This window comes from Gallinula chloropus, assembly GCF_964237585.1.
Source record: "Gallinula chloropus genome assembly, chromosome: 17".
Classification (NCBI taxonomy): Eukaryota; Metazoa; Chordata; class Aves; order Gruiformes; family Rallidae; genus Gallinula; species Gallinula chloropus.
This window is the reverse complement of record NC_140102.1, coordinates 7,250,820-7,379,707: the sequence shown is the minus strand read 5'-3', so window position 1 is coordinate 7,379,707 and position 128,888 is coordinate 7,250,820. Positions and strand designations below refer to the sequence as shown.

The 128,888-nt window shown below is 43.8% G+C and overlaps 2 protein-coding genes and 1 long non-coding RNA gene across 4 annotated transcripts; 1 reads left to right on the top strand and 2 right to left on the bottom strand.

The window, feature by feature from the left end:
• Positions 1 to 28,244: 28,244 nt before the first annotated feature.
• Positions 28,245 to 48,657, bottom strand: PPM1F (protein phosphatase, Mg2+/Mn2+ dependent 1F; the record flags this gene model as incomplete). 2 transcript variants are annotated; one of them, XM_084271949.1, is made up of 7 exons in its annotated part: positions 28,245 to 28,618; positions 29,715 to 29,808; positions 30,761 to 30,904; positions 32,060 to 32,248; positions 32,843 to 33,042; positions 37,928 to 38,061; positions 48,482 to 48,657. In XM_084271949.1, the coding sequence occupies 7 exons, from the start codon at positions 48,655 to 48,657 to the stop codon at positions 28,245 to 28,247; spliced, it is 1,311 nt and encodes a 436-aa protein (XP_084128075.1). The 2 variants fall into 2 exon arrangements, with proteins under 2 accessions (XP_084128075.1, XP_084128076.1); XM_084271950.1 differs by having other exon boundaries at positions 37,928 to 38,058.
• A 2,845-nt stretch (positions 48,658 to 51,502) lies between these two features.
• On the bottom strand, positions 51,503 to 65,760 carry TOP3B (DNA topoisomerase III beta). Its single transcript, XM_084271821.1, has 17 exons — positions 65,659 to 65,760; positions 64,855 to 64,986; positions 63,752 to 63,858; positions 61,949 to 62,023; positions 60,832 to 61,028; positions 60,239 to 60,395; positions 59,054 to 59,167; positions 58,045 to 58,135; positions 57,578 to 57,732; positions 57,238 to 57,343; positions 56,010 to 56,156; positions 55,128 to 55,301; positions 54,204 to 54,332; positions 53,806 to 53,955; positions 53,279 to 53,379; positions 52,853 to 53,054; positions 51,503 to 52,021 (listed from the first exon to the last, which is right to left on the bottom strand). Exons 1-17 carry the CDS (start codon positions 65,726 to 65,728, stop codon positions 51,540 to 51,542), a joined length of 2,589 nt encoding a protein of 862 aa, XP_084127947.1. The 5' UTR covers positions 65,729 to 65,760; the 3' UTR covers positions 51,503 to 51,539.
• Positions 65,761 to 114,740: 48,980 nt separating this feature from the next.
• On the top strand, positions 114,741 to 125,725 carry LOC311198226. The gene is made up of 2 exons (XR_014617688.1): positions 114,741 to 114,791; positions 125,418 to 125,725. It is a non-coding gene; the product is annotated as an uncharacterized lncRNA (long non-coding RNA).
• The last annotated feature ends 3,163 nt before the right edge of the window (positions 125,726 to 128,888 follow it).

Here is a 128,888-nt window from a genome sequence, read left to right as displayed (position 1 = left end):
GGAGACGCCGCCGGCCGCGCGCGCGCGCATCGACCCGGGCTGGGGGGAGGGGAGGAGGGGTGAGGGCTCCCGCGGAGGGAGCGGCGGGGCGGGGCGGGGCCGGGCGGGGCCGGGGGCGGAGCCAGGGGCGGGCCCGGGGACTGCGGTAACCGCAGCCGCTGGGGAGGGGGCGCGGCGGGCGTGTCACGTGGCGGGCGTGTCGGCTCTGCGGGCGCGCGGCCGCCCGGCGCCATTAGAGGCGTCAGGTGACGGCGGGCGGGGGCGGGAAATGGAGTCCGCGCTCCGGCGCCTCCGCCTCCCAGGGCCCCCTCGGAGCTGGGCCGACGGAAGCGCTGAGGGCGGGCCTGGGCACCCCGCAGGGCTCCGCCTCCGGGGCCCGTCGGTGCCCGGCGCGGCGCACGTTAGCAGCGGGCTGCGCAGAGTGACCGGCAGCGAGCCAGCCGCGGGGCCGGAACGGGCTCCTCTGGCGCCGGGGCGCAGCGGGGCCGCGCGCTGGGCCTGGCTCCGCCACAGCCCGCTGGTGTCACGCGGCGCAAGCTCGCTGTGCGCCAGGGCCGAGCTGCCGTGGTAGGAGCGGGTCTGTTGCCGGGCCTCCCGAGCTCCAGGCCCCGGCTCTACAATCTGCTCCGTGTATCTGGTGTGTGTGGAATCAGATCCCCGCATAAACACAAACGCGCAGCAGGAAGTGTAGCTGGTGATGGTCTGTGGCCTCCATCAGTCTGTCTCTCCCTGCAAGGCTCAGACCTCCTGAAGCAGCTTTTGCTTCAGCAGGACCTGTGCAGAAGTTGTGCACGAGGGTCTTGACACCACCCCTGAATGTGGTTTTTTTGCAGTTCTCTAATGATCTTGACAACCCCTGGGCTGAAATCCTACTGATGGGTGCTGTGACTGCTCTCGCCCAGCTGCTTGACACGTGCTGCATCTTCTGCTTCTTCAGAAATCCACTCACTCACATACCTATCCTTGTATATCCTTGAGTGCCTGTCTCCACATTTGTACTCATTCTAGTCTGTCAGTGGGCCCCAGTGTGGAACCGTCCAAATACCCCTTGACTATCACACTCTTATAAGCAGTTAGTAATTCCATGTTCCTGGGTAGCAGAGCTCAGCCAGAAGCTGCTGCACAACAGACCAGTTGCTCTCAGGTTTTTTCAGCATTGCTCCCTCTTCCTATTGACATCTGTGCTGGTGGTGCTGCTGCTTCACGTCCGTGTGCCTCGAAAACATCCCTGCCAATGCACCCTCATCTTCCTTTCCCCAGCTGCCAGAGGGCCATTTCTGGCATCCCACCTTCTGCCACTACTTGCTGCAAACCACCTTCTTTTGCTATTGACCAAATAATTGGTTTTTTCCATAGCTGCTTCCAAATGCTGTACAATTTCCTGGTTGCAGCCTGCAAACGTCCCCCAAAGCATCAGGCTTGCTGTTTGATCAGAAGTCAAGAGGGAAGGGTTGTTGGTTCCAGCTGATTAGCCAAACCAAAGCCCGAGGTCTCTCCTTTGAGGCAGACCCACCCAGCAGGGTCTGGCTTCAGACGCATCCCCAGCTGAGTTTCATGGAGTGAAAGCTGGATGACCAGTGTAATCTGATAAACTCCTCAGTATTTAACATTCAGCTACATAGCTTGGGTTTTTTTAATGTACTGGGGGAATGGTCCTGATACACTTATTTTTACTTGTGTATAATGCTCTCCTTTCCACAAGGTGTTCTGCCCCTTAGAAACACTGCAGTAAATGTGAATAAGTGTTTAAATTTTCTGAAACCAAGTGAAATACTATTTAAAAGGTTCTCTTAAATCTAAAATTGAAATTATGCTTATTCTGATTACATACATAAATAAATCTGTCATCAGCAAATGCAAAACAAATGATTATAGAGAATCCAGCTTAAACACAACCTGTCATAGCAAATTTAATTAAAAACTGGCTTGTATCTAGATTATTTGCTATGTTCACCAGGATGTGTCTGATCAAAAAGGAAACCAACCCAGCAGACCAGGAAATTGTGGAAAGACTGTCAGCTCCTTTGAGCACTGTGTTCAAATATATGTCTAATCCAATTAAACCCAAATAAGCGGTCAGAAGGCTGTGGCATGCTTTCCAACCATTTCTCCTCTGACAGAACTCGGTGCCTGTATTTCAGTGAAGCACGAGAGTTATACCAGAGAGAAGTGTTACCAGTTGCTTTTCAGCCCATTTAAATACACTGCAATTAGCTGCACTTAATGTTGGATCTTTCCCCTTAACAAGGTGACATTAAAGCCTCGGTTCTGGAAAGAGCCTAAATGCGTTTTAAGAATATTATTAGGTCTGTGATCAAGATAAAGGGCTGTGCTGGGGGCAAAGAGGTGATGCTCACTAAAAAATTATTATAGATAACAAAAAGCAGGAGGAAGATCTGCCCTCATTTCAAAAAGAAAACAAGCTGCTGCTAAGATGGAATTTGTCTGAACAGAAGCACAGTCTCTCCATTTTGAAACTCTGTTAGGAAACAGCTATGCCATACCCTTGATCAGTTTGAACACACCATGGTTTGGTCTATCTCCATCTCAGGTTTGGGAGTCACATGGATGAGTTCATTCTACAGTGAGGGCCTAGAAATTATCAGTACTGTTATACATATCTGCTGTAGGCGTTCCCTGGGTGTTCTGTTTAATAGGTCCCTTCAAAAGTCAGTGTTGTGCCATGAAAGGCCCTACGAGTCCTGGAAACAGCGTTACCAGGCTTAGGGAAAGGACAAACACTACGTAGCTTTGCCACACAACTACAGTGCTGCTCTTTGTCAGGGGTAGGATGGATTTCAAATTGTTTTGCTAATTTAGAAACTAAAGCTGCATCTCCCAACATCATCATCATTGTATTCGCTGTATTATTTGTGTGGGGACATCAAATACATAGGTTTCTTGGTAGCTTCTGTAGGAGTATGGCATTTGCTTTCAGAGTACCTCAGCATGACCCTGAACTTCCCCATCATCCCAACAAAATGCAGGCACTAAGTATATGAATCAATTTTTCCCAGCATTATTTAAAAAGACCTCAAGCCTCTGCGCGGGGGTGACGAGAAAGTGAAATAAGACATGTAAGGTGTTTTATAAAGATATATTTTAACTTCTGAAGCACTCAGGAACCATGGTGATGAATGTGACACAAACTTAAATTGCTTGGATATGAGCTGTGATCCACAGGGAACTCTCCCAAGATTCATAAAGAGCATCAGATGCTCAGATGCTAATAACTTCTAGTCAGTACCTACCTGGGCCTGATTTAACTGCTGACATACAGCTCAAAATCCCTGAGACTGATTTTCATCCAAACGCTGGCCACTGCTTTGGCAGCGTAACGTGACCTCAACAAAAATGAGCATCTCTGTGTAATCTTATGCTGTTGAGGAGTTAAAAACAGTCCCTCACCCAAACTGCTGGGCAACTGATACCAAAGCAAATTCACCTTTTCCCCCCGCTCAGCATTCTGACTGACTTTGCAGGAGGCTTATGGTGGCTAATTACTAAAACCAGTAATCAGATTGCTGTGTTTGTTGTGTGCATGCCGAGGGGAGCACAAAGGATTATTAATTGCAGAACTATACTGTCAGTAGCAACCTTGATCTCGCCCTGGGTATCATTCTGTCACTCTCAGAATGTGTCACTCCTGGAGATGGTTTGTATTATCTGTCATGTTCTTGTTAGATTTGCTGCTCACAAATCGAGTTTGAAAACACAGCAAGTAATTTTTTGTTCCTTAGTTTTGTACAACTAGCTTACAATTATACTCTAAATATTTCAAAAGGCATCCACTTTACAGCAACCTTAAAAGCTTATTATATAATTCTAACATTTCCAATTAATATACCAACGTTTTGTTGCTGTCTATGTAAAATGAAGTTGCTTTCATTTTTCAACTGCAGTAGCAGCAGTATCCAGGCACTGTCCTGCGCCTCGGTAATGGAAATTTCCCAGCCTCAAAGCACGCTCTGTTTCAGTCAGCTGCAATAAAAGTCTGAGTGATTTCAATATTGTTGTGTGCTTTACTTGTCCTCAGTTATCTGGAGCTTGTATCTTTTGAAAGCCAGCTACTCCTCATGAGCTTGCTTCATCTTGCCCAAGACATAAAATTCAGTAAACAAGCTGTGGATGATACGAGAATTGAAGCACCAGATAAAAAGTTATTTTACAGGACTGATTAAAAAAACCCAACACACCCCCACAAACAACAACCGCCCCCCCAAAAAGACACACAGCCACTATTTATACAGGGATTTGTGAGGATGCCACTGAAGTCCTGGTGTATGACTCTTGTTCTGCTGTGCCAAAGCTTTATGCACTGGAAGGCTACTGCATAATATCAGTGTCTTGATCACCGTATTCCTGATGCCACTGATTGCTGGGAAGATGTAAGAAAATTAAAAAAAAAAAAAAAAAAGGAGATAACAGTATTAAAAAACTTCCTAAGTCTAATGAGTTACAATTATGAAAATACATGGTCTGTTCCCCCAACTTGTTCTCAGTTCAGCTGCAGGCAGAGCAAGTGATGCCTCCAACACAGGCCGAAGCCAAAGAACATAGAAACAGGTTTGTATTGTCGCAGTACTCTGTTTTCACAGTAACTCTGTTTTCAATACTTCTCATAATGAAAAATTTAGGGAGCATTTGTGATGAAGGGAGTGGCTGATGTGAGGGCAGAGGAGAAAGGATGATGAAGGAAGGAATAAAGGATAATATAGGGCCAGGGTGGGGGAAGAATGTAAAATAAAAGATGAACAGGTAGTGGACGTGGGCTGTGGGAATAGAAGGGTTATAGTTGAAGGGGTGATAGCCAGACCCTGCTTTGGGAAGTGAGGCACTTGACAGACATACACGGGGAACCAGTTTGGGGAATAGTGCCAGACCTTCTAAATAGAGCTCACCAGGGTTTGCTTCCATGTAACATCAGCGTAGGTGATGTCCATCACAAATAACACATAGCTAATGATTTTGTGATGGCACAGGTATACTTCCTAGTTGTATCCTGCTGTTATTTTTAGTCTAAATGATGTCCTCCAGCTGACCAGAGACAAGTGATAGGGAATGGTGCGCAAATGGAATTCTCAGATTATCACATAAAAGTCACCCAGGTTCAAAATTCAGCAACAGTGAAACTCCATCACAGGACAAGTGTGTGGCAGCCTGTATGAGCAAGTTGGAAGCCACAGCACTTATTCTCAAGATAAGGTTCCACACATGAACTGTCATATTTAGCTCTTCCGTTCGCAGCCTTGGCAGATAAACAAGACCTGACTGGAAGCAGGACTGATTTTTCTCTGGCCAGATCTTGGCCTTGCTGACACTGGATGACAGAACTGCAGAAGAGGCACCACCAGATTTGGGTATGACACACCTCAAGCACCAGCAGGGAAATCGGTGTCTTTGCTCTCCAAGGTGCACCCATGCTGCAGGAGGGGAGGAAGGTTATCAGCCTTCTCCTTGCACATTGTTCAGCCCACTGCCCCGAGAGCCCAAAAAAGCTTGTACTGCATCTTTTTTGGTAGATATAAATTCCAGACAACTGTTTCTACAGTCTGAAATTGATGAATCATCATTCATTTTTAAAACAACCATTTCTTTTGCAATTTTGCATATCTACACTAGATAAGGGCTGTGCAGACAAGAGAGGTTTCCTGAAGGAAGTGGTGTCACAGTATTTTGAAAATAGGGCCAAGCTGTTGGAATCTGTGTTGCATTACAGGGGTAATGCAATACCTCTGAACACTTCCTGTTTATCATGAGCGAGACAGTTTTCACCACATCATAAAACTTTCAAGCATTTGTTAATAAACACTCCTTGAGAAAAAATAATATCCAAATATACAACCCCCTGTGGCATCTGTCATTATAAACTGAAGGAGTTTTTCATTATATTTATCAGGGGACTGTTTGTGTGAGAGAAGCACTCTGAGGGCCCCGTTCGCCTCCTGCTGAAGTCCACGCACCATCTCTCATTAGGTCTTGGGACCCCAGGGATATGATTTTTCTTATATGTAAATAGCAAGATGTTTGAATGAGCAAATGTAATTTTTACTATCAGCACTTGTCATTTTCATAAACACCATGGGTATGGAGAGAACAAACAGCTGCAGAATCCCAGTGCAGAGCCCTACGTGGAAATGGCAGAAGTAAGTTTTCCTTCTAACAACAATCAGCTGCAAGTGCCAAGGTACCTAATCGAATATACAGACTGAGCAGATGTTCAGAGCAGTACTGTCTCACTGTGTGGCCTTTCTCACTTGACAGCTTTGTTGTTGCAATTAATTCTTCTGGATAAATTAACCTAGGCTGGAAACGTAGAGCCAGGGAGCAAGAGGGTGCAGATTTTTCAACACCAGGAACCTTGACAGTGCAATTTGCAGGCCCAGCAGATAAGATCTTTGGCAAGGAAATGCAAATTATTGAGGCTGTTTCAGGATGTTCTTCTGATCATGGTTAGGAGTAGCTGACAGGCTACAGGGTGGGAGGCAGGGAGGATATTCAGGGTTTCTGCCACTTGGATAGGGAATAAACATTTTGGTAGGTAACTGTACAGCAGCAATGTAAAGGGAAACCTTGTGCCTTACAGGGCTTCACCAGGGAAGGAGGTTTAAGTTCAAAGCTTATCTGTTTGTTGGAGCTTTCTGGGACAAACAGGAAGATCTGAAGTGCAGTTCTGTGTGATAACCCTGCTACACAGAAGTTCAAGATGGGCACTGACTGTGTACAATTCTTACTTCTTTAAATGGCTGTAGCCATTTTAAACTGTGCCACACAGACCAGGGAGAAGTGTGAACTTCAGAAAGACCTTCCCTCCAGCCCCCAGCTCTAGACCTTGCTAAACTGTGTCAATAATTTTGCAGCTTTTGGGATTTTGAAAGTTTTAACAATGGGGAAATTATCTGTCTCATGTTATTGTTGGCTTACCTGAAATGTAGTGGTTATTACTCCAGACATGCAGAGCCTAACGATAAGAGATGCTCCTTATAACTGCAGTACATCCATTGTAATCAAGCACTACATTTATCTTACTGCATTACTGAGGCTCTGGATTTTGTACAAGTGACACAAAGTTGTTGTGAGGACCTATCAGCATCAGGTAACTTTTCAATACAATGTCTCATTTCCCACTGACATTAACAGAGCCAGACTAATTCCTGGCCTGCAAATCCTGAGAGAAAGACCAAGAGCGATGAAATGTAGATTTTACTATTACAGTAACAGCTGTTTTAAAAATAAAAACAAATAAGAAGAGAGAGAACACTGCTCTTGACAGAGGATATAGCAAAATATCTGCAGGATGGTGCTCTGCATCCAATTTTACAGGTACCACTAATGGCAGTGGAGTAAGCCCCAGTGATTACACTCTGCCAAACAGTAAGTGTGGAGAGTAGCCGACAGATGTCCAGCCACTTAGGCCTGTGCCTTGCACACCAGACTGTGGTATGGAAATGCATGTGGATATTTAATTGTTATTCGACTACAAGTTGCCTGGATTTATGAGTCTGGGAAGCGCAGATGCTGCAGAGAGAAATGAGTGTTTATTAGCACAGTAGCTGCGCTGGCCTTTCCTGCAGAGAGGTAAAGTACCCCCATCTATAGAAAATGGATTAAAAGGGGGCAGCGTACCACTCTCATGTCCCATTTACCTTTGTGAAGTGCAGCTGGAAAAATGCCAATATACAGATATACTTCCATGATGAACTCTGAACAGCTTCTACTGCTGTTTGTCACAGATAATAAAAAATGCAGCAGCTGTTCTCTTATCAAATCCCAATTTAAGGAAATGTGTATCTAAACAAGGAACATAAACACACCCCTCCTTCAGGAATGCTTACATGGACACACAAGAATAAACCCTTTAAGAGCTAGATTAGGAAGATGAGACCACTGCCCTGTATTCAAGCAATTTTTCCGGTGCTTGCTGCAACAAGCAACTTTCTGTAGTTGCTTTGAACATGTCCTCTTTCCTCCTTGGTTCCTCTTCTACTACTCTTACCATGATAACATCCTCCTGGGCTCCTGCAGTCCCTTTCATTCCCTTCTCTGCTGTGTAGATCACCTCCCTTCACCTATCCAGTCAGCTTCCCTGAACAGGCTGTGTTCATCCCGTGCCCCTTTGAGGGAAGCACAAGATAGGAGGTAAAGTGGGAGGTTAGGCATGGAATAGCAGCAAGGCATCCCTCAGCACACCCCAAACGTGCAGCAAAAATCTGTACTTCTCCCACTCATTGCAGTTCCAGTCTCCATTCCCTCTGTGTCCAACTCCTCCTTTCCTGGGCTGCTGTACTTTTTTCTGAAATCATTTTCTTAACACTTTATTGAGCTGCACGAACTCAAAGGGCCTGAAAAGCACCAGACCTGCACAAAGAAAGCAGCAGGGCTGGGAGCAGAAGTGTCCTTTTTTTGATACCAGCAGTCCATTAGGTTTGGCTCAGCTGCCGTGTGGTATCACTCCCTAAGTCTGGTTTTGTCTTTGAAACAGGAAGGTTTGACCACACCACTGAGAAGCCTTCAAAGACTTTTTCCCTTTGCCATCCTTTGCTGTGCTTTTTTCTGCTAGGGAAAAACATGGGGCGGGGGGCGGGGGCGGGAAATAATCACGATGGCAACTTCACAGTGACTGCCTTAGCACCTCCCTTCTGCCTTACCAGCATCCTCTTCCTCTCCTATTTTCTGCCATTTACCCCTCCCAAAAAATCTTACTGCTGTACTTCATGCTCCTGGTGACCTTGTCCTCCCATCTCCCAAGCAGCTGATGCCTCTAGAAACACACTCCCGCCCCAGGATCCTTTTCCTCGCAAGCCCACCGCGCGAGCAGGCCGCGCGCAGGCCACGCACAGGCCTCGCGTCGCAGGACAAGCGCTCAGAAGAGACAAGTATTACACAATCCACAAGACATGCGCATTACTCACCAAAACAATCACAGGGATCCTATTTCTGCAGCGCTGCCTCGCTCTGCTTGTTTCTTCCCAGTATCAGACCAATGCACGGAATCCGGACCCCAGTGGCGGCTGCGTACGTCTAAACCTACAGCCTGAGATGGAGGGGAATTTTCTGCACAGCTACAGTAGTGATTGGAGGCAGGCCTCCTGTGAAGGACAGAAATATCTCGTTGTGTTTATTCTGTGATGTGGTCCAATCGTTTATACTGTTGGATTAATACAAATAAAAATGGAATCCATTGCTGGCTGTTGCTCGTTATTCTTATCCCGCATACATTAGGAAGCGCACATCCTCTGATAAATCCAGAAACTAATAAATGCCTTTATATTGTAAGGAGGAAAAAAAACCACCTCCCCAACCCTTTCTAGAAATACTGTAGAAACATTCACATCCTCTATTTCTGCCTCTTCTAAAAGGCAGGCTGTGTCTTATTATCATCAAGGAAAAAGTAAACAAATGTAATTTAATCAGTTCTGTCTTTCATTGATTTGCATCAGCAAGAATAAAAGACAAAGGCAGAATGGAAAACAGCAGCTTTGTGCTAAAAGTTTGAATGCACAAAATACTTCTTTCTCCAGCTGTCAGACATTAAAAAACGCTATGCACACCAGTAATAATAAAAGTGTCAAACAACTGACCACAATGGGAATCACAATGCTTCATTAAAAGCTCTAAAGCTGAGCAGAAAAGCTTCCAGCCATTTGTTAAACAGAACTAAACGCAAATATACTTTCAAAAAGTGTCAGAAGATGCTTTCATCTCATCTAGCCAGTCAGATAAATATCTCCTTGCTTAGTTCAGCCCCATCCTGGAGCCTACACTGGTTCATCGATAGCAGCTGTATGTGCCATTTGCTCTCTCAAGACTAGGGCATCTCTTGGCAAAACCAAAAAGGTTAATGCCCCTTCCAGTGGTCAGGCCTCCAATCCATGTGGTGCCTGGATATAATCAGTGATTTTGTATTTACATACGTAATTATGTATTATTTGGAGAACCTAACCTATTTGTTCAGCTGACAGGCGATGTTGTGATAAGGAATTTCAGCAGACAGGATATTTATAGACCCTTTATCTCTACGTACAATCAGAACTAAAACGTCAAACAATACCCCAAATGAAGGGTTGTTTCAGTTCAACTTTTCTCCATTGTTGCTTTTCTTCCCCCCCCCACCCCCCCTCTGTCTGGTTACTGCCTAAAACTTGGCAGTGAAGGGAAAAAAGGGAATGTGACTCACACTGACAACTTCATTTGCTGTAAGAGACCTCAGTAATTGCTCTAACCCACTTACAGGAAAGCTACCACTCCTCTTTCTCTCATCCTCCGTCCTTAGACAGAGGCCATATTTGTCACAGGAGTGGCCTTGCTGATCTCAGAGGTCACGCTATCACTTTGGAAGTAACCAGGCCTCTTTCTTTTCACTTTTCTTCTTCTGGATTCAAGTTAACCCCTTGCAAGAACTTAAAGCAGGTTCAGTTTACGGAGCAGCTTCCTGCCACAGATTTCTCATGAACCTGAGAGCCAGAGTTTCCAAAGGACTCGCTGCTCAAAGGCAGCAGGGTAGAAGCGGCTGCTCCCACGACATGCACAGGCACTGCAGCCCTCCAGGATAAAGCCACCAGGATGTCAAACAATTGTTGCCTTTTCTTATAGGATGGGGGCAGGGGACAGTAAATAGGAGCAGGAGAAGAATCAGCACAGATGCCTATGCAGCACTCTACCAAAATATATTTTCATTTTTAATTACATAATCAACATAATGAGAGTGGCATTCGTAGTGAGGGGGCGGAACAGATGGCAGAGACTTAGTTTTCAGCAAGACATTAATTAACAACAATTCTGGTTTCTGCTAGAAAAGGGGGTTTGTTCTGCTCTGGCAGGGTTAAGATGGGCACTTACTACAGAGGACAAAACTTGGTTTCCAAACACAGAATTCTGATATCTCCCCCCTTCCCCCCAAACCCAGAATAGTCTCTAACACACCAACATCCTGCATGCAAAGCCTTATGAAAAAAGCAACACGAGTTTGGGACCTAACAGCAGCTTGGGATTGTCCTTACAAACACCTTTGAATGCTCCGTGGACACATGAATACAAGAAGGAAAGGGAAGAAGGGTTAACACGACGGAGTGAGAGCACTTGTGCAACTTAAAACTGCAGGTGAGGCTTGTGTAATATACAGCAGCTTCATGGAGATAAGGTTAAAGCTTCTTTAGATGTTCTGAATGAAGTTCCCTCTCCTTTTTCCTCTGTTCCACACACTTGGACTTAACATATTCAGTACACTGATGCAGCTGAGTTGGAAAGAGCTATCCCAAAGGGGACTGAAGCAGAAAGTAGCTATGAAAGATATTTATTAAAAACACAGGCAGGGAATATATCACCCAGACACAATGAATAGGGAAATAGCATATGCAGCCGAAAAGTCTAGCCTCTATTTTTCAGTTGATAAGCTGGCTGGACAGCCAGGCACACTGCACAGCCCACAAACCCTCAGCTCTTCCCTCCCCGTGCTGCCAGGTGACAGGGGATTGTGTTTTCCTGCTTTGCATTCAGAGGCTCTCCAGAGTCACACGCCCAAGTCCTGCAGAGGCCTGTGGGCCACATTCCTCCGGGGATTACATCCATCCCCAGAAGGGGAGGGGGAAGAAAGATGCAGGCCAAAAGGGATGGGCACACAACGCAGAGGGAGGAGCTGGGCAGGGAGAGGAAGGATCTGTGCTGTAGAGAACATCAAGATGGACATAGGCAGGAGCTGGAGGACAGTACTGCAGGAAAGGGAGAGGGGTCACAGTCATACACTGTAACAACATTACCTAAACCAGGGCAACGGGGCATCTAGATCCATCCGCTGTGGAGCTTGGAAATGAACCCATTATACCCACGTCTCACCACTCATCCCTGTGCTGCCAGCAAATATCTCACAGCTGACAAGGAACAGCTCTGCTCATTCCAGTGACATGCACATCTATAAAGGATGCTTTGCCATTACTCCCACTTACTCCACGCAGGCAGTAGATGGTTGTGGGTCTGTGCTGTAAGCTGAAAATCACACCCCTACACGTTACCCAGGGAAAGTGAATGATATGATAGCAGATTATTTATTCAATTTTCTTTCAGTATGTGTGTGTTAAGAACATAATTGGGGTGGAGTTAATTGCTACAAGAACACTGCAGTTATTTAGTCCAACACTAAAAAATGACTATATGCCTAAACTAAGAATGTCTGTTCCACCTGTCAGCTACTAATAGAATTCAAAATATCAGGTCAGGCTCCCATGCTATATTGCTCCTAGCTATAAGAAAGTGCATCCTGACATTGTTGTACTGAGCAGAACTGCACACAACTTGGGTCTCCATCAGCTCACTTTGTGTTAAATCAGAAATGGGCCACAGTAACTTGCACACATCAGATGGCAGAGATTCTTTGCAGGATGATTTTTAGGAGAAGTGCCAAGTATCACCAAAACTGTGCTTAGGAGGTGCAAAGTAGAGGAAAGAAAAAGAACACACACACAAAAATGATATTCCACTTAGCCTGTCCTCCTTTTGCAGGGGTTAAGAGGGAGATGTGAGAATCAACAGAACCGGATTTGTACTTACGGCTACTTTATTGGGAGGAGAGAAAGGCCACTGAAAACCCTTTGCAGATATTACCTTTTAAAAACATCAACACAATAAGAAGTTAACTCTTCAAGCAGAAAAACCAGAAAGAAAAGCAACCAACAGATGCACAGACAAGCACTGACTTCAGTGGAGCTGCAAGGCTGAATTTGGCTTGAATTCCATGAAGTACTTTCAAAGCAGGAGCATACTGCATACAAATGAGCGTTAAATAATTTGCATCATTAAGAGAGCTCTGAGCAGCTCATCTGGACTTTAAAAAAAGCTAAAGCAAATGTACATTGTTTGAATACCATTAGGGACAGCCACTAACTAGCATTAAGACATCTGCAGTATTGGCACTTAGTGCTGTAAGGAGAGACCCATCCTCCTTTCCAGGGTATTTTCTGTATTGATTTGGAGAATTTCTTACACACAAGCTGTGGAGTGCCACAGAGCTCAGCAACTTGTGCAGGAACACTCATTAGAGAACTATACAATCATACTCATTAGAGAACTATACGATTACTTTTTTTTTTTAATATTGCATCTTTTAATTTTGGTTTTTAGAAACACAGTCCTGTTTGTTTGGTGTAGATACCGCAGGCAATTTCAACACCAATGTAAACAAAAGAAACAAAAGCACGATTAGGTAAATGAATTTATCCAGGATGATGCTAAAGGGTCTGGGTGCCCAGCTCCATGGTTTAACCATGCCACTTGATTTGCCCTGAGCATCACTGCTGCAGGCCTAGGATAAACCACGTATCAAAACTATTTCAGAGTAGCAGGGACAGTGCAGAACAGGTCAGGTGAAGAAAGCAAGCTGTGCAGAGCCACAAAAGTACAGTGTTGTTTAATATCAGTGAAGGTATTCAAGTGCCAGAGCTGCAGGAGTTGAGGAGCGATGGAATACGGAGAGCTAAATATGTGCAGCAAAGTGCACAGGGGGAGGCAGGGGCAGGCAGCAGCCCACAGGCAGTTGAAGGGGAGCTGGAAGGAATCTCTAATGAAGGCAGAAATCGTTCTGGGTGACTCAGAGTATTGGTATTCACAAAGAGAATTGAGAACAGGCAAAAATAAATAAAGCCGAAAGCAAAACCCAAAGGCCAAATCCCTCTCAATAGCCAGAACACTGATATAATCTGAGCAACCAAACAACAGGTCCTTGTGAAAACCTCTCCGGCTACTTCCTGCGCCCCAGCCTCTCCCCACGGCTGGCGATGGCTCCAAGCAGCTCCCGCTGCCCAGGCCAGGGAGCTCTGCAGGCTGCTGTTGTACCAGTACCCTTTTTCTTGAAAAATGCAGCCCTGGTGGTCTCCCCTGCACACCCCCAGCCCCTGGCTTCTCTGTGACATCTCAACTAGTGCATTGTGTAACTTCACACACTTCCCTCGAGCCCTGAGCTGCTCAGCTCGGCTTTCATTAGCTGCCAGCTTTTCTGTACATGTCACAGGCACACACATCCGTCACTGACAGATTCCAAGTTGCAGTAGTTTTATTTGGGAGTGGATTCATGCTAGCCAGCTTCCAGAGCCCGCTGCCATCAGCCCAAAATGTATGCATGCAGCATTTAACTAAAAACACAAGTTCTACAAGTTCTACAGTGAGGACTGAGAAACAGATCAGTTCCCATTTTTTATACCCCTGAAGGCTTTGTGCTTTTCTTTTTAAATATTTTTTTTTATTAAAGACTAGTCAAAGACATTACAGATAGATATTGGAACCAAAATCAGTAAGACCGAAGCACAGGAAAGACTTCCTGACAGTGAGATCTATTAGTCAAAGGAGCAGTCTCCCAAAGGAGGCAATGGGAGCATAAGAAGTGCTTTAGCAGAGCCAGTATTAAGTGCTCCAAGTGATGCAGCCAAGTCCTAAAGGATTGCCATGAGACACAGGGCCTTCAGCAAAGCAGGATGCCTGCCATTAGCCTGCTAATGCACATCCTGGCTTGGCCTGTTGCTATCTGGGAATAGCTCATTGACTTAAAATTTCATTAACAAGACAATATTCGAAGACAATTTTCCGAGGGGAGGGGCAGGCTGCTGCAACAGACCTTCCCATGACCAAAGGTGATTATTAGTAGGGGGAGAAATGAACAGTTTCCATTATGATTTGTATTAGGATTGTTCATTAACCTTTCCTTAAACTACTTAAAAGTAAAAGTTACAGAATTGCTTAGATCCCACATCACTCTTACCCTGCAGAAACCGGCCTCTTCCTCATCTCTTGCTGGCACTACCAAATCAATACAAAGTAACAGCCCCAAATTACAAAGGGGTTTAAGATTGAGAATACAGATAATTAATTTTTTTACATTAGAAAGCAGACAAAACCAAGACACAAAGTGAGGTGCCGCAATTAAGGGAAAAAAAACCAAACAAACTGCCTCAAAGATTTCCAGGAGGAAGAAAATACTGGGGGGAAATGAAAACCCTTGAAAAATAATTTAATGTCAGTCAAAAAACAAGAACTTGAAATGCTCCCCTCATATAATCTGGTTAGTATACACTACACTGTGTAGTAGGAATACTGTTTCACAGTTTCAAACAGTTACTTCCAAACTCCCTGTATTTAGACTTCAATGTAACCTTAATACTGTGTGTCTAGAGTTTGATGATACTTCAGTATCCTGTCAGTCACCAATACAGGCTCAGCTTTAGAGCTGTACTGAGGAAGGTCTGTTATCCACATATGATTTGATATTTCTAACACTTTGAAGGGATGAAAATTCACTGAAGGGTGGGACAGAAAGAAAGAAAGAGAGGGAGGGTTACTTTTTGTTTTTAAAAGCAGACTCCAAAGCAACAACAAAGCTCTTGTACACTGTTGAACTTGACCTTTGCCTCAGCTGCAGTGATTCATTCCTTCAGCAAGATCTGCAAGCTCAGGTGATTGATACAATAGAAAGGGAAAAATGGCAGAGCCGTTTCAGCTTCTAATTCCTTCCCCCATCTCCAGTCCCTCAATAGCTGGGGTTCAACAGGAGCAACTGTGCTCCAGGGAGCCCTTTGAGAGCCAACACGAAGGACACGCTACCTTTAAAGGCCAATGACATCTGGCCAGTCAAGTCTCTCAGGGAAAACTCTTGACACACATCCACACTTCAGTGACGATGGTCATTCCAGCTGCTGGAACAGCTGTGTGGAATTAGCTGCACCCAAAGCAATTGGGTGAAATATCTGATGTCAGTGGCCCAACTCGTGTTACCTGTGCCTGTCTGTAACCCAACAATTAGATCCATCGTTAGAGCTTGGCTTAATTATAACTTACAACTTTTTCACAGATAGACTTTGCACAAGATTTAAATTATTATAATTAATTATACAGAAAGCCTTAAGTGTCTTCAGCTCCATTGTTAAAAATGTTTTTCCTTTACCCACACTGACACCAGAACTTGGTTTCACAGAGGAACCGGGCTTTAGACTAAGAGAGAGGCATCTCTTAGAGCCTGATAAACACACAGTAAGACACCTTTTATATCTTTTTTATAGAAGGGAAACAAGACTTCAGACTTCTTAAATCTTGACTAAGAGATGCCAAAAGAAATATTCCTCTAACCTCTACTGGTTAAGTCCCACTCTACATGAATGACTTTCCTTTCCTGCCTTCCATGGAAAGACACTCTCCCCAATTTAGCAATGTTGGCCGTTATCAGAGGTCTGGTATTGGGCAGCTATACCCCAGCCCAAGCCAACTGCTTGAACTTTAACCAGTGAAAAGCAAAACACAGAATCAGTGCCAGAAAACACTGCAACTTACTGAAAGATACAGGGAAGGAAGATATTATCACGCCAAGAAAATTTTCCTACTCAGCTTTCCAGTGCCTACCTGCGAGATGAAAACACTGCGGAATGACACAGCACGCAGAGAGCTCTCTCGAACAATTCGTGGCAGCTCGCCACATGGCATTGCCTCCAGGATCCTGCTGCTGTGCGATTTGGCTGTGGCCGGAGGAAAGAGGGAGCCCTCTAGGGGGGAGACCCAAAGCCCTGAAGGAGCAGCCAGACAGGCACCCCCACAGCAGTCTGCCTTTTCCATACCGAGACCCTCCTGACCTACCTTTAGGTACGAGGAGTTTTCTGTTACGGGCAAGGGCGCAGGAGCTGGAGGTCTACGCAGAGAAGTCAGGCTGGGTAGGAGGAGGTGACAGGCTCTTTCCTGGAAGTGCTTACTCCACAGCCTATAAAAGTCTTACTTCCCATATCGTATTCTATCATCTGTGCCATCTTTCTCAGGGAAAACAGAACATCACCACGATGCAGACTGAGGAACTGTAGCTAGTCTGGCCGACCACCAACATAGCTTGAATTTTTTCTTTTAGGCTATAGAAAAGACTTGGTTTTGCCTTACTATATGCCTCAAGCATACAGTGAACTCTTATATAAAACGAGCAGGTTTATGTTTGTCAAGGCATGTTACAATATTTCTTTCCAAGAGCTACTTCTATTTGAAGGCTAGATAACAGTTGCACCATTTAAATATTGAAATATTTTCCCATCCTAATGAGAGCTTAAGATTCTTTCCAAACAGCTCAAGGTAACAACACAAGAATGTGGCAAACCTGAACTTCAAAACATTTGAAATCATCAAAAAAATCACAAGCAAAACAAAAAACCCCCCTCCCCAAAACCAACCAAAAAACCACCACACAAACCACACCCCCACCAAAACGTGAGTATCAAGAACCTGTTGCAGTGCAACAGGTCATAGTTTTTGTTAGACAGACAAAACAGAACAGTTCAAAGACAGCTTAAGACTTCAAAAAAAAAAAAAGGTTTGTTGGTTTTTTTTCCTAGAAGGGATGTTGAGTGTAAGGGGTCTGCATGCTTACAGGGCAAAACTGCATTAGCAGTTTGGTGAAACAGGTAAATACCCACTGCAGTCTCTACAAGGAATTTACAAGCAACTTTCTGCATGACATGCTCAAGATTACACTTGATTTCCTTTAAAAAAAATAATTAAAAAATAGAAGCAGTAACACAAAGGTCTGTCATCTATATCAGTGCTGCCTGAACACCAAACCTGAGCTGGATACAGAAAATGTTTTGGCTGGCCAAAGGACAGCAACATGTGAAGTCTGCATTACAAGAAACGAGCCCATGTTTCTTACATGTTCTCCTAGTCTCTGAAGAACTTCTGCTCCCTCCATTTCCCAGGTGTAGGACAGGCATTTCCAGACCGATCCAGTAGAACTGAAAAATTACTGTCTGCATAGCAACCCCCAGTAGAGTTTCCTAGAGAACTTGGAGGAAACCAGCAAATACTAGTCAAAGTAAACTGAGCTGCTCTTTTGTCTTGTAACAGTCACTAACTCAGGCTGAAGCAGAAACATCTCCCCCATCACCACTATCACTTCATTACTTTCTACAGTCTAGGAAATGAGTGGCTACAGATTTTACAGCATGCTGTCCCCAAAGAAACGTACCTCAAACGGGGGTGGTTAAAGAGGATCTGTTATCCCTTGCTCCAACAATTGAGGCTGATAATACTTCTGTGTCATGAGTCCCATCAAGGGCATTTAAGTTTAGCTTTGCATGGCTTTAAATTGAAATTTTACATTCATTTCCATGGGCTTATTGATTGCTTCTTGCTCAAACCTACAAGCAACAAAGATTTCAGATGACTGGTACCACAGAGCAGAAGGTTGGCTACGAGCCCCATGTTGAACACATGGTCTGTTTGGGATCTGTTAGATGAAAGAGAAAACATTCACGAGTAAGATAGCACAGCCAACAAGAGTCAGCAAGGTCTGGGCACCAGCAAGGAGAAACAGTAGCAATGCCCACTCCTGTTATCAACTGCAGTTGAAATGGGCTCAGATCTATAGGAAGACAGCACCCTTCGTTAGGAAGTACCAAAAATACCTGCAAGACCCTAGAGTGATTTTGTTCAGCTCTGCATTATCAGCAAAGAGTTGCTGTTGTTACCTGTGGATTATGGAGTTACCTGGATGATGGATTTCCACAGTTGCTTTACATTATCATGAAAGAACAGCAGCAGTTAGTTGTTGCCTTTGCTCCCTGGTGAGCTAAGTGAATCTGCTAGGAAACCACTGCTAAACCTACTCAAGCAAATCTCCAACCTACATTTCTCTGAGGAGATTGTTACAAGTGAATTTTCACCCCTGGAATGCTTACTGTTAAAAACAAAACCAACAAACACACAAACATCCATAAATAAAACCCAACATCACAAAAAAAAAAAGCCCCCATGACCCAAACCAACCAACCATTTAGAACCATGAAATGGAAGATATTTTCCAGAGATTTGAGGTTTGATCTGAAGCATGCTCTCAGCATGCTCTCAGCATCTTGAGCAGAACCGACCTGATGATTGATTATTCTTGTTTTTCTATTTCTTGAAATACCTCTCCTTCCTTCCTAGTTTTTCATTTTTCTTCACTAGGATGAGCACAATAGTGTTCAGAAAATCTGCCTAAAAGACCACACCTCTCAGATCCCCAAGACTGTTAAAAGCTTGCTTATCTTTGTCCTGCTCTCCCTTATATCTCCCTTTCTTGAAGATATGAACAGTAGCACTTCAGAAATAACACACAGATTAGTTTAGCTTCCAAGGCATGCTTGTATTTTGAAAACTGCCACCTTTCTCAAAACTTGCTCTACATTCTGTAGTAAATAGCTCACTGTCCATCCTTCCGCTCCAGTGGTTAAAGGCCACTTCTTTAACAAGTATGTAAGCAAACAAGAAACTTGTCACAATCTGTGGTCTCCAGATCTCACAGTCTTTCAGATCATTATCCCATTACTGTAAGACATTAGGTAGCACACCAAACCTAACCTGTGTTGTTACTGTTGTTAGCTGGCGAAGAGAATGAAAGAAAACTCAAGAGTCCATTGCTATGATGGTTTTAGTGACATTTTCTTTTTAGGCAAGCAGGCACTGTGATCCCAAGGATTGTTTCCTTCCAGTGATTCCACTGGTCTCTTTTCCCAGAAAGGCCCTATGAAAGAAGGGTAACCACTCTGAGATGTGTGATATGACCACTGTGGATCAATCTACTTGAAGTATTAGAATGAAAAATACATTTTAACAAAATAAGAAACAAACAATGCTTCGAATCACTATACTTTATTAATACTTCAGAAACATCAGATCCTACAGTGGAGAGTTCTCACCCCACCTGTTTCCAGTCACTGCTTTGAAACAACTTCTTGCAATATGCAAACAGATACATGAGGCACTGTGTGAATACAAAAGTGACAATACAAAAAACCCCGACAATTAAACCTCATGCAATACACACATACAAGTATATATATATATATATATAAAAACATGGTAATGTAGCATAACACACACAAGCACTATTAGAACAATCCATGTAAATGAATGTAAAATATGCATAGCATTCAACAATCAATGACAATAGGTTTCTGACCTGTGCACAAAACCAGTCAGCTGAAATAAGTTTTAAGATACTAGATAACTGGTTAAGCCACAGCTTAGAAAACCTGCTGTACTGCAGCTTTTCTGCTCAGGGTCACAAGTGCAGATTAGCATACAAAATAAATAAGGACTATGACTCTACAACACTTGGCTAACAGCTCCTATTTCAAAGTCACTGGCCATCTTTCATTCAAGGTTCATTAGCCAACACAGTGGCAAGAAATGTGCCTAAAGCGACAGATCTGCTCTTGTACTATTTTAATACTGATAAGAACATATTTTTAAGTCAGAAGGAGTAGCTACAGAGGTCCAACTTACCACTAAATGAGCACAGAATTGAAGTTACTGTACAGAGCAGACACTGAAGAATTAGACTGAGGTTGATTAGTCACGTGGCACATATGCTGCCCTTACCAACCTGTCCAGAACACTCAAGATGTGAAGAAAGTCAGAAAGCGTTTCCCCCCCACACTCTAAACAGTGCAAATGTTTGAAAACACAAATCTGCAGGAACAAGGAAATGCAGAAACAAGAATATTTCTGAAGTCAGGTATTCAGGATGAGAGCTACTGTTAACCTGAAATAAGCTTAAGTATTCCTAAGGAATGGCATGCAAGTAAAGGCATTTTCTTCTTACACAGCCAGTACTGGTCAGTGCCAAAAACACAATAGCTGTAGTCTCTTATCTTCCTAGCCAGTATGATACTTCCAACACTCTTGGTGTAGCAGCCTCCAAAGATCAGACCACATTCACTATGAACACAGGCAAAATTAATATTATCAAGTGGCAACTAAACTGACTTAACAGCCAATAGAGTGGGGCTGACAACATGAAAGGGCATAGAAGGTGGAAGAAAAAAAATTGAGGCGAGAGTAAGGAGGAGACAGCGCAGGACTGACTGCCAGAAGAAGTTAAAAGTAGTTAAAAGTACCTGAAGTTAAAACTTTATACTGGCTTTTTTTCCCCCAATATAAAGTTTTAACCTCCAAACAAAACAAACATCTGGTATTACTAAATACACTGAAAGAAGAAAGGAAAGCAGCATTAATCATCCTGTATTAAGCAGAATGACTTCTAACAAAGTTAGAAAGGGCAACATGAAAGGGAGGAAGTCATAGTATTTAACTGCCCTGAGAAGGTCCCCATAGGATCTCTAGTTTTCTAGCTATTATCTCCTTATCCTTAGACATCAAAAAGAAACCATCATTCCTTAGATAAAAGGATAAATACTTCTTTCAGGGAGCAATGGTCACACCTTCCAGTTCTATTTGCCAAAGCAACAAGCTTTCCATACACCTGAAGTATTGCCACATAAACAATAAACTTCAAGAAGTGACCTGCTATAGATCAGGAAGGACTGATGAAGTTCTTGTGCATGAAAATCCAGAACCATTTAATTGTTAATAATTAAGAACTTGCTATATTAATTACTCCAGGAAATTAATAATCAGGCTTAATAGTTGAGAGAAAATTCAATAATCATAACCTAACTAGTAACAAAGCCCAGATACATTCAGCTCCTTACAAAGTTAAATATATCTTCTCTCTTCAAACTAAAAAGCACTTACCAGCAACAAGACATGAAACCCTGACTGAGAGGAATTTGTTAACAAAATAAAGCAAACATTACAAAGCAGACAAATTAATTTGCTTAAAACAGTGGTTTTAAGCTGACAGTGCACTGCCAGCTCTTCTAGGTTGCTTTTTTTTTATCCCACTGTTTTCATTCCAAGAAGCTTGAAAACATTTCTTTTCCTATTGATTTTGTCTTCTTCTGTTTGACAAAAGATGCATCTTGCTAAATTTTCTGTGCTGCCAACACAGCTGCCTTTTGTTTATTTTTGTGTGCACCAGCAGCAGCACGCACAGCTTGGAAAACACATTCAACCAGCAACACAACAGCCTGTGGGGAAGGCTTGGGAGTGTTCAGGCTCTCACGGGTCACACCAAAACAAAGGTTTAACTGATTCTCTGTAAAATTTTGGTTTCCTGTCCTATGCAGAGATAAGGTTATCGTTACAGCCTAACAGTTAATTTTAAGGTAGTATTTAAGAAATGTCTGTGACAGATAGCTGTTTGGGTCCAGTCCCTCCCTCCCTTGATTCCTTTTCAGCTGACATGACTGCAATCAACAGAAATCTCTTTGGATAAAGTAAAATCAAATAGATATATTAAACCCAAACAAAACATATGTAGAAAGTGGCTAGCTTAGTTGAGAGCTGTCAGTGCTGCAAAACAAATCCTCAGCAGGGCTGGCTGTTTTAGTGGCTTGATTTAGGAAAGCAGGGAGGACTAGCCTCTGGGGTTCAGTGTTGTCAGTTTTAAAGGTTATGACTAGCTTGGCAGAAAACTCATTGCTTTCCAGCACAACTATTCAAATGCAAACAGACCTGCTATAAATGTGTTTAAGAGAGAATGCATAGCACAACATAGATGGGAAAGCTCTGCACTTTTTTGGAAGCTCATTTTTCTCCCTCTCCAACCCTTCCCAAATGACATTTTGTCCATCAGAATTTGTTTGCTCCTCAAAAAGGGGGAACAGACCATTATTTCCTAGCAGGATTATCTGATGGCACAGGCACAATTGTAAAAGGGATAGTAATAGAACTAAGCAGGGAAATTTAATTCAGGCTTAACTAGAGCTAAATTATATATGAATCATCTGCAAACCGCTCTGTTGTGGCTAACAGCCCCCCACCTTCTCCCTGAAACATTTGCTGTACTATAAGAACAGAAATAGACCATGCCTGGTGCTGTGCATTAAGTACCTGCATCAACAAGGACTCGAGTAATTTAACCAACAGAGTCTCACACAAAGCATGGAGCTGCAATCTTAATTTAGACTTTAAGCAGCTCAACTGTCTATGCCCTTTACAGATGGAGGGTATTTGCTGGTTACCTTCTGTGCAATGCCAATTAGAAACACCTCCATTCCTCAGCCACATGTTTTGGAAGCACCTTTGTGTTAGTTTTCTGAAGAATTGCCTGGGAAGGAAGTTTCAACCTCAAACAGCTGCTTTAAGTTATCAACTGAAAATGGGGTTTCCAGTGCAGGCAGCCAACTTATCTCCAGAATTCAGAAAGCAAGAGAAGCACTTTTCCCAACATCCAACGAAAAAATGGAAATTTTAGTGGCTTTTCATGACAGAAAGCTAATAGCACTGGAAATGCTTTTAAAAAGAGCAGTATCTCATCTGACTTTGAATTCAGATAAGTGTCTATTAAATGCTATTAAAGTCATCACTGTGATTAACACTATTCAGCTGCCAACTCTGCTGTAACCACTCTGTGCCCAATTACTCATCTTCTGAGAGCTCACCAGCCGTATCGATTCATTAACACACTTCATGGCATTTACTCATGGTAGCAGTTGCACAGTGACCAATAACTGCACATACTGAATGCTCCTCTCAGCACTACCTTACACATACAGATGCTTAGAAAAATCCATTTACTAGCATTAGCTTCCAAGACAGTGTTGAGGGGTCATAGTAAGCCACCTCAGATGCTTTTACTGTGATTCCTTCCTTGGTTGTTTGAAGACAAGAGTTACCACATCTGAGTTTTGCCTTTCTAATGGGTGTGTTTCTAATTCTTTCAAGCACTGACATTTGTAGCTCTATTTTCCAGCCCACTTCCTTTTTAAAATAGGCATTAATAATACTTAAATGCATTCCTGTCTCTCTCTTTCACTCCTCCATCACTCAGAGGGTGGATTTTACTTAATCTCCCTCTGTTCTAAAATTTTTCCTGCATTTCTGTCCTCTGTATTCTGAGAAAAAAAGAAAGAACCAAACCAACCCCCCAACAAATGTTAATTTGTAAAATTGTAATTCTGTCTATGTCAGACCCAGAATACTTCACTGTCTTAGGTACATTTCTTTGTTGCCGAGGGTAGGATAGGGAAGGGAAAGGAAAGGTAATAGTATGAATTACCCACACGTAGAAGATACCCACTAAGCAGAATGATTAAATTTAGCTTTCAATCAAGCACAATGCAAGAATTTAAGCATGCTCTGTTTTAAAAATGCAGGCTCCTTTAAGGAGCAGTTTTTTCTGATGCTGGGTGCTAACATGCAGTAGCAGACATTCATTTGGGGTCCAGTAAAATGTGAAACTACTTTCCTTTTTCACTGATGGTTTCACTGCTGCTTCCACAGCTTCAAACATTCTGCCTAGACTCAAGAATTGGTTTTGTTGCTGTCCCATCACAAAGACAACAAGGAAACAGGCAAAGTAGTCAATTTGTCATTAGTTGATCTGACATTGATAGACAAGTGTTAGCATATTGCAAATGACACTGGAAAGGCCCCAGGAGGCAAGAACCACAGAATCACAGAACATTAGGTGTTGGAAGAGACCTCAAAAGATCATCTAGTCCAACCCCCCTGCCAGAGCAGGATCACCTAGACCAAATCACACAGGAATGCATTCAGGTGGGTTTGAATGTCTCCAGAGAAGGAGACTCCACAACCTCTCTGGGCAGCCTGTCCCAGGGCTCCATCACCCTCACAGGAAAAAAGTTCCTCCTTAAGTTCTTCATGGAACTTCCTCTGCTCCAGCTGCAGTTGCCCCTTGTCTGATCTCTGGCCATCCCTGAGAAGAGCCTGGCTCCGTCCTCCTGACTCTCACCCTTTATGTATTTATAAACATTAATAAGGTCACCCCTCAGTCTCCTCCAAGCTAAAGAAGCCCAGCTCCCTCAGCCTCTCCTCATAAGGAAGGTGTTCCACTCCCTTCATCATCTTGGTCGCCCTGTACTGGACTCTTTCAAGGAGTTCTATGTCCTTCTTGACCTGAGGGGCCCAGAACTGGACACAATATTCCAGGTATAGTATCACTAGGGCAGAGTATAGGTGGAAAATAACACCCTCTTGTCAAAATTACATACTATTTTTAACTAAAGGAGAGAACAAAAATGGAACACCCAACACCAGAAATCTATAGATGTTTTAAGAAGAAAAAGAAAAGTTTTTTCTTTTAAGAAGAAAAGTTAATGTGGCAGGTTAGCACTGTAAATTCAAAACATAGCACCATTCCGTATTTTGGACTGTTTAGGTCAACTTCATACCTTCTGCTAGAGCTCCTTCCTCTCTGTCCTCACCACCCATAGGAGTGACACTTCTTGTAACAGTATTATGCATTATATAGCTGGTGGCTTCTAAAACAGTATCAAAGTCACAAATGAAACAAAATTGGAGGTTACCTTGGCATCCTGAGCACAAGACCAACCTGATGGCAGTTTTATATAGAATTTTAAAAGTGCACTTCCAAAATTCATACTTGCTTCCTGTGTCACAATTTCACTACTGATTCAAGATCAAACTGAAATGTTGGGTTTTCAGCTAAAAAAAAAAAAGGCTCCATAGGTTTTGATCAGCATACATAAAAGACATCTCAAAAATAATTTTTTTTCCCAAAATTAATTAGGAATTTTACTGTAGGTGACACATTAAGTGGAATTAAGACATTATTCCACTGATAGGATACAAACTGCCATTTTTGACCCATTTACATCTCCTATAGGCCTGACAACACTTCTTAAAGCCATTAAGAAGTCTCTGAAAATTAGACATATATTTTTATCACCCCTGAAATCTGTATGAGTTCCCAAAGACTATTGCTATCCACTTACATCTCAAAGAAATGAGGCACTAGGTCATTCAGAAAGGCCCATTTCATTTAGCTCCCATTAAAAAAAAATAATATTTGAAACAATAAGCATATTCACACATAGTTACAGTTATCCACTGAAGGACTTCAGACATTCTTTCCTCTGTAATGCAAAGCTGCCCCAAAAAGATTGAAATAAAAGGATCGTTACAAATAATTTGGCTTGTTCAGCTCACTCCATGTTTCATGGAAATTTGGCAAATTTCAGAAACTAAATATATTATGAACTTACCTACATTTCATACCTCCCTTCACAAATACAATAGCTTCTCCCTCTCCCAATAAACTTCAGATAGCAGTGAAAACAAACAATTCTGTATGATTCCTACTATATTAATGATGAGAACTATTTCCAAGACACCAAGAGGCACTAGTGGTCATCAGAATTTAGCATACCTGGGATAGAAATCAGAGAGATACGAGATGGTAAATCCAGAGGGATTGCTATGCAAGTCTAACAGCTTTCTTTACAGAAGTAGATTCACTACCAAATTAACACCTACCTTACCAGGTTGCCATCACAGAAAGCCTTCCCCACATATTTTAGGACAGCAAAATGTGGGATGGAAAAGTGCTTGCAACCTTCTCAGAGGAAAAGTTCCTGTCGTTGCATAGCAAAACAAGGAAGTCACTGTCCAGGTTGCCATGCAATGAGATGGCAGCTCACTGAGGAGCTTCTATGTTAAACTGTACAATCATCCATGGCAATTCAGCAAAAGCCTCACATCGCTCGGTTAACCACCTTGCCCCACACTAGCTAATGATTTGGAGACACTGGACAAAAACAATGCTGCTTTGTTCTTCCTTTTTGTCATCTCAACTCTTCTACCTAAATTTCCTCCCTAAGCAACATTAATGTTCAATGTATTCTAATCAACAGAACTGACATATTGCAATGCCGTGTGCTTCTAAATTAGGCATACAGTCTTGTTGCCAGATGTAAAGCACTTGTTGTTTAGACACAGAAATTACTAACACATTTACCATTGAGCCTTCAGATCTTGTGGAGTCCTGCTAGCCAGACCAGCACGGCGAGACAAACACAACCAGAGGCTCTAGCACATAATGGATACAAATCACACAACAATGTACGTATTCATTAAGATTCTTTCATCTTCACCATAGCTTCAAATCTCCTCAGAAAGTTATTTAGATGCAAAAAGTTCATGAAGTATGGCCAAATTATCAATCAAAAACATTGCTAAACTGTTCCTAGTTTGTGTTATTAAAATTTCTCATGAAGGTCAGAAATGTATAAATGAAAATCAGGGTGATTCAGAGTGCTACTCTATGATTAACTAACTAGAGCTTTTTTCCATGGGCGAGGGGATAAATCACAGTAAATATTGTGAAGCTTTTATTACAAGCCACAAGATTTGGCAACAATGAAAAAGATAATTTCTTGAAACCTGATTCCCACTAAAACCATTCACAAAAACGAATCATTTAAGTGCATTAAACGTTAGTATTAACAAAATAAAAAAGTCACATTTTAAAAACTCTATAAACTGGCTCACCAGAATACAATGGAAAGCCAGCAATCCTGGGGTGAAATATTTAAGGCACTTGAGGGTAGTCAGTTTTTAAAACCACGTAATAAAGACACAGCCACTTTGAAATTGTAATTTAAATAAAAACCACCACAAAATAAAGTAACACTGCAAAAAATTCCTCCAACTCAGTAAGTAAACAAATAAACACTTTGAATAAAAATAAAATTCTCATTTGTTATAGTACACAAAAAGTGGCACAAACAGAGCATATTTAACTGCTAGAGCATACATACTGTGAAGATCTCTCTCAAATACAACAAAAAAGGTCCTTTCTTTTCAGGTTCCTAGACAGCCAATAAAGCATATCTGTTAGGGAGAAATAATCCAGTGCAGTTAAATATTGTATTCCAGTTTATAAACCAGAGCATCCCAGAAAGCATGATTTTGCATCATTTTGCCTGGGATATTTCTACTTAGCTGTCTTGCACTTTCTCTAGAGAATTCAGTTTCATTTTCTCCTCTCTATACACACAAAATTTAATGTCTCTTAATAAAGAGGCGGCATCATTCTTGTAATATCATCTTTGGTACAAAACAGAAGCAACTTACAACAGCATAATGGTATCACCCGGTCTCACACACCACACCTGCTCCTACAGACCACACACAGGCTTGTCTGTGATGGGGACAGCTTCTCTCCTCCCAATCTCCAGAGTAACATCACAATTCAATACAACATACTGCATTCTTTTTAAGCACTACTTTGAATTTTCACTCAGAATTCACAATGGGTATTCTCACCCACTAGCTTATATGTGTTATGGTTTCTTACCACTTCCAGGGCAGAGGGACATGACCAACAGCCCTGGGACGCACTTTAGATGTCCACTCCCAGAGACAAAATAGCTGTCCAAATCTCCACGTCTGCTCAGTGTTTTTGAATGGGAGGAGGAAGGAAGGAAAAGACAAATGGGAATTCAGTCAAAGGAATCTGCCCTTTCTGTTAAATGCATGTCCATTTGTCTTTTTTTTTTCTGCCATGTTTTGCCTATTGTATTAGAGGCTTCTTCAGTGGAAAGCAGTTCCGTGAACTTGTTTGAATGTTCTGGATTAAGCAGATTCTGTCACTGTGTGGCTGCTGCCTCGCAGCTGAGGAAATTAAAGGGTGAGCTCTGAGCATCATCACCAGCCCCAAAGCTCTTAGGGTCTCTGAGACAGTCTGCCAAGATGTCCTGAGGATCCCTCAAGAATACCACTAGAACAGTGATGTTATCACTGGATCCATTTTCCTTTGCAGCTGCCACCAGTCTTTCTGCTGCCTTGAGACCCACTCCTTTGGTTTGCATTAAATGATCTAGGACCAAATCTACAACCTCATATGGCTTGATAGCATCAAAAAATCCATCACAGGCTAGGAGCAAGTAATCTTCAGAACCAGTCAGCTCAAATGAATCTCCATCTGCATCACCAGAGATGTAGGGTTTCTGACATATGTCACCTAAAACAATCAAAATGAAGTCTTTATTACTTCAAATGTAAACAGTTACTACTTCACTCACTAACTGTTTTTACTGTCCTCAAGGACTGCCAGATCATATTTCCAGAGGTACTTAATGCAGGACAAGAATACTGAAAAACTATGGAATAAGCACAGAAAAACTTTGTTTCTTTGCATATGCTTGGAAGCCTCTTAAATCCAGTGGTTTTCCAAGGAGTTACTCTAATTCATGCTTTCCTAATTTTGCAGGGAAATTAAGAAAATTATCTCAAAATGTTTTCCTCTCTGAAATGTTTTTGTGCAAGGATGTAGCCAGGCCTTCATTTTGCAGGTGTGCCTCCTGTCCAACCTTCAGAATGCTATGAACATGACTTTTTCTTAGCTATTCAGATACAGAACAAAATGCCATAAGGATCTGCTCACTGCATTTAGTTCAAAAGTTTCATATGGACCTACTTATTAAACGTAGGTTGCTACTGATCCAAAGAGTATTACACAAATTTATATTAATTTGCCTCCACTCATCTGTTACAGTTATCCTCAGTGCTTGCCCAGGGTCTCTTCCCTTTTTGCCCTAATTGGCAAGTGGCAAAGCAGGCTCATTTAATAAGATTCTGGAATACTACAATTAAAATGCCCTAAATTGCTGGATATGTGTGATTTGAAGGAGGACACAGCAATCTGATTTAAGAACTGCAGTCAGGAGAAAGGTATGTTAATATTGAAGTGCATAAAAAAACCTTCACAAAGCAGACATTGAGACACATAAGAAAGGCTAGATGAACATTCATTATTTCCTCCACTTTTACAAATTAAATACTCTGAATTTTTTAAGCTACTGTATACCACCACAGTATCAAAGATATTTACAAGAAGTAAAATGTTTAGAAGTATAAGAAATTAGGACTGTTATGGCTTGTATGCAAAATAAACCAATATTCCATGCTTATGGTAAAACCAGTAAGATTATACAGCTGTGAGCTAAGTAAGTTATACAGCTGTAAGCTAGACTTTAGAGTAAACATATACGCTCAGGCAGTGAGTTTTAATCAAATTTAATCTGAACAATAACTAGTTCTGTTGGTTATCATCTTACCTATTGCTCTGGAAACAGCCAGGGTCCCATTAACCCGCCAGCAGTCCATATAGGTTACACAGCCACCCAGAGTCTCAATACGTGCTCTCTCATCCTGAAAAACAGTAGAATACAGTTTTTATGCTGAAAGCCTGCCTGTGGCTTACTGACCTTGTTGTTACCCAATCAAAGAGAAAAAAGAGACAAAAGCAAACACACATATCAGAACCTAGCTCAGAAACATTCACTTAAGATTACTGGAAACAACCTACCTACTTCTCAACACTATCACTGCTTGTCCAGAAAAAAAACAAAACAGAATTCTTAGGTTTTTGTATCCTCATGTTCTTTCCCATGTGCCCAAGAAACTCTTCCTGCCACTTTTTCCCACACCATACGCAACTGGCTAAATACAAATATGGGAATGAAGTACAAGGTAACTAGACTACATAACAATGACATTTGCACTGATGCTCCTTTAACTACTCAGTTATTACAAATATTCACACTATGAAAGCAAAGGGTTGTGCAATGCTATCTAAACTTTTCGTTTCATGTAATAAAGTAGCTTGCTATTTAAAATGTATAGAAAATGCAATATATATATAAATGTATAGAAAATACAAAGCCAGTTAGGTGGGTAGATTATCATTAGCTTCTGAATTACAGTAGAGCATATTATGACTTGCACTATGCTAACACTTTAAATAGCAATTAATCACAAATTAATAATTTGTAACAGGCAGTTTTAAATTCACACACTAAAAATATCCTGTGAAACTCTTTAATTACTACAAATTTTGAAAAGAGAGTCTGAGTAGGAACTGAAGTCAGAACTACCAGTGCCATCAGAGCTTTCAAGGGGGCACAGTTGAAGGGATCCCTTTTTTAAGACAAAGGAGTAGATGGAAAAAAAAAGAAACCGTCAATTCGCTGAAGCCCACCATACAATGTATGTAATCATGCAAAGCCTTGAACACTTAAGAAGGCTTGATTCCAAAAGTTTTTAAGTGAGATTCTGACAACACACACACACACAAGAGCAAAAAAAACCAAGCCAGACTTACTTCTCTTTCTGGTTTGTGAGGTTCCATTAATGTCACAGCTTTTCCTTGCTGCACAAGCATTACCTGCGAGTCCCCCAGCCATGCTATGTGTAGCTTGTTCCCTACAATCAACGCAGATACACCTGTTGTACCACTCCGCAGCTTCTACAGAAGAAATCAGGTATCTTAGGTGAATAATCAACAAGCCCTACTAGGTTACAGGGCAACATTGTAAACCTAGTTTTAATCACAATTAGAGTAGACCTCCCAATCATAATTCAGGTACCTCATAAAAAGCTCTAAGACACCAGACAGACAAGAAATAAGCTGTCTACATATTCTAACATGCAGATGGCAAATACTACCTCTGTTATGTTCTTCCTTCTCTGGTATCAATACTAAAACTGATCTAGGTGACTAAGACCTCTACTGTTGAAAACACGACACACAAAAGAGAAAAAGGATCTGAATTTCAACAGTACAAACATTTCACAAACACACAGAGGTCTCTCCAGTCTCCTCCACATTCTCCACTCTGCCGCTAGCAACTACAGACACCTTGCTCTGCATACATCCCCTTATGCTTAGGTAGTTAAATAAGGATGTTAAAAAAGGGAGGAATCTAACTGTCCTAGATTCCCTGTAAATATCACTGAGAGTCAGACCTCATTGAGGTGCTGGTCCCTCTTTTGTACTTCACTGACAGAAATGAAGATCTTAACAATGAACGCTTCCATATTCAGTTACTGCTATAATAGAAGAGTTCTCATTAAACTGTACAATAAACCATCCTCACGTTATGTAGGTTCGAGGAAAGAATGTTCATCATACCAACTTGATTCAAAGCTGATCAATAAGCTTAATGAACTGAAGAGTCTGATTTAAATCACAGAATACTTTTTTCATCTTGTAACCTGTGACATTAATGGTGGGACAAGAAAGAGGAAGATAGGGACCGTATTATCAGGAAGAGAAAAAGCTCTTTTCCAGGTAAGAGGTCAGACAACAGAACATCTAGAGGCTGCCTAATTTAGGCAAAGAGGCAGCAGAGCATTCTCTGAAATAATTGGTATGCAGGATTATTTAATCCAGTTAACACTTGTTTTTCAATTACCTTGAACTTGCAAGCATCATCATTTTGTTTTTTTCCTCAAAAAACCAAATAATTTGATCAAAGAAAACCTTTACATGCAGCATAATTTCATAAAGAAGTCAGAGGCTCAAAGAAACTGTACTGCCAGAATTTTCTGGTTAATACTATGTTGTCCAACAGTTCTCAGTGTTATTTAAATACAATGGAATTAATCTCTACCCACTCACCTCTCTCTTGGCTTTGAAAAGAAACATTTCATCTGTCTTCTGGAAAGAGCATTTCAAGGCCTCAGCTGGATTCTTAACAATCTCTTCGTGTAGCCCAACATTTACATGTAAATGGGTTGCTGAATAATTGGCAGCATCCACTCCACCATGGCCGTCAAAGACCGCAAAGTAAGCTCGATCAATGTCATCCTTTCATGGAGAAGGAGAGAGAGGAAGACATATAAGTGTTCAAAAACAAAATAGCTCATAGACTCACACCAGCAAGCAAAGATTCTTTATTCTGGGCTTTCTTTCATACAATGTTTATAGGTAAGGACAATTTAAGTCAGTTTATCCATGTGCAAAATTGATAAACTGGGTACTTTGCAGGGGAATTACTTTTCTTTGTTTGCTGTTAGTCATTTAATATCCTTGAAAATAATCTGGAAATGGAACAGCAGACAGCTGGTTATGTAGTCCCACAACAGCTTCATTAATTGGCACTTCTACAACTGCTGTTCTCCCCACTTCTTTTCTTAATATATCAGTTACCTCCAGCAGCATGAGGCGAGCTTCCCGTCTCCCTGTATCACTTAGGACATGAAACCCAAGGTCACAAGATCATTCTGTATCAGGTCAGCAGGTAGATCCTGGCAATCTGAGTTCTTGCTCCAGCATAGAGATGATAAATAACTTGTGGCAACAAATCCTTACTGTTTTACAATCATGAACCACTAGGTTATTGTGTTTACAGGAACTTTGAAAAACTAACAGACTGGCCTCCCCAGTTTTGTACAGACTTACTGATAAGCCAAACAGCTGATTGAACTCTGGGAGCAGAACATGCCTGTCCTCCATTTTCCGTCGAGTGTTACGGATGGCGTGAATGGAAACAAGGAGGAACCGCTTCAGCGGTCTCAGCGGTGGCAACTGCTTCTGCCACTCAGAGCAAACATCCCGAAGCTTGTTAAAGAAGCAGCGCTGCAACGACTCTCCATCCAGCACTGACAAAAAAAAAGCAAAACAGTAAGTTGTCCACCCTGTTTTCCTACATTACCCCATCCTTTGGCCTGTCAAGTTTCTTTCTCTAGAGCTACATACACATATTTAGCACTCTGCCTTTACAGGCTTTGCAAGAGATAAAATAGGCTTCTGAAACAATGTGGAGAGAGAGCTGCAATGGAAAACAGTATAACAGTAAGGATAAGAGCAGCTTCTTTACTTACTAGCTCTCCCTCAAAACAGAGGTTTATCAAGTAGTTGATTATATTCCAAAAATCATAAAAAAGACCCAAAAATCTGCCTGGCAATTAGGCATAAATGTTATTATTATATATATAAGTAAAATGTACAAGATATAGTGGTAGGAGTGCATCCCCACAAGGAAAAAAAAAATCAAGAGGTCAGAAAAGCCTTCAAGATAAGAGATTGCTGTTTAATTGCTGTTGGTTTGGACACAAAGGTTGAAAAAGCATTAGCCTAGCTTTGGGTCAGGTTATGTCCTACTGAACTACTTCCACTGAAACAACAAGGAAGTCGGAGAACGTTTTGCTGAGGTCAATAGCTCAACTCACAGTTGAGCTGAACAGATTAGAATTTTAAGCTGTTGTCTTTATCTCTTTCAATACACATGGTTGTAAGAGGCAGAGGGACAGAAGAACACTTCCGCTACTTTCCTGCCTTGTCATTACAGAGCAGAACAGTAAACACCCACTGAGCATGGCATGAAAAGCTCCAGCCAGACACTCAAATCTTTTTCTGGATAGGTCCCAAATATCAATTAATCCAAACTTATTGTTCATCAGACAGAACGGTTTGGTGTTTGGCATTGTGTCTAGCTTTGCAACACAATCTCTCTTAGAATAGGTAATAATTTAAAGTTTTGTTATCTGAGTAAGAACACTGCTGCAATGCCACATCAACAAACTTCAAAAAGCACTGACAAGATTATCAACAGAGCCAAAATAATTTGCTGGTCACTAATGTGCTTCCTAAAGAACTGCAGTGCACGGACTGTCCTTCCAATTTCTGTTTTATCCTGCCTCCTGCCAACTCTGCTAGCATTAAAGCTTTCTCTGAAGCCCTTTTTATAACTCCTGGTTTGCAAACGTTTCTTTTTCTCAGCAACACTGGATGGCCAGCCTCAAATGCATCTCTGGGCCTGGAGAATTGAAAGTTTATATTTAAACACAGGTCTTTGATTAGCAGTCTCTACATATTAACCAAAACTACTTTTGGTTTGCTTAATGTGCAGGTGTGTATGGACAAAACAGTAAAAACCTTTAAATATTAACTCATCCCATATACAAATATAATTAAATAGGACAGTATCTTAGACAGCCTTGTCTACAGATATTAGTTTACATATTCATAATTGTCTTCACCAGAAGACTTGGAGACACACTGCTGTTTAATTATTACGCTTGTGAAATCTGACAGTTTAGTGCCTTAACACTAGAAATTCTTCTGCAGCTTACTACATCAAACAGCCATACACACATACGTACCTTGTTTTTATACAATCACTTCTCTATCATTCCAAGAATGTGGGTTTTTTTTGTCAGAGTTATTATTGCAGTGCAGGAAGAGAGAGTCCACACTGTGCTGTAGCACAAGGAACATCTTTCTTCCTAGCTATGTGGTTAAAGTGATGTATTAACAATTACAAAATAGCAGAAAAAGTACAGGCCAAATGTGCAGAGAAATAAATCCCTTTAAAGAAGATATTCCTTGCTGAGATCAGGCAATGCCAGTACCTGAATAGTAAGCAGATTTCCATAATGCTCAATAGGGTAATGATGAGTAGCAATTTGGTCTAAATGACAATGGTGACACAAGAATGAACATACATAAAACAGACAGGAATACATAAGATGGAAATTAAAGAAAGTTTCAACCATCAGAACAGGGAAGATACTCAGGAATTTGTCAACAAGGAGTAGTGACAGAGAACCTTGACTACTTCAAGGTGGAACTCACTCAAGATGTTGTGACTTTGCCTACACTATCTTAAAAGTAGACTCCAATCTATGGCCTTTAGATTAAAACAGCAGCATGAATTACTGTACAAGTGCAACCAGTATAAAGTAGCCATACAGGATTCCAGGGACATTAGATGCTTGTGACCAGGAAAATGTCCAGGTTCTAGCAAGTTCTTCATTATTCACCATTTCTAAACATTACAGAATAGCCATTCAGATGAACTTCACTAACTGAATGTCTGTGGGATGAAGACTGTCAAAAGGCACAGAACTAGGAATTACAATCCCTAGGCTCACAAGCACATAGCAGTTTGCATCTTATATTATCGCTACAGTTCACTTCAAAGATAATTACATAGTAATCAACAAAGACTCCCCAGCAGGGTGACTGCATGATGCTTTGATGACCACTGATGACCAGTTTTCAGATGCTTTGTGAAATATTTGTGCTGAAAGCCTACACGTGGGTTACAATATGCTGTTCATTATTTTCCTACAGAGGTTGAGCGATACCAAATACAGGTACACTACTGGAGCACAAAGTCACAATGCAGTAAGGTACATTTGTCTCTCATGTAAAGAGGACAACAAGGGAGATGCATTTATCACTTCTGATAATGGGAGATCTTACCCTATGCCTTATTGCCATTGCTGCAAACATAACATACATACATTTTGGCAGTGTTAGGTTCACGGTTGGACTGAATGATCTTAAAGGTCTTTTCAAACTTAAGAGATTCTATAATAGTATAGTTTCTAGTTATGGAAGATCAGTACCTTGATTTCCTTCAGTTCCAACTGCACAAAGCCATACTGTAGCTCTGTTGCCTGTATCTCTATCTGCTACAGTGATGTAGTGACACAAGGCTCTTCTTTTGCCTGCTCTTCATCTCAGGCATCAGCCTACACCAGGTTCAGCTAGTCACAGTGAAGCCGGTGTGACGGCTCACAGACCGACAGACACAGAAGGCAGAGTGCGAAAACCAGACGCTCTGGGGACACTGAACTCAAAGCGACTGAGGAGGCACCCACAAGAGCCTCTAAGGGCTGCGGGAGGTACTCGCAAGCTGCTTCCGTACGCAGGGCCTGGGAGGCTCCCGCCCCAGAGAGAGAGCGGAGCCCAGCCGGGGACAGCAGAGGGCGCGATCCGCCCCGCCCCGCTCTCGCCTTGCAGTTCGGTTTGCTGCCGTCCCGATGCCGCTGGTCACGGTGGCCTGATCGCCCACCGGCCAATCTTTTCTCCCTGCGCCGGAGGAGGAGAGCCGGGGCATGCTGGTGCAGGGCATGCTGTTGTAGGGCATGCTGTTTACACCTCAGGCAAACTGCTGTAAAGCCAAGTCTTCCCACGTGTAGAGGGAATCTCTCTAGATATATGAAGGCTGCAAACAGGCTGAGGGAGCTGTGTCTCTTTAGCCTGGAGGAGACTGTGGGGTGACATCATTAATGTCCATAAATATGTAAAGGGTGAGCGTCAGGAGGAGGGAGCCAGGCTCTTCTCAATGATGTCCAATGACAGGACAAGGGGTAACGGGTGTAAGCTGGAGCATAGGAGGTTCCAGGTGAACATAAGGAAAAACTTTTTCACTGTGACAGAGCACTGGAACAGACTGCCCAGAGAGGTTATGGAGTCTCTCTGGAGACATTCAAAACCCAGCTGGACATGTTCCTCTGTGACCTAATCTAGGTGATCCTGCTCGGGGGGTTGGACTTTCAAGGATCCTGCTCTGTCAAGATCTGTTCCAACCCCTAACATTCTGTGATTCTGTGAAACATTAAGGCAAGGGATGAAATATTCAAGATGCAGCAAGACTTAACTGAATGAGTTTCCCCTCCTGCCATTTCAGGATTGTAGGTGAACACAAAACAGACTTCAGGAGAAGTGTGGTATACTGGCCATCATCAGAGCTCTGCTTGGAGATGCATCCTCAGGGGCACACTGAACTGACTTTGAAACCATCCCAAGGAAACAGGGAAGGGCAAGTATTTCCCCTTACAGGATAGACTAGTTTGCCTAAGACATCTCTCTCCTCCATTGTTATACTTGACTCTTCCTGCATCTTGCTCCATTTAAATTCCTGGCATTGGAATTGAAGGTTTGGTAAAGTCTAATGTTAAACACTTCAGCATGTAAATGCAATAGGCCCATCTGCTACAGAAGGCACTCAGTCACCAAGGTCTGTTCTCTCTCCAATTCACTCAGGGAAAAATGCAGGCATCAGGCAGAAGATACGCATCAGATTTTTCATCCCTCAGGATTCCACCTTTATGAGGGACCGTGTGGAGAGAAGTAATCAATAAAGATGGAGTATATCAAGAAACTTACCAAGAGAAAGCATCTGGAGCTTCAAGATGTTCAGGTTGTGGAGGACCCAAAGTCTGGTCCCAAGAACAGACAAAAGCAAGATGGATGAATTTAAGGTTTCAATGTGGCTGCACAACAACAATTGCGATGATGCCAGTGTCAAAATATAGGAGTAATCAGCTAAGGTCAGGCTACCAAGGGGAAAAGGGGACTTAAAAAATACAAGAGGTTATCAACTTAAGATAAGAGCTGAACCAGTTCAATTTAAAGGAAGCTCTCCAATGAGGAAAAAGTTCTTAAATAGTTCAGTTCAGGAAGCACAGTGGACACAGTCATTAATCATTTTTGGAAAGGGAAGCTTTCTTCCCATTCCAGAAAGACAACCTATATGATCAGTTCAGGGCTCCAGACACCACGTTTGCATCTTGCCCACATAACCAGCAGAGTTACCTTTCATCCCACAGATACCCAGCAGGAGCAAGTAAGTTCTGTTCCCTGCTGCTTGCCAGGCAGCCTAACCAAATATTCTGGGAAACATTTCAAAACACTGAAGTCTTCTAACAGACAGCTTCTGGGAAAACCACATAAGGAGAAAGGTATACTTACAGGTGAATCTTTCCTCATCTCCTTCTTCCTCTGTTTCCACACTTTGCTGCTTAAATTCAGTCAGGTCTGTCTGGAGAAGTTCATCAACTGCAGCATGGATCAGTGATGCTGCAAGAAGTGGTGACACACCTCTGCTGGTAAGAAAAGGAAGGGAGAGCAAAACAGATCAGTTGAAATTGAGCTACCACCTCACTGTTTATGGTTGGTGACCTCATAATTAGAAAGCATTACACACAATCAATAATTCCAACTTCATTAGTAAACTAGTAGAGGAAACCATATGTTCAATATTTACTCATACACATCTTTTAGTAAGATCTTCAGTTAGACAACTGCTTTCTCAGGAATGCAAAGAGGAAGAAGCGTATGAATCATGTTTTCAAACTGTTGCCTCACACTCCAGTCACAGATGGTACCTCCTTCTCTTAAGCTCTCAGATGGGAACTGCTACCTTCAATTCTAGACTCTGAACACAAACATTTTGTTTCTACTCACTACACAACATTTCTTGCTTGCAGTCAACTGTTAGACAACAGACAGTATTAGGATCTCTGTATTGTGGTACATGCAAACCTCCAAAAAGGTTAAGAGTCCAGTTCCCTTCCCTTCACAAGAAGTCATGGTCACCACTAACCTACAGCCCTTTAACAGCCATTTTCTCCCGGCTGGAAATTCCCCAAAGAAATCACCCAGGAAGAAAGAACAGAGCTGACAGTGGAGCCACACTAAAAGAGACTCCAAGATTTGTGATTCAACTGAAGCTTTTAGGTAAGCATCTAGAAGACAATAGCTCTACATGATCTACACACCCTCTCCTTTTTACTCAATGTTTGACAAAACCCACATGCTTTATAGGAAGCACATACTTGCAACAGTGCTCTTGAATTTGTAAACAAATAAGCCCCATCCAACTTTAAAATGGGGCAACTAGAAAATAACTCTTTTATACTCACTATATTCCCAGGGCAGGCACTAACAATTACAGTACATAACACACATACCAGACATTTTCTATTTGTACAATGAAGAATAAACACGGACATCCATAAACAGCACTTTATCCATTGCTCATGAAGTACCTGATAACCATAAAGTATCAAATTATACAACCAAAGCAAATAACATATTAAGGCACCTATAGCAAGTCAAGGACAAGACTTTGTTTCACCAGGAAACATTTAGAAAGTCCTGCATAAAACTAGTTGGCTACAGTATAAAAAATTGTAGAAGCAACTGGTCCCTGCAGAGGTTGAGAGATGCCTGGTTTTGTGCATACAGAAGAGGTGGGAGGGGAAAGACCATGAGGTTTTAGATCCCAGTGACACCAAGCTGAAATGCATTTTGCCATTGTGTTTCTGAAAGAGAGGCCTTGTCATATCCTCACAGTCATGTAGAGTACCTCCTGTGGCAGCAAACAGAAAGCATTGTGTTAGTCAGCAGGCTGCTAACAGAAGTGTGTTTTATGCTATGCATTCTGTAGCAGTGATGGCCTACTTTAATGAGTCATTTCAGTACTTCAAATGGATGGAAATGTGTTTGCAGTCCTTTCGGTGCTAGCTGCAGTCATATCACATCAAGGAAAGGCAGAAATTGGCCTTTTTGTCAGGCTAATACATTCAGGAGAGTCAGTTCCTCTTGTACCCAAGTTAAAAGTAATAATGCATGCTTATAAATACTCTGACACTAACAGACAACCTTTTGAAAGTTCATGCAAGAAACACATATGAAACAGATATGACAACCCCCCAGAAACAATCCTACTTCCTGTTTTTGTTTGTATAGGTGGAAAAGAAAGGAATATGAAAATGCAAGCCACAAAAACATCAGCTATGTAGCTGACACTGCTGACAGTCAGAAACTTCAGCTAAAACAGATTTCAGTTTCAAGAACAGAGACAAAAAATATTAAGTGTAACAGCTATGCATTTAAATGCACAGCGAGAGCCACAGCTTCAGGGATCTTCAGACTTTCTCTGCTATGCTGAAGGAATAATTTAAATCTAGTCTGGGTTTCCAGTCCAGCATCAGAAGAGGGCATAATGCTTTGATTTCAAACTTCACAGACTTCTGCTTTCCCTGACTTGCTGAACCGGGTCCATTAAAAATAAAGAAGTTTAAACAAAAGGCAATCTACTAAGTGCTGTAATTCACAAGTCCTGTATAAACCTCTGCTTACAGGATGCCTGTAACAAAGAAAAGGTTTACAAGTTATTATGTCACATCCTTCAACATTTTCCAGTCACCACCCAGTTCCTAAAAAGGACATTCAGAAATTCTTCAGTACTGATAACATTTCATTCAGCTTTCCTTCCTGTGCATTTCCTCCCCTCCACAGTTCTCCAAATCTATATGAAACAATTAATACTAGTAGTACCATACTGGTAAGCCAATATTTTACTCAAGCTCAGGTAAATGGAGCTCCAAGGCAAAGCAGCTTGCATTCAGTTTAGATGTTTATTGGTTCTCTAAATCAGAGACTTCAAGACTTAAAAAAATATATAATTAAAGAAGATTAAGAACTGCTTTTTCAGTTCAGAACTACAAGGTCTCACTTGGCTAGAGAGTATCTGGAATCAGGCACAGTACCTATGGCAACCAGTGTAAAAGTAGAAGCCCACTGCAGTCACCATAACAGACTTCAAACCTTTTCTTTAAGCAAAGAATAATGTCACTTATTGTTAAATTCTTGCTTTCAAAGAAGCCCAAGACACCCTGCTGACAGGCTGAACCAAGCATAATTTAATCTTCATGAATCAGAAGAAATACTGTAGCTGTTTCCTAAGTGGGAAAACAACTGTGTTGGGAAGAGGGAAGCTGATGGGGTGTGTTACCTAGAAAATATGTTACTCTCTTTTAAAGTCTTAGAATAAAGGTGTCAGCCCCATTTCTATGACACATGCAACACTAATTACCTAGCCTCCGCCTACACATGCTAATAGTAAACAGTCTTCGAATTTCTTTGCTACAGGCTATTTCTTTGCTAAACAAAAGGGCGTGTTTTGACCACGATTGAAAAAAAAAAAAACCCCAAACCTAAAATTAATACAAGTTGTAACAGTGTAGATGAGGTATGCATCGTAATTTCACCACCAGCTCAACAGTGGCTGGAGTATAGAGTTCATATTCTCCAGCCATTTCATGGTAAAACACATGTACAGATTAAAGTAGTAAATTAAAGAGTAGAGCAATACCACTTCTAATAAAGAACACACATAATTTATAAACCATACTCCTCCTTGAAAGATTCCAGACTACCAGACAGAGTATTGTTAAAAGGAGCTGTGCAACGCATCTGCTGATACACAAACCTGTGGGCCAAAACAAAGTTACCTAATTGTTTTCTGCTTCCATGTGTATTTCACATAATTTAGATTTGGTATGAGTTACAGAACTTAGTTCTCTTCATGTTCACTTTGTTTCTTTCCTGCAATATAATTTAGTTTTCTATTTTATTTTAAAAGACTAGCTGTCATGTCACAGCCACAGAATATTCATGTACGTCAGACTAATCATGAGACTGCTACTGACCCTTTACACTAACAGAGTGTTACTGCCTTCAGAAAGAAAAGAATATACTGCTGTCTCTTTAGGCAGCAGAAACTCTAGCAAGATCACCTATTTGGTTTCATTTGGGTCATTAAGTCCCCAGCACACTTGCAAGGAGTGCTGCAAACAGGCTACCAGCTCAAGGATGCCCCTCACTCCCTCCAGCTTGAACAGCTTTGTGTGGAAGGGGGAAGCATCTACAGCATCAAAGGTCAGACCACCACATCTCATCCTGTGACCGTGCTTTTGAAAACAGATGACAGACTTTCTGTTGCGCTCTACGCCCACAGCTACAGCAGCTCTGAGAAAGCAGAGCAGTGTGGCAGATGGCAGACTCCAAACAGCTGCTCCTCATCACTTTATGCTGAGAGAAGCAAGCTCTGTGTAACCTGGTGGAGAGTGGTACAAACCCTCACTAGGACATACCAAACATCTAGTATTTACACAAAGCCTTCTGAATTTTTATTTACCTTTTTTTGGAAGGAAAACATTCACATCTCAGTGCCCCAAACACACACATTCTCCCCCAGTACTGTCAGGAAACCTCTGTTTGCATAAAGAGAAGCACAAGAGAATACTAACTGTATTGTCTAGGCTGTTGATCACTTATAACCCTTTTTTTTAATTTGAAAGGTGACACAGTGGTCTGTGGGGACAGGACAAGGGGCAATGGCTGCAGGTTAGAGCACAGGAAGTTCCGCACCAACATGTGCAAGAACTTTTTCACAGTGAGGGTGACAGAGCCCTGGGACAGGCTGCCCAAGGGTGTGTGGAGTCTCCATCTCTGGAGATATTCAAGACCCATCTGGATGCTGACCTGTGCAGTATGAGCTAGGGAGCCTGCTTTGGCAGGGAGGTTGAACCCGATGATTTCTCAAGGTCCCTTCCAACCCCTATGATTTTGTGATTATGTTCCTTCTAGACAGTATTACCAAAGTCATGGCAACGCTGCAACAGTGGTACTGCAGGCCAGAGCACCACCCTTTTCCTTTCACAGTGCGCATGTGAACATATATGCATACGCTGAGGAACAGAGAGGTGGTGTATCTACTAGCAAGAGCTTCTAGCATAACTCAGCTGCAGCTGATGTGTGTCAGGGAGAAGATCTATTTGTGCATTTACCTGCAACCCTGCCAGTGTAACACCAGAAGATCCCATTCAACTCAGCTTTGCCAGTAAAGCACAGTTTGTCACTGTGGACTCAGTGAGTGTTTCCAGCACGTTACAGCTATATCAGCAAAGCGGTTTTAGTGCAGATCTGCAAACGTTAGCAGTTCTCTAGTAAGTGAAAGATCCTCTCATACTGCCAAAATAATAGGAGGTCACAAGTTTCCTCATAAACAAAAGCTGCTTGTGTTCAGTATTTTCTCCCCAGTCTGCTACTTTTATTTCTCTCCCCTCTTTTTATTCTTATAAACAACTACGGAATGCTTCCACTCAAGTGGTCTAAGCATTAGTTACAGCAGAACCCAGAGCTCCCAGGGTGATGGTGACCAGGAAAGTACAAGTATATATCCATCAAAGAGAGAACATCTGGCATCCTACAAAACACAGGAAGTTGTTTCTGGTGTCAATGACATCAGGTCCTTACAGTATCAACAAGATGGAATCAAAACAAATATATAAACAATGCTATACACAGAATGTCAATCTTTTGATGAATCTTTACATGAAGCACGCTTTTTTTCCAGATTTCTTCTGAAACTATCCAAAGCAGAAGCTTTAGAATCCAGAATCCATCTGTTTAGACCTTTCAGTGATCATCGAGCAGTTTGCACAGAAAACGTGCAACAGAATCACTTGCTACTACCTTTTCATTCTCAGCAGGAAGAAAAAACAAACAGCAGAACAGGAGAGGCTGAATCCCACAGAAGCAACTTTTCAATTAAGTCCTAAACCTGTAGTTTCAAAATTATTTCTTATCTTGATGTCCAATGCAAACAGCAACAGAAAGTGTTTCACTCGCATTACAAGAGTAAAACATGCAAGATCTAGGGAAAGACAACTTCAGCTTTCCAAGCAGAACCAAAGAAACCAATTTAAGCACCAGCAAGCCAGCCCTAAAAGTTTGTTCATCACTATAGATTTGACCTTTTTTTTCAGCATCTCATTAAGCTTTTTCTCTCTTGTATTGCAGGAATCCCCATACACACACTTTCTATCTAAAGGCAGTGATTCTTTTCCAAAATTACTATTGGGACTATCTCGTATCAGGGAAAAGTTCTTGAGAGTTTTCAAATAAGAAATGTATTCTGAAAAGCAATTTACTAAGCACAAAATCAACAGTTTGCTCAGTCCCTATATACTATTGGAGGTAGGTCAGAACTGACAGAAACTTTTATTACCCAAACACATGCACAAAATGAGCTGTAGAGAATTTCCCCCTCTCAGTCTGTGTATTGTGGTGCCCCTGCCATCAGCTTCACAAGCAGCAGTGGACAAACCACTCCCAACAGAAGACAAGATGGTCTTGACCACCACCCAAAACTACAAGAGTCTGTCTGTTAACCGTTTGCTAAATTAACTAGTAAACAGCAGATATGCCTCATTCCTCTTGTGCATTAACTTCATCAGGGCTTCCAATTCTAACATTATTAATCATAAACCTGTAAGAACACTGCTGCTTCTCAAAGAGCAGGCTGTTTCTGCTAACCCCTGCTACTGAGCACAGCTGGCTCCATGAACACTATATAGTTTGTTTGTAGGCAATCACAGATGAAATTCACTTTCTCTCTGAAATGAATAGATCAACAATACCGTAAACATGTTTCTAGCAATGAGAAGTATTAGCACATTACAATAACAAAATAAATGGTACAAATTAGGAAAGGAAGTAATTTTATGGGATTTATTAAAAGCAGAGGTCACAGTAGACAGGGTATTAAGTAGTTTTCACAGAGAAAGGGACTAAAGGGCATTTTAAGAAGAGACTGATTAAACCAGAACAAGGTAAGATTCCCTCCCCCTTCACGCATACATCACAAACACATCAAAATATCAGAATTGCTGAATTAACTATTCCAAAAGCAGGAAAACCCTGAAAATAAAGATGCCAGGGCCACACCTTGAGTGTAAGCATTACAGTGTAAAACACAAAGACACAAAACAGGATGCTGAGGCAACCGAGAGATGAAACACAGTGAATCGTTTTGGGAGGGGGCAGAACAGGAAGCCAGAGTCTCACAACTGTTATTGTCATAAAGTCTCCTCAAACAGGAAGGCTGCTGGAATTTCACATTGTTCTTTGGCTATGTCACAGGATGGTCACACAGCTCCTATCAAGGGAAAGGGTAAATTTCTGTATTTGGGGGTCTGTTTTCATCTCATGTTCTGTTTCTGTACAAGTTAGTAAAATTTCAGGTTAATTTTGAAAGCTTTAGAAGTAACTAACAGACCCTTCTTTCACATTAGCCCATTTCCACAGATTTTCAGAACACATAGCTCTTACTCAAAAATGTATGTTAAATAAAATTCTGCAAAGCAAGGTTACTTAAACCTGCCCTAATTCTTCAGAATTCTATGCATTTAGCTTCATACAAGGCAGGCAGTTCCATCAATTTAAAGGAATTATTTGAAGTAGAAACATCTGCAAAGCTTCTCCAGATTAGCAATTTAAGCAGAAGTCCTGCAGGAAGCAAAAGTGTTTGGCTGCCTTATTTACATGCTAGCTGCATTTGCAAAAGACTGTCAGGATAACTCAGCTTAGTAAAGACTGCTTCCATGTAAGAGATGTGTGTAGCCTTAGCAAGGCTACAGCACACAGAAACTCCTTCTTGGACCTAACAAATATTACTTCTTACCCCCTTCTCTTCTCAACAGCAGTCCTGATTGGTGGTGGAGAAAGAATGTTTCTCCTTGCAAAGACACAAAGATTTATGCCTCCAGGCAACTGGAAGAACAAGCTAAGCATCACTATATGTTGTCTTATGAGCCAAAGATGTTGCTGGACTTTTACTGTCATGCATCCTTACAGGCATGACCCACACATATGTGTGGGTGCAAATGAAGTATCTCACAACACAGAAATAAGCAGCAGAACTCTGTGCCAAACTCAATTCCCAATAACACTTTGGGTTAAAGATAAATCCTTCATTGTTACTAATTATCATGTAAAATACATTCTGTGATGCTGGAGTGTTAAGGAAGTCTCAACTTGAGGAAATACCAAACAAGCATCAATGCCAGAAGTCAGCTAGTAAAATCTTCATAGTGTTAAACCTGGTTATACTGACACTATAATACTTGAACGTTCATATTTTCCACTGGGGGATGTTACCTGCAACAACAGATCACTGAATCTAATCTAGTGATCTCTCTTGAGCTCACTTCCTAATCTGGCATCACTTTTGCACCTTCAACAACTTTTACACAAACATTCAAGGGTCCTGTGTCATCCCTTCATATTATCTTTCCTTTTCTTATAACCTTCAGCATCCTTCTTTCTCTTAATTCCTCAAATTCCTTCACCTATTATACTGAAATCAATGGAAAAGCTTATGTAACCTTTGAAACTGCATTTTGAACTGATCTACATTAGCAAACATGGGAAAGAAGGCATGATGTCTGGCATTTTTTCACACAGTCTCACACTTTAGCTTTGGTCCTTAATTACGTGAATTTTGAGAAGAGGGCTTCCCCTTTCAGAATGCTATATTCCGGTCTTGGCTTTGGGCTCTACCTCTCTTTTTCTCCACATGCAAGAACTGAGCCTACCCAATAGGAAACTGCAGCTTTTTTTTCAATTTCAAAATGCTTTCTCTTTGCCTAGTCCAAACCTAGGCTGTAATTCTGCTGGGATCCCTACATTTGACACTTCGGGTATGCAGCACACAAGTTACTTCACTGTTTTGCCTGCAGGCAGCCAGGAGAGCTTGTAAAAACACTTTCCTATGTATTTCTGTTTCCCAAGTGTGTGTTGTGAAAAGAAGCATAAATAAGTAGATTGCTGCACTTTCACTCTGCTTTGCTTTCTTTAGGTATCTGCCACCCCCCTCCTATCTCAGGGCTTAGAAAGCTCCACTCAGCCGCAAAGCAGGCTGCCTAATCAGCATTGGCTGCAGGGCAGGTATGTGAAAAATGCAGCTTCAGAGAGGGCAGGCTCCTTTCTGTGTAAACACCAGAAGTGACAGGTGAGATGAAAGCACTGCAAAAGCAGCACTCTTCTCTGCTTTCACTTCTTAGAATGCCCACTAGAGAACAACAGAACATTAGCAGGTACGCAGCTCAGAAATAGTGCTTTAAAAAATCACTACAGTTTGAAGAACCTATCCCGGATCTCTACAGCTTCATACCTTCCTCCAGAAAACATTACCCTGGCCCACATGGCAGATGGGTTGCCATATGGTAAGTACTTGTTTGAGAGTGGCATTAGTCTGTTCTTTAAAGCACTCATCCAGAACCACTCTTGCTCCAGAGAGTTCAAAGATCCAGTACACATGATGAATTTTTTGCAATCTTGCTTTGGAATGTGACAGCTGTGTTTTGTTCATGAGCAATTTAGTCGAAGCACAAGTAAGTAATGCAGTGACCATCTGGGTCTTTTTCACCCACAGCCTAAAATTGTCACCAGCCTTTGTACACATTTCTCATCTTTAAGTTCAGGCACACTGAATGATGTTATGTCCAGGAGCAACTCTGTGATATAAAGCACAGAAATTATTTTTTTAAGTCAATTTAAAAGTCACCTATACAGCTTTGACAACAAGAAAAATCTATTCAGTGTTCACAAACTCAGCAGACAGTAATTAGAGAGACAAGTAATTTAAAACCTATTTTCCCCCCCTGCGTTAATCAAATTTCCTCTAGTGTCCAGGTAACATTCAGCATATACCTAAACAGAACCAGATTCCCCCAACTCCCTGTCTTTTTCACCAATTATTCCCAGTACCACAGCACCAAGTTAGTCCTCCACTTTGATTCTTTTAGAACAGCCACAATCCCTGCTCTGGACTCTTAACAGGTTAATGAAGAACACCATGAGAGGAGCCTTGCAAAACCCAGAACACACAGGCCCCACCGGTGAAGTGCTTTAGGAAGCAGACACAAGGCCAGTGTCAGGAGACAGAAGAGGTTAGCACAAGACAGCTTGCTCTTGGTGAAGCCAAAAAAAGTCATATCCAAAGTGTTAACATCCCATTTTAGCAGTGTTAAAGAGGAAGTCTAAACTGATTAGGAGGAATGTCATTAAGAAGTCTCCTCAGAAATCAGGGAATGGCAGAAACTTCAGTGAAAGAAGAGCTGCTTTTTCCAGTGCTGGTGCGACTACGCTCTGCAAGTTTTGACAAAACATCAATGTGAGAAACCCACAGAAGCACGTTCCGTTCACCAGGACAACTCCAAAGGAGCCGAATACTTTCCCAGCTGGCTTGCGTTTTACACCTGACAGCCCTGCAAGGCAGGTTGCAGCTCACCGACTCCTCTCCCTCTCTCCAGACTTTCAAGTAGTTCCACACAGGTGCCCTTAGGGACTTGAATTCAAACTACTGGCGCTTTACCGCAAGAATCGCCCTATCGCGCTAACTGCGGCGCTGTAATTTAATCTCTCGTGCATCAGGAGTGGGAGCAAAATATTTTCGAGAGCACACAAACATTACTATGAAGGCACCGATCCTGGCAGGACGCCTGTCACAGAAGCGCGCTGTTAAAAGCCCAGCTTTCTGGCGAATTTTCACCAAAAAAAAAACAATTTAAAAGGGTAAAATAATTAAAAAAACAAAAAACCAAGCCAAAACAACCGTACTGTTCTCAATTCTGTAAGAGCCGTTGGCGGCGCGGCAAGGACGGCACCATCAGGCCCGGCCGAGCCCGGGCAGTCTCCTCAGGAAGCGCCGCCTGCACCTGCTCCGGCCGCGCGGGAAGGGGCACTCACCGCCCGCTCCCCTCAGCGGCCTGGCGCCGCCACCCCCCCTCCCCGGGCGCCAACTGTCAGGGCGGCGCCGCCCTGAGGGGAGGCCGGCGAGAGCCCCTTGCCTGCCTACCTGCCCGCCCGCTCGGCCCGCCGGGCTCTCACCTGCCGCCCAGGAGGCTCCTCGCCCGCTCGGCCAGCGTGCCCGGTACCTCGGCCTTGCTCAGGGCGCCGCTGCCCGCGGAGCTCCACGGCAGCGGCTCCCCCGGGCCCAGCGGAGACGGGAAGTCTCTCAGGAAAGAACTCAAGGGAGACCCGGACGCCTCTACTTCCAGCGCCATGGCGCTGAGGCGGGCTGCCCGGCCGCCGCCGCCTCGCCGGGTGCGGGCCCGGCGCCGGCGGGGACGGGCGGTCAGGGGGCAGGCCGGGGAGGGGAAAGCAAGGGGAAGAGAGCGCCGCGGCGGCTCCTTTAAGCGAGTAGGGGCGGGGCAGGGCCGGCGGGGCGGGTCCGGCGGCCTCAGGCGGGTCCAGGAACAATGCCTGGAATGCGAATGCGGAGGCGGGGCCAGGGCCGGAGCCCGCCTTTTGCTGCCCGTCCCCAGGCGGGAACGGCGCGCGGGCATGGCGACAGGCGACATCTTCGCCCTGAGCTCTCCTGGTGCTCAGCACTTACCCAGCGGCGCAGCTTTCCCTCCCCCCAACACACTTCCTCCCCGTTAGCTCATAAGGAATTACAAGTCACACACATGCGCGCACACCACAGGCTTACTCAGGGAGACGATCCCCCCCACACACATACCCCCAACATCTCATCACCCACAGCCCATTAGTTTCCACTCCCCCTGAAGTGCCTATAAAAACGTCTTCAAGAGACCTGATGCTGTAGCCACACCAGGTTCTCTTGCAACATCATTCATAGCAATACACCTGTATCAGCTTCCTAAACCTTATCACAGGCAAAAATAGAAGACATCATCGCTTAAATAGACTGTTAGCTAGAGTAGTTCTGAAGAGAATGATAGCTAGTTGACCTGTGTCATGTCTTACACTAGTTGTAGTTAATTATGTCTACCAAACCAACTCTAACCTTTTCTTGCTTAAGAGCAGCTCTAGCTTAGAAAAGGGACAGATGGAATGATCTTTGTCCCAAGCTGGAATCTTCCAGGAAAAGAGTAAAGAAAATCCTGAATCCTGGACTCAATAATTAGTTCCAAAAGCCCTGGTGAGGTTATAGTAGGACACAGCACCTAGAATACTGGCACAAACTTCTCCCTTAGACCTTCTGGGCCCCTTTAGGTAGTTTCAGCATATCAACTTAAACCCCTCCTTGCCTCACACCGAGCTCTGGAATAGTGTAACTTTGCTGAAGTGTGGTACCAAAGCATAATGCCATTCATTTATCTCATCCTACCAAGAAATGGCAAAAGTCTTTCTGCAGAACAGGACTCTAGGTTATTACTTTGCCTACTGGCCTTCTAACTTCTGCTCCCATAAAACATGGGCTTTTATTTGGGAAGTATTAAAGAAATATTTTTATCAAGACATTAACCTGAATATTTGGTTTGGGAAAAAATAAAACCCAACCAACCAAACATCCAAACTTCTTCCTCCCAATGACAACATTTAATGCTATCTGTAATCCCCGTGTCCTTCTCAACATTCAAAACATCTAGACATTCACAGGTGACATAACTTGCCTCCCAAACAGGCGCAGAAATACCTTTTTACTTCAGGCATTAGAAGAGTGGTAAGGATTCTGTGCTTACATTATAACAGCTTCTAGGGGTAACTGGATAGAACATTTTGAAAGGAAGGAATAAAATATCAGCCAGGACAGAGAACACGTTACCCAGAAGTACCAGGACACGTTCAGTGAAAAAAAATACTGCTGCAAGCATTTGCAGTACATTCATTTCTTGTTTTCTCCTTCTCACACTGTTCTACCTCTGGCTGGGAATTTTAAGCAGTACTATTAAAACACAGTTCATGTTTGAGCTGCAACTGTGTAAACATTTGATCAGAGGAACAGGCTTAGGGCTGTGGTGTTTCACCTGTGTTCTCTTGTTCAGCAAACGCACAGGCTGTGCCAATTAAAACAGCAGAGTTGTACATTACCTTTTGCAGGGACTTGTCTTTCCTTTCAGCTGCCAGTCAATCACATGTCAAATTGCTCTCTACATATTCTGTGTCCAAACACAGTAGCCATTGCACCATGTAAACCTGCAATGGCATCCTCCCATCCAACCACTAGTGCTGAAACTGTTTTGGGAGTGTAGATGACAAAATGTACTTGATCAGCTACACACACATGGAAGGTACGGAGAGAGTATTATGTAATTGTACAATCACATTTTCTAAGGTGACATCCTGTCCCATAGTGGTTAGACACAGCTCCCTGCAAAATCTTTGGGCCTCCCTCCTCTTGATGACAAAACCAATCAACACCAAAATGGTAACTCGGGGCACAGATAATACAAACTGTACTTATCAGGTACAATCAGCTGTGTGAACATAGAGGAAAAGGAGAGTGTGGTCCTCTACATGACCTCCAGCAGCAGGAGGGAGTCTCATTTAACTAGGGCCCACTGACCAAAAGATACTAACTTGGCTGCACAGACAGTAATTCGGGAATTGCTGCTCAATGCAGATATTGCCCTTCACATTTAGAATCTCCATTTCATATGTCTCTTGGCATTATTCTCTTAGGCATACAAGTGACAGATGTGAAGTAGTGCTCTTGCTACTGCAGATGTAATTTAAAAATCTGACAGCTACTAATAATTTATTATTTTTGAAGATTCAAAGTCAGATGAAACAAGTCTCATTCAACACCTGAAGGCTACAGGAGCATAACACTGATCTTAATCAGCTCTTGTACTCCTGGCACTTGTATTGCTGATAAAGGCCACAGAAATGACAGAAAAGGGAAATGAAGTTTCCCTTCTATCAGCCACAGGTAACAGTCCAGGTAGACTTCCTGAGTCTCTCTACTTTTCTGTGCTCTAATTGGACCAACTAGTTCCAATTAAAAGCTTAAAGGCTTACTTGGTTACTAACTGATCACCTGGAGGATTTGTTTTGTGGTTAAATCAAGGCATACAACAATCTAAGGGGTTTTAACATGTCCTAAAAGAAGAGAGCAGCAAAGATGAAAAATACTTTAAAATTAACTTAAAGGGAAACACATTTTTTATAAGAAGTTTATTTTTCTGTGGTGTAGCCACTATACAAAGTAAGCAGCCAGAGCTGCCATTTTGTCCTTGGGTTTCTTTGGATTAAGTCTTCCTCCAGGCCTTCGGCCTTTACCTCTTCCTCGACCTTGCCTTTTCCCTTGTCCCCCACGGTGCATGGGGTGCCTCATGGCTGCATGTTTCAGCTCCACCAGATCTTGAAACACAGGATCACAGAATACGCAGCCCGAATGCTGGGTCTCATCACCAGGTAGAGGGGATTTGGCTTTGTTAAAATCTACATCCACGAGGGCTGCATCACACAAGTCACAGGTCTCCGGCGACACTCGGACTTTGTGGGCATTCTCAAAGAAGTGCACAATCACGTTGCATTTGTTGCAGGCCATCTTCCACTTGGGACCAGACGTTGAGTCTAGCACCAGAACCCCATTCTCACATTCAACACACTGCCCAATTCCAAGCATGCTAAGAGAATGCTGGCACGTGGGGTGGGTGCATTCATTGCAGCCCATTCCTGGTGGAAGAAGAGTAAAGCCGTAGAACGAGGAACCCTTCGTATCACCACCCAGTTTGGAGGAAGCAAGACACAGGATTGTGTCCAGTGGTTTCTATAATAACTAAGGAATGCAACCACTCCCCAAACCGCAACCTGCTTTTTTCACAGAATCTCTTGCTCAAAAATTTTATGGAATGGCTTTCACACTTGCCAGATACTGACACTGTACAATACAGGCAGTTCGGGCACATTAGTGATGACATCCAATTATGCTTTCAATTAAACATATGGTTCTAACTGCTATTTTATACTTGCACTATATGCTGTTAGTACAAGACACTTTTAATTAAAAGATGGTAATAAGATGCCAAAACGCTCCTGACACTCAGAGCTTTGATGCATTACCTTAACTAAGTTTTGCACTTACAGTTAACAAACTAAATGCAACTTTTACCCCTTTTTATATCTTTCAACAGCTTCTGACACACCATATCAGTATCAAAACAGTCTCAGACCTGGCCTTAATCTATAGTTCTAGCCATAGCAAGCACACTTCCATTTGCAACATCTCAGAATGTCAGTGTCTCTCACTCCATACTGAGTGTCAGGAATGTGCTCCTGCACATGCATGGAAATTAATTTCTTTTATTTTTAAAAAGCATTCAGAAATGAGTTAACTAACAGCTTTTGGTCAGTGAGTTTGACGTGAATTTCAGGTGCCTCATCTAATTTGAACAGCACTTTATAGTAAGCAGCACTGATTAGAAGCTACCAAAGAAACACACTGCACAGACTGCACCTAATTTATTTCAAGTGAGGATGATCCCTGTGCATTTACAGGATTCCTACCTTTTTTCATGTCCCTGAAGGGAGGATGGTTGTAACAGTACGGACAGAGTGGGTAGCTCTTTCCTCTGGATCCCGATGACCACAGCACTAGCTCAAAGTCATCTAGGGGGCAACGCAACTCTTTGTAGAGTTTAATGGTACCGTTCTGTGGGAGACTGTATGTGTCATCACAGTGAGAGCAGTGCAGACGACTTGGTTTGGCCTGGAAGTAGAATACAAATCTCCAGAACAACTGAGTGACAACACTTGCAGGAAATCCAACTCGGCGTGCTCCCCTTTTTTGCTCTCCATGGAAGGACCCCATCAGGGTTTTTGTCTTAGAAATGCACTTGAGAACTACATTTGAATCCAAATTGAATAATGGGAAAGGGATTTCTACCTAATGCCCCCCAAAAAGTGAAATTTACAAGCATGAAGTGAACTTACCTGAATATATTTCATGAAACGATGGCACTTGCCACAGCGGGAAAGAGGTTTACCTGTGGCAGCTAAGGGTGAAAAAGACACTTCCATCAGCTCATCCATACCTGCAGAAGAGATAATTTAGGTTAGAATTATAGCTCTTCAGAGGAAGCCTCCCACAAAAACATCTACAGGACCTGTGAAGAAGCAGGAATGAAAATATTTTGTTCACAAAGCTCTTCCTTGTTTAGAAAGACTTATTAAATATATGGGATTTTGCAGTTAGCATGCACAAGGGTATTTCAGCTAGTCTAACGTTTTTGAAAACCAACCACTACACAGTCACAAATAATCTGTAGTAGCTTTTGAAGCCATGATTTAGTCCATTTTGTTCTGGAGAGCAACTTCATTTAACTACAAACTTCCAGTCCTGCCACAACATTTCAGTAACCCTAAATCTCTGAAAGGAATCGAATATGTATGTATTTTCTACTAGCACCTTTGCAACAATTAAGTAACTGTAGGGAAATCCATGTGTAAAAAAGTTTTACCTGCAATAGAATCCACAAAATAGTGAAACTTCCTTTTGAAAATATCAAGGGTGTGCTCCAGGACCTGATGATAATTCGCTTTACCCAGAGCTATTAAGTTGAGTTGCTTCTCTACAGCACTGCGGATTGTAGGAAGAACCAACTCTGCATCTAACAGAAAACCAAAGACAACAGCAACAGAGAAGCAGCAATGAAAGATCAAAAAATGGAGGTAGGAAACCATCCACATAAACTGGCACCAAACTGAACTAGTTTCAATTATCATAGTCTTTGGAATTAGCAATGTTCCCAGGTGCATCATTTCAGACAGAAACACTACTTATGCAGTGACAACAGCCCTTGACATGCTGAAATGAAAAGAAAGTAAGAGGATAGAAAGGGAAGAACATTTAACTGACCTATTTTGTAATAACCATGAACCAGGACGATGCCAAGGTTTGTAGGCTTCAGTCTCCGACCACTCTCCACCGTGACATAGTTTCGCTGGCAAATGTTGTTAATGTGGACTGGAATACTTGCATCAGTTCCTGCCACATGAAGGAAAACAATATATTTATCCTGAACAAAACAAAGTTTTCTTCAAATTACACACTTCTGATTTCTCTGATTCTGTGTCAAATTATGGTATTCCTGAGGCTACTCAAAATTCAGATGCCCTTTTACTGTTAACCTACTCTTGTAAGTTGGGTATCTCAGGGAGCAGTTCTTATGTCCTTTGCAGTTCTGAGGTGTCTGAAAAGTATGTTTTAACCTTAATTCTTTTATCTCTTTCAAGGAATTACTATTGGGAAGACATCTAATATCACAATCATTTATTTTGGAGAAACATAGTGGAGTAAGAGACTGTCTTTTGAATGGACAGATTTATGAAAATGCACTGGAGAAATCAAGTCAGAGTGGAAAAAAAGTAGAACTGTGGTAAATTGTACAGTAAGGTATGAGGACTGTTGGAGCCAGCAAAGCTGAAGCAAGCTGTAAAGACAGGAAATCATTCCTAAGAATGGGGGAGTGCATGCCTCCAGACATCATCTCTTTCTGACAGAAGTGACAAGCATGTGTTATGAAAGGATACTGCTTTGGCCAGAAACAAGGCCTAGGGATAAGAAAGGGAGAGGAATGTGGGCAAAGATACAATCTACCATCTGCTCAGAGCTACTACAGGCATTGTGGTTTGGAGGGGAAAAAACAAATCGAGGTTGTTACTGTACCCTATTCAAATGAACACTGAACACAGTTCCAAGCACAGTTCAGAGGAGCGACTGACACTCTCTGGACTCTTGGTGGATGTATTTAAGGATAATGCAAGTTAAGTGAGTTCCTACCAATGCCATGCTTTTCCATCAGGGTGATGAGTTCTGCTTCTGTCAGGTAATCAGGAGGACTGGTTTGCTTTTCCAGCAATTTTATTTCAGCAACTGGAAAAAGATCTCCTTTCTCACAGTGGGGAAGGCTCTCTTCTAACGGGATGCTGTGCCACGGCATGACTTCTGTGAACCCTGGAGGTAAACAAACAAACAAAAATAATGAGAGCTTATCTTCACATCTCTCAAAAGGCAAAGGTATACATTTCTAATTTTAACATGGGCTGCATTATACAAGTCAAACTTAAGAGCCTGTCAGCCACAGCAAACAGACAATATCCCAGGGTAGGAATACTGAGGCAATACAGTATCACAGGACAGCATCTCCCACCTGGCTGCATCAGATCTATTCTGTGTGTAACTTAAGCCAGGTTGATATATGAAAAAAATAACAATTTTCTTGAATGAGAGCAGGATGCCAGAATGGATGGGACACCTTTTGTAAAAAGGAAAAGCAAACAGTAAAGCATATTAATGTAGTAAGGACTACTGGGCCAGCTCACCATAAAAATCTTAGTGGTAGTACTACATTGTCTATTACAAAGGCCCAAGAAAAAAAAAAAATCTGCCTTTGTGTAGTTTAACCTTCAAAAGGCATTTTTTCCCCCTAACAAGACTGGCAAAAGTAGCATTAATCTTTGAGATTACATGAAAAGTAAGATTTTTGTTATTGTAGTTGATGTATGGAAATGAAGACAAACATTTGGTCTCTGGTCCTGATAGCTCAAAAAAATGTCTTCAAAATTGTACTTGTCCCCAAAGCTTCACTTTTTTATCCATTCAGTGAATCAACAGACAAAAAAAAAATCTGTACCCAACTACTTACCTGCTGATTTGTCTTACCTGGCGAAGTCACTACTTTCCCAATACAGGTAAAACGTTCAGGGCCAATACTGAAAGAAATAGTGGTCTGTAGGTACTTGCAATCAGCACTGACAGTGGCAATGAAATGCCTGGTTATATACTCATACAGTCGCCATCCATCTCCACCTGAGGATAAACAATGTATTACCCACAAAACTCAAGTCCTGCAGCTCTACGTAAAAATCTGTATTAAGAGGTACGAGATTTCCACAGGTATCACAGGAAAAAAAAAAGGTATCCTGTAACATTCAAAAGCCCATCCAGTTCCCCCTTTAAAGTTCCCTGCCTATATACTTGTCAGACACATGCTGCGTGCTGCTCCTGGAGACAGAGTCCCAATTTAGCCAGCTCATCTCATGTTTTGCAACATGCTTGAATGACAAGATAAAGTAAAAAAGAATTTTCTTGATTGCTTAAAACCCAAGAGCAATATATGAACAAAAATAAAGAGATTAATGCTATGTATTAATCTAGATTAAATTTCAAAGCAAAATTTCCTTGTTCACAATCTACAGAAGGGAAATTGAATAGTCAAAAGGTTACATTGCTATGAGCAGCTTCTACCTTTTAGTCCTGTCTTTGCATATTTTGTCTTGCTGTGTGTATAAAGAAAAAAATCTTACATGGCCTTCAGTATCTTATACAGTTCCTCAGAATTTTAAACCATTTGTTTTCCTATCAGAGATTATTCCATTGATTCATGAAACTCAGAAGTTATCAGTTTCATACAACCATCTTAGCTATTCCTACACATTCACTACATTTTTTTGTAACCTCAAAGTCCTTTTTTGAAGGATTGCAGTATTACAGAAAGTCAAATGTTACCTTTTAATATAAAAAAACACTGCATTAAAATGCAGATCAAGTTTGATTTTCAAGTGTAAAAATACAGAAAAATTTCAATATTTGGAAGCTACTATTCTGGAGCAAATTTATCTTGGAGAAAGTAGGCATTGAGTTCTTAAGTTGGGTATTCCTTTTTCTTAGCACTACTATGGTCCTTAGGATTAATTCCTGAATAGCAGACCAGCTCTGAACTTCACTGTTGTCAGAAGTTTAAGTTCTGATAAAGTCTGCTCCCTCTTAACTTCCTGCTATTCAAACAATTATATTTTCTGTTAAAACTCTGGGATTTTTCAGCCCAGCTCCTATACCTCAAGGAACCAACTTCCTCACAGTGTTCCAACAGTACTGAATTTGCCTGTACCTAATTCTGCTTCAGTTGCAGCTCTCATTGGGGTGATGGGAGGATGGTCTCCTGCATCGTGGCCCTTTCTTGGACGATTAAGGCCTTCAGATAGCAAGGCTTTTACCTGGGTGAAGGAAGAGAAGAAAACAGTCTGGCTGAAGTGGGTAACAGGTCTCTTGGAGCAGGTTAAGAAACTTTTCAGATCAAATCCATAACCATGCAACATCCACAAATGAAAGCAATTACAGATATTGTTTCTAAAACCCTATAAATCAAAATATACCATGTAAGGTACATTCTAAAACACCGACTAGAGAATGATCTGTTAAACAATACATGTATTGCTTTGTGTACTCACAGTTTCTGCCCAATAAGGATTATTGGCTTGTTGTCTCAAACATCCTTTCAAGTCAAAATTTTCTGGATAATGAGTGGTCTCTGTTCGAGGGTAGCTAATATAACCCTGAGTATAGAGACGCTCTGCTATTTGCATGGCGTGTTGTGGACCCATTCCTAAGATGGGATAGGAGAAAACAAAAAAAATTCACACCATGCTGTGATTATGATTTATTTGCTGTATCTGAAAATGCACTTTATCAAAGCTTTTAAATAAATCCTGTTTTGTCCTTTCCATAAGACTTTTATCACCTTGATCTCACACAACATTTCACTGTTGACAAGCTTTCTAAACTTGATCCTTCCCCTAAAGTGATGTATTACAGGGAAAGGAGGGTATCAAACTGTATTTGATGCTACTTTATTTTATCTGAGAAGCCAAAATATTTTGCTTTAAAACAGGGTGAAAATCTGAACTTTTACACATACCTAAAGCAGCACTGGCCACTCGTAGCATTTCTACCGTGTTCAGAGCCAGTGGTCTCTGCTTCACCTTCTCTTTTTTACTCACAGATTCTACCTAGAAAATAGCATTTTCCCAGTCAAAGTTTTGTAACTGGTAAATGTATTATTTCCATCACACCTATAAACATGTGGCATACCTAACATTACCTATTCTTGTCTTACCTGGTTTTACTTTTCTTAAAACAGTAACCACCAATGTATTTTTACTTCAGGAATCTGACCAGAGGTATTTCTACCAACTTCTAAAGTTACAATCCTAAGGTCCCTATGAGCTATGGAATAGATCAGACAGGTGTAAATGGCAATGCAGCAAAGTAGTTATTGCTATCTTCACTTCCCTTTTGCCTCAGCAGCACGTAGTTTCAATGCTACCTGGAATAAGCACTAAATCCTTGTAACGGTCCTAACTTAAGGATCCAGATTTTTAAAAGCTTCGTGCAGTCCTTGAACTCTGATGGCTGTAAGCACTTAAATCCAAATATACTGCCAGATAACTATTGAACAGAGCAGAATTAGAAGTTAATTGGCTGTAAAGACTGTACCATACACATGATTAAAAATTTAACTGCAGGAATATTGCCATATAAGTAATTAAATTCTGATTTATACAATGTCTCGTGGGAAATAAGAGGTCTGCTTGGAGAGATCTGAACAGTATTTCTTCACAGGTTCAGTACGGGAGACTTCTTGTCATGAGAGATGATCATTTCCAAAGTCAATATTAAGAAGGGGCTTCTGCTGAAATGACCATAGTAACATAATAGGAACTAAAATTTTAAAAGTCTCTTGCCCCTTATTCTTATTTACAAAGTTGAACATACAGGAAAAAAAAACACACAAAAAACCAACCCCCTCAGATATTCTACATCCTTTTTTAATAAAAACTAAAAATATGCAGCAAATTAAGTATTAAATATTAAGTGGTATTCCTTTATATTAAATGGCTCTACTGACACTTTGTAAGTGTTCCTACCTTTGCTTCTTTTGCCATCTTTGTTATATTCAGAAACATTTGAGCAATCTCACGATCAAACACCCTCACTCTATCCCAATCCAAAGTGAGAGAACTTTCTTTTTCAGGGTTCACCTAATGGACAAAAAACAATAAAAATATTCCAACTCTATTACTTCAAATGTGAGAATATCCATTTCCAACAATAATCCAGCAAATAAATCCTAGTAATACCTGCACTAGGACCCAAGTGCTTCAAACATGCAGTTGTGCTCATTTTCACAGGGGCTTTTAAGAAGGATGGAGTACTTTGACTTCTGAGGTCAGAGGAATGACTGGAATTATTCCTGCAGTTAACTGAAATATTTTTCTTATTTATAGTGCTGGGGACAGTAAAGGCTGAAATGGCCAGAAATTAAAAGTTTTCCATTTTGATTTAGAAAAATGAATCATTTGTATTAAGCTGTAATGAGGTTGTGTTTCAAGTCCCACATATATGAAGCAAGCAATATAGGAGAGCACAAAGCTCTGGAAACAAGCACCAAATACTCCCTCCTAGTGTGACACGAGATGCATCAGAAAAGATATGACAGACATGGGTTTTTATCTTTTGGTTATTTTTTAAATCTAAAAGTGGCAACTTTTTACCATCAATCCCATATTTGTTTAAAAAAATCCTTGTGATCACAGGCAGTAAAACCATGTTGGTTTACTCTCAGAGCTTGGACAGCAGCGAGGCTATAAAACTGCTATAAGCTGCCAAAGTATTCAGAGGATTCAATTGCCAATTAACACAATGAGCATTTTATTTGCTTTAAAATTCCAATACTCAGCAATGCCAATGTTTGTTGGCAGCCTAATTAATTCCTGGATTCAAATTAACAACACAGTCAGCCCAAGGACCCCAGGGAACAAAAGAAAACCATTTTAAAGCAGTCTTTTTGGCTGAGTCTAGGCTTAGATTGTTAGCACTAAGAATTCTTATAAGCAGCAGGCAGTAACCACTTTAACACAAAGCTGACATCCTGGAATCCGCTCTCAATAGTGGTGACACGCATGTGAACCAAATGGGGACACATGAGTAAATTTTGGAGGCATTGTTAATTCTTGTCAGCAGCTACAACTTTATGAATGAACACAATGAAAATGTATTTCTCTGGTAAAAATATATGTTTTTCATATACAAACAAGGATTGTTAAACTTACTTTAGCTTGCAGCACCCAGTAAGTCTCAGGCTTAAATGACTGGATTTTGTCATGCCTTTCAACACAGAATCCAAGTGTTGGGGTCTGACACGGCCCAAAGGAGATGAGAGAGCTGTCTAAATTCCCGTATTTCCCCTGAAAATATTTAGTCTGAAACCTGTGGGAAGGGGGTAGGGGAAGGAACAGGAACAAGTACATTATTATTCTCATTCCCATGGAAAGCAAAAGTTTTCGTTAACTTGTACACATAAATATGACTAATCTATTAAATCATTCATGCATTAGGAAAAAAGCATTCTAAGAAATATAATCTCATAGCTAATTAAATCCAATTATTTTGCCTCCCTGAATCCTCTCTATTCCCAAAGAAATATGGAAGAATGTCACAAAGTAAGATCACACTGTAGTTGCTGCCAGTACTTTACCTAGCTCAAAGCCATAACACAATCTTTTATTTCTTTTTCCTTGTTTGGGCATAAAATTGTTCAGTTTGCTGGCAAGCAGAATTACCCACTAGAGTTCTGAGGCGTACTGTGTGGATAGAGCAGCATTCCCAAGCCTTCTGTAAAACTGTCTGTAACCTATGCTGTCACCTTGTAAACGCACAGCCAATTCTGAGATCCAGCTCCTGGCGGGCATCCACTGAAAGAGCTTCGTTGCGATTGGGTTCTCCCAAGTGATTCATGGCATTGCAGATATCTGTGTCAGTGATAGAACTGAATTTAGCTCTGTAGATCGTCCTTTCGGTGCTACGAGGTTTGTTCATAACAGGAAGAACAGCATCAAGAACCTAGTGAAGATCAGAAGCATATTTTCAGAGCATTTGAAAGGTTAAGGGTTTAAGTCAGCTTTTCTCTCTAAAGAAAAACAACCTCACAAGCCACAGAGTAGTTGCTGATATGTAACTTCTTTCTTAATGTAGCAAGATGTCATGCTAATGCACTGGTAAGCAAGAGCAGTAGCTGTCTATCTGCTCAGAAGCATATTAAGAATTAGCAAAATGGTGGGATTAATTTATTAAACAGTAACTGCTGGAAGCAAAGTGCTATTCCTCACTAAGTGCAAAGAAAATCACCAGTGCAGCTGCAGCACCTTTTGGTGAATATGTATCAGCTTCTAGCTGGGTTTACTCTACATACAGCCTGGGCCCAGTTATGATAGAGTGGCATTTAAAGAACTGAAAATAACTGCTTGCTAAAACGTGCATCTTTAATCAAAACAACAACAAAATTGGTGGGAATAGGATGCTAAAAAAACCCCCAATCTTTGTACACCAAAGTTTTCGTTCTACATGTTTTATGTGCAGAGTCCAAATTCCTGTGGTAATCCTACACTGAAAAGCAGCCTTTACACTCAAAAGTATCTTTTGTTCATGAAACAGTTAGACAATAGAGAGCAACTTCTGTAACGACAGCAAAATAACTACTCCAGCTGTGAAAACCAGACCAAATCTCAAAGTACTAGAATGTTCAAACATTTAAAAGACTGCATTGTTCATCTCAGATGAGCAACAGCTACAAAACTGATTTATACTCTTTAACTGACATATTAAGAGTTCAAAAGCACATGAGTTTTTGCATCAGTGCCCTCCATGCTTACAAAACTTCATTCAACTAGCTTGAATTTTACTGTGTACCCATAAAACAATACACTGACAGTATTGCACATCACAGACAAGCATATTAAGAGTCTTTAAAATTGAAAACTTACTTCAAAACAGATGTTTTCTCCTTCCTTATCACAATCCAACCACAAGACAATACAATCACAGCCTCTTCCCTCAACCTGTGAGAAAAAACCAGCAGTTCTTCAGCAACTCAAAAACAGACTTCTCACTAACTGTATACTTCTTGTTTCTATTTTAAAGTACTGGAGATAAATTATTTGGTGCAAAAAGGACTGGAGGAATATAGCAGAAGTGACAAGTCATCTGCTGGTATGTAACAGTTGAAGAGAAAAGCAAGCTGTGTGTCACAGGAGTCTGCCTAGAAGGTGCTTTTCTGGAGGAGCTGAAAAAAAATCAGCACAGCGTTACAGGAGTGCAAGTCTCTTGAAGCTGCCAGAGCCTGTGCATGCCTTGGGCATGGTCCCTTCCCCTTTCTGTGCCTCAGTTTCCAGATCATTTAAAAAAATCCCACAAAATGAGAAACACTCTCCTAGTTCATAAGGATACCACGATGTCTAAATTTATCTGGCAGAAAGCAGTTTTACACCACACATACTTGCCTTTCAGAGAATATTATTTTGCAAAAGCAACCAAACTACTGCTTTCCTGAGGGCCATGTGTGAAGAGTGAACAGTAACCAATGTAGACTTATTTTGAAGAAGCCATTTACAAGCCATGCCTTGCACTTGCTGCTAAAGCAAAATACACATCCACTGCTCCAATTTGAGAAGCAGGATATTGACAGTCAAAAAACCCACAAGGCAATGGCAAAACAACAAGGCAAAGATTTCAGACAGTGTTAAGAACTTGGGGATCTTATTAATGTTTATAAATATCTAAAGTGTGGGACACAGGGGGAATGTCCAGCCTCTTCTCAGTGTCTGTGGGGACAGGACAAGGGGCAATGGCCTCAAGCTGGAGCACAGGAAGTTCCACACCAATATGTGGAAGAACTTTTTCACAGTGAGGGTGACAGAGCCCTGGGACAGGCTGCCCAGGGGGTGTGGAGTCTCCTTCTCTGGAGATATTCAAGACCCGTCTGGACACCGACCTGTGCAACCTGTCCCAGGGACCCTGCTTTGGCAGGAGGGTTGGACCCAATGATCTCTGGAGGTCCCTTCCAACCCCTATGATTCTGTGAACCAGTAAAATTAATAAAAATGGGCCCAGCCTCGACAAAAAGCCACTTCCTGCAGGGAAGCAAATCCTTATTTAGGAACATACACATTTCACTTCAACCCTGGAAGAGCTCTAGCATCTTGTACAGCATGTTGCCAAACACTGCCCACTTTTGGGAAGCAGGTGAATAGACCTACTGAGCCAAACATTCAACAACCTGCAGCATGAGAAACAGGGCGTTCACATGGCCTGTCTGCTTTAGTAGAGGGAAGACACACAATCAATGTTTTCAGGGCCATGGAAGACGCTGGTATTGCACTCCAACAGAAGACTGTCCACAGTAAAGACAGACTCAATTTCTTATACTAGAGCAAAGATAACCAACCCACTCTGAGAACTCAGAGAGGGTTATACTTCTGGTTCTTAAATAAAGCTATCTAACCTGTAAGAATTTACAGTTTTTTAAAGCAAGGCTAGCTCACAGCAAAATGCTACATGGCTCTTTCAAATGTATTAGTAACTTTCATTACTTTGCAAAACCACAAAATAACATCAATTATTGTTCTTGACAGGGCAAAAGCATGTCTCATTGCCTCCTCTAACAGAGGAAGAATGGGAACAATGAATCCTTGAAGATGGAATATGCTCCAGATGAAATAAAGAAAAAGAATGCAAAGGGTGGGGGTGGGTGGAAGATACGTCTCAAACAAACTTGTAAGACAGAATACCTGTAAAAACTTCACCACTGTCAATCTGGGATTAGCTTCTTTCTTTTCTGTGGGAGCCTTGCTGAACAGTTCTGCTGGATCCACTTTATCCCAGCTATTATATTTTCCTGGAAAGCAGAAGTATATTAGGCAGAGCTCTAAATATACATTAAAAAAACCAAAAACAACGAACAGCAAACAACATCACTTTGTAAAACACTTGGCTTTCAAGATCTGTCTCAGAAAGCTTTCTACCCTAATACATCTTGCTTTACTGTGTATCAGGGAACCCTTTGCACCATATGAAACACACAAAGGAAGAAAAAATACTGTATCCACCTTTCAGAAATTTTAACATGAGTTACTAAAATACTTCTCTTTGTACAATTAATTGATTGGGTGAAGGGGGCTGAGATATTTTCCCGTTTTCACAGTACACTTATGATGTGGATGCTGCAGAGCTTTACTCTTCATTGCTTATGGCGAGTTGTCTCAGCCCTGTTATGCCATGTGTCACCTTCTCATATCAACACATTCGTTCATTTCCATCTTTCTGAAGTGACTGCTAGTAACACTGCTTAGCAAGTACATTAAACTCTACATCTTCAAAGCATTGTGTAGATAACTCAAAATTTATTCCTTGTAAAACTTGTGAGGTCGTTATCAGAGGAAACACAGCAGTCACATGACTCAGTCCTACGCTTCAAAGCAAGTCAGTGGCAGGGTTCCTCAGGCATGACCCTTACCATCTCTATTTTGCTGTCATGCACAAACAATACTTTGGGGATACCCCACTGGACTCTGTGCTCCTCAATCACCTTTCATCCAAAGTACCAAAACATTTTTACAGGGTAGCAAATTGAGCCTCTTCTCCCCTCGTTTTCCAAGGACATAATTCAGGCACATAAAACTTAGGTAGCTTATGCCCAAGGCCATGCAAGAGATCAACCAGAGATCTAGAAACAGAAAATCAAGAACTGCTGACTACAAGTGATCTTTTCATCCACCATTCCTCTCTAAGTTCTAACATTCTTCTTAAACTATTTCCACAATGAGTATTTTCCCATGAGAAGTCCTTTGCGATTTTACAACCCCCATCAGTTAAACATTTTATGAACGAATACCTATGAAATCCAAAGTCATGACATGACCACACACAGATGTCATCTTGAAATGTGCACTCTGTCCCATGAACGACCCAGTGTACTCATGCACAGAGCAGACACCGTTCAGTCCCTTGCGAGAGGACATGCTTCCTGTGAAAATAACACCACAAACACCAGCAGGATTAAAAAAACCCTACTGAAAGAAGCTATTTGATGTCAAACATCCCCCTTTTCTTAGATCTTACGGCTAGGGTCTTCCACTCAAAAAACTCTACTCATCAACCAAGTTTTTATTTCAGTTAATTTATCTTTTAGACCTTTTAAAAAGCATATTTCATTTTTTTATTGAAACTATCTGTTATCTCCTCCATCATTTACCTCCCACCAAGATACCCTTATGAAAACAAAGCCCGTCTTCTAGACCAGTACAGCTACAAACAACTCATCCCACTTTCCACGATCCATGAAATATTTACTACAGCTCTAAAAAGAGGTCTCAGAACAGCCTCTTGCAACCCGACTGGCACTTTGCAGAAGCCACATAGGCTAACACACTCCACCTACATAACACACCTAAACCGGATCCCTTCATCCCTGAGTGCGTGCCAGCTCGGAACGGAACGCCAAGGGCCGCCCAGTCGTTTTACAAACCCCAACCAGTCCTCAGCCACCGCTGCCAGCGGCAGCTGCCCCGGGACAACCGAGTCACGGCCCCGGGTGTTCCTCAACCTCACTTCAAAACCCGTAAGGTCTCTCCAGGCCTCCACACGACCACGGCGTATCCAGCCCCTGCCCCGGCCGAGCCGCCGCGCTCCTTCCTACCCCTGGAGAGGATCTTGGCGATGGACTGCGCCAGGGACGGCTTCTCCGCGACCATTAACACCGTCTTCATTTTCGGCTAGGGAGGCGCGAGGTGCCACCGGGATTACTGGGCCGGCTCGGGCTACCCGGGGCCGCTTCTCGCCGCGCTCGGCCTGGGGAGAGCGCACAGAACGCCGCTGCCGGTAACGCGGAACCGTGACGGCCGGACGGACAGCGGCGGATTCTGCAGCTCCTCGCGGGCGGGAAGGAGTCGTGTCCCCCCCCACCCCGGGGCTTCGCAGCTCCTGGTGCCCGGGCTCGCCCCTCCGCCGCCCGCCGGGACCGAGCGGCGGCCGGCAGCCGCGGAACCGCTTCGATCTGATGCTCCAGTGACCGCCGAGGGCCGCAGAACAGCCCGGCGCGCTACGGGAACGCGAGGGACGCCCCCGGCCCGGCCCGGCCCGGCCCGGCCCAGCCCCGCGCCTCGGCCGCCGGCCCGGCCCCACTTGCTCTGCCGGGTCAGGCAGCCGGAAGGCACCAATGGGCGCGGCCCCTGCCTCGGCCCAGCCCCTTCGCGGGGAACGAGCGGCACCCCGCACCGCGCGAGCGCCCCCTGGCGGCGTGGGGGAGCGGCGGGGCGGGGCGCGCGCGCTTCCTCCGTGTCGGTCTGTCTGTCTGCCGAGGGCTCTAACAAAGCCCGGGCCGGGAGCCGGCGGCGTTAACCGAGCGCCGAACGCTGAACCCACACGGGGAAAGAAGGATAAGGGAAGGGAGAGGAGGAAGGGAAGGCCCGGGCTGAAGCGCACCGTGCCCGCACCCCGCATTTCCCCTGGGAGGGGAGCCCCACACCGGGGTCCTGCCTCAGCCCCAACCCGGGTCCTGCTCCCGGGCCTGCAGCTCTTTTTGTGGGGCGGTGGTGGAGCAGCAGAGACCCCTTGCCCTGGCTGCCATCTCCTGAGGACTCTGGGCCCTGCAAAGTAGGTTTTGTCAGTGGTTCGGGGCAGTTCCCAAACTCTCCTGCAGCCTTCACCTCTTCCACACCCAAAATCTTTCTGGTAAGGAAAGCGCTAAAGAGGGAAGCCCCGCGTTGATGAGTTTTGGAAGCCCTTCGTGGAGGAGCTCAGGTCCCTATTTTTACCCCTCTGCTGTGCACAGATGATTGCCAATGTTTATAGCACTTCTTTTCCAGGACCTTACTCCGTACCATGCAAACCCAAAGAGAAGAGAGAGGGAAGCAGCAGGGATCAGGATGTATATCAGCCTCACACTGTCGGGAATAAAAAGGAACTAATTCACTTTCAATTAGATTAGTAGACAATTAATAGATATTAGAGTTACCAGTGAAAGATCAATCAAAACAAACCTAGGGCTTCTAATTCTCTGGCAATACTGAAGTTAGAACTTGTTGAAACAAATGTGTTCTGCTCTTTCAATGACTGGGTCCCTTTGACATCTGGGGAACATCTGGAACTGTCAGGATGCAAGTTACAACTCGGTCTTCAGATATGTCAGATACATATTTTTCAATTTCCTCTACCAAAAGCCCTCTGCAAAAATCCAGGGTTTCTTTTCTTTCCGAATGTGCAACGTAACGTGTGTATTCAGACTTGTACTCGCCTGTGGAAGCGCAGTCAGGTCTCTCCGATCCGTAGCTGAAGGACTCCGGGCGCTTCCATCGCCCGTGTACCACTGTGTCGGTACCGACGTGTGTGTGGCTGGCTCGTTGGGCCACACAACGATTTCTCCAGCCTGAAGGAACCCCCGTTTGCCAGGTGGCTCACGCACACCAACGTCCCTTGGCCTAATCTACGGACCACGTTGAGACATCAGGTCACCATAGCCCCTGAAGTGCTCACACAGCTGGACAGGGCGGCTTGGGAAGCCCTTTGTCGCGGGCTTGGGAAGCTTCACCCTATTTCTAATCCCCCGGCGTGGAGCTGCACCAGTCCCGCCGCCGCGAAGGGACCAGATCACCCGGCCCGGAGGGGCAGCGGCTCCGCAGCCCCCAGCGCGGGGCTGGCACAGCCCCGGGCGCGGGGTGCCCGCAGCCTGTGCCGCCGCTAGAGAGCACTGCCGCCGCAGCAGCCGCCGCTGCCGCTCCCGGGGCAGGAGCTGCCAGCCTCACCGCGCCGGGACACGGGCTTTACCAAGCTTTTCCATCACTTTCTCTAGCACCGCAGCGCTGGGCTGCGGCCCGGGGCGTTAAGATCACTTCGCTCCAAGCCGCATCGTGTTTTCCCGTGTTTCCCCCGGGAATCAGCTCCAGCCCCGAGAGCCAGGCTCCCTCTGCCACCTCCTCTCACGGGGATTTCCTCCTCTCTGTGTTGCTGCTGTCTTAGGTTCAGCTGCCCTTTCTTTAGGAGCACTTCTCACAGTACTGAGGAGGATCCAAAAATTCTCCTTGCCTGACCCCACCGCCCCTGCAGTGAGTGCCGGGTCTTGGGAGGCTCTTCGTTCCCACCAGGAGAAACCCCAAGGAAAAGAGGCCATGTTTGTGGAGACACCCTTACCTGCAATGCTAGGGTGGGCTTCATCCAGGACTACTGACATCCCCATCCTTCATTTGTTTTCAGCTCTGGCTGGTATTTCTTCAACTTCTCTTCCAAACAGGGGCAGGCCATGAACACAGCTCTCTGGCTGTATGAACAGGACAGAATTATTAAAAAAACCCCAAATGAAGAACAAAGCATCCTTTCCTCAGGTTTTCTCGGAGAAAAACAGGCTTTGTTTCTAAGTTTGACTCATTAGCTAGATTCTCTTCTGGTAAGCCTATCAAATTAAGAAAGCTACAGCTCTGGGCAAGCACTTTGCACACCAAGGACACTTTGACCTCACTGGTCCTGCTACCTGTGGAATCCCAAGTTTTTCAACACCATTAACCCACCAGGTCATTTCAGTGGATGGTTATTTAAGCCGCCAAGGCTCTCACCCAGAGATGTCCACATCTCACTCCTCCAACAGAAGAGCTTGCGCAGGGGTCAGAGCCTTGGATCTCTTCATTCTACCATTGACTCGCTGATTCACTTTGGTGATTAACGCCTCAGTGCTGTCTCTCACCTCCAGGACTCTTCCCTCTTCAGGAATGTTTTGCAGATCTGTATGTGTAAAGAACATTTTAAGAGCAAAATAGAAAAAGCTACAGAAATATGAACTATCGTAGGGGGCAGGAGCATTCCCATTTCACTTCCCTGTTCCATTCATTCTTGACCTTCAAGTAACTTTTCCCTGTTTGTTTCCAAACACACTTGAAAAGATTGCCATGAAATTAATAAGTATTGGCAGGGCAGTCAGGCAGGCAGAGACACATCTGGAAGGATGTCACAGACACTAGAAATTATAAAAATGCAGGTCAAATTATTAAAATAGCTTTTCCTTTTTTCTTTTAAAAACTAAATAGGAACTATGAGGCCACAAAAATGTGCCTGAAATCTTGACTACAAATCTGGGCTCCAGATACTTCAGTGCTGGGAAAGGAGGAGATGGAGTCTAACACATACAGAGCAACAACAGCACTTCAAGTGTTTTGTGCTGGAGTGAAAGTTACTCTGGTGCACCTTGTAAGAATTCTTTTAAAATAATCTTTGGATAATACAAAGGAAAGAAGGTGAATGCTGAAGAAACAGGACACTGTCAGTTGTTGGGACGCAGGCAAACACACAACACATGGCATACTGTTGGATCTTGACTCTCTTTTCCCCTTTAGTAGTTGCCCTTTGTTGAAAGGGAAAATGCAAAAGCTCACAGATGTGTTCAGAAACATCCAGGCTTCAGTCCCATACGTATCCAACATACATCTGCCAAACAGTCCAGTATTCCTTAGAAACAAAGGCTCACCTACTAAAATGAGGGAGGGGAGTATCAGAATAAAGACTCTATGGAGTTAAAACACCCATTTGTCATATGCAGCATTTCCTCTCACTTTAAGACCACCCTAAATCGAAGAAGAGATGTGGAAGGGGACTGTGTGGATGGGAGCAGATCTAGGGGAATGGAACCAGAGAAAACACACATATGCATTTTGTTCATGTTTGGTTTTGCACCAGCTGCTGCATAATCCAGCCCAGTTTTGGCACTGACAACAACCTGTAATCAAGGTAGGTTAACACCGTCCCTCTCCAAATGCAGTCTGCAATAAGGGGGGGGGGGTGGGGGGGTGGGGGGTGGAGCAAAGAAACCCAAAGGCAAGATGATGGTGACCATTTGAAACCCATGTCCCCACATGTATGTAATCGTACCGCAGACCTCTGGGTATGGCTGGAGGAGGCACAGATCTCAGATGCTTTCATAGGGTTGCTTGCAAATTAACAGTACTTTAGCTGTGGCCACACAAGGTTCCAAGCAAGTAACTGAGAGCTGGGTAATGCAGCCCCACATGGGAGCCTATCTGAGTAGAAAGATCTGCATAAATTGCAGTCTCACCACATCGGTGTAGGCATGCCCTGAGATCATCTACCATCAGCAGACCCAGGACGATTCACCATGGCTTATCCTCCCAGTGCTCCCAGGGAAGGTAATGCTGCCTCCATGTCACCCAGCAGGGAAGCCTCTGGCACAGGGGCCTTGATGTGCGAGTTTCCTAAGAGCTGAGCTGGTTCCCCAACTCCTGCACAGGGTTTCCCAGCTGTGGTTGAGCTTCACCTGAGAAAACTGACGTAGTTCTACCCTGCACTGTGTCCAGCTTCTCGCTTCCCACCCTGAGGACTCACTACTGCTGCTCACCCTCCCTCACACTGGCTCTGGTATGGACACCAGGTGTAACGAGACCATGTCCAGACCTGCTTATGTCTGCTCCATGTGTCATCCCCCCCATACATACACAACAGTCCCAACTATAATACTGCAACTCGAGTTGGCCTGACAGGACACCAGCACTGGCGGAACAGCCTCGCATGCGCTCCAGCTGTGCCTGCACTGGCTGTTGACTGAATTTGCAGTTTTGAAGGTTTTATTCAAGTGATACAAATCCTGATAACAAAATCAGATGCCATAAATGCCCCTGTCACAGTAACCAACACCTGGATGTGAGTAAATATGTAATTTATAATTCATAACCATACAGAAAGCTTTAGACAGCCTTGTAGTGTTTACTGTATACCTGATTAGTCATGCCTCTGCTTTCTATATGTCTGAGTTGTGTAAATTAGGGATGAGGTAAATTCTTGGCTGTCACTTTGCAGAAATCTCAGCCGGTTTTTGAACCAGTTTTTATCTGGTTTGGTACTTGGAACTTCTGCTTTGAATTGGGTTGAACCCTCAGTGCTAAGAGCGCTCCTCCAGCTGAACCCACACAGAGCCACCAAAAACCTCCTGTTCACCTGAACTTCACATCTCTGTCCACCCAGGATGGGGTAGAATTCAGGACTTGGAAAAGTTAATTGTACTTGTATATGTTCTATCTTTCTTGTTGCAACCACGTTTTTTTATGGTCTTTCTCTATCCCACATCTCTGAAGTCAAAATGATCTGAGCAATTGTAGCTACACTGCTCTTTTTTTTGGGAAGGACTACTTGTCTCCTCTCAAGGACCTTGCTGAGCTTGAAGATGTGAAAAAAGATCCAACTTAAAAATACCCCTAAACAACAACAAAAACCCCCCCACAAAACACAAACCAAAGCAAAAAACCCCCAAGACCCCTTGTTAACAGAAACCTCTCAGAACACGTTTCCCAATTGCATTGTTTTTTAAATTATACCTACATAAGAAGCTCAAACAGCCTCTTCCTTCTCCTGGCTGCCTGTCATCAAGCCTAAGCCCAAAACTCAACGAGTTGTGGGGCTGCTCTTTCACTGGCTGTGGCCCTGGCCTTTGAGCTGTGAGTCAATTTTGTATTATACATTTTGAGCTAACACCCACGCTTGTGCTGAAGTCCAAATTTGCCTTGCATCTCTACTGTTTGGAAGTTACTGTGGGTCTGGACCCAGGCCATAGCTCCCTCACCGCCAGCTCCAGGCACACACAGAGTCCAGAAGAAAAAACAAAGCCAAACAGACTTTCTCTTCTCCACTTAGTTGCTTATTATAAAACCTTTTACCTCCTCCCTACAGGAGACCAGCACTTTGTTCGCTCTTTGCAATTAGAAGTAAAACCAAAACCAGCTGGGTAGAAAGAGATAGAGAGAGGAGCTGGACATTCAGTGTTAGCTACTGACTCTCCTGCTTTACAATTCCGAGCAGTATGTTGTGGTCTACATCAGTACAAATTGATTTCAACATCCTATCAGTGCAGCCTAGAAAGCTCTGCTGCTCTTCCTGAAGCGCCAGCTGGAATATGCTCTGAGAAAGGGTCGCCTAATTTTGTTTCCTTCTCTAAAGCTCATGCTAGTGCCTGCTCAGCCTTCTCACCTCCCCTGGGCTCTCTGCACATTCTTCACTGGTCCCACAGCAGCTCCATCGCTCCTGTATCTTCTCCCCACATCACCACACTTCCCAACAACTGCAGCACAGTAAATCATCCAAATGGGAGATCTCTCTAGCATAAACTGCTGAGGGGTTGATTAGCATTGTAGCTCTCACTTGCATCAGTGCTGGCACCTCCGTGAAGCATGTCCTACCAAGGCTATTTTACTACAACAATGAAAGCCTCTTTACTTGGGATTTCTTCTACAGCTGTGGCTACCTAACTCCACCTGGGCCGTAAAGGCTGTACAACCTCCATTGGACTACCTTCAATGAGTTTGTTAGCCCAGAAATAACATCAATCAGCAATTGTTTTTGAGGTAGGGAAGTAACTTGACATATTCTTTCAAAGGAGAATTAGGTTCCTAATTATCTGTGACCTTGCATGTTTCAGAATCATTACAGCCATTACAGGACATCACTTGCCTTTACTTTGACTGTTCCTGCTTCCTTTGCATTCTCCAACATTTTTCCTATTGATTTTCAGAGAAACTGATGGGGTCACACTGTGAAGATGAATCTTCAGTACCTCCAGCAGCTCCTAATCAGAGTGCTGAATGAAAAGCTGTATGCTGCAGGACCGGTTAAACTCTGAGCCCTGTGCTGCTGCTGGGGAGACTGAGGCAGACGCAGTATCCACACTGCCTTGGGGTGGACTTGCGAGTCCCTAGGGAGCTGCAGGGATAACTCAGCCTTCCTGGGAGCCTCCTGAGCATGCTGCAGTTAAACCAATGCCCCACCAAAGCGAGGATGGGGCACACAGCCCGTGTTTGCCTGGATTTCCCCACTGCTTACTACAGGCGCTGGGCGGGAACGGAGCTGCGGCTCTTCCAACACAGCCTTCCCAAAGCCGAGGGCTCTGCTCAGGGCTGGGGTGCTGCCACCCGTCCTGCCTCAGTATTTCGAAATTGCCAGTCGTGTTTGCAGCTGGATAGGTCTGGAGGCACTTCAACAGCCTGATGCCATCGCTGCATCACCTGAAGTTGAGGGGAGAGAGGCCAGATGAGCCAGGGCAGCACAGGATTTTACACAGACATTAACCATGAGCTCAAGCTGAAACCAAAGACCAACCAGCTGTCAAGAACGTTTCCATAGGAGGTGCCTGGGGTCATTTTTCCATAGTCTCCAGCATAACTCAACATCTCTGCAGAATTATCTGGAAAATACTGTGTCCAAGGCAGTCTTTCCATTTCTTGAGCTTCTGTGGGTGGGGTGATGGAAGGGGTTAACTGGGTGAGAGCAGCATGAATTCTGGAGACATTTTCAGATACCTGGGGTACCTTCGGCTCCACAATGTTGACCTCTGACCCTCAAAGTTTATCAGCACGTTCACTAATCAGGGGTGTTTAATGGAACAGCCACACAGATTCCTGGCATTCTTGAAACGTTATGACCCTGTCAGTTGTATGAAGACTAAAAGTCTCTTGCTTTTGAACTCACTAGAGTTTGCACTGTCTTACAAGCCTTTGATAAATACTTGCTGGATTTCTTACCTAGCTGCTCTAATCTGCCCAAGGTCATCATTCCAGAAAAAAGGGCTTTATTTTGTGGGCATTCATCACTTAAATGGATCGAATCAATGTTTTCTCAAATTGTGGAGTGGAAAAAAGCATTGTGTGCCATGTTTATGAAAGCCAGCAGATAAAAGATTTATTTTCATGTCACATGTGGGGGTTTTTGTGTTCATTGTCAGTCTCTGAAGACCAGTAAAAAACAAATGTCAAATATGTTTTTTCCAGAAAAAAGCTCCTCTAACATTACTTGAATACATCTCTCACAAGCACACAAAGGTTTTATCAACAGAGGCCACATGGGTGTTCTTCCTTCACAGTTCACACTGGATTCAGTTACAAACAGAGATCCAAGCCTGTCTGGAGAAGTGTGTGATCCAAACCTTGTCCAGAATTTAAATGGACCCAAATTCAAATGAGTTGGATTCCCCATGAGTGAGGTGCCCAAGTCACTTTTAAAAATCAATCCAGAATTTACCAGTCACTATGAACACTTTTAAAAACCTACTTGAAGTACTGGATACCAACACAGGATATCAATGTCCAAGAAAAATTTTGAGCAATAAATATTTTTCTTGAATTTCTTGTGAAAGCTCCACACAGAGCAAGCCTGACTGGCACAGGTAAGACTGGATAACTCATCAGTGTAAGAAAGCCTTGTAATCAGGGCACTGGTAACCAGCAAAGAAAAGAGGTTGGAAATATCAAGAGTTAACAGGTGACTTGATAGGGATGGCTGTGTCTCCTACAAGGCTTTTAAAAGCAAACAGTTCACATAATTTATGAATGGTTTCATAGGAAGGTTCACATTTATCCCAAGAGGCCATGCCTCAGCATAGCAGACCTCCCAGGAGACTTTTCAGGTGACTCTTTCTTTATCAACCTCATTTTATTACCCCTAGTTCTATTTTTCTGCTGTTTTTCATGATATCTCTTGCTTCTTTTAAACCATTCACCTACCAGACGATTATCATTGGGTTACAGTGTTCAGCCCAGCTACACACCCTTATGTCCAGATGGACAATGGTGAGAGCTTGACCCTTAATGGGGCAGGGGGAAGGTGTATAAAAATAACTGTGAGGGTCAGATTCTGCACACCATGGGAGCTGAGCTGCTGCTGCTGCAAAGCCGAGCGCTGAGTAAAAGCATCTCACATAATGCTCACCTGCTGCTCTGCCTCAGATTATACCTGTTGTTGTGAGGAGCTGCGGAGTGGGGACACACAGTGAACAGGGTCCTTTCCCCCAACCTCAGCCTCAACAGCACCCAGGCAGATGCCAGCTCATGGTGCAGCACAGTTACCTTGCATTTCCTCCTGAGCCTCCTTACGTGGGCTCAAAACCTAGAAGGAGTTTCATAGGAATCCTTGGGATGTCTTGCTCTCCTTGTTACTTCTCCTGACCTAGCAAATAGGTGACAGGACAGGAATGATCTTTGTATCTAGGTCAGATCTTAATTTTTTTTTTCCCTTTACTGTGGAATCACTCCCTCCTGTTTCCTCTCAGCTCTTGTTCAGGTTTGCCTTTCAAGTGCTGGTTGAGCACTTTCCGTCATTCTCTTCTCATGCCCTCTTCAGCTCAGGGCAGAATCATTTGTACTGAACAGGATGGCACTTTTCTTCGTTTTCTGTCTTGCACTTTTCTTTTTCACCCCATCTATCGTATCCCCACATCTGACTGATGTAATACAATGAGATATTTAAAGGCACAGAAACTGTGCAAACCAGATTTTTTTTTTTTTACCCTAGCAGCAAAGCAGAAGCCAGTTGGGGCCCCACTAGTGCAAAACTCACTTTAGCAATAAGACCCATTTACCTGTCTCCAGCCTTGTGTTTCCCTGGCCAATGAGGCCAGGTACAACTCTATCTTCAGCCTTGGGCAAGGGACCTGTTGATTTTCACTCCATATGATTGTGATGTTGGCCATAACTCTGCTGCCTGACCCTTCACAGCCTGCCCTGAACTGCATTACCTTGAACACAGCACTCACAATTGCCCTTTCAAGGGGACCCGGTCCTGTGGTGTCCCACAGCTGCACCGGGACTTACTCTACACCCTACATGCAAAGCCCTGAGCAAACCTCCCCACACAGCCCCGATTTCCCCTTGGGTAAGCCGGGGTCCAACATGAAGGCCATTGCTAACAAAACCCTGGCACAAAGCTTTGGCTAATGCAAAATACAATCACTAGTTTGGTCTGTATCAAAATAAAACCTGAAAAAAAAATTAGCACAGTAGAGGCTATTGCAGGAGAGCAATTGCAATCACAGGAGGAAAGCAGGAGAGCACCACAAACACCCTGAAAGGCCACAGTGGCCAGGCAGAGACACGGCTCTTCCTGACTCCCCTCTCCTTGCAGGGGGAGGAAAACTTGCCTCCTCCCCTCACACAGGGCCCAGCCTGTTAAGTCACCCATTCTGAATGACAGAAAGTGCATTAATTTAGCTAACTAGCTAGAAGTAAAGCTTTTGAAAGAAGGATCAAATAAATCCTGTGAGCCTTGTGTATAAAAGCAGGCAGCGTGACACGAAACCTCAGCACAGGCCAGCTGCTACCTGCCTTAACCCGCTCAGGCTCTGGCACTTGAGAAATGCCAGAGAGAAAGGTTTTAGAGACAATTACTGACTTGTACAAGAACTGCTGCTGCAATCATCATCTTCTGTCTACCCCTCTGAGGGAAGAAGAGGCCGGAAGGCCAATCCCAACTGCTTGTCTTCTCCCCTTGTGCTTGTGGGCTCTGATTCACAATATATAGTAGAGCCAGGCTATGGGCACACATCCTCTTCCAGCTGCTGGTGTTTCATCTGAGAGGTAGCTCTCCTGTTTTGCCCTCGTTTCTTATCTCCACAGCAGCATCCTGCCTTTTAGAGATCACTGCTATTTGAGAGCTGAGCATCTTGTGTGTCATTCAAGAGGAGATGAGTTAGCTTAAAGCAGCAGAGCTTTGTCGAGCTGACCCGGCTCTTCTAATTCAGACTACACCATGAAGAGAGCAATCAACTCAGCAAAGGGAAGGAGAGCAAGCAGAGCAGAGCTGGGGAAGGCTGGAAGAGGAGTCAGAGGGGGGCTGAATCTACAGACACAACAGCTAACAGAGCCCTGGGCTGCCAGATGCAGACTCTTCAATCAACAGAGAAGTAGGTCCCCTATTTTGACCACATACTTACTGGCTGTTGCAGTTTCTTTGATACAGGGATGTCACCAGTGCTGAGAAGCAGGCAGGCTAGATGGTCAGCTTGGATCTCAGCCCATCACTTCAGAAATGCATGGCAGAGCAGGAAACCTGCAGGTCAGCCAGGTCCTGGCTGACATCTACCCCCCAACTCATCCCTCTCTCTGCTTGCCCTGTGAGAGTGAGTTCCTGGTAGAGGCTGTACATTGACCACTCGGCAATGCTAGGAAAGCACGAAGTTTGTTCTTTCCTCCCCTGTTCTTTTTAGAAAAGGGGCAGGAAAGTAAACTCTAGAAAGAGTTTGAAACCGCTGGTCCCTTGGAGGCTGAAACGTTTTCCACTCACAGGAGTGATGCTGGTGTAAGACTATAGGGCAAATTGCTCATTTACAGCAGAGCCAGCGGAACATCAATGTGTCCCTACCCCTCCTAGGGCTACAGGACACTTTGGCTGCTGGTGAAAGTTTAATCATCCAAGCTTAAGTGAACAATTTAGCTGAAGTGAGCAGTTGGCTTCATGCTTGACTTACTGAAATGCTCTGAGCTGCAAGACTCCCCATTTGCTGCAGTTTGCTGTGCACAGGATGTGGCTTGCTCTCCATGTGTGCCACTTGTGTCTGCAGCTCTGATTCTTGTGTGCACAGTTAAATTGTAAGACTGAGAGACTTTAAGGTAGAGAAGGTGATGGCTGTCGCAGCCCCAACAGCCGGCGCTCATAGAAGATGCCACGATCTCTGCAGGTTCCCAGCAGAGAGGAAGCTCAGCTGGAGGATGGCTGGCCATGGCCAGCTGCACACTTGAAGGCAGAGGCTGCTTCCACAGCTCCTCTGCTCCAGCACCTGCAGAGTTCTCCCTCTTTTGGTCCTTGGATGAGAAGTTATTTTTGGCTGTGTTTTGCTATATTAAATATTAGCTCTAGGCTTTCCCTTATGTACTGTGTAATCCTGTTCTGCGTGGGTTTTATATATTGTTCTTTTGACATTATCACTATTGCATATTAATAAATTAAACTTTCAATTCGTGTTACTCTCTTGGGCCAATGTATATTGCTAGGGGGTGAAAAGAAGGGATTAAACTGGCTTAAGGTGTTCTGCTCTTGTACCATGTTGCAGCTGATGCGTAAGAAAGATCAGGGAGTTTTCTTGGCTCTGAATTGTTATATTAATAGCAGAATTGTGGGGTCATAATTTTTATTACACTCTTTTAATAAGCTATTGATGCAGACACATTTTATACCTATGGGGAAATATAATTATGCTGGAACTGTAACATTGGATGTTCTTAGGAGAATATCACAAGGTATTAGGAGGAGAACAAGCCTTCACACTTCACATTACATTGAATGAAGTTTTAGCAAGCTTAGGGGGGAGAGAAATAGAATAGTAAAAACAACCTGGATGTCTCTAAGTTTGGGCTTTGAGTTACTAATTAGCATAGCAATTAGGGAGCTGGTGGCACAGACTCAACTCCTCGATAGTAGCTTAAGCAGGTGCATGATGTGATGCTTCATATAGTCAAATGCCAGTAATACGAATGCACTGGAGAAAAGCCCCCTGGTAGGGTACAGCTTACACTGGAGCTTCAAGACATATACCAGGTCTCTGCCTGATCACATACGGCATTGAGGTGAGGAGGGGTGCAGCAGAACATGAACCAATGTCAGGTGCCCCATCTACCAGCTCCAGAACAAGGGAAGAGCTAAAGCTGACTAAAAGACTCTTTGAGGTGGGGTTTGATGAGGTTAGAGAGATCAAATGCTCTGTGAAGCCCCGAAGAAAAAGCAGAATGACTGGGTTGGAAACCACAGACAGAAAGCTCTGAGGTGAGCAGCTACTCTGCGCTAAATCCCACTCATGAGAGGAGGCAGCGCACATCCAGCCGCGCTGCAGGCGCAGCCTCTGCCCAGCCACCCCCACTTCCTCACGCCCCAAAAGAAAAAAAAGCCAAAGCCACACACTGTGCCCAGAAACCCAACACCCTGTCAGGTGTGTGCTAGAAAAGGTGACTTGTTTTGAACTTATTTGATAGCTCCTACAGCCATTCTTAATGCAGTTTGCTTCATGCTCAGGCAACCAACACACAAACCCTCCATCTGCACTGTCAAATTGTATTCTGTCTGTGGGTTAAAGACACTGTCCCCAGAAGATCAGATGTCCCTGTACCCCAGTAATCATACATCTAAAATGTGTACAGTGCCATCAGTAGACAAATGTGACTGATTTTTCCTGTGACCATCTTTATTATATCCTGCAGCACTACAGATGTGACAGGCTCTTCATGAACATTCATGAACTCAGTTCCTTGCTCTGCAAAACTTACCAAACCCAGAAAACTATTACCTTAACTCTCTTATTTTGTGGTTTAGCACTTGCTAAACCCATGCTAAACCTCACAAGAGCTGAGATACAGGCAAGTCCTACAGAGAACTTCGCATTTGTGTCCCGAACTGGGACTCCTGGGTTATGATTCCTGCTTGAAGCCCTGTCAAATGTATCTTAATTTGTTAACAGTTTTTGCTCCATTAGGCTGACTCTGCTAAAAGGCTATAAAAAGTAATAGTCCATTTGTGAGTTTACTGCTATTAGCTACAAGTGTTAATTCATGTGCAAAAAACCTATATGGCTATATACATCCAGCCAGTAATGAAGTAGAGATTACATAGCGGGTGAGGAAATCATTCCCATTGTAGGTTTGGTGCGTGTTCGTCTGTAAACAGTCACCCCTCCCACCTCAAGAAAGGTGGTGATAACTTCTTGGTTTTAACCACGCTCTGACAGTTCTAATTGCTTCACAAACAACATCACTGGGCGGGTAATTGGGGCCTTCAGCTTCTCCATCATAACGGCGTGACTACTCAGGAGAGGGAAACAAATCCTCACCCATTCCAAAAGCTAAAATAAAGCAAGTGATGGAAAGGGAGCCTTCTCGTTTCTGTGCCAGTCCTAACCTACCTGTGCAAGGTTACACTTACAGGTTAATACTTCATTAACTGAGCAAGAACGAGCTACTTGGTGGGAGACAGAGACAAATTTATTGCATTTGGAGGAGTCCAGTCTCGAGCCCACTTCACACCCATGCAAAGGAAGATGAGCTCATTGCCACCTTTCACTGCCCTGTTTGTCAGTTCTTTTCCTTTCCCTGAGACATACAGAGAGGAGAATTAAGCCCATCAGGTGCTGGGCAGTACATGTTTATGCAGAAGTGTCAGTTGTCTCCCTGAGCAGCAACACAGCAGCCAGCACCAGGCAGAGCCTAGACAAGGGCTACCAAAGTCAGCAGATCAGTGGCACTCCCAGGCAGGCTGACCTCACCCAGCCCTTCTCCTCTCAGCTAAGCCCCTAGCTGAGCCCACAGCATTAGGCATAGGTTTTAATATTTTTTTTTAAATACTAGCAAGAGCAACATTCTCCAAAATTGAAATCCATCAAGGGTACCAACTGAACACAAAGTTTCCTGGTCCTCTGGAGCAAAGAACTAGTTTTCTAAAATGGCTCCCAACCATATGCCTTTTGAAGAGACCATGGAATGAGGAATGCCTGACAGCTCGGCATCCCATTCCTGCAGCAAAATAATTGCTCACATTCCAAAACTGCATGGAGGAGAAGCCCTGGTCCAACAAAGCACATGCTGTGTGTACACACGACTTACAACTGTAAGCCACACTCCTTGGGAAGAGTTCTCTGGCTTTCCAAGTACCACTACGTCAGCACTGTAACGCTAAGAATCTTTTGCCTGGCTTTAAATAGGAAAAATAAACGTGGCTGTGATGATAAGATGAACAGGAAAGCAAAAGAACTTATCATAGTTAAAGCAAGACTCAAGTGAGACCACATGGAATGAAGCAACAGGGAAGCTGAGCAAAGGAAAATATGAGGAAAATGCAGGTCATACTTGGTGGAACAAGATCTTGAAAATCTGAGGATGTTAGCAAAACAGTGCTAGTTCCTGTGGGAGAGCAAGTACTAAAAACCTGCCAGAATTTGTTAGTCTGTGTTTCGAAAAGAAAAAAAAGTTATAACAATGTTTGTAATTATTTTTAGGAAGCGGCAGCAACTATGGGTGTCAAGAAAACAAAACCCAAATAAATATACACTGCAAGAATCTCACACTACATCACATAGAGCAGAGAAAGCCCAAGGGAACTCAACGTTGCTTCGACTTGTCCAATATATAGAAGCAGGAGACACTAAATCCCATTTTAACATATACCTGGAGACATGTTTATAAATCCTGAAGAAATTATTCTCACCACACCCTACAAGAAAGGTGCAAGTGAGACTAGTTTTGTGAGACACTGGTGTGCACTGGCACGTGGACACCTATTGCTGTGCACTGGAGTCTGTTCCATGGTTATACGTATACAAACACTATGGTACCTCCTCCCATGCCACATCTGCCCTGACTGAAACTGTCCTGGAAATGCTTTTTCAGTGTTTAGTCCCTGAAAAAACAACATTTCCTTGGTCAAAACCTCTTGCTCATTTTTATTTGAATGGATTTTAAGAGGGTAACTTTTAATGATGTTTTCGTTGAGTTCCACCTTGCTTGCCTTACGTCACACAGAAATGCACTGCAGGAAGGTCCTTCACAATGCCATTATGCTATTAGTGATAGCAGGAGAAATTGCAATGTTGGAGTATCAACCGAAATAGCCTCACTGCTTTTCAGAAGAGATGGGAAAGGAAAGAGAAAAAGGGACAATCAGCTGATATGTCAAACATCCGTACACAAATGATGATTCAGAGAGGGGTTATAATGGTACCAAAGCTAATGAGACACTACAGATAATATAAGAGACACAAAATTGAGTTCGCTTTACAATCTGAGTGTATTATAGAGCTAATCAAGAGAAAGGAGAAAAACAAATCATCGCTTGTAGAAGTGGAGGGCTGGGGGGAAAAGTCAGCAGATGACTCAGTGCTCCTGGGTCATCCAGTTTCAACTGTCCTTCAACCTGCCTGGAGAAGTTTGAAGAGCACTTTTAAAAATGTTTTAAGTGTGCACTATACTTTTTTGACTGCAAAGGCAAAACCAGGACAAGGCAGTATGATATGTTTCTAGATCTGCCATTTACAGGTAGGGAAGAGACAGAGCAGGAGAGGGAGTCTTGACAGTAGCTGGTTAGCAAAATTGTTGTGCCCGCTGCAGGGAAGCATGCATTCACATCAGCTCCCACCACTCTACTTTCAACCTCTCTCTTTTTAAATTAAAAAAAAAAAAAAAAATATATATATATATATATATATATATATATATATATTGCATGAACTAGCCTTTTAATAGCACAAGGCATTTGGGTTTAAGCTTTAGGTTTACCTCTCTCTCATCACCCTGCTTTCCCTGTATGGGAAGGAACATTTGATGCTTTCACACTCCGAAGTGCTCCCTGTGAGTCAAACCTATGGAAGCAGCAAGCATCCAGCAGTCACCTGAAAGATTTGAAAAACACCCACCCAGGGCTCACATCTGAGTACTGGAAATGAAAATGAGCCAGACACAGGGTGCATCAAACTCACTGTACCCCTGGGAGCAGAGCTCAGAACAGCTAAAGCCCAGCATTTCTTACTGCCTGCCTGGGCCCTGGGCTTTCCTCAACACTCATCCCCAAGCGCTGAAAGGTAGAAAAGCTCCCCAGGCTTTGCTTTCCAAACTTCACAGAAGCCAAGAGACCATTTTGCAATGTCTGTAGCAAAGCATCCAACGATGTCCAATTACGTTGGGTATCAGCGCTGGGGGACTTGGGGTTTCAGTTCTGCAGAGAAATTTATTCCAAGGCTTCTGTAACTGGAACCGATTCATCCTCTATCGAGTTGAAGAGAAATTCACTAATATATACCCGTTACCAGCCTTTTTTCAGACAATGCATTATATTAGCCTGTGTGTCTTGTCATCATCTATTCCAAGCGATACGTGATGACGGCAAATCTGTTATCCATTAAAAAGGTGCTGAAGACCAGCTTGTCAGAAGGCTTTTTTTTTTCCTCCCCCAATTTTACTCCTCATTAGTTTTTGAAGCCTGGAAGTTACAGAACAAAGTTCACGTTAAAGGCTACCACTAATATTATCCTGCCGCTTTAATGCTGAAGTAATCAAAGACATGGAAACTATACTCCCAATCCCTAGCACCGCATTTTTATTCTAAGCAGTTTGAAGAGCACACACATCCTGGAGAGAAAAACGTTTGCAGCTGACTGATATTTATCTGAAAAGCGGGATTTCCTCAAAAGCAGCTTGATGCAGCTTCCTGCCGGCGCGTTCCGCGCTGCTGGGGCTCTGACTCCACGCTTGCACACCCTGCAAGTGGACACTAAGGGGTGTAAATTCATCAACTTCCACTGAACTTCATATTCACGTGCTGTTTTAAAGTGAGGTTGGAATAAGACTCCAGGGTTGTGTTTTTGTGCCTTTTTTTTTAAGCAGTAAAATCCTCTTGTCATGAGCTTGGAAGGATTTTTGGTGTTTGGGTTTTGGTTGTTTTAGTTTGGCGTTTTGGGGGGGTTGGGTGGGTGGGGTTTTGGGAGAGGGAGTTAGGGGTTATTTTTAATAAAAATGTAGGTAGAATTAGTTTTATCTACAAATTCTTAATGGATGTTATTTTTATTTTTAGTTTTTTAAGGAGAGATTGATTTGCATTTAGGCATCAGACATTTTCCTCTGATTGCACCGAGTCAGGTGATTTCCTCCCCGACCTTCACACACAAAAGTTTTGGAACTAACTTTTAGAGTTTTCTCCCTACATCAGTGAGGCACCTTGGACATACCCTCATAGTCCTTCCTCAGGGAGTTCAGGATTCATATTAAAAGGTTCTGCACATCTATCTTTTGGAAAAAAAAAACACCTCCATGCAAAAGTTTTCCACTCACATTCCCGTGTTGTTTCTATGCCTTGATACACCTGATGAAAATTATTATAGACTTTTGTAGGATCTATTTGGAGAGAGAGTCCAATGCTATATATGAGAATTTGTGATGATTTAGAACTATTTTTATAAATCAGAGGAAGACTGAGAAAGAAATTAGCACATTTCAGTACGATTTCGTTCCACAATATGCTACTGAGAAATGTCACGTTGGAGCTTAATAATGTGGAAGCAGAAACTTGTGGACTTTGGAGTTCTGAGGCAAAGCCACAGTCCAGAACCACAGAGAGGACAGAGCAGAGATATTGAATATCTGATGCTGATGAACAATATGATGAAACCATCTAGTAGGACTTTGAGTGGTCTCTTCCAAGTACTTGAAAAATAAGTTTCTTTAAGTATGAACACAATTTGCAGGATTTTCTTGGTGCAAGTAACATTCCCACAAAAAAAGTTAATTCCAGAAAGTATGTTACTAAGCACTCAAGAGTCAGCGTAATTCAGATTTCTCACCACCAGAGATACTCACCTACCCTATAAAGGACTGTCAGAAGTAGCTGTGCCATGCCCATGTAGCTGTGCACAGCTATCAGCAGTAGGAGTGAGGTCTATCATGGTAACCGAGAAGTGGCTCTCAGAGCTTTATCCGCTCTTGTGAAAAAAAGCAAGCCTTGGAAGAGACCCTCAGGAAGCTTTCCTGGTCAGACACAGCTATTCTTTGTTCCTGAAAAGCAGCTATTCTACAACATCTCTTTGTAAGGACAACCCTGTGAGAGCACAAGGCAGCTTTCCAGTATTAACATTCTTTTGCTAAAGGTAAAAGAACTTTATCCAGTAGCTGGGCTTTCCTGATCCCTTAAATGATCACTTGCAAATCCGTCCACGTATTTGCAAAGGTTTTTAAAGAGATCTCTTTAAAAGAGGGAAGCACAATGGTAGAAGACCTCTGTGGCAGGGTTCCCAGAAAGAAGATTTTACACTTCTGTTCCCCAGTAGTCACCTTCAGCCTTGCTCCCACCTAGAAAGCGTTGGAGACCTTCCCTCACATCTCTGAGTACAAGGAAGTTCCAGCATCGTTTTAAAGGGTGGGAGCTGACGGCAGGCACCACCTACAGATAGGACTGTTTATGCTGATGTGGGATAAATGGATGGAGGTCTCCATTAATTGTAACCACTGGAGTAAACCTGGAAGTGTTTTCTTGTCCAGAGAGATAGCAGTGCAGGCAAGGAGTGCGATGGGAGCTGTGCTATAGCTGCAATTGGTTCATTGCAGGGAAGGTTCCTGCTATTAATATCATTGCTATCATACCAGATAGTACAGTAAAAGGCAGCAGCTTGTAGAAAGGCTTAGGCTGGAGTAAACTGAGGAGTACGCTTTTGATTACAGTGTGGGGTGAAGTCCACAGGGTGTTCTCATATCTCTGCAAGCTAAACATTCATCGTACACCAGGACAGTCCTGCTATTTGTACTGCAGTAACACCCACCAGGCTGGCCAGCAGCACAGCTAGGTGCCGTGTAAAACAGTAAGAGCCAGCCCTGTGCCAGCCTCAAAGAACAGGAACAAGATAAAGGTTGGGAATGGGAAAAAACTACTGTCTATCAGAGTGTGCTGGGACAGAGCCTGATCCACTCAGGGAAGGCAAGTGTCCTGTGATCTGCCATGAAAGGCAGATGAGTTTCCCCAGTGCTCGTGGTGGCAGGGGGATGTTACTTGTCTCCACAAGTAACTCTTGGGAGAAGTCCAGCTCTTCTTGCACCAGTCTTCCTTGATCTGCTTCCAACCCCTGCACAGCAGCCCTGTGCAGTATGCAAGTCATAGAATCCTAGAATCTCCCAAGTTGGAAGAGACCCATAAGGATCATCAGGTCCAACTCCTGGCCTCACACAGGGACAGCCCGACCAGAGCACAGGAATGAGTGCATCATCCAGACACTTCTTGACCTCAGCCCAGCTTGGTGCTGTGGCCACTTTCCTGGGGAGCCTGTTCCAGTGCCCAACCCCCCTCTCAGCGCAGAACCACTTCCTAATACCCAGCCTAAACCTCCCCTGTCACAGCTTCATGCCGTTCCCTCGGATTCTATCACTGGTTATCAAAGAGAGGAGATCAGCACCTGTTCCTTTACTCCCCCTCATCAGGAAGCCACAGACCACAGTGAGGTCTCCCCTCAGCCCCCTTTTGCCTTGGTGGAACAAACCAAGGGACTTCAGGTTCTCCTAGTAAGTCTTCCCCTCCAGACCTTTCACCATCCTCATTCCACTGCTCTGGACACTCTAGTTTTGTGTCTCTCTTGTATGGTGGCACCCAGTACTTGAGGTGAGGCCTCACCAGTGCAGTGTGGAGCAGGATGATCCCCTCCCTGGACCAGCTGGCCATGCCATGCTTGATGCATCTCAGGATACTGTTGGCCCTCCTGGCTGCCTGGGCACACTGCTGGCTCACGGGTAACTTGCTGTTGACCAAGACCCCCAAATTCCTCTCAGCATGGCTGGCCTCCAGCACCTGATTCCCCAGTCTGTATGTGCAACCAGGGTTGCCCCTTCCCAGGTGCAGACTCCAGCACTTGCCCTTGTTAAAGTCAGGGATGGAAAATCTTCTCTCCCTCCCCCTCCCTGCCCCCAACTTGAGCCCTTTGGCAATGGTGAATTTACTACAACATAGGGAGAGAGAAAGAAGAATAGTGAAACACAGCCCAGCGTGGGCCTCAGAGCCATCTCAGGTTCAGGAGGGAAGGAAAGCACAAAGAGCTCAGAGACCCCCCAGTCTGGCTTTCTGCAGGACCTCAACATATCAAATTGAAATGGGCCTCTTTTTGCCCCTGGCTGTTCCTATAGTTTAAATGCTTTAACCTTTAAAGGTAGCAGTCGGGAACCATGGTACTTAAGTGTTAAAGCTAACTTGGAGTATATTTTTGCAAAGGGGAGGGAGCTTTACAGGGACTTTTACCTCCCAGACTTGCATTTCATTTTGGCATAGGTCATGCATAGGGCATAGGTCATAGGAGCAACGAAGCTGGTGAAGGATCTACAGAACAAGTCTTACGAAGAGTGGTTGAGGTAACTGGTGCTGTTTAACCTGGAGAAAAGGGGCTGAGGGGAGACCTTATCGCTCTCTACAATGACCTGAAAGGAGGGTGTAGTCAGGTGGGTGTTGGTCTCTTCTACCAAGAGAGGAAACGGCCTCAAGTCGTGCCAGGGGATGTTTACATTGATATTAGGAAAAACTTATTCACTGAAAGTATTATCAAGCACTGGAACGGAACAGGCTGCCCAGGAGTCACCATCCCTGGAGGCATGTAATAGACGTGTAGCCATGGTGCTTAGGGACATGGCTTAGTGGTGGAGTTGTCAGTACTCAGTTAACTGTTGGACTTGATGATCTTTAAAGTCTTTTCCAACCTAAATGATTCTGTGTGCTCTGCACACTGCCCATGGCACCTTGTGTCACCAATTTCCTCGGTCTTGTCCTGAGAAGACTGACAGATTAGGAGTGAAGAAGATTTAAGGCTTCTTTTGCAGTGGTGCTGAGTGCCTGCTGGTCCTAATAATTTTGATAGTAAGGGTGCTCAGCACTTGTGCAGGAGGCAGCAATTCATCTCTATTAGTACTGCTCTTTGCCCTGGTCTTTAGAAATTATTTGAGACACTGGACAAGAAATGAAGAAAAGCCTTTCCCTATCAAAAACCATTAAAACTCTCCTCAATTTTGTTGATACCAGTACCTCTAACTACAGCCCGTGCTTGGCCTCAGAGCAGGCCCTGTACAGCCTTTCTCCTTCTTAACATTTTTTTTCTTGTCCTGCCATTAAGTAAGCCTTAACCCACGTCAGAAGCATCACTTTCTCTCTGCTCGTCTAGCTCCTCATCCAGTCCCCTAATTCCCACTTTTGATCTCCCCATCCTCTCCTCTCATTTCATCCCCACTGTTATTTTCCATGTCTTGGAAAAGGTTCAGTCTTGACATGATCAGCCTCCTGCCTCCTCCTTCCTGTCTTTTTCTAAGCTGTGCTGCTCTTGCATGTTGAGCCCCTTTTTCATTCCTCACATGTGGCTTCAAATGCCTCCTCTCCACAGGCACTTTCAGTGGTACCAGTGGCCTCCTCACAGCCAAGTCCAAAGGGGACCTTTCTCTTCTTGCACCTGAAGACCACATCCTTCTTGGACACAGGTCAGTGTTCCATCTTTCCAGACCTCCTCAACTACTAATTTCCCCTTTCCCTGTCTGACACTCAGTCTTCACAAGTTTCTCTTCCGTCCTACCAGTGCCCTAGCACTCCATGGAGTTCTGCCCATCTGTAATACTCTACTGTACTTTTTTTTCCCCTGTACATTTTAACTACCAACAACTACCTCTGCACATGACTCCTCATTCATCTGGCAGCAAGCAAGGAGCTTGTCTTCTGGGACAATTCACCTGTCAGAGCCTGCTTGCTGAGACCACCCACAACAGCATGGAGAGGATACATTTTGCTGTAAGGACACCTCTACATTAAGAACAAGAGCAATCAGTTCTTTTCATGCTAGGATTGCATTAAATAGCTAGATTTTGGGTTTGAATGTAATTAGCTGCATTCCTTATAGAACATGAATATAGCAAAATTTCAGCATCAATCTCCCTAGGACAGAGCAGTCACTGGACAATAGGTGCCTGCTTCTCAGCCTGACTTGAATTTCAGAGCAGGGCAGAAAGGCGAACATCTCTATATGCCATCACAAAGCCAGGTGTCCTGTATGACATAATAGCCAACAGGTTTTCAGTGTCTCTGTGACTGCATATCACAGAAGTGTGTAACCAAGCACGCATACTCTGCGACCCACCCCATCCCTCAGACACCCCATGTCAGCAGAGCCTCCAAAAGCAAATGCATTTCAGCTTCCTAGCTAATTCTTCTCTAAAACTAGAAAACAACACGTGATGCCTCTGTTTAACCAAGTATGAGTCAAATCTACTGCCAGCAACACTTCAGCAAAGACCTCCTACTCCTGCCATACGCCCCCCCCCCCCCCCCGCCCCCCGCCCCGATTTTATTATTTGTCACTTACTTTGGGAGTTTGAGGGCACATGGACATAGCACGTGGGCAGTCAGGTCCCAAAAAATACAGGATGTCTCCCATTAGCGTGGTGGTAGAGCAGAGCCTACAGGTCCACCTCTTCCTCCAACCAAGAAACACAACCATTAGGCTCTCAAGCAAAATACTGGAGATGAGACATATGCAAATTGTTTCTGAAATAATACCAAAGATGCACAAAATAACCTTATGAAATAGCCTCTGAGTTCCAGGTTAACTGACCCCCAGCACTCACCAGATGTCTCAAAGCAGTCTTTAAGCAGCCAGGTTCTCAGGAAAAGAGCAGAGGCTCTATGAACCCAGCAATGCCAAATGACTCTGGTCCTTCACACAAGAGCAAGTCCCACAGCCTTGGGATCCCAAGAAGATGCAGCAGTTGGCCAGAAAGCAAAGCAACCTCAAAAATGCATTTGCTACCTACAGATCTGCATTGGATAACTACTAACAAGCTCAAATAGGTTTTCAAATCAAAGGTAGTTGATTGCATTTTTCCTTGGTTTTCCTTTTCCTCTATTTTTTTTCCTCTCCTTTAAGTAGCTTTTTACAAAATAATCTTCATCTTTCCTAAATTGTTGTTTCCCCTCTTTCTCTCTTGTTGGTTAAATCTGGGCTGAGGTTTGATTGCTGTAGGACAGAGGTATGTTAGGAAATTTGATGCAAAGGACAAGAAAACAAAAATCAGAGGTATTTGGTCTGAAAAGAGGCTTTGTCCAAGGCATAATTCTTGTGTGTTTAAGGACAGAGTAATAGATTTGGAAGGATAAGTCATATATCTTAGGATTTTCTTCCCTGCCCCCTTTGATTGATTAATTCCAGTCTCTTCAGATCTTTGCCTGTTCCCACAAACCTGGAATCTCAGGATTGTTTGATTAAGTCATGGTTACCATGACAATAAAAGTGCCTCTGGCCAGTTTGACCTTTGACTGGATTCAATTCACTGAGAGAAATGGACAGAGACTATAGAAAAAGCTTCGGCTTCATGTCCACTACTGCATAAAACGGGCTCTCCCGCACTTTCCGAGCGCGAGCGGTCACCCTTTTTAAAACATAAATCGGGCTGGAATGCTCTAGAAAGCATTTCTAAGGTTTTGGTAACCAGTTTCTCAATGAATATAGCTTCAGGTACAGAATGCACACAAGCACATGGTTGGAGGCTTATTCCGAAGCGCAGTGGTTAGTGCCCCAGAAACAAAAGCTGTGATCTGGCTTCACGTGGGCACACACACAGGGTTTAAAATCACACTGCATCTGTGGAATATTTCCTGGGTGTTTACAAACATCTAGCTCTTCCTAAAGACACAGACACGTATAAAAGCAGATTTCAGACTTAAGACTCATTTCTCCTGCTCGCGCCCCACCCCCGCGCTGCAGGCTGCAGGCATTGTGTTGCTGTTGCTCATATAGATAATTATTCCTTTTCAGATACTTTCATTGTAAATCCATTTCAGAAAAAAAATAAGCCAGGGGAGGGAGGTTGGGTGAGGGAGGGGTTGAGGGGGGGGGGGTTGGAGAGGGTTGGGGAGTGGGGGGAAGAGAGATTTCAAAATTAAACCTGTTATGCGATTTGTAAATGGGCCTGACAGAATGACAGGCGAGTGGCCGTTGCAAGGCAATTCATGCATGCAAGATTGCCAGATCCCTGGTGGGAGAGCACGCCGTGCCCGCGCGCGTGTGGGGCTCCGCTTGTGCTCGTCTTCTCCTGGCCGCTTTGCGCTGCGCAGACCCCCTTTATTTTATGGCTTTTCCTTTGCCAAGGAGAAAAATCTTCTCTTTAGTCTAGCTCGGAACAATAATTAAAGACGGGCGAACAAGGGGCTTGCTTCTGAAGCCATTGGCTCCCCAAAGTGCCCGTGGGTTGACATGGTGGCAGAGAGGATCAATGGTGTGAGCCATTTGGAAAGAGTGGGCTTTGCTGGGCACTCCTCAGATGGAGCAATGAACATCCCTTCCTCCGTACACCCAGCCAAGGTGAATGTTAGCCAACGAAATGGCACGGAGCCAAATATAGGGAAGAAAAATAAACCCAGGCACTGTAAAAACAGAGCAAAAAAGGGCGCCTGGGCTGGGGTAATAGCTGCGTTGACCTTACTTGGGTAATAGACAATGCTAGTTTAAAAGTCAGGCCAGAGTAGGCAAGTTGGAATTAAGAAATTAATTTTCCCAGTTTAAGTCCTTTCTTTTGTTTGTTCAGTTCAGTGCTCATCCATCACCAGTAAGTTCTTCCTTCTTCTCACCTAGTTAGCTTGAATTCTGGAGTCATGGAAAATAACCAAAAGGACTTACTCAAGTCCTCCCCATGTCGTCTCTCAGATGCAGAATCCTTCTACCTCCTGTGCCACAACCGACATATTCTGTCAAGTGGTACAATTTCAACAAGTTCAGTGGAGAGCTGATGTTGTTATAGGATATAAGTTCCCAGAGCAAGAATTGGAAGAGGTATTTGTTTGGGAGAGGATAGAAATGGAGGATTATGTTTGGCAGTTTCTTTTTGTTTTGGAGGGGTTTTTTGTTGGGTTTTGGGTTTTTTGTTTGGGTTTTTTTTGGTGAAAGATAGTGGGGAAAGCATCAAGAAGCATATACAGGAAAAGGATCATCCAGAAGAAATTCTCCTACTGTAAAGTGTTCTTGCCTCCAAGAGAAGGTAAAGAAAAAGCACCTACCTGACTTTCAAGGAAAATAAACTCCTAGAGGTCCTCTGACTTTGGATAAACATTTCTGAATACTCCTACTTCCACAGTGCATACATGATAATCTTTGATTTGGACGAGGATGATTTCACCTCTGAAGAAACTGCAGGCACTGACCTCACTGGCTCGCGCACCATTCCTCGCCGCAAGATGGGGAGAACATTATTAATGTACGATTTGCCTGTTCCATCCCAGCCTTTCCCTCCCCTCTTTCTTTTGATGCTGAGTGCTTCCAGTTGTGCCAGTCTGTAAACTCTTGACAGTATTTTGTATTTTCCTTCAGTGTCTCTCTCCTTCTCTGTAAGATTTCACCAGCCTATTAGTGTTAGAATGTGAGTGTTTATTAAATCCAGATATCTATTTATCTATTGGTCTATCTTTATGCGATTCATACACATGCATGTCTGCTGAAGCACGGTCCTGGGTATAATGTTCCATTAGAGTGAAATGTTTACATAAAGGAAACTGAGGAGTTTAGCTATTATAAACCTGGACACTGTCAGTTTACTTACAAGTATGTCATATATAGTCCACGGCCAACCTTAAATTGAGACCCTATCACATCTCTCCTTTCATATCTGTCCCTTTTTGTCTTCACTTGTGGCCCATTGCAGACGTATCGTGGATTAGTTCAAATGCACAAGAATCTCAATGTTAGCATGATTATTGGCAAGACATTGTATCTCTGCAGGGTGAATATTGGACTGTTTCTCTTTATCTGAAAGGGTAGCTGTTCCTATAACCTCAGAAAATGATCACAGACTATTACATCTGTCTTTCCCTCAGAAATAAGTCTACACACAGCTATTTTTCTTTTCCTTCCCCCCCCCCCCCCCATTGAATGAAAAGCTACATGACAAGTCCCCAGTCCCCATGCATCCAAGTTGCAATTTGAAGAGGGTTATGGAAGAAGTGCCAGTCTCTAGATGAAACAGGGATACCTATCACCAGGAAAGCAATTTGGAAATACCTGTCTTGTTGTACAGGCTCCATTCTCTGCTCCGTGAAAAATCACATTATTTTTAGTTCCAGTAAATAACAGGATGTTAGGGGATCACCGAAGACAGGGACCGCTATGTTTAAAACCCTGCCAGCAACCTTACTCATCTCCAGAGTAACCCTCAGCATAACCACAAACAATTGGTGTGATTTTAAACACAAGTGCCTGGCTGTGGCTAGCAATGACATTAGCTGAGGAGAGTAAAAACCAGCCTCTTTCCCCTCTTTCCCTGTTGCCAGAGCCTGCTGATCGCACGGTGGCTCTCGCTCCTGGCAGCCCAATGCTGCTGCCTGCCCATCCTGCAGCCCAGCTCCCTCCTGCCTCATGCCCTGAAAGGCAGCAGAGCTCTAATGACCTCCCATGCACTTACATCTAGCAGATACGTTTTTGAAAACAGAATCGGACCTCACACATCTACAACCACTTTAAAAGGCTTCTCACCGCACCTTCTGCTCTCTGTTCTCTACACTCAAGTGGAAGAATTGCACAAATCCCCCCCTCTCCCCGCCCTTTTCACCTAGCTCTTCCCAACAGCAGGAAAAGCTTAGAAGAGCCAAAGGAAAGCTAAAGAAACAACTCTGGGTCCTGTCTGCTCTGGGAATAATTTCCATATCTGGCTTTCACTGCTGCTGGAGGGCTGGATGTAGCTTTAGTATCACTTGTCTCCCTCTGTGCCCTCTGCTTTCCACAGCTTCACATGGGCAAGAATTTCGTTTGCAAAGTCAAACCAGTCAATGGGAGAATCTTTCTATCACTACATCCCTAAGACTGTCCCTCTTTCCCTCAGATGCTCACCCACTCATGAAAAAGGGGGGAAAAAATTCCCAGAATCAGTCTTGGTTCACTACTTCTCCCTTTCTTTATTACTCTGTTACTCCACCCATCAGATTCATGGACAATCTTTTATTGACTGGTGTGGGCTGAGTCATGCAAGGACAAATTCACAAGGATGCATCAGCCTGCATCTATCACGAATGGTGTATGATCAGAGGCTGGAGACAAACACATGCATCGCTGCCGTGTTACTGGGACTTGGTCACAGCTGTATCAGCACACGTAGTCAATATGGGGTAAGAGTGTAACAGGCTTTTCCTTCACACTAAAATAAACAAAGAAAACCCTTGTGGTAATGAGTCACAATATCACACCTTAGCTGGTACGTCCTTGTATCATCTCCATGCCAAAGGGCTGAGATGGTGTGATGTACCTCTGAACACATGAATTGATTGCAGACCCAAAAGGTCTACTCAGCCCTTAGGTAAGTCAGTAAGAGTGGAAACTATTTAGGAGGGTTTTAGCATTGGTTCAGAAAAGCCACAGATGGAAGAAAATCATTGCTCTGATGTAAAGTTAATCTACAGATTCCTAATTCATAACAGTTTGATAGGGCAGTGCTCATACTGAGAGGTTTTACACCTGGTATCATCTGTCTCCGCACCGTTTTCTTGGTGCGGTGCCGGGTGTCACACAGCAAAGCCAGCGAAACCTATTGGGTGCTCCGGGTAACTCAGCAGGACCATGACCACGTGGCCATGCCCAGTTTGGATAAAACCTGGGCTGCCAGGAGGTCTGGCAGTGCAGAATGATACCCGAGTTACCTTCCTTTACTTGCCCTAATTGTGACCTTTTTAAAGAAATAGCTGAAATAAGTTGTTTTGCAAAAGTAGACCTAAAAGCCTCCATGAGCCCCTCTGCTGTGCTACAGTCACCTCCTTTCCAGCAGTCACCTCTGAGGTGCTCTCCATTCAGTGCTCCTTGAACCCAAATGGGTTCTTGGGAAATTGTTTCCCTTCCTCAAACGAAAACCTGAGGTATCTGCTGCTTCATTTCTTCCACTAATTATTCCCCTCCACTTTCACAGTCACGTTGTCTGTCCCTTGCTACTGTTCAGTCATCTCTTCCCTAATGCCTCTTCGGTGACTCGAAGAAAACAGAAGCAGAGGAGATGATTCATACAAACCAAAATGGGGTTTCAACTTCCTTCAGTTCTGCATTTTTCCTGAAACAGAGCTGGGAAAACTGCCAGTCCAAAGCAAAGCCTCCTTAACCAATGTATCCCCTCACTGCCACCCCAATGTTACCCCAATATATATATATATATTTTTTGGAAGCAAGGAGATTTGCTCTTAAGCAACACCCAATGTGACGGTTTTTCTGTCATTCTGAGGCCAAGGAAAGCCTCTGGCTTTGCTGGATGCAAAGTAGCAGATTTAGTTCTCTTAACTGCTTCTTCACTAAATCTACACTGCCTGCTAATCTCCTGCATCCCTGTAGGAAAGTCATGACTGAAGACTCAAGTTGTCAAAACATCACTTGTCTTTTCCACCAGCGCTGGTGGAAGCATGGCTGTGCTCAGCCGGAGCAGAGCTGAGCTAGCTTTTAGAAGGTCCCTGTTTCCAATTTAGCCCAGCTCCCAGGAGGTATTACATTTCCTGGTGTAGAGCAGAAAACGCTTTGAGATCCTCAAGCACAAAGCCTTGTTGTTTTATTCGTTTGTACTGCCGAGCACATTCTCTTTTCAAGGCTTCCAGTGGGGAAGTCTCCTTCAGTTTCTCCATAGCAGAGTCCAGATTAAAGCTACCTTTACCTTTTTAGTGTCTAGAAAGCACGATTCCTTCAAAGACTGGCTTTATTTCCTGTATTCCTGGAAGATCTTTTAATTGCAAGAAATACTCTGCTCCTAATTAGAAAAACATTCCAGCTCATCCTCTACTCTGTTGCGTTGTTGGCAAAGCCCCTGGAAGAGCTCCCCAACCTGAAACTTCCAAGGAATCTATTAGGGAACCCACTGCAGCTTCCAGATAACACGCTGCCAGCTTTATTAAAAGAGCAATGCTGGAGCAGGCTCACACTCGCATTGCAGTCATTCTTGGCACTCCTGCAGCCTCCTCCATCCAAGTGCTCTGCGCCGCTCATTCCGCTAGCTGCCTCTTCCTACCACCTCCACAACTAACGCCCACGAGCACCTTCCAGGATCACCTAAAGCACAGGTATTTTATAGTACCTCATACATTCCATTTGATAAAGATTCCCTAAAGTTGTGCCCGCTTTTCCCAAGAGAGAAACCGAGGCAGGGAGCTGAGCAGAGCAGCAGCAGTCTGCAAGTCTTTGCACCAGTGGACGAGGGCAGGCTGGCTGTCTCATGAACCCAGGATGGTCTCTCTGATGTTTAACACAACTCTGTCCCCAAGCACCACGCTGCTGCTGCTGACAGACAAGATCCCAGTGTTTTTTTCTGGAATTTTCCCCAGATTACAACCAGGGCAAGTTTGCTGCTGCTTCCAAACAATGTTTCTCTGATTGCAACCTAGGCTGACAATTATAGTGATTTAGAACCAAACTAATTGTGAAGTACTTTGATCATGCTTAGCACAACTTGTGGTTTGTAGGCTGCAGATAGTTGAAAGGAACCCTTGGGTTCACAATTTCCTTGAATATAAATTTTATTTTGATACATAAGGTATGATTTTAATATTAAAATTAACCTTGTGTTTGTTTTCCCCCTCATCCCATTTCTTCTTTGAATATTATTGCTGGTGTAATTTTGTCTCCCCGAGCTTAATATTTACCACACAATTTGTTTTAGCTTAAACCTAACTTTGCTTGTTTATTTGCTTTTATTAAGGAGAATTTTCTAAAGTATTCTTTTTTATTTTGCTCTCAGTCATGAAAGTTTGGGGGTTTTAGGAGGGGAGGTTGTTTTGGGTTGGGTTTTGTTCAAAGAACATGGGTTGGTGATGTAAATTGCTTTCTTGCCAGGCAAGAGGGAGAAAGCATCCAAGCAGCAGCTCAACAGACTCCAGACCTGGGTTACTGGGAGCATCTCTGCTGGTGTTACAAAAGCCCTAGCAGCAATTCACACTGCACTAATTCAGCTCCTACACAGATTTTGTTAATGTAGTATGGACAATAAATCATTTTCTCTCTTTCCATTTCTCTGTTTGCATGGTGAGGAGTAGGGGACATTTGGTTCTGCAGCAGCGACAAGCTGCATCGCTTGGTAGCGGCCAAAGCTCCTCTAGACGCTCCCAGCCAAGCACTGGGCATGGATCTGTATCTCACATCACGTCTGTTTGTGGCATTCCTTGTGTCCAGCTAGCAAGGTAGTGCAGATATGGACCCTCTTCAGTGAAACTTCCCTTTTCCCTCCATTATACTCTGCTGCTCCTGCCCATCCCTGGAGCAAGCGCCTCCATCCTGGGCCGCTCTGGCCTTTGCCTGTCTCCTGCCCAGTGCGGGCTCGCTTTCAATGTGATTTCAGGTATGAGTGGCTGGTTCAAAGGGAGGTGCACATGTTGGCCCCATCCCCGAACTGGCGCCTCTCTGCCTGGGAAACCTGAGAGTTTCTGTCCTTGCTTATGAACCGTGACATCTGCGCATTCCTCGGGCGCTGACCCCCGGGGGGCAGAGGTCACCCCAAGGTCAAGCAGTTTCCTCTTTCACCACCAATAGAGACCTTGACTAGAAGTAAATTATGTTGCAGTTTAAGGAAATAATTTGAAACACTCTTGTAATTATAATAAATTTTGCTGTTTACATTTTAATCTTCAACCCTTTCACCCTCTGGTTCTCTTGTTTAAGAAAAAAAGTGGGGAATTATATATTTAACAGAAAAACTCCTGCCATGGTGGACAGTTGAATAAATAACTGGAGTTCCAATAACACAACAGCTCCAAGGTCTTTGTCTGCCTTCAGCATGAGCGTGCACTTTTGTAAGCGCAAGATCTACTTAATCTTCAGATAAGTATGTTCATGCAGTAAGAATGGAAACATAATATAGTGTTAGGAGTGTCACGTGGTTCCAAATTCTCCATGTTGAGTAACTGTAAAGTTACTTGAAGAAAAAAAATCTCGAGCACCTTACTCAGGCAAAATTCCAGTTGACTCCAATGAAATTTTGCAGTAAAACAGGCTTTGACTCGTGGCTATAGAAAGAGCAGCTGTTTTACTGAGCACACGTTGTCATTTGATCATTTTCTCTTGCTGCTCACAAGTGCTGATGGGCTTGGAAAATCTTTCATTCAAAGGAAAATGCTCAAATAATCACCATAAAGTCCCGTTAGTTTTCAGCTGGGTACCATTACTCCATCTGACGCTTTAAATCAAGACCCCGCACAGGTACAATCATTCCTTATTTACCCAGTACATAACATCATCTGAAAACTGACTTTGGAGCAGCACATGGAAGAAGCAGAGTGATTACAGCAGTAAGGTCTGCGGCGATGTTGAGAGTCACAAGAGCGAACACTTGAGGAAAGCAGAGAAAACAACAAAACTACTTGGCACAAAACACAAATTCTCAGGACTAAAGACTAGGGCTTTCCTGAACTTTGTGCCCATCCCCACTCTGAATGAGAACGAACTGGAGCTCCCATCCATAGGTGTCAGGGGTTTTGCAATCCTACCTAGCTCCAAGGACCCTGTTTGTAGCATAAGCACAACATGATACAACCAAGGAGCAAACAGAGCAAGTGCAATTGAGATCAGTGCACTCTAGTCTCTGCTCTGTCACAGGCAAGGTGCACATCCTAGGGCAGACAACTTAACTTCTCTCTGCTTTATCAATGACACTTGCAAAGCAGATGCAACAATCACCTTCATAAAACGCCTGGAGCTTTACAATCACAAGCTGTTAGCCTTTGCAATATCATGCCTGCATTAGGTGTTATTACAGAGTGCTGTGTGCTTTGAAAGCCTTGGATAACAACAGCTTCAGAAGAGATAAACATTACCTTCAAAAAAAAGGAAAAAAAGCAAATACAGAGAAATAACACAGAGTAAAGGTACTCACTCACCGACAGACAGAGAGGAACCTGCAGCAAGGAGCAGTCAGAAGAGGTATGAAGTACCCTAGACCTGCCAAACTTAAAACCTAGCCCTCAGTGCACCAAGGCTTGCTGGGCAGGGAGTTCCTACAGTGGGAGGCTCAGTGCAGCTGGGTAATTGCTAAAGGGATTTGTCTGTGGTGAGGAACTGGCACCAGGTGATCCTACAGCATGGGACAACACTGCTTACTGGGAAGAGAAAAGGGAGTACACGGAATCACTGACCAATCAGGGTTTTTTTTATCTTTATATACTTGTTCCTGGCCTGGCTCCTATGAATGGTTTCTGTCCCAGGAAGCTCCTGCCTGCCGGTTTCTGCTGGAGCAAAGCCCAGGGGCACCTTCAGTTCCTCCCTTCTCAGATACAGCCCCATCTGGGGCAGTAGCACGGCCCTGGCTACCCCACTGCTGCCCCTGCCTCACGCTTAATTCTGTGGGTTACACATCTGATGGATGCACAGGCAGCTGCCTCACTGTCCTCCACTGAAATAACCCTGTCCAGGTCTGAATGGGTAACAGTGGCAGGGAGTAAGAGCAGACCTCTTCCTCTGCGGGAGGATGGGAGGAAGGTGTCTCTTCTCTACTTGAGAGTACAAGGAACAGCAAGACACTGCTCTGAAATATGGCAAGAGTCTGTAGCTGACAAGTGCCATCTTCCTGTTGGCAGGGTGTAATCTAAACCTCTTTATCTTTTTTTTTTCTGCCTTCCTGGGAAGCCCTTCCCTGGCCAGCTGGAATAGGGTACCAATGTCTTGGTCTCCTCTCTTGGCACAAAGAAGAATCCTCTTGTAGCAAGCACTGAGGACAGTGCCTGGTGCCTTTGAATAGATACTCTCCCTTGAGACACACACGCAGCTTCCAGCTGAGCCAATGAAAGCTGCACGCTTGTGTCCAGAAGTGGAGTTTGAATCCTCACACTGATATGCATCAATGACTTCAGCAGAAAATGCTGTTGGCTGGACAGGGACTGGAAGCTCTCCAGACCTCAGTACTGGGTTTTCCTGGAAAGTCTATTTCTTTAGCACGCTGGAGCACTTGTCATACTGCACCAACACGGCCTGACTGGGGAATTCTACCTGCATTCAAAGTCAGCAGCAGAAGTTGCACTGCCTTCAGATGGAAACTGGTTCAAGCTCTTAATCTTAATTAAGTGTCCAAATTAGATATTAATCAGCTGTCCATATTCAAAGGGTTGAAAACAGTAATACTCTATGTGTTCCTAAAACATGACAAATGAACCGCTGCTAAACATGGTGTATAAAACAAGACTGTACAGAAAAGCGTTGAGCTGGTGCACAGGCAGCAAAATAGAAGCAGCTTTACACTGGATGCTACTGCTAAATCTGAGCAGTTCCCAGGTCTGAGCTTACTGAGAGCCTGTACAGAGTATGGGAAACAAAATGTGGCTTCTGCAGTCCTTACTTTCCATTCCTAATGCCCATCTGTTGCTGAGAGATTACTTGAGAGCGATCTCCATCTCTTAGTGCAGAAGACCTCCCAGCAACAGCTAAAGTTTGACCACAGGGCTGAGAGGTTTCCCTATCCCTAGTTTCTATGAGTACGTTAAATTAGATCAGTACCTTGTTTCAGAACAAACCTAGGTAGATTACACTTTTGAGGTACTGTGGCCATGCCTATGTTCCTCTGATGATGGGATATCACCAAAGTCATGTAGGAGTTTCCATGGATCCTCCCAAGGAATAGCAAGTACCTGTCATTCCTGTCAGCAGCACTCAGACTCAGCTGCAGTTCTGATCCCGAGTCCTGCTGCAGGGATGTACACCAGTGGAGACAGCGTCAGACTCTACAGCTAAATGCAACATTTTGTTGTTTAACTTCTACAAGGTCTTAGGAACCAGCGTAAAGCAAGGATAAGTGAGTGAAAACCTATCATTAAGTAGGCTGGACCACCTTTTCATCCAGCCCTTGACTGGACCCAGAATCCCTGTTCTTTCCCCCAGACAAGCCAGTGTCTCAGTCAAATTCTAGAGACAAGTTTCTCTGGGAATTCAGCCAAGATACTCCTGTCCTGCATTAACTGCAAAAACAAAATGCAAGGATATAACTGAAGTCCAAGAAGCCTGGACTGAGGGCATGCCAGATCATGGAGGGATTAAGGTACTGTGATCATTAGCAACCTCAGTGCCATGTGCTAAGAACATGTGTTTAAGCAGATCCATGTTCAGAGGGTACTCTCATTTATTTTCCTGACCAAGAGACAGGTGATAATATAAGACTGATGATCAAAACTTCAGCTTGCTCTCCCATTTTCTCTCCAGAGCTGTATGCCCCCCCCCAGCTAGCCAGGTGGCAAGGATATGAGGAGTAGAGATCAAAATCCTTGCTTTGCCCAGCAGTAAGTAGAGGACAGATCAGGGTAAGACTTGCCTGTCTGATTTATCCCCTGAGCAAATGTGCTATTGACAAACTCACAGGAATCCAGCATCACCCAATCATTTTCTCTTCTTGCATGCAAACAGGGATGGTCACAGGCAACCAATGTATAATCATCTTGCAAGAGGGAAGTTCTACCACAGGGAGAGGGGTGGAGGGACAGGAGGAGAGATGAGAAAACGTTCCCCTGCAGAACCTCTCTACCCCTCTGAGCTGGGTCCAAGGTGCCAGTGATGGCTGTCCAGGACAGGTGGAGGCAAACCAAGCTTCTCTCCAAGGAGTACACAAGTTCTTGCCCTTTCTTAGGAGAACAGTTTTAGAAACCTGCTCCTTCCTTCTGTGAAGTTTTCTGTGTGAAAGTTTTAGGCTGGTCTGCAAGAAATGGCTCTTTCTCTCCTTCCTGAGCATTTGTTTTCTTCTCTTACCCATCCTAGATTTGATTTTTTTCTTACAATTGATAAATATATCTCTGACTTTCATTTTAATTTAGTGATTAGAAGTGTAATAGAGAGGTTTCTGTACCACAAGGTTAAAGACTTAATCCAATTTATTCTAAATACCTTCCCTTTCTTGAAATAGCAAAGTTAGCTATTAAAATATTTTGGTAGATATTCAAGGAAACCCAAAACTCAGCTGGTGCTTAGGTAATCCAGTGAACCACAGGAGAGCATAGAGGGGAAGCAAACAGAGAGGGTAGCTCATCTTTCTACCTCCACATTTCTCTAAGTGTCTGGTACTCAGATGAGAAGCAAAACGTGCTGCCTGCTATCCATGTGCTGTCCTGGTCACCTGTAAAGCAAAAGCTGGTTGTGTTGAGATAAACTCCTTGCCTGAACTTTAAAACAGTCCCAGGAGTGGGAACGGTCAATCCCAGCCAACAGTTGAAGGAAAAGCAGAGTGCACAGTATGCACCCTAGCCCAGAGGAGCAGAGCTGACATTCCTTATGTCCTCTTCTGCCTGACTCCAAATGGACACCTGGATGCTTAGCCAAGGCTGCTTGCAACAATAAAAGGGCTCTAACCCCTGTGGTACTTGTACAGTATAAACCTTGCCCACCCTCTCCTTCACCAAACAGCTATTCTTCTCCCGAATCTGTGCAAGCTATTTGGGCTCTGACATTTCTCACTCTTCCTGCAAGCCAGGCAGTTCAGGAGCCCACTTCTGCTTCTGTTAAGGCAGCACAGATTATTCATGTCTCTGTTGCCTGACTTAACCCTTTCTAGCTCCTGCATCCCCATCAAATGTAGAACTTCTGTTCTGTGATGTACGACAGCGCTGTCAGGAACCAACATGTCCAGATCCACTTGACATCTAAAGAAGGCAGGAAGAGCAAATTTTCATAGGACCCAAAGAACCCCCAGAGGAGGAAGGGAGGGTTTCTGTCACATCACATGTACAAGGGTTGCCTTACACATGGAGCACTGGGCACCAGGAGCCCCCACCTCACCCGCTGCTGGGAGGCACGGTGGCAACACAGGAATGGTGGAAATCTCCCCAGGACAGATATTTATGTGAGTGACCTGCTCAGCCCGTGAAATCATTTTGCACAACAAGACAGGGTTTTTTCAGCCTGCAGAAATCGGTACGTTCACCCCAGCCACTATTTATTTTATAAGTGTCCTGCATATAATGAAAGGCACAATCCTTCTTACCATCTGCCTCACTGAAAGGCACATTCTGTGTGCCGAACGGTTTCAGAGAGCTAATGGCAAAGTGCACATTACTAGCCCAGCAGTGAAAGCATTTGTAAACATCATCATCATCAAAGAGGCCTAGAGCTGCAAAGGCTGTTTTTTGCCTTGTGAGTTTATGTCTGTAAATGACTAATTGGTAAAGTTTTATCTGCAGAAGGTGGTTGGTGGTGGAAGATATTTACAAGAAAGAAAAGCAGGAAATAATTCATCTTGAGAAGCTGAATCTAATCTGAGATGTCCGTGAATTAAAATGGGCGTTCAAAAACGGGTCTGTTTTCTTTTTTTTTAAAGATATAAAAATACAGATTTACTTTTCATGAATTGTGAAACAAAAGTACATGGGCAGAGGGTGTAAGCCACCTGAGAACAGGTGAGAGTGAGACTGTACATCTCTGGCTGTTTGACCACGCAGGAGACACCACGCCAGGAGCATTTTGGGATGGGTGAGTTGAGCGCTCGCACCCACTTGCTGCACTTGACTTTAACTTATTAAAATCAAACAAGATACTGCATATGGAATGAAACAATAGCTCAACCATGGAAATAACCTCTGGGGTTTATTGCTTTATTTAGTACAACCCTACAAAAATTCTTCTTTGAAACAAAACACCCCCCCCCAAAAAACAAACCAAAAACCCAACCAAACAACAACAAAAAATCCCCACCAAAACCCCAAACCCCCAAACTGGTCATGTAGGCTAGAAAGCAGTATTTTCCTTTAGGCCATGAAGTTGTTAAAATCATTTCAAATGAGCTTGGTGTTTAGTCTTCACTGCAGGAAACATTGCTCTACCTGTCTGAAATAGCTCTTATCAGGAAAATAATGCTCACTGCCTCTGCTGAAAAATCAAGGGGTGACTCTTTAAAACAGTTATATGACCTTTAAAAAGTACACAAAATAAAGGAACAACAAGGATGTTGGAATCCCCATTAGTTAAATGGCCTCCTAGGCTTTCATTGGGTTATGGATGTATTTAACTAATAGAAAACATCACACAGTCTGATTCCTGTCTTAGAAGCAAAATAGGGATAATTTAGTATCAGGAGTGATTAATGTCATTTACTTACCCATTTTGTTATAGCTGTTACTGAATTTAAAATGCTACTCACAAATTAAATATTTTACAACCATTTTGCTCCTAATTGGTTGCAGATCACAGATTTCCTTTAACCATAATGGCTGTTTAGGTGGCAGGGTTTGCAATGCACATTGTTCTTTTACAATCACTTTTGACATTTTGAGAATTTGTTTAATTTTTATTAATTTCAGTTAAATGAGATGAGAGTGTCTGATCTCTTTGGAATGGTCTGTCGCTTCAAAGTTTGGTTCAAGTGTGCAACATCCTTTAGCTTATTAATTTCCACACTTTGCCTTATACATGTTGGCCTTTAAGAGTCTGAATTAATGTAGCTTAAAGAGATGTTATCTTGATTGCTAGTTGGATCAGGATAGTTTAACATACCCTCAATAAAAACAAATACCCTGTCACATAATGAGCCTGAAGTTTTGTAAGGATTTCTTTTGATGATTTCTTTTAATTAAATGTTTAATTCAGATGAGAAATAGCAAAGAAGAGAGTGCACATCCTCTACCTGCAGCTTTTCAGCAAGCTAACGAATAACAATTTTTAGGATGCCAGCAACTTCTGAAAGTTGTACCAAAACCAAAATAGATCTGTCCAGAGCCAGCTAAGAGCGGCAGACAAACTTTATACTGTGTTTAAGTCTACCCCTGTTCAACAAAGCTTATACATACTTGGAAGAAACCTTAATAGTTTAATGAAGGTGTTCTTACTGTGTGGTTTGCTTTGTTGTGGATTGTGTTTAGGTGGTTTGTTGGTTTGGGGTTTTTTTTAATCACAGTTGATCTACACCTTTCTTCTCTTAAATTTTTGCATGAGAAGGAGAAAAACTGTCTGAGCTGAAATGTAGTGATGCCTGATGTTTCCTTTGCCAGGTCTTAACAGATCATTTTTTTCTCCTAAATCCTTGAGTTTGTAAAGGATTTTGGTGATGTTCATAGCACCAGAGTAGCTTTCTTCTAAGATTAGGTCAAAAAAATTTGCTATCTCTGGTTTCTGCCCCAAAGTACAGGTCTCCCTCTTCACTGGTAATATTAAAACAAGTATTTGGAAGAATTGGTGAACTGATTCTGCCTTGAGGTTGCTTGCACTTTTCTCCAGTTCCCTGTCACAAAAAGCAACTCTTCCTTGATGACACTGTTAATCCCTCCCAATTTTTCTCTGTTTAGTAGAATTGCCCAGTCAGGAAACCCTTCAGACACCCTCTGACCATTGGAATAGCAGTCCTTTCCTTGCCTTCCTAGAGCAGCTTTGCCATGGGACAACATCTGCCCACCTCAGAACATGTGTTGTGCTACAGCACTCGTGCACAGGCTGCATTTGCCCCTTCCTTTCCAAATTCAAACATTTGCTGCCTGATCATCCAAATATTGATTTAAACAGCCTTTGATGTCATTTGGGGAAACACATTTGAATGTTTTAAATGTGGATTCAGTCCACTACAAGGAATACTCAGAGGATTGAGACAAACAGGGACCCTTTGCACTCTGTTAACTAATGTCATATTCCCTGCAGCATTTACTAAAATCATTTAGTCACAAAGATAACACTGTGGATAAGGAATATTTTTAAATGTTTGGAAAAGATGCTGTTATCTGTTTGAATTTAACAGATGACTTCTACAATCTAAATTCCATCTTCACCGATAGAAAAAGCTCCTATTCTGTAAGAGAGTGTTTATAGTGAACTGTATCTGAATTTGTCCTGGGTTTGGTCACAGGCTCCTAACAGGTTTGAGCTCTCATTGAAATATTAGCTCTTCTTGTGGGCTGTTATTTTCCAGGTACAGATTTCAATTAGCATGAAGAAGCTCTTGTTCTCACATAAATGTTCCCAGCTACGGATTGGTATATTTAACCAGGACTTCCCAGCTTCTAGGTGTATAAACACCAAAATTTCATTGCTATTTTTCCCCCATTGACATGAAAGGCATACATAAACATGCTCAAGAGCTAGCAGTGTTGACTGAAATATTTCTAAAGGGTCTTTTACACCTTAAGCACCCGCCACTTTCCTTTGGTTAAATGCACAATGTGTATGAGATATTAACCAAAGAAATTTTGTAATTGCAAAGATGATTTTTCAAGGCTTGTCAATTCATTTATTTTCATTTTCCTCTTGTGCCAACAAAGTCTTGCTTAACTATTTCAGTATCTTTCATTATAAGTGATGAGGAATGTTAGATTGTAATTAAAGGTAGGTGCTCTGCTCAGTTAACCAGAGGTGCCTGGAAACTGGGTGTGAACTAACAAGTGATATTTTAAATATAATTGGACCACTAATCCTTGATGGGCTTTAATAATTGGCATACAGCTTGGGAGAAAATAACTTAACAAAGTGCCAATATTAATTGTTTTGGATTTGTGAGAAGAGCAAACCCCACAAGTTTTAAGGTAAGGGGAAATTAATCTTGAAACAAAGTTTTTAATAAATGTTGTTTAAAATTAAGTCTTGCTGGTGCTAATGAGCAAGACAAAGACTAAATTTAACTTTGGAAGCATTGACTAATGATACAAGCTTCAAACAAAGTTATATTGGTTATCAGCTAAAAGCAATGAAAATTGCACTTCTCGTGTGCAACCCAGTAGCCACACCAGGCAAACCCTGAGCACTTCTCTGCAATTTTCTGTTTTGTTTTGAAAAGGCAGTTTATGGGACAGTCCAACTAAGAGGACAGCCACACATTCACCCCTCTAAACCCCCCAAATTTAAGCTGAAGCCTCACAAGCCTTTTGAACTAACCTATTTTGTTTGATAATCACACCATGATTTCATCGTTCCGTTCGTATCTGTCTGCTCCTTTTAAATGTACCAACTGCATCGGCACGGGTGGTTCCTGGTGGGGTTTTAGGGTTAGAAAAGGAAAGGCTGTTTTCAACATTTAAGCAGAGAAACAAACAGCTCTGCTAACGCTGCCCTGCACTCCCACCTCAGCAAACCCACAACTAACCATCTTCATGTTTAGCACGCATCTTCCAGACACCAGAAGAAAGAGAAAACCTCTGGAAGGATTTATTTTCATATTAAATTCTTAACTCAGAAGTGAGATGTGACCCTTATATCAATCTCCCATAATACCCTGCTGATTCCTCCCGTTTGGTCAGGGCTAACAGAATCGTATTAATTGGCAACTCTGCTGGGGGGGGGGGGTAAAGAGGTGGGGTTTTTTCTTCAGTTACTTTTCTTGAATGTCAAACAGATTAGTGCACTAAAACGTCTGGGAGATAAATATGCTGCAGATTTCAAACAAATGAAATTCTGAAATTGTTTGTTAAGGTTAATTTAGCGAAGGAAGGAAATGACTATCCTTTTTTCATGCTTTCTGAACCACAGGTCGTACGCTGTTTTGGTTTAGGTTGGGTTTAACTATTTGGGAAAAAAAACCTAAGAAACAGATTTGGAAAGAAGGAAAGAATTGAAGCCCAGGTTTTGCTTCAGATTAAGTCCTGTGGACTGTCTTTCTTTAAAAAAAAAAAAAAAACAACAACAACAAAAAAAACCCACCAAACCTGAATGTTCTTCTTGACACTAAAACAGAGAGATCCTGAAACACATTCAAGTGTAGGTTTTGTCGCTGTAGTGCACTCCTCAAAAAATGCTTCAAATCTTTCAGAGCACAACTCTCTCCTCTCCCTGCCTCTCTGAAAGCACATTTTGATTGTTTGGTGCAGCAAAATGACCCTTTTACTTTTGTTCCAAAACAGTTTAAAGTAGAAATCCACAGAATTTTGGAGACAAGTACACCCTAGGTATTTTAGGAAGGCATTTTATTTTGTAAATATTTTGTTTTAAAAGGTATATAGAAAAGCTTGTACAGTGGCAAAAAGATTTAATTCCTAAAATTAGCTAATCCTGAAAAAGATCCTTTCTACTTAAAATTTTGTTTGTTACTATGAAACCCGAGGTTCTTGCAAAAGAAAATGTCCTGGAAACCTTCTTACTGCATATTCTGAAGCAGACAGAAACCAGGGTTGCATATTAGTATGAATGAATACAAAAAGTTTGGGAAGTTTGCTCTAAGTAAAAACTATTAAATAAAATTACGAAGCATTTGAACTACGATTTCCATAAAATTTTACACTAAACTCTCTATGAAGACATGCTCTTTAATTTGAATAGTGAGTATTAGATAGGGGGAAAAAAAACACATTATAACATTTTTTGTGGGTTTTTTTTTTCCACATACATCTCTCTTTAAATTGTCCCGTTCAAACCAGTGCACTTTTGAACCAGTAAACTCATTCTCCAGCTAGTGTTACACTGATAAACTAATTTCAAACAAATGTAACTCGGTGCCAACACACAATTTCAACAAGAAGCAGAATTACAACAACAAATATCAAACAAACTATTTGACTGCTTGAGCCTGTGTGAAACCTGAGAAAGGTGGATTTCTCAAACAATTATTATAGGAACTTTGGGTTGTTGGTTTGGAGCTTTTTTCCCCTCTTGCTGTTCGATGCACTGACGTTACATTTTACCGATGGAACACTTTCAAGTTGGGTTTTGTTTTTAAATTTTAGATTGAAATGGAGCTTCGAGGCACAGCTATGAATTTTCTTTTAAATGATGACCAAGAATTACTTGCTTTCTAAGGAAAGAACACAGCTATTCGCTTTTATACCCATGCCAAACCTCTGCAGTATTTCTTTGAGCTAACCTTTATCCCCTTTCTGGACTTGTATTGGTCTCTGCTAGAAAGCAAGTCAGCTGTAATTACTTACAGGTGAGTTATTCCATACTAATGAAATAGCTCTATGAAAACGATGTTATTGAATTGAAATGTAGATGGCAGAAACACATTGATTTATTTTGCATGGATTTTTAAACGCTTAACAATCGCTCCCTCTCCCCTCAGTGCTAAAGAAATTAAGACCCAGCAGAGAGAGAAGGGAACACGAAGTTCACTTGTAAGTTAGACCGGTGTCATTTTTGCGTGGTTTGGGGGCAGAATGAAAAAAGAAAAAACCCAAAAAACTAAACTTGGTTTACTAGTTTCCTAGCAAAATGTCTCGTTCTTTTCTTTCCCAAAGCCCGGTGCAGCAAGGCACGGCACCCTTGCACTCTTACCTTCCTCCTGACACTAACTGAAAGATGAATTTGTTTACTCTGTTGTGCTTTTTTTAAAAGTGTGGGTAACTCCACCCATAACTCTGCAACTTCCCACTCACCCAGTCCTTTTTAACCTTTTAAGCACTGCTCCTGACCCACCATCCTCCCTGCCACTGGAGCAGGCATTTTCAAGCCACATCCATTTTTATTGACCAGAACCAGACTGAAACCTCCAGCTCCCAACTGCAGCACTCCCCCCACCCCCTCCAAAAATGCCCCCAGCAGCTGTAAAAATAGGGGCTCTTTCCACACTGCCTTGGCCCTCGGTTGGCAAAAGGAGCCAACTGCCCCTTAAGTTTGTCTGCAGGGAGGGGGTTGATCTTCTGGGGCTCTTTTTGCCCCCTCTCTCTCCCCCTATATATATATATAATTTTTTCTTTTTTTGGCGGGGGAGGGACAGGATTTTGTTTTGTTTTTACAGCAGCCATCCAGAGCCCTGGGTATTGATTTTCGGGCACATGAAAGGGATTTTTTACAGGCCTTCCCTGTGGAAGGGAGCAGCAGTAAAAGGTGATACCACCCACTCCGAAGGAATGCTGTGCATGCAATTAGGAGCAAGCTCCCAGCCAGGGGGTTAGAATTCAAAGCAAGGCAAAAGCTCCCCACCTCCCACAAACAACAAATCCATTAAAACTACCAAAGCCATCAATACTAATCAATGCATCCAGGGGCCATTAACCATTTCGGTGCTCAGGATTTTCTTCTCCTCGCTCCTTCACCCTCCTCCCTCCACCGCTCCGCAGCCGCGGGGGCTGCATCCTCCGCCGAAACACAACACCCCCATCCCCCCCCATCCCCCCCCCCCCCCCCCCCACACACACACACACACACACACATTCGGGTCGGTGGCGTTTTTGTTTCCCCACTTTTCCCCACGCCCGGAGCCGGCCGAGCACTCCGGCGCTTACAACCGGCCTCATTAAATACCATTAAGTGCAACTGACTTCAAAGGGCTGGCCGGGAGCGGCGGGAGCGCCGGGGCCGGCTCCGGGAGCTGGGAACTCTCCCCGGGGCAGCCCCGGCCGCGGCGGCGCGTCCTCCCCGCCGGCCCCGGGGGCAGCCCCGGCCGCGTCCTCCCCGCCGGCCGCGGGGCAGGCTCGGTGCGGTGCGGGGCTGGGGGAGGCGGCGGCTGCAGCGAGGCAGCGCGGAGGGGTAGCAGCGAAGTGGTTAATCAATACCAGGGGCTGCAGGCAGGGGAGGGGCGGGGTGGAAGGGGGATAAAAAATGCAGAAAGGAAGGAAATGGAGGGAGTGAGAATTAGACTGACTATAAAACCTCCTCATTCTGATTTACAAAAGAGGGAGGGGGGGAGAGAGATGGGGGACGAGTAAAGGAGGGGGGGAAGAAGAAGAAGAAAATGCGAGCCAACAAGCACAATGCCCCTCTTTCCTGTAGCGAAGATGTTTATTGGGGTTTGGGCTGGAGATGGTTTTAACTACGAGTCCGCAGACGCGGTGGGATCCGGGGGGGCAGGGGGGGGGGAATCGCATCAATGTAAAACTTCTGGAATTAAACTGATTTTTGCATTAACCGTGTCTCTCCTCTTTGCCTTTTTTTTTTCCTTTTCTTTTTTTTTTTTTTCCTTTCCCCTCCCATCCAATCCCTCATTCATAACTTGCATTTAGTGACTGTTTTTCTCATTCATGTTCCCCTCCCTCTCGGACACTGTCAAACCGAGCACAAGAGGCTGCTTTGTAGGGGTTTGATCAGCAGAGATTTGAGCTCTTTGGGCTGACTGCATTTTGGTTACATTCAATCACTTTTGAAGCTATCAGTTGGATATGTTTATGGAAACACGTAAGGTATTTTTTTGCCATCTGCTAGCTAGGAAATGATTAAGATTATTTCTTTTAATCGGAAGGAATGAGATTTCTCTGCCTGCTTTATTTTCAAGCCTACAGATAAGAAAATGCCCTTAACAAAATCTTGCATTTTTATCACATTAAAACGATTGTTCCATCTAAATAAACGTATGGGTGGGGGGGTGAGTCTGGGTGTATTGTAAACTTTTAGAAATCGTTTCTGACAGCTTTTAAATTACTGAAACATGTCTGAGGATGCGTTTTGGTTGTGAATAGTGCTTTTGTTTATATTTTTTCATTTAAAAATTATCTTTTTTAGCTGCATTTGTAAAAAAACTGATAGAATCTGGGGGGGGGGGGAAGAAGAATTGGAATTTCAGTAATATGTGGACATGTGTGTGTGTAGAGATACGTAATCTTACATGGTTTTGTTCTGACTTGTCTGAATGAAAGCCCATTCAAGTAAAACTTTTTTTCTACAAATATGAAGCTGGTGAAACCTCACAGATTTTAGGGGCACCTTTTAGCATCATTCAAATCAATGTTTAAATAAGGAGTCCACTTAATTTTTTTGAGTCTGTGTTTAAAAAGAAAAGTCAAGGTGGCCATGCTAAATGAGAAGAGAGTTAGGATTTTCGATGAGCCCAGAGGTGACACTGACTTCCAGCCTCTCTGAAGGAGTGGTAGTGATTTTTTTTATTATTATTTTTTTAAGTTGAGGCAAACCAAAATTCCAATCTGTTTAAGTTTAAACATTACTACTCAATGCTGGCCTGTCAACATTTTATGAATCTATTTGTTCCTGTCTCCCATGGAGTTTTATCAATGTGTTTTGAATCCAGCCTTACGGTTTTGTCCACGGGAGCAAATGTTTGTAGCTAGTGAGCTGGGAATAAAAGACAAAACACAAAAATCGAATCTATCCTTCCTAAACGTAGGAATCTTCCACAAAGATGGATTTTAAAGTTGATTTACAGCAGCCTCTGTAAATATCTTTGGAAACTTCTGTGACATTTTTCTTGCCCTCCTCTTTTCTCTTTGTTTCTGTCTGTTACCCACACTCACAAAGCATGTGTATTTTCAAGACCTAATTAAGAAGGTTTTATATGAGTTTGTACATGTGTTTTCACACAGAGGGTAACGGGAAGCGTGTTCCTGCGCTGTTTGCGCGGGGCTACGTCAGCCTCGCAGATGGGAAGAGTGTTATTAAAGAAATCGTAATTAATAGCATTAAGAAGCTGATTAAAATGAAAAACGCGTTATTGCAGCAGGGGTCTCATTAAGGAATAGTCATGCCTGTCTGCCACAGATTTAAGAACTTTCAGCCATAAGGCCTTGAACTGAGGCAGCTCCGGTTTAAGCAAACGCAGAGCAGAGACTCCACCCCCAGTGACATCAGATTGAGTTACATTGCAAAAACACCCCAAGATCTGGAGGAAAAAAAAAAAAAAATCAGCTTTTCTCCCTCCCCTCCTCGATGTTTAAAAATGATAAAAACGCCATTCTCCTCCAGCATTGGACGCTTGCAAGGAGCCCATCTTTAAAGCAAACTAAGAGCAGAACAAATGTCTTTTCTCAGCCTTCCTCTCCAAAGGGAGGGGAGCACACAAACTGCACGTTTACAGCAAAACAAACCAGCAAAAAAAACCCGAAGAATTCCCTGATGTCCCCCAGCCCCGAAACACAACAATTAGACCTATCAACCCAGCACTGTAGCAGAACAATCCTTCTGCGGAGCAGGAGGGAGCCCCGGGGAAAGGGCTGTGGCACACAGGGGCAGAGAGGGGGCTGGGGACCACGGGCTGGTGATGGGGAACTTTCATTAACTTTACTTGTGGTTTGGCCAAAATTAAACTGACAAACCCGTTCGGAGCTTGCTGCAAAGTTACATTTTTTTTTGCATAAACATCCAAGGCAGTTGCCTTTCTCTAGGATGTGTCATTTCCTGTGTAGCTATAATAATATATTAAGTAAAGGGATAGCAATGAATTTACATCTTTACATATGTATAGATGCCGTGGATAGGAAAGACAGCAGGATGTTGTGTATATACAACAGCAGAAATCAGCAGAAAGCATTTTGTTATGAAGCTGGGGAAATGACCACACTGAAATAAGAAACATGCCTGAAATATTCTTGGCATTTAAGACAAGGCTGGCAAGGAAAGGTTTGCAGACAAGTCAGTGTGGGACAGGAAAGCTTGTACGTTGAAAGATTCAAGGGGATGGATGTCATGCTCAGGACACAGGTCATCAAAAAGAGCTACAAAACCAACTTAGTTCTTACCTGCTCCTCACAGGCTTTATTTTAGTCTGAATCGTGCAATGCTATGATTCTATGATTAGGAAGGCAGTCATAAGGAGACTCTCTGGCGACTGAGCTGGAAGAATTAACTGCAGGGATATAGGGGCTCACCTTTGCTCCAGGAAGGACATCTTTCTTTTTGCTGTAAGATGTCTACTTTATTTCCAGCAGTAAAGTGTCAAACCCAGAAAGGAAGCGATATAATTACTGCTGGTACCTACTACAAACTCGGACCTCTGAAGAGAGACCAGTGCAGCTTTTCAAATGTCTACCATTTTGAAATCAGAAAAACATTTTCTATCAGACAGAAGAATCCCTCTTGAATCCCCCCTGGCCCTTTTGAATTCACGCCCTGCCTTACATCAAACGCTTTTTTGCTGATTAACTGCACAATCAGGTCCCTGCAGATCAGGGGAAGAATGGAGAAGAGAAAAGCAACCTCTTTTCCAGAGAACAATACCATTATTTCAGCTCCATTGGACAGGAATGTGTGATTTCACAGCCCACTGCCCTTCTCTCCCATCTCCAAAAACACTGCCAGAGATCCACTGCTCCAAGTCCCCACCCATTAGTACCAGATCCAGCATTTATAACTTGGGTTCAATATTTGTGCATGGGGGGCTACGCACACACACATACATATATGGAGAAAGCATCCAAATCAGAAACAGCTCCCAAGCCCAGGAATAGATACAAAGGAAGTTTAGTTTAGTTTTAAAAATATCTAATAAAAAAAATTCCAGTTCACACGCACACAAGTTATATTTTGGGGTCAGATTTGGTAATTTGGGGTGAAGGTAGTTACCAAATGAAAGAGATTTTAAAACTAAAATCATTCAGCAGTTGAGAGAGAAATACACTTTTCCAAAAATGGATTAGTTAATAAAATGCCAGTAATTACAGTTTTGTTTTGTTTCTTTTTGTTTGTTTGGAGTTGTGTTTTGGGGTGGGGTTTTTTTTGTTTGTTTAAAAAGCCTTTTTTATCCAGAAAAGTGTCTCGCAGTCTCACAGCTCACCCAGTTCCTCTGCTGTTAAGTTGGACTGGAGCATGAAAACAATTCCATTTTACAAACATCAGCTGAAAGCGATTGTTGAAGGGCTGATTCCACAGTTGTGAGTTTGTTAGTTAACAACATGGCAGAAAAGTGTCCAAAAAAAGAAACTCACCAAGACATTTCCCCGTGAGAGACAGAGACCGTCTCTCAATGACTCTCTCAGGCTTTGTTTATTCATTTTTGAACGATTCCTGCGGTTTACAATCTGCAGGGCAAGAGCAAGACTAAGCCTCCCTCCCTCGCCCTTAAACTTTGATACCTTCTGATTTCAGCGCAACCGCGCGTACAAAAGGAAAAGCTCTTGTTGTCATGAAAGTGCACTGAAGTGACCTGCCGTGATTTAGTCGGTCACAATTAAATCCCTCGCTTGGCTCAGCTCGCGGAGAGCTCGGCTGCGGGAGGGGAGCGCGGCCGCCTGCGCCGCTGCCCGCCGGTCGGGGAGGGAGAGGAGCAGCCTCTCCCGCGGGCACGGCCACGCCGAGCGCCCCCAGCAAACGCTCCCCACCTACAGCAATCATTACTATTCTAATTTGACAAATTTAGCCATTTGTTTTTGCCAGGGCAGGGCTGGCGTGCCTTCTTGCGGGAAAGAGGCTGGAGCTTTGAAACCGAAATAGGCACAAAATAGCTGCAACCTCTTGGGCAAAGCAGCAGCGCACACCCCCCCATACCCCTGCCTCCCCCCCCCTCCCCGCCCCCCGACCACACCTCTCCGATCCGGGACCGCCGGGGATCAGTTTTGTTCCCCCAACACCAGCACCGCCGAACAAAAGAGAGAAAGAGAGAGAAAATAATATTTGCTCAGGTCTCTCCCCCCCCCACACCCCAACCTCTGTTCGCCTTTGATTTATCTGTTTACAACCGGGACCCCCTCAGTTGAAACAAAAAAATCAATGAAAATGTAGTTGGAGAAAAGGCGGGCAAACTGCTGGGGGAAAAAAAAATTTGTGAATGGAAGAATGTGTTTGTGCATTCATTGTTAAAATAAAGAGCGTGCCGTGACGTCAGCGCCCCCGCGCCAATGGGCGACGGGATAATATTTTTAAATATCCTCCCCGAGAGCCAATGGGGGAGGCGGTGGCAAAGACTAGCGCAGGGGCGAGCCAATGGCGGGGGAGGTATGCTAATGAGGAGTTGGTCAGGCAGGAGCTGAATGTCAACTAGTCAAAGATGGAGGCTGGAGCGGGGAGGCCATGAGGTTGGTACTGGAGGATTTGCCCACGTTTTGATCGATCAGGGAGCGACGCCGAGGCGCGCCCGGCGCGGCGGCGGCCGGCGACGCGGGGCGGCGGGAGGCGGCGGGGGAAGGGGGGGCGGGGGGGGGGGATGCGGAGCCGCGCCGCTCTCGCCACCTCTTTTGCGCCTCTTTTGGCAACTTTCCCCCCCGCGGCGCGGGGATCCGTCCCTCCCACCGCCAGGTACCGCGCAGCGAGCGGGGCCCGCCGGCCCTGCCGCCGTCCGGGGGCCGCATCCGCCTACCCGGGCGGAAATGGCGGGAGCTGCGGGCCCCGAGGGGAGGCGGAGGGGCGGGGGGGGGGGGCGCGGGGTGACGGCGGGGCGCGCCGCCGCGGCTCTGACAATGACCCGCCGGACGAGCGGCAGCGGGCCGGGCGGGCCGAGGGGCGCCCCCCGCCCCGGGCAGGCGAGGGGGGAGAGAGGGGAGGCGGGTCGGCGGAGAGAGGCGGAGGGGGCCCCGGTTACCGGCTGCGCCCCCTCGCCCTCCTCCCGTGCGGGGGCTCCCCGGCGGGGCCGCGCCGCCGGCGGCAGCAGCAACCGGGCGCTTCCCGGAGAGGTTTCCCCGTGGAACGGGCGGGCGCGGGAGCCTTTTCCTCCCCCTTTCCTAACTGCAGCGGTTTCCCGAGCGAAGTTCTGGCTGGTCGGTTTGCCTTCTGGCGTGCGATCGATACGAGGTGTTGAAACGAGCCGGCGGCCGGAGCCGCCTCGGACGGCAGCGGGGCTGGGAATAAAACTTGGGAGCGGCAGAAGCGGCAAAGAGCTGTGTGTGTGTCAGCCGAAAATGGAGGGGAGAAGAGGGGACGGGCGCGGGTGTGCATCGTCCGTGCGCGGAGTGCTGCAGGAGTACGGGGAGAGGCGACTGCTGGCAGGCTTGGCTGAGAATCTCTAGATAGCGGTGAGCGATTCCGTCCCGTCGTCCGTCCCCGTCCACCACCCCCACCCCCCCCCACCCCTTTCCCTCCTCTCTCAAACATTTCCCCTATGCAAACACTTCGGAGAAATTACGATCCCGCGAATCAAATTCTTTCCGCCGGAGCCGAGCCCGCTCCCTGCCCGCCCCCAGCTCCGCGCCGAGGACGCGGTTCCGCGGGAGGGTTGGCGGCTGCTGCCCGCGCTCATTGTGCCCCGGAGCAAATCCTATCCCGTCTTTAAACGCAGCTAAAGCTCCTCTCTCTCCAGGCACCACGTCGATTTTGGTTTTTTGCTAAGAGATCCCGCGTCAGGACCCCTCCTTTTTTTGCTTAAAACCCCCAAACAGCGAGGCAAGAAGTCACATGCTATCTCCAGCCAGTATTTATATTGGCTTAATATTTAAATCTCGTAAAACTAATGCTTTGCTTAAATAGTCCCGAGTTTTTGCAATAAACCAGGGTGCGCAGCCCAAAGTGTTTCTTTGGCATTCTTGCACTTTGCCCCAATTCCGCTCCGCTTCCCTCCAGTGTGTGGTCTTTGAGTTGTGTAAGGAAAGCTTGTACCCTCGAATACAAACCTGGGGCTCTGGAATTAAAAAATCCTCCGAAAGTATAAAGCACATTCTAGTTCTCTCTTTTTCTTTCCTTTTCTTTCCTCCTTTCTTTTTCTTTTTTCTCTTTATTTTTTATTTTTTTTAAACATTTCCAAACTAGCCTAGGTTTCTGCATTAGGGAAAAATTATTGTACAAAAAAAAGGAGGAGAAATTAAAATTAAATTAAAAAAATAAGTGATACAGTTTAAGAATCTAATTGGGTTGGGGCATTTCCAAATCAATTGGCTTTTTGTTAATACTAGTCTGAAAATTTGACAACTGGAATTCATTTAGTGCATTTTCTCACTCAGCCCAAACTCCCCCAGACTTGAACCAGTTTAATTCATTTTAGCATTTGGTACGATTCTTAGCTGTCTGTGCAGTTTATGGAAAGTTGTTTTCAACTTTGGATTTCTTTGCATATTCTTTGCATTGTTTGCAGTCTGAAATCGAAACATTTTATAATTTCTCGAGTGATCCTTATTTAGCAAGTAGTTACATTTTCCAGCTTTAAGTTTGAAATTGTATGAAGAAACAAATGGTAAACAGTTTGAAACCTAAAGACTAACGAGTTGACTTTTAAATGTTACTTATTGATAAAATTATTTGGAATGTCTGATTTGTAATGATTAACTGATGTTTTCTCCTTACCACCCATATATTCTTTTTTGAAAAGGAAAAATTACAACAGTAATGTTTTCATGGTGCAAGCAGATGATTTTTAAAGGTCTCTCACTCCTAGATGGCAGTTGTTTTGAAAGCTTGTTTAGATGCTTGTGTAAAATACCAAGACTTCCTTAGCAATTTAAATTAAATAAAAAATAATTTAAGCTATTAGCAAGAGTGTATGTAACAAATACCAAATATTTTAGGAGACCATTCAGATAAAAGCAATAGAAAAAGGTACGAAATTCTCCTCCATTGTGTCTTATAGATAACCTTTAATCTCATTCATTACACCTACTTTTGTAAAATACTGGTGTGCTGAAACACAAGGAGGACAATCCCAATTCTGGTCTTTGCTTTTACATTTACCATAGAGAAGAAAAAAGTTCCTAAAACAAGCTCATCTAAATTCTTGCTGAAGTTAATTTAAGATGCAGTTGTGAAATACTAAAATCTAATTTTAAAGAATGACATTGAATCAATGTGGTTGTTGAAACTCCTTTTTTTTGAATGTAACAAATCTGTTTTAGAGTAAATCATGCACAGAAGGCCATCACTTGGAGAAGTTTCTAACTGATTTATCATTTATTTTGGAAAGTCTCTGAAGTATGCTGTTGTCCAGAGCCCTTTTTCTGTTGTACTACTGGCAATTATGATGAGCAGTGCAATATTAAAAGGGCATTGGCTGGCAGAAACATGACCCCCTTTAGCAGCCCACCCTCTTCAGAGTGGGCAAACAACCCTAAAATAGATGCCTCCTCCAGTGTATTTATGCACGTGTGTGAAATAAGGTTTTATACATGTGGGAGTGGTTTTAAATAAGGAGAGAGATTCTGGGTTATACTTATACATATATGTCTTTCTATAGAAAGGGGCTGGAATCATTTAAACACATCCTATTTAAAACATAAGCTCCAGACATTTCTGGGAGCTTTCAAGGTATCACATTAGCTGCTTTGTTTAGCAATAACTTGTAATTCATTATTAATTTCTAGATATTTCCATACAACATCCACACTGATTTTTAAAAAAAATGATTTCTTTATAGATTTTTCCCCTTATAGAAACTTTCCCCTATATGTTTTAGGTGGTCCCTATCAATGTCTATAGGGATTTAATGCTGATGATTTGTTTCTAAGAATCTGTGCTGTTTATACTATGATTTTTTGAGTGGTGACACACAGAGATACATGTGAGATTGAAGCCCAGACACTAGATATTTTTGTACAAAGTCTCTCAATTTCTGTAACATTTTCCACAGCAAATCAAAGCACTGTGTATTTATAGCATTCTATATACACACACACACACCCCAGCCTTTTTCATCTGTACTGGTCAGCCACCATAGAATGCCCAGCACAATTAAGAAAACTTCTGAAGGCACAGGAAGGGACTGGCACTTTCTATGATTTATTTAAATTGTGCAGTTCAGATTCACTGACTGACCTATTTGGGTTTTATGAAAACACATACATTTGGAGATGCTGAATTATGTCCCTTGTTCTTTTATTCTCCATTACTGTGGCAAAATATTTTATTGTATAAAACCTTTATAACATACCGTGCCTAGATACACTGGGCATGTAGCAAAAGACTTGAATGGTTTGTTTAACAAGCCATACTAACAGTGGTCTCTCTCGCTCTCTCTTTTTTTTTTCCCCCTCTCTTTCTGTCTTTTTTTTTTTATAAACTAACTTTTTGTTGGTTTTTTTTACCTTGTCTAATTACGATTGCAAATAAACTTTCTCATGCAGAGTTTTATTGGGGCTAAACATAAAAACGTTATTGTGGTTAACACTGTAATGTAACAGTCCCTTACAAAAGGATGCAGGGACAGCTGTGCAGAACGTGACAGTGGCTGCTGGTATCGCTGGCTCTGACAATGTTGCACTACTGTCTGCACAAATAAAGCAGTGCAATAATATTGTCAAAGCATTTGGTTCCAGTCCTAATACATCCTTTATGATCAGTTACTGTTGCACACCCAGCCCCTGACATTATGGGATTCTGTAGTTATTTAATCCATTTTAGTAGGGAACCAGCCCCTTACTCTGATTTCTCACCACCACCACCGCAAAGGATGTAGTGAGCATTAAAATGTCAAGATCGTGTAGAAATTCCCTTAAAAACAAAAAAAATCCCTACCCTTGTGTTTGTTTGTTTGGTTGTGTTTAGGTTGAGTGGTCTGTATGGAAATTCCTTAGGTTTTGTTCCCCGTTTTGACTGCTTGAGTGTACAAAATGGATTGCCCTTTCTGCCACTACCGTGGGCTTGTGTGTCTAAGTTGTAAAATAAAAAGCTGGCCTATTCACATTTTAAGGCCCTCTTGTCCTCCTTTAGAGTAATCACCACCTTTAAAAATATCCTGCCCAGGTTTGAGTATTTTCTTGATACTGCTTTAAAAATAGAATCTTATAAACCTAAAGATGTTATTGTTGTGTATAGAATTCAGTCACTTTGATATATACACATGTATTCACAGGCAATTTAATTTTTGCTTCCTATTTTTAAAGTTCCATAGTATTTTACTTTTAGAGGAATTACTGTTAAGATTAAAGCACTATCGATACCTTCATTTTCATTTAAAAAAAAAAGTGGAAGGCATCTAAATAATAATCAATAGGTTTTGAAAGACAATCTTTCCCTACACTTCCCAATAGCAACATGGAGCGAAGTGAGAGATGCAGGGATGATGTAGGCCTAAGAACAGGAATACTGCATTCAGAATTGATCTTTAAATAACAATATGTTGGTGACTGTCACTCGGTGTAGTTGGAGGCAGATGTGGTATTTTCGCTTGCAGCTGCTAAGAAAGGGGTTGGAGGGCTGGGGGATGGGACCTTCCTCTCTGTCTCTCTCTCTCTCTCTCTCTTTTTCCTGAAGCCTTGAGCTGTTACCTTGGGAGCAAAGGGTGGGGGTGGGGAGAGCCGTCATATTGGAAATCAAATCTAGGTAAAGGAGCGTTTTCAGATTGCACAGCACATCCCAAGCCAGGCCAGGGTGTGCTAGTGAGCGAGCCATGGGGAGGCAGAAAATGGAGGACTACATCCTGAGGGGGGGGCGCAGGTCATGTCCCACTTCAGAGGGATGAGGGGAGGCCAAATCCTTAATAACGCTCTCCAGTTCTTCAATGAACAAGCGAGCAAACAAAAGACACCTTTCCAGTCCTTCTGTTTCTGGTGAGGAGCTGAAGCCTGTCTCCCTTTCACGCCCAAAGAAGGCTAAACCTCCATGCCAGAGGCATGGTTCTAGTGGCGGATGCGGGGTACGGCTCCCAGGCCTCAGTGGAGGTAACCTGAGCCAGCATGGCTCCCTTTCTGTGGCGCTTTTCTTTTCATCCCTCTCTGCATTGTAGCACGGTTGCCATTTTTATGTGCGTTAAGGAACGGGAAGGCCTGTTCAGCTTTGGCACTCTCCCCATCCCCCCTAATTTTTCATTAATTAAAAAGTAAAAGAGTGTGAAATCTGTAAGGATTCTGCTGGGGGTGGGGTGCCTTCCCTCCCCCCTCATCAACAGGAGCACAAGAGTGACCAGAAGTGGAAACGCAAGGGGGCCTTTGCAGGCCCTGGCCAAAGAGGATGGGAAGGAGGGTGGAAGGAACTTGAAGCCACCCTCAAGTGGAGCAGCAATTTGCTCTGTGTGTGTGTGTGTGTGTGTGTGCGCTCAAGGAATCCGTCAGCGAGTGAAAATAAGTGCTAGTGAAAGCCTTGGTGGGGCTGATCCTGGGCTGTAAGATGGCCTCTCAGATGTCTGAGCCTGCCTTGTTTGGAGGTGGAGAAATCAGGGGGAGGGGGAAATAGATGCATACTTGTTTTCCTGTGTAAAGTTATGTCTTTAAAAAGAATATAGGCACTACAGTTGAAAATGTCCCCTGGGCGTGGGGGCGATTTGAGGTGTGTGATGTAGGGAAAGGCCTGTGCGGTGACAAGGACAGTGTTCCACTGGCAGAGGGCGAGGGCACACCCTCAGAGCCCTCCTGCTCTGCCTGGGGTGAATGGAGCCCAGGTCGGGCCCTTCACCAGCACCAGCTTTCTTGAAGGTAGGCCCCAAGGGTGTGGGGGCCGAGGACAGGGTTCCCTGCAGATTTGGGGCTGGGATGGAAGTTACACATTCCAAACCGTCCCTTCCCTACTCTCTTTCTTTTGGTTTTTTTTTTTTTTTTAACCCTGCCTGGCTGAGGAATGTAAAGTTGGGGGAAAAAAAAGAAAAAAAAAAGAAAAAGCACTGGGGGAAAGCAAAAAAAAAAAAAGGAGGGGGGGATTCGGAAGCAAAGGCCCCTTCAGGAGTCTGTATTTGTGCAAGGGAAACCATTTGCATGTGTGTGGAGATGCCAGAGTTTGTCTCCAGTTGGGTCGGAGGGGGAGGGCGCGGGAGGAATGCGGGGAATCAGGTCGGGCTGCGGGGGGAAGGGCTCCGGCAGAGCCTCCATCCTGTTGTTGCATAAACTTGTTAAAAGAACCCCTCCTCTGTGGAGGCAGCACACATAGGGTATTAGTGTGGTGGAGGAGGCCAGACCTGCGCCCTGGCTACACAACCAATTGGAGCGGAAAGTGAAATCAGATGGTTTAAGTTTTCAGAGGGTTTTTTTTTTTTTTCCTTTTTTTTTTTTTTTTCAAGGGGACTTTTTGAGTCATTGCATTGAGTGCTAGATCTGTGTTAAGGTCGCTCCTGCTCTCTCTGCTCTTGGGTGGTTTGGAGAAGGGAGATGGCCGGGCAGGGGCAGGAGGTGTCGCTTACCTTCCTGCGGTGCCCCTGGCCCAGCCAGAGTTGGGCTTGAGGTCGGGTGAAGAAATCACACCCCCTACCCCTGCAGGCAGTTTGTGGGCAGCCGGGGTGTGTGATGAGGGGAGTCTGTCCCCTATCATGGGCAAAAAGTTATTTGGGGGATGCTGAGATCAGCCCCGCACGTGCTCCTTCCCCAGCCAAGGCAACTCCAAGACCTTTCACTTGCCCTGCTGTACATGCAGGGCCAGAAGTGGGATCGGCACTTCCAAGGTGATAGGATTTAGCCTTATTTTGCTCCTGCATTTAGTACCACAAGTCTTTTTTTTTTTTCCATCAGACAGCAGAGCGCTGGTAAACACCATGCAGAAAAGCCGTATTGTGGGGTTACAAAGTCTAGGCTGTTTAAGGAGCTCTGTCATTCCTTTTAATGGAGCTCACTGACGCAGATCTGGCTTCTGCCAGCCGAGGAAACGTTGCTGCTGAGAAAAGGGTTATTGAAACCCACAAACTAAATATTATAAGCAAGAATCAAATGGCAGGACGTTTTGGAGTGTAATCCCTCCTGATTTCAGGAGAAGGGGAACGTATTGATAAGTAACTGTGGTTAACAGAGTCCCCAGGCTCAGTGGGTGAAACACACTTGGGAAGGTGGTGTTTTCAGAGAGGATTATCAACCCTTACTCTCTGGAGTCTCTCACACCTGGACAGGTTGACTCTTGCATGGAAGCAAGAATCCCCTTTTTCTCTGGATGGATTTGTACAAACTTGCTAGATAGACTTAAGGAGCCAGGACTGGAATGCTAAGAATTTTCTCTCTCTCTCTCTCAAAAAAAAAAAAAAAAAAAAGGAAAAAAATTAAAAGGAAAGAATTAAAAAGGCAACACTTTCCAGTTTTAAAACAATGATAAAATTATTAAATAGGATTGAAAACTCTAAATCAACTCTCAGCCTACAGCTGTTTCCAAAGTGTTTGCTCTGACCTTTGGTAATAGTGTCAATTCCGCTGCAGAAAATATATTGTGGACTTTATAATGTATTTAATTGCAAGATGGCTTTTAAATGGTCTCCTTTCCTCAGGCTAGCAAAATGGCTGTGGCCAGGGAAACAAGGCTGGACTGAAGCTTTGTTGCCCTGCTATGTTTTGAGAGGTTGCAACTGAGATGAAAATTTAAAAATCCCAAAGTGGCACCTTCAACCACAAGAGAAACAAACAAACAAGCAAGCAGCAACAAAGGGAAAGGGAAATGGCTCCCTAAACTAAACGAGGCAAGACAAGGTCTGATCTCACAAGGAGCAGAGTCTGGCCTTTGAGCTCCAGCAAGTCAGCTCACTACTTTATTTATCCCAAAGCTTCATCCTAAGGACACTTCAGTCTGTTTGTCTACAAACATCAGAAAAGGGGAGCTTAATCATATAGCAGTGACTCCACTACAGTAAAAAATTCCCCCCATACACACTGCCAAAAAAAAAAAAAAAAAGTGCTTCCATTATTGAGCAACATATAAAGTATTATTTCCATACTAGTCTGGGTGACATTTCCACTTAGTTTCTATAACTGTGATTAAAGGCGAGAGAGGTTTCTAAACATATCTAGAGATGCTGAGCCTCCCGGTGTATAAATAGCATGCATTTCATAATCTCGTGTTTAAACGTTTATTCTAAAATAACCCCCATATACATTCCACAGAGTCTCCCTGCTATAGGACATAGCACGGCCGAGGCTTTGCATATTGTTTGCAAACTGTGAGAATATTATTGGAGGTTGATTCAGTCTTTCTTTTTCTTGTCTTGTACAAAACAAAAAAGCGTGGGGGAGTCCTGAGCCAATACACCACTTGGAGATAAGGACATTTTTGAGACACATCTAGGCTTTCAGCACAGATCCAGAACCAGAAAGACAAAGTAACTTAACTGCCTCTGCTTGGAACTTAGCTTGTGGCTGAGGTTTCTAATTACATCCCTTACCTTCTCCTGCCAGTTGTAGCTTCTGCAGTTACAGAGATTCTTAGGTTGTGTAGAAATGGTCAAGTCGTGCTTCCCACACACCCTACTGATGCATTAGTAACATCACTGGATGTGCAAATTGTTTCCCCTGTCTCTTGGGCCATTGGAAAAGTTAAATTGTGTATTAAGTGTAAATCTTGTTTGAGATAACATCAAGGCCGAAGAGTGGAAAAGGCATTGTAAACAATAAACAAAATAGAGACTGGACTGGAATAGATGGAAAGGTAAGGCCAAGCCTAGTTGCATCTTTTTATATATATATATATATATTCTCAGTCCAACTGTGTGTCTAGGTTGCAGGGGTTGTTGAGAAGCAGAGAGGCAGGATTAAACCTGAGGTTTTGCCAAGGTAACAAGAATACAGAAGTTTGATAAAACTCATTCTGAGCCGATTACGGCAATCTCTGTGAACATAGCCATTTAATTAGCACGAGCAAAGGTTAATACAAATAAATAATGTGGAAAAAGAGATCCCTGTTTGCTTCCAACAAGCATCACAAAGGATGAGGGGAGGGAAGGGTTGGGGCAGATTAGAGATTTTGTTTATCAGTCCATTAGAAAAACAAACAAACAATGGAGCTTCCCCTGTTCTCTTTTCTTTGGCATGTCCTTGGTTTTCAACTGCTTTGGGCAAGTCAGGCAACATCAAAAGGGATACAGGGCTGCCTCACACCAGCATGCCAAACGCCAGGGATCTCTAATGGCAAAGACCAGATCGATGTGGCATGCATAAATTAGCCAGGAATCCATGAATTAGGGGATTGTCTCTCCATTACACTCCTATTTAATCCACTGGAAAGCAGGCTGAGGAAAGAGAAGCTTAAAGTGTCAAAATCATGGGCTGGTTTGGGATGTCCTGGGAATGAAGGCTCCTTCCTCTGGACTTTTAAGTGTTCCTATGTGACACATGCACTGCAGCACGTTTACTGGGAACCACACTGCAGAGGAAGAGTCTAGTTGGCAAAGCAGCCCCGAAGGTGGAGGTGTCTCAGCCCCTCCCTGGGAATCATTTCTGTGGCTGTTGGTGTGTTCAACGCTAAGCAAGCCCCAGCTGAAGATTGTGCTTTCCAGTTTAGGACAGAAAAGGTGCTGGGGAAAGAGGGAGAGAAGAAGAAAAAGCCAAACAAAATGAGCTAGGACAAAACACGTGTGCGTCTCCAAACACTATTTAATCGGTGTGCATTAACGTGAAGGCAGTGCTGGAGAGCCAGCCCTGGAGATCTTGTTTCGCTTTCTAATTTTTGGTGTGTATTTAATCCCGTGATTTCCAATGAAGGGAGGGATATTTTAAAACACTGGGCTTTCCAAGTAGGACAGCCCTAGAAAGGAAGTTCTCCGAGGGCTTGATGCCTGTTACTCAGAGGTTCAAAATACAACTATCAGTTAATCAAATAAATAGCACTTCTCAGCCTCTAACAGCTAGACAGCTAATTGACTGAAGTTATTAATAAAGGACACAAATCTACAGAGGAGAAGAATGTGAGAACTGGGGGCAGAGGCATAGAAACCTGGATAAAATCCACACTGGAGTTAAATGTCTTGGGAAAAGGGTAGTGCCCATGCAGAGATTCTGCGGGGTCAGAGATTTACTGCATTCCTGCATCCCCACCCTCCTGGAAGCACACAGTACTGTGATCCATAGGGCAGTGCACTGCTTTCTAACTTTGTACCCCTTCCCCATTTGCAGGCACGGAATGAAGCTCCCTCCAGTCACCTGCTGCAAGACACATTATCCAGCTTCCTAACCTTAAGGATGAGACCCTATCAATATTGCCTCTGCTTTTGTGATCAGGGTAGTAGTGCAATATTGCTTATAGGGTCTTTTCTTTTGAGGGTTATTCTTCATGGAGAGAAGAAAACCACAGCAGGAAAAAAAAATAATCCTGTGTGCCCATTGAGTTAAGGGAAAAAGTTGTGAAATGCCGAGCATTGTTAGATAGGCAAGTAATTGTGCAGAGATGTTATTTGTGACAAATAATCATGCTATTGTGGTGACTCAGGTTGTGAGTAATGGGCATATTTTTGATGCTATCACACAGGATTCAAACATGAGGCCGTTTTAAAATGCAGAAGCAGGGACTGAAACCGGAGAAACCCATCATGGCTCCATTTTAAAATAGTATCGAGTCCTCAGATGTTTGAAGGATGCCTATTTTACATAATGATGTAAACACCCACCAAGGGATGGGAGGAGATACATAGTCACACTTGCTGTTTCTGTGCCTGATCCCAGCCCGAAAGCCAGCACGGTGCGAAGCAGAACACAGCACAAAGAGGCCGAGGCTCTAATACCAATAACCTCGAAACAAAGCTCATGCCTCTACCCGGTGAGCACGGCCCACCAGCTCCAGCGCCGGGCTCCACAGCCAGGCCAGGGCCCAGCCACCCGGGGGCTGTTCCAGGGTCGGGCGGTGCAGCAGGGCTGGGCACTGCCTCCGGCCCTTCCCGAGAGCTGTTCACAGAGGTACGTGGGAACGGAGCAGGGATGGGGGTGTTAAATCTTCTCTCCGCTGTGTGAGGGATCAGCTGGGGGCTGACAGCAGCCGGGATGGCCGAGTGGGTGGCCCTGCCTTCCATTTCAGGTGGTCCCCGCGGTCCCTTTCGGGACCTCAGGGGCCCAGGGAAAGGGGTGGTGGGAGGGGACTGGGGGCCGGATCAGGGCGCGGTGGAGCAGCCGCTGCCGCGGGGCTTTCAGGGCCGGTCCCCGGGCAGCGCGGGGCCGCTGCGGCGCGTCTCTCCGCGGCGGCCGGGCTCGCTCGGGGAGAGCCCGGAACCCTACGACGGAGCCATGCCCGCTACCTCCCCCGTTGTACTGCCGGCCTTGCCGCTGCCCTCGGTTTAACCCTCCACGCCCCCCCTCGCCCAGCATCATTCCCTCCAGCTCGGGGACAAAGCCAGGACACCCCCTCCCCTCCCCGGGCTCTCCCTCCGTGCCCCCAGCCCGACGACCGGGCTGCAGGCCGAGGGACGGCCGCGGCTGCTGAGCCAACGCTGGGACCACCGGGCGGGCTGCCCCTCTTTCCCTGTTGCACTACTGTCACGGTCGCAGCGAGCAGTGCAATAATGAAAGGGCGTCAGTGCGCCGGGGAGCGGCGAGAGCGGGGACGAGCCGGTGACAGCGTGAGGTGACAGGACGTCCCGCCACCTCCCCCCCGGGAGCCACCTTAATGGGGGGGGTTGGATGTGGGGGGGAGTGCTTGGTTGTGCAACTTTCTTTGTTTAAACACGCAGCGGCGGAAAGCGTGCGCGCAGGGACAGGGCAGGGCAAGGTGAGCGGCTCCGCGCACAGCCCTGACCCGGGCCCGCGGCGACCGCCGCTCCGCACCCCGCTGGCCGCGCTCCCCTAGGCTGGCCGCGGAGCGTGGGGCAGGACGCCCCTGGGCTGTACCCGGCCAACACCAAATAAATAAAGTGACTCCCACGTCCCCTGTCGCTGCCTTTCCTTCCTGGTGGTTTTACTTGCCGGTCACCAGTCCCTCCCGCCTCCCCAGCGGGCATACGCAGGTAAAAGTCCCTTCGACGGGTTTTTGTCCGGTGATTCGGTGAGCTAATCGCACCTTTGGTCTTTGTGGGGACAGGTCGAAAACGCTGATAGGAAAACGAGCGTCTTCCTTCGCTGTGGAGCCTGGAAAATGGGCTCGAGGTATGTGCTAGTGGTGGGGTCGGCAGTGGGGAGCCCGGGCAGGGCAGCAAGTGTGTGGGGCAGGAGGGGAAGGGTTTGCAATAACGGAGATGAGAACAGAGCTCTGCATCTGGGAGCTGTGCTGGGAAGGCCAGGAAATAGCCCTTTGATTATTAGTGCCATGCTGAAATGGATATTTCTATAAAAGAGGGCTGAGGAGGGATATTTCCTTTAACAAAGGACCTTTCCACTCTGGCCTTTTGAACCTGCACTTCTCCCTGGCATGTTTCTGCTTCATCGTGACTTTTTGCAGAGGAAGGTGAGTGCAGAAAGCAGGCTGGCTGTAGGAGAGGGATGCAATCTAATCCTGATGAAAAGGCTTTTACAGTCTATGCTTCATTTCCTATTTCTTTTGGATTTTCTCTTTCTTCTGTCTCTCACATGCACAAGCAGATATAAAAGCTGAATCCTTCCCTGCAGTCTCTCTCCTAGGGAAAAGTCAGCCCCCTCCCCAGCTTCACCTTCAGGCTTTGTGCACACAAAATGGCTGCAGCAGCCTGTGGGTGGGCATGGAGAGCGCAGGAAGCTGCTTTTCTTTTTCCCACCCTGCCTGCCCAGGAAGCCCTTCTGCTTTTATTTTCTGTGGCATTTCGCTCTTGCATAGCTCTGTGCAAATCCAAGGGGGTCTCCTACGTGTAAGCTATGCATGGAATGGGAGCTAGGGAGGGAAATGGCCAGTTTGCATGAGAAGGGGACCTGTCGGGCCCCAGTGTTTATTTTTTTGCTGACCTTCTGGGGATATGGTCAGTAAGAGCTGTGACAGCTGCTGGAAGCGGCAGGGGCTTTGAAGATTGTGAAGGTTGTGACCTCGAGGCCCCTTTCCTCTCTCTGTCCCAGGAGCTGCTGAGTCAATCAGGGAGAAGGGGAGGTGAAATGGGGGCTGCTCTTTAGCCATTTTTCAATCGGTGAATGAAACAGGAAAGGACAAATGCAAGAAGAAAAAAAGAGCGATTACTTCCACTTTGGTGCATTACTGAGAAGGGGGAATCTTTCTTTGGCAAAAGATTATAAGAATAATGGGAAACCACTGTGCTCCTAAGATCCAGCACCTTGAATAAAGGATTAAACTGGGCAAGGAGCTGATGGCAGATCAATAACAGTAAATTAGGGGGAAAGCCTACAACCCCTCTTGGTTCAAAGCAAGAGGAAATCCACCTCTCATTTCCCCGACGGCAGCACTAGATATAGCAACGGGAACGTGTTCCCAATTGGCCCACTGGCTCCCACCATCTCCTTGACCCTACACTAACACATCTTCATCTTTGCTGAGCTCAGCTGAACCCTATGGCTGAGGTTGCAGAAGCCACTGAGAATGGCAGCACCACACATGCCAAAATGAAGGGACAAAGTACGTTGTGCAGGGCTGTATCCTTGATGTGCGTGTGCTTTCAAGTGGCACAAGCTCCCTTGGCAATCCAGGCCCCTGGGCAGCCCACGGGAGGGCTCTCACTCAGCCCTGGAGCCCTCTCTAAGCCC

Bases quoted from the DNA above. Each gene is read 5' to 3' on its own strand.
- TOP3B (XM_084271821.1), bottom strand. From the start codon at position 65,728: ATGAAGACGGTGTTAATGGTCGCGGAGAAGCCGTCCCTGGCGCAGTCC. The intron at 64,987-65,658 runs GTAGGAAGGAGC...TTATTTTCACAG, and splicing joins CGCCAAGATCCTCTCCAGGG to GAAGCATGTCCTCTCGCAAG. The intron at 63,859-64,854 runs GTATTCGTTCAT...TCTGCTTTCCAG, and splicing joins CATGACTTTGGATTTCATAG to GAAAATATAATAGCTGGGAT.